This window comes from Aulonocara stuartgranti, assembly GCF_965226115.1.
Source record: "Aulonocara stuartgranti genome assembly, chromosome: 23".
Lineage (NCBI taxonomy): Eukaryota > Metazoa > Chordata > Actinopteri > Cichliformes > Cichlidae > Aulonocara > Aulonocara stuartgranti.
In genome coordinates, this window is record NC_138958.1 from 13643751 (window position 1) to 13765646 (window position 121896).

At 41.0% G+C, this 121896-nt stretch overlaps 8 protein-coding genes across 11 annotated transcripts in view; 1 reads left to right on the forward strand and 7 right to left on the reverse strand.

The window, feature by feature from the left end:
• lpp (LIM domain containing preferred translocation partner in lipoma) overlaps positions 1-3560 on the reverse strand; it is a 189795-nt gene extending 186235 nt beyond the window's left edge. Inside the window, exon 1 of the mRNA XM_082523210.1 lies at positions 3260-3560. The gene's annotated coding sequence lies outside the window, so the exon portion shown is untranslated. The remainder of the gene's footprint in view (positions 1-3259) is intronic.
• A 9710-nt stretch (positions 3561-13270) lies between these two features.
• On the forward strand, positions 13271-31971 carry bcl6aa (BCL6A transcription repressor a). 3 transcript variants are annotated; one of them, XM_082525001.1, is made up of 12 exons: positions 13271-13561; positions 14545-14645; positions 16858-17382; positions 24255-24347; positions 27746-27917; positions 28009-28230; positions 28339-29289; positions 29565-29746; positions 29832-29999; positions 30084-30214; positions 30443-30580; positions 30669-31971. In XM_082525001.1, the coding sequence occupies exons 3-12, from the start codon at positions 17355-17357 to the stop codon at positions 30810-30812; spliced, it is 2229 nt and encodes a 742-aa protein (XP_082381127.1). In that variant the 5' UTR covers positions 13271-13561; positions 14545-14645; positions 16858-17354; the 3' UTR covers positions 30813-31971. The 3 variants fall into 3 exon arrangements, with proteins under 3 accessions (XP_082381127.1, XP_082381128.1, XP_082381129.1); XM_082525002.1 differs by lacking the exons at positions 13271-13561; positions 14545-14645 and having other exon boundaries at positions 16508-17382; XM_082525003.1 differs by lacking the exons at positions 13271-13561; positions 14545-14645; positions 16858-17382; positions 24255-24347 and adding an exon at positions 24371-25908 and having other exon boundaries at positions 30669-31970.
• Positions 31972-33177: 1206 nt separating this feature from the next.
• Positions 33178-36394, reverse strand: smx5. Its single transcript, XM_082523781.1, has 5 exons — positions 36312-36394; positions 36049-36116; positions 34575-34605; positions 34402-34461; positions 33178-33648 (listed from the first exon to the last, which is right to left on the reverse strand). The coding sequence occupies exons 1-5, from the start codon at positions 36312-36314 to the stop codon at positions 33523-33525; spliced, it is 288 nt and encodes a 95-aa protein (XP_082379907.1). The 5' UTR covers positions 36315-36394; the 3' UTR covers positions 33178-33522.
• A 1506-nt stretch (positions 36395-37900) lies between these two features.
• Positions 37901-55105, reverse strand: inpp5d (inositol polyphosphate-5-phosphatase D). The gene is made up of 27 exons (XM_082523779.1): positions 54733-55105; positions 54180-54243; positions 52230-52365; positions 51999-52140; positions 51687-51827; positions 51510-51594; positions 51354-51428; positions 51180-51257; positions 50972-51095; positions 49385-49491; positions 49189-49291; positions 48911-49107; positions 48701-48818; positions 48510-48606; positions 46063-46201; positions 45771-45879; positions 45526-45614; positions 44855-44936; positions 42838-42927; positions 42648-42758; positions 41649-41728; positions 41472-41559; positions 41242-41388; positions 41087-41150; positions 39147-39344; positions 38594-39018; positions 37901-38497 (listed from the first exon to the last, which is right to left on the reverse strand). The coding sequence occupies exons 1-27, from the start codon at positions 54870-54872 to the stop codon at positions 38466-38468; spliced, it is 3261 nt and encodes a 1086-aa protein (XP_082379905.1). The 5' UTR covers positions 54873-55105; the 3' UTR covers positions 37901-38465.
• Positions 55106-55347: 242 nt separating this feature from the next.
• gpr17 (G protein-coupled receptor 17) lies at positions 55348-62484 on the reverse strand. Its single transcript, XM_082523780.1, has 2 exons — positions 62265-62484; positions 55348-59805 (listed from the first exon to the last, which is right to left on the reverse strand). Exon 2 carries the CDS (start codon positions 59795-59797, stop codon positions 58787-58789), a length of 1011 nt encoding a protein of 336 aa, XP_082379906.1. The 5' UTR covers positions 59798-59805; positions 62265-62484; the 3' UTR covers positions 55348-58786.
• A 3855-nt stretch (positions 62485-66339) lies between these two features.
• myo7ba (myosin VIIBa) lies at positions 66340-91464 on the reverse strand. The gene is made up of 48 exons (XM_082525004.1): positions 91406-91464; positions 90741-90778; positions 90543-90644; positions 90267-90419; positions 89625-89809; positions 87453-87574; positions 87240-87382; positions 87035-87148; positions 86609-86762; positions 86447-86523; positions 86250-86369; positions 85159-85298; positions 84868-85078; positions 84653-84788; positions 84395-84567; positions 84164-84307; positions 83900-84058; positions 83655-83747; positions 83125-83219; positions 82939-83023; positions 82632-82850; positions 81970-82176; positions 81677-81886; positions 81420-81584; positions 80163-80462; positions 79924-80084; positions 79716-79842; positions 79522-79641; positions 78625-78798; positions 77523-77750; positions 77259-77426; positions 77045-77162; positions 76523-76649; positions 75950-76116; positions 75681-75862; positions 75219-75340; positions 74970-75124; positions 73699-73852; positions 73054-73209; positions 70678-70783; positions 70467-70580; positions 70284-70368; positions 70090-70190; positions 69685-69870; positions 67921-68037; positions 67631-67714; positions 67404-67523; positions 66340-67320 (listed from the first exon to the last, which is right to left on the reverse strand). The coding sequence occupies exons 2-48, from the start codon at positions 90756-90758 to the stop codon at positions 67225-67227; spliced, it is 6693 nt and encodes a 2230-aa protein (XP_082381130.1). The 5' UTR covers positions 90759-90778; positions 91406-91464; the 3' UTR covers positions 66340-67224.
• A 1427-nt stretch (positions 91465-92891) lies between these two features.
• On the reverse strand, positions 92892-104854 carry sap130a (Sin3A-associated protein a). 2 transcript variants are annotated; one of them, XM_082525220.1, is made up of 21 exons: positions 104608-104854; positions 103109-103236; positions 102757-103031; positions 102144-102311; positions 101963-102059; positions 101662-101774; positions 101434-101558; positions 101156-101303; positions 100982-101072; positions 100792-100896; positions 100442-100583; positions 99947-100062; positions 99544-99831; positions 99277-99451; positions 98700-98795; positions 98256-98617; positions 97926-98171; positions 97710-97835; positions 95548-95651; positions 95212-95325; positions 92892-94029 (listed from the first exon to the last, which is right to left on the reverse strand). In XM_082525220.1, exons 2-21 carry the CDS (start codon positions 103218-103220, stop codon positions 93871-93873), a joined length of 3162 nt encoding a protein of 1053 aa, XP_082381346.1. In that variant the 5' UTR covers positions 103221-103236; positions 104608-104854; the 3' UTR covers positions 92892-93870. The 2 variants fall into 2 exon arrangements, with proteins under 2 accessions (XP_082381346.1, XP_082381347.1); XM_082525221.1 differs by lacking the exon at positions 104608-104854 and adding an exon at positions 104255-104394.
• An 8740-nt stretch (positions 104855-113594) lies between these two features.
• On the reverse strand, positions 113595-121609 carry amotl2a (angiomotin like 2a). The gene is made up of 11 exons (XM_082524874.1): positions 121289-121609; positions 119566-120379; positions 119303-119453; positions 118801-118945; positions 118629-118709; positions 117054-117349; positions 116608-116798; positions 116420-116521; positions 116170-116330; positions 115709-115888; positions 113595-115216 (listed from the first exon to the last, which is right to left on the reverse strand). The coding sequence occupies exons 2-11, from the start codon at positions 120291-120293 to the stop codon at positions 115131-115133; spliced, it is 2121 nt and encodes a 706-aa protein (XP_082381000.1). The 5' UTR covers positions 120294-120379; positions 121289-121609; the 3' UTR covers positions 113595-115130.
• Between the last annotated feature and the right edge of the window lie 287 nt (positions 121610-121896).

A 121896-nucleotide genomic window follows, 5' to 3' on the forward strand; every position in this document is an offset into this window, starting at 1 on the left:
GAGGAAGATGACGTCAGATCCATTTAGGTATAAAAGGGTTCAGTTTAGTCAACTTTCTGAGGAAATCTTGAAGCAAAATACGGAGGTATTGCCTCAGTACTGGTTACGTCAACAGACCAAACATTTTTAAACATATCTGCAAGGGAAAAGTCCATATCTCTGGCCACTATTTGCACAAGCACTCCTCTCTGGTTTACAGCCTGGCTTGTTGTACACTATATGGATGTGCATGACTTATTATCTGACAACTGAATGTTACTGCCCTGTCCAGTCACCGATACAAATATTAGTCGGGTAAACTAATTCTTCATATTTTATTGATGTACAACACCAGTTAACAACCGTTTTGGAGATGTTGCGTCACCTGTGACTATGCGAGTCTGAAACCCTTTCAAAAGGCTGTTAAACACACAATGTAAAAAGCAGAGACCCATACATTTACCATGAAACAATCTTACATACACTGCATCTGCATTTTAAAACCATCATCCTGTCAAACCATACAACAGCAGAATTATAGAGAAGTAGATGTGGGACTTAGCCTTTAAAGTTCCACTTTGTTGGTTTTTATGCACTGCAAAACTTCAATCTAGAAGGAATTTATGTGGGAATGCAAAGCAGATTTATTCATCCATTTTGTCCAGGTCATAACAGGAGTATATATCCCACCCAAAGATGATCACAAAACAGATATGCAGCTGGAATGACAGGCAACAGTTTTAACTGGTGCTGCAACAGAAGATTAGGAATACAGGACTATAGAGAGGCAATCACACATGATCATAAAATGCTTTCATTTATGCTTCTAAGAAGAAGAAATGATGCAGTATTTTTATTCATTATGATCGATGCTGGACTTTTAACCTGCCTAGTTTGTGTCTGTGCAGCAGAAATGAGCCTTCCCTGGAGGATGTCTGGGCTCTCCCTTAGAGAAAGGGTGAGGATCTCAGTCTCTCAGAAGTGGTTCGGAGCAGAGCTGATATTCCTCCACATCAAATGGAGTCAGTTGAAGTGGCTCAGACAACTGACTAAGTGCTTCCTGGACACCTCAGAGGTGAAATGTTTCAGATATCTTACAGGAAGGACACTCTGGAGCAGACCCAAGACAAACTGTGGAGATTATGTCTAAGTGTCAGTACCAGAGCCTACCACAGCCTAGAGGAGGTAGCTGCGAGATGGAGGTCTGGACATCTCTGCGTGGAGAGCTGCCTCTGTGACCCAGGACCCGGATATAAGCATTAGAAAACTGACCGATTGATACATTCAGTTCCAAACTGTAAAATAATTACACAAACGGCTAACAAACAGTCACTTGAGCTTCCCAGTCTCAATAAATATCTACACCAATGCCTGACTGTGTTGTTTACGAAAGACAAACTAATTGTCTCTTTGAGTTGATTCATTCTCTTCCAGTTGATGGGAAAAATGGCGGCAGAAGCTGGAAACACGTAGCAGACGACAGTGGTGGCCAAAAGGCCAATTGCAGTGAATGCAGGCTGCACTGATACATGTGTATGAAAGTGCATACAAGGTTGGACTTCATAAATGTCTGCAGTTACAATGTGTCACCACCATAAAACCATAAATCCAACATAATCCCCATGGCAGGCAGGCATAACATTGACTTTTGTACTATATTCCTTCATTTAAATAATGTAATAGATGAAAAAATGATGGATCATTGGGCCATGTCTTATCTCATAGTATCATCCCCCCCCCCCCCCCCCCCCAGTTAAGTGCTTCACTCTCAAACTGCAGGCTTACTGTGGGTCCTAGTATATTTAAAAGTAGAATGGGAGACAGACCTCTCATTTTCAGACCTCTCTTCTGTGGAACAGGCTTCCAGTTTGGATTTAGGACACAGAAACCTTCTCTACTTTAAAAGTTTCACTTTAAAACTTTCCTTTTTGGTGCAGCACGTAGTTAGGGCTAGATCGGGGGACTCTGAACCCTCCCTTAGTTACACTGCAATAAACCTGGCTTCTGGAAGTTTCCCATGATGCACTGAGTGTTTCTTTACCACTCTCTCGCCACTTCGCATTTAATCAGTTTAATCTCCAGCTCTCTGTCTTTTATCCTGTCCCCTTTGCCTTATGTCCAGTCTTGTTATGACTGAGGTTTCTTCCTGTTAAAAGGGAGTTTTTCCTTCCCACTGCTGCCAAGTGCTTACTTACAGAGGGTTCTCTCTCTATCAATGCAGAGTCTTTACCTTACATTACTGAGCACCTAGTGGCAGCTGTTGTTGTGATTTGGTACTATAGAAATAAAACTGAACTGAACTGACAGTGGTGTATGGTTTAATGATAAAAACTTTATTTTCTTTCTTGTTATTTTTTCCCTCGAGTGGCCCCCAACTGAGCTCAAAGTGCCCACTAGATGATCCAACTAGGATGGGTGATAGTGGGATGCATAGACGTTATAAGGTGGTGGCGCTTATGCTAAAGCGGAAAAAAAAATGTGTCCACGCTCAAAAGTACCGTCACCTGACAGTACAGTCAAAATTGTCACAGACGTCATCAGCGACAACATAAAGGCTTCTTTCCAAAGTGGAGAACACAGATTCGCATTGATAGTTGTTGTTGTTGGGTTTGTTTGTTTTTTATTGTTTCGCCTTTAAAAAGTTTGACTCCCCTGCTGTGAAGGATACTTCTGTAGCAATAACGCCAACAAAGCACAGATGTGTTACTTTGTGACACACGCGGCTATGAAAAGTACTCGAACAACGTGGCGAATTCGAGGCAAACGAGTCCAACAAGCAGCAACAGTGACGATACAAATAACTATTTTTTAGTAAACGGAAGTTTCTGGGCGCTCTAAAGTAAAAAGCAGCGACATGTTTCCCTTCTGATGGAGGGCTCTGTGGGGGCTCTGGTGTCTTCCGCATTGCTCTGCAGTAAACCACTGTGCTAAATCTAGGAGCCCCGCAGAGACGCCCCGAGTCTCGTTTAGCCAAATGAGCCGCTTCACAGTGTTTGAACGTGTTTTCTGTGCATGACTGAGTCCAGCTCGGCACTAGCTAGCGACAAGTTAGCTCTGTTAGTTTCCCCGTGTCACAGTCCTACCGGCCCGGGCTCTGGTACAGAGTCCACGCCCTCACTGTGAACCCGTCCGAGCTGCAGTAAAATCCACATTACATCCCAACAAGGCCGAACAAAGTGAGCACGAACTGCTCCAGAGCCGGGTTCTTAACAGCAACACGTCAAACTCCACCGGAAACCGCCCGTATGTTTGAAAAGGTGCGACGTATAGTTTCACTTACCTCGCTTTCTAGGAAACCTAACACAGGGGCTGAAATCCCACCAAAAACAGTGAAAACTACTTGATCCAAATTCTGGGAGAGTTGTAGGCAGTGACGTCACGCTGAAATTCCAGCTCGTCTGAGTCAGTTCAGAGGTTTGCCCATGTAAGGCAGCAGGCCAAAACAGCACGGCCCTCAGTGCGCACACATCTCCGGTCTGTGCGCACAGCTGCACGCTGCAGTCAGGCAAAGGTCCACGCTGGAGGCTTTCTCCTCAAATAAAATGTCATCCTAATAAATACTGAAAAATTGAACGTACCGATACTTAGAACCCTTAAAATGTAAATGAAAGAAGAGTGTACAGTGATTTGGTGTCAAACATGTGGCCTGGGGGCCAGAAGTGGCCCTCCAAATAAGGGTCCGGTTTAACTTGTGGTATTTGTTTGCATATTTCACTCTCTTTATTCGAGGTGTTGTTGTCATATTGCAGAAACAACAACCTCTGCCTGTTAGTATCTGACATCACCAAAAACAAATAAATACAAAATGTTTAAAAAATAACACAAAACTTTGTCAAGCTCATCTTCAGCCGACAATACAAAATATGGGACAGCCTAGATTCTATCCCAGGTTTTCTCACGGGCTGTATCACTACAAAAGAAACATGGGGGCCAGAACCAGCACTCCAAATGCTTTCCAGTCCAGCCCACAGGATGCCTTTGCAAAGTGTGAGATGATTACTTAACCTGTCACAGGTAATCACATAAGTTAGACATTAGATGTGACAGGAGGTACAAGCCAGAGGTCCAAACAAATGTGTAAGTTTGGAAGACCTGTGATCTTCTGGGTCATTATTATAGAAGCACTGGGATTTTAAGAAGACATAGCATTAGCTAAAGTTACCTTTTTATATTTTCTCTCCTCCCTTTGATGTTTTTCGATACTTCAACCCTCATGTATATGCTGTACATAAAAGATGGGCTTGGCTATTGTTAGTACTTTGGCCACCTTTATGTTATTCTTGTTTCTATTTATTTGTTTTGGAAACACAAATGAGCATATTTGGATGACAGGATGGAGTGCAAAGTTATCAGCTAATGCTAACTAGCTTCATTATTAAGTATCATTCATAAGCTGTGTGGATGCAATACAGATACACACAGATACCTGCTAATTAGTGCAAATTAAGAAACCTATAAAGTCACAATATTTTTCTATTAAAAATGCTCCAAAAGCCACTAACAGCACTAACAGCAGTTCAGTTTGGTCACTCCATTTACAGGATCTAAGGCCTAGTCAGCGTCTTCTACATGCACACCTGTCAGTCAAAGTGGCTATTCTCATAACTGTAGATTCTAGATGGATGAGTTATATGAAAATTCATAGTTTTTATGAAGGAGGAAATTATCCATGGAGACCAAAGGTGTTTTTTTTTTTTGTATCAGGCAGTAAACATGTTTATTTCTGCTGTAAAGTTAGACATTTTAACATGGGAGCTGACTTAAAGCTGGACCCTGAGGTTGTTTCTTGGTTTAACCAGGCAGGAAGTGAAACTTTCTCGACTAAGAATGTTTTTTGTATGAGTGTCATTTGGTAGAGCTACTGTGACTTGTGATGCATATCTGTCAGTGTAACTGCATTTTTATTTATTTTTTCTAAGATATACTTCTTTGTATTGTAAAGAACTAAATTTAGACACAAAATAAACACAGTACATATATCTGATATGATATATATATCATATGTGAAACGTGTGTGTTTTTTTAGTATATAAGCTCATCATGACTTATAAAGTTCAAACAAGGCAGCAACATTATAATAAAGAGAGATGGCAGTCAAGAATCCTAAATTGAAATCTTTGGAAGAATTCAGCAATCGCAAAGATGTAAAAATATATTCAACTTTCAGGGGAAACAGCAAGGATTTAAAGCATTTTTCATACACGTAATTTTTAAACTCCATAAAAATTAAAGTAAAGTAAATTAAAGTAACCATATATAATGCTTTAAAACATGTAGTTGCCCAGATGCATTAACATGGCTGCCAAATAGCGTGACTAGTGTCTGGAACTTTGGACAGGGCCAACAAAAGGCTGAAAAGATTGTGTAACATACCAAGTAGAACGTCTCATAACTAGTAAAGTTAATTAGTAACGTGAATAGATATTTAAAAAAAAAGATATATCATCCCATAGATATTAAGGCTTGGCTTTTAGAAGAAAGGATACGTGCAGTTTCACCATTCTGTCAATGTCTGCTTGTACACTTCTCAAATGTAGAACTACATATTCCCATGATATATTATGTCTTTATAAGATTCACAGCATCCATATGAGGCAAAGCAAACAGGATTTTGACAGGAAATCACCACATTTGCTCAGACACACTTCTGATAACTCGCAGTGAACATCGCTGCTGTGCAGATGTCATTTAAACGCTACCATGCAAAAGAAAAATAGAGACCCTCAGGCTCAGAAACGCTGCTGCCTTCTGTGGTCATTTAAGATGGACTGAGACGGAGAACTACACCCCCCAAAAAAGAAAAAAAGAGTTTTAAAATAAATAAATTTATCAAGGAATGGGTTTGCCATCAGCACACAGTGAGCATCCACGGTGATAAGAAGGTGCATTGGTAAACACGCACATCTGTGTGGGCACCATCAGTGCTGAACGATATACACAGGTTTTAGTGCAACATATGAGGCCATTCAGATGGTGGCAAACCATATTTTACTCTTATTACAACATAACATGGGTCAGTTTATTTATATTGCATATTTAACACAACAGGCGCTGATCAAAAACAAAACACACACAAAAATGACTGAAATTCATTAATTAAGTTAAAAGAGAAATAAAATAAACTGGTCTGCCTGCAGTCGAGACACATCCCTCACTCACACTCCATCCATCCATTCTGTACCACTTATCCTTAACACGATCACAGGGGTCTAGCTTAATGATTTACATTCTTTTCACTAGCTGGGCCCACGTCCTCATTTTAGGTTTGACAGCGTTTTAGTAGGTAAAGGTGAACACTTGGCCATGAATTGAGCTGCGGTTTGGGGAAGGCCTCGAAGAGGACTGGCGACGGCTCCCGGGCCTGGCAGATCCCCATGTACTAAATAGGAGTGAAGAAGTTAAAGAATTGAGAACAAGGAGGGAGGGAGGGTGGGGCACGTAAATGAAAATGAACAGTTTGCAGAACTGGGGGGAACCTATATAGATGACAACCGGAAGGAGCGTGTTTGGAGGCGTGGTCCCGCTCCCGAAATTCCGATACATAATCTCCAATAATTTGACTTTTACATGATGTTGTGCATATTTATGGCATATATGTTTCCCATATTCTTCCCATGTCTGAAATACAATCTATTTTTAACAGCCATGCAATAAACTGTGCAGCACTGTGTCCAGCTGGTCTTAACAGGAGACTTTCTGCTTGTCTCACAAGCCGTAACTTCCAAAAGGTTTTGTTAAGGTACCTGCTAAAGACTAGCGGACAAATGACTTTGCAAATTCAAGGTGCTGATTAAAAAGGAAGAAGCTCAGCAAGTATCAGTCTTAACTTAGAGCATTCAACCAGTGAGGTGTGAATTGGTACATTTTATAATCTGAACAGATTCAAATTCAAACTCTGCGTGTTGCATGCTGCAGTGCTCGCATGTCCTGTCACGCACCGTCTGCCTTCTGGAACCATGAGAATGAGCCAGCGCTCGTTATTTTCGGCGACTCTTTTCTTAACAATTAGAATAAATATTACTGATGTATGAAGAAATATTACTTATCGACGAGTGACAGCAGAAGATTGAACCAGTGCATTTTGGGTTGTAGTCTGCATACGTTAAAAAGGCCTCAGTGCTTGCTCTGATTGTGTCACACAGTGAGCAGTTTGAGTAATTGTTTCATAGCTGCTTCATGACTTCTGTGTTCAGTCTGTTCAAACTGTTGTTTACACAGTAGCGCACATGTGTTTTTGGCCACTGTCATATTGATACTAAGATATGAAGCATGTGACTAAAACCAGTTTACACTGACAGAAATAATTACCTGTAAATGTAAATACCTGTAAGAGCTCACACAAAGCTAATGAGTATAAATCCTACACAGTTTATGTTAATGTACTTCAACAGTGGCATTAAAGATGGTTCTGTTCAATACTAGTGTTTTTAAAAAAAATCCCATTTTTATAGTGTCATTGTAATAACAGAATCGAATATATACTCAAACATATATTTGTGATTTTGTGCATGTGAAGCATTTGCAACAGGCCCTTTGTTATAGTGTATACTATAACAACAGCAGCTGTTATGGATACAGTATAACATACAACAGTGAATGTGGTTACAGTGCATTGTTTTGAAGTTACTGGAAGACCTTTTTTTTATTCATGACCTTTATTTCAACAGGAAGTCCCATGACTATCAAAATCTATTTTACAAGATTTAACTAACCTGCCAAATATGTTCAGTAACATTAACTTGTGACCCTGAGAGAAAGCTTTACTATTTTTCCTTTGAAATATTTTTCCTTAATATGGAAATATTAAGTTATTCTTTGCACTGTGATCTCCTAATGGTAACCTCTTTCATATTACAAAAAGTAATTTGACCTATTGTTCTCAATAAAACATTGAAACACTGAAAGCTTTGAAGCCTTTTTTGTTGCTTATTTGACAACATTTCCAGAATTTTCTTTATATCCAAATATATATCTGTCTATAGGGTCTATGGCTAAAATGCATCTGAAATATACATCCATTCACTTCTGCTTATCCATTTTCAGGGTTGCGGGGCAATAGGCGGGGTACACCGTGGACAGGTCACCAGTCTGTCGCAGGGCTAACACATAGACATAGACAATAATTTGTGCTCACATTCACACCTATGGGCAATTTAGAGATTTCAATTAACCTATCCCCACTAACTGCATGTCTTTGGACTGTGGGAGGAAGCCAGAGTTCCTGGAGAGAACCCACGCAAACACGGGGAAAACATGCAAACTCCACACAGAAAGACTGATGGTGGAACTGAACTCAGGACCTTCTTGCTATGAGGCTACTGTGCTAACCAGCGTGCCAATGCTGAAATTAAAATAACCAAATTTCACTAATTTTGGATCGCTTCAAGCAAAAACTGAAGCCTTAAATTGTTGGCTGGCTAGTTTCCGTAATATGCTCTGAGATCAGTTCTAAGGACAAAAGTTCTTCACCAAAATCACAAATGACATTGGGGGGGGGGGGGGGGGGGGGGTGCTAATTTCCAGCGGCCCTTCATCCTAAACCATCCGGTTGGATGAAACTGGGCTACTAATTATATTATCTTTATTTGACCTTTTGACCTTTATACTGATTGAGCGTCCAAGTAGAAGGAAAATTCAAATTCAAATTCAAATTCAAATTTTATTTGTCACGTACACAGTCATACACAGTACGATATGTAGTGAAATGCTTGGACAACTGCTCGTGACCTAAAGAGAACAAAAAAGGAAAAGGCTATGAATAAGATAGGAAATAAATATGAAAAATTAAAAAGGGTAAATTTAACTAGGAAGGAATAAAATATAAATTAAGGTTAAAAATGAAAATTTTAATGCTGCAAAGTAAAGTTGCATGTTTTTATAAATATATTTAAATATGCCACAAGTAAGTAAGTCTTTCACAATACTGTGACTGAGTGAAATGCGTATAACATGGCATTTCCCCTGTTGGTGCCCTACGATGTTAAATAATTCAATTAGCATGTTTGTACTGAGGCTGGGTTTTCAACACACAACTTCAGTACGGCGTTTGTGAACTGACGTTGAGAAACCTTGTTAAGCTTTCTAATATCCTTGTATAATGTCCCTTTTTTATATACCTTTTCTAAATTTTTTATTGTTAAGTAATGTAGATAAGTGAGTTATATGAAAATGAAAAGAGATGAGACATCATCATCATTATTATCCAAACTCATAAAAACATGTACATAACAGCCAAATGTTAAAAAAAAGGTTTGCTAAAAAAACTAATATCTTTAAAGCTGGTTATGATCCACATAAGGGCCTATGTAATTATTTAATTAGCACCAGTCCTCTCGTTCTGCCACGAAAAAGGCTTCCAACTGATATTTTGTCACTAATGGCATGCCACATTTTTTTTTAAACTATTCTATTAAATACTATTATTTGAATATTACTCCAGCATTGTGTAGTTCATAATGGCCGAGCACTCGTTATCCTCAGCTTCACTGAAATGAACCGCCGCCGCCTCTGATGTCCAACACGAGCCAGCCGCCACCAGGCGTCCAACAAAGGCTTCGCTTCATGTGAGCTTTGTCTGACCTCAGTGAGCTCTGCCATGCAAACTAGACAATTAGTTTGCATGCTCGTGATTGCATGCAAATACAATAACTGCTTTTCACCTGACTCTGTTCTCAGAGCTGTTTCGCACTGTTGTCGAGCATAATATTGACGCTGCGTATCTGTCGTGTTTGCACATGCCAGCGCGTTCAGATAGTTTGTCTTATCTCTGTTAAAAGTAAGTCTGATGGGGTGATTCATTTCAACGAGGAGGGGTAATGAAAACATTTAAAAGAAATCTTTGTGGAAGCCAAATGCAAAATGGAATCATTCACTCTGAGCTCTATCTTTCCACCCATAATTCTTACTTCACTGCGACTGATTACATTGTGCTCCAAGCTGTGAGTATACTTTTTTCAGCGTGCATGAAGAAAGCATAAACAGCGCTTGCAGATCGAGCACGCTGATAAAAACCAAGCGATTTGAGCTATTTTAGTGTCTCACCCGTGCATCCACTCATCTCAAACTTCCAGGGGAAACTGCAAAAGGTAATCTCATTTGTAATGTGTGACAGCTTATTTGCAAGTGTGTACACTGGCAATTTTTTAATGGGCCCGCCAGTAATTCTTCTTCCACTCTTAAAGCTGATTTCACAAAGACACCCTGGAACAGTTTAGATGACACATTGCCATCGCCTGTGAACTCAAGTTATCAATCAAACCCCAATTAACATGCTTGGTTAGAGGAAATCAGGGGTTCTTTGATGTTTGGCACTTAGGGACTGGGGCTACGCATGTCACAGACATGATGGGCTTCAATTTTATCCACAACATACGGGAAGAAACGCGCTCACAGGCGGAGTCCAGCACAGCAGACACATCAGACTGGAGTTTTTGATCCAACTTGGTCCTGTTTTACTCATTTTAACTAGAGACAAGAATTACAACAAACAGGGAAAACAATCTCGTGTTGAGTTTTAGCGTTTCAATTGTTCCAGCATCGGATATCCTGTTTTATCTGCTGGTTGTAACACCGTCTTCTCCCCCACACCACTTCCTCTGAAGTAGGTGAAACTCAAACATTATACCGAAGGCAGCTGCTGCACGGGCGACGTGTACTTCCTCAAAAAAGTGTGAGTGAAAGGATCTATTTAGTGCCTGCGTGCTGAATAAGAAAACAAGAAACCAACTGTCATCTAAATACTGCACCCCTAGTTTCATAAAGGCTCCGTTTTCAGGAATTAGAGGCTGACGATGAGGTCATGCAGGTTACATCCTGGCAAGTGAAACCAACACGAGTGGAGTGATGTTTTTGTACATAATGTCATTTGGTTCCCGACTGCAGTCATTATCAGAAGGCAGGGAGTGCATGTGCACAAAAACAGCACTGAGATCTTTGGAGAAAGGAAACAAAAACAACAAATGTGTCTGGGAACTATGCACGCTCTGTTAATTAGAGCTCAGATAGCAGAGATTAGTCCTCATGCACAACCATATTACAGAGTCATGCCAAATAAGGAAAAACAAAAGTAGGAGACAGGCACACTCACTACAAAAACAATGTCCCAAAGCTACTAATCAAACAACTCCCGATCTAGATCCAGACCTCAGATTACACTAATGAATTCTAATTCTTATGTTTTAGCATGTAAATATGTATTAAAATTGCAGACAGAGAAATCTCTGCCTACAGCAAAGGTTTTAGCATAAATGATGCATACTTGTGAGCCTCACGCTGCACCTTTGAAATGCGTTGAAAGCAGCCGGATTTTGTCGTCGTATCCCGAAATCATCTTTTTTGAGATTTTTACCATTTAACATGGCTTCTCCCCCCCACCCCACCCCAGTGAAAACGATTAAGCGTCTCACCCACAGCAGAGCAGTTAAGCACAATGCCTGGCTGATATTATCAACCAAAAACCTATTTTTTTTTTACAGCATGGTGTCAGTAACAATGTGAAACACAATTATAAAACTGATTTTTAAAAACCAAAGATATAAACGAACATACGCATGCACACAAAGGAGCAATCTTACTGTTGATATAAAAGATTTTCTATTGCAGCAACTCGTGCCAAACCGTAAAATATTTACAAGTGTAGGAAGTGGAGGTGGTGGTCGGGACTGTTTCTGGCAGAAAAATCAGATATATTTGCAGGGGTGTTTAATCTGTTTTTGCTCTGTACATAGAGGGCATTTGGCTTTAAAGCAAGTTTCTTGCTTGATCACAGAAGGACGACGGCCGGAGCGAGGTTGAACAGTATCGAAATTCTGCATCTGTGATGACAGTTAGCAAGTGCTTGCCACCACAAATAATCAGTTGTGCCACACAAAAAAGTCTGTAGCAGCAAAATTATCGTGCACTTGACTGAACAAGAGAAACTTTTTTTTTCTTTTTGCCAATGAACAGCTTTTAATTTGCAAGAGGAAGAATGAGTCTTTTGTTACAACATCCAACATGCCAGCATGTTTGGAGGCTGTCAGGTGCAGAGGTGTCATGTGTGTATAATGAACATCTAAATACAGAGAAAAGAAAAGCAAACAGAGGAGAAAGTCGCACAGGCCGGACGAGTGAGACGACTGCTTGTTCCAAAAACAACTCCCAATACGCTCATCCTGTGCAGCTCCAAGTTTTTGAATTCAGCAGCTGGAGGTTTGTTTTGCTGCTCAGTTTGCAAAGATTGGAATGCCTTATTGTCTCAGATGTAATAACGATGATCCAGCATGTTCGGCCCACAAACAATGCTGTTGTTTTTGTGCTGTGAAACTCCAAACATGTAGGAATGTAACTGGGAGATTCCTAAAATCTGAGGGCATTGTGTAAAAACAACAGAACATCCAAACTAAACAACAATAGGATAGGTGAAGTTAACATTCAGGCCTGCTTAAAGATCGTAATCACTTACCTCAAAAGCAGGACAAAGCTGGATTTAATACACCAAAGTATTCTTACAACACGTCACTGTTTGTTCATTGTGTTCACTCAGAAACCCTGCAAAGCTTCACATTTTCCTCACTGCAACAGTCTCATTAATCATTCATACGCTGTTTGTCTACAGTAAAAGAATAGAAAAGCTGATAGGATAGAAAATCATGGAGGATAAAAGACAAAAAAATTAAATTTGTGAGAAACAGAAACTGACAGCGTGACATAATTTTCTAGAGGCAGTTTGAAAAACATGTAAAAAAAATTTAAGTACTTAAAATGTTAAGTTTAAAAAGATTAAGATGGCCAGAAAGAGCTGGCGTTGGCATCTGATTGGCTTGAATTTGATAAATAAATAAAATCAGGTAATGAATATGTAGATAATAAAGTGTTGGTGTTACCTGGTTAATTAGATTGTGAAATTTATTTTATAATAAGTTAAATGTTAATCATTTTGGCCATTTGAGAGTCCTGGACAGTTAAACGAGTGCAGTATGAGTAGGCTAAGCTGTGATGTCCATGGTAAGCAAGGTCAGGGGCAGCAGTTTGAATTAATCTGATGATGCTCTTTAGTATCACTGGTCTTATTCCACATTTATAGTATAGGGGTTGGACAGCAGCCATGATAGGTCATGTAACAGCTGTACATATATTGAAAAATGCAGCTGGTTAAATCCACAGAGAGCAGCAAACCGTTAGTGCAGCAGCATCAGCAACCCAGCTCTTCTGTGCACAAAGAAAATAGGTCCACTGCAGTTCACAGCAAAAAATACATTTTAGAAATTATTTTGTGGCGATTCAGTTTCCCCTGCTGCGCAGCAGCAACAGATCCAAGGGTTCCCCCACTGGCCCAGTAACGCCTGGCTATCACACAAGGATGAACCAAGTATTCAAACTAATCAGCAGCACAGTATTTCAGTTAAACAATAGCAATTAGCATAAAAGGCTTGACTTTATAAGGTCCGTTTTATGCTTTCTGATTCCAAACAAAAACAGCAATGAACCTGAAATTTGGCCTTCTGGTCTTTTAGCCTTGTGAAGCATTTTTATTCAGTTATGTGCTAAATTATATGGCTGCTGTGCGGCACAGACCCTGTAAGAGATTTGTGCTTCAGTTTTGGTGAGTGAAATTCTACTGTTTCATCAGTCTGTTAGTTTGTAGCATCAGTGTCTGTGCAATGCACCTGTAAAGTTCAGGAATGCAGCTTGCTAATGATGCTAGCTAGTTAGCGCTAGCTTATTTTTAAAAAAAATATGGTCACTTTGAGCTTCAAAAAACCCCTACACAAATTAGAATAATACTACTACTAATAATAATAATAATAATGGATACTTTATTGATCCCCATGGGGAAATTACTTGTTTTTCTCTGCATTTGACCCATTCACTCAGTGAAGCAGTGGGCAGCCCACTAAGCAGGCGCCCGGGGCGCTAATGTACTAATGTAACAAGGTAACATTACAGTTGTGTCTTCTTCAAGTTCTTCAAGTTCTTCAAGTTCTTCAAGTTTGTTTCTGGAATAACAGTTGTGGCCATGTTACTTTTTACTATTGTGGTCACTTTTTAGATTTAGCGATTTTGACAAATCAAAAAGGGATTTCCTTCAGAAAACACACAGGTATGACCCCCTTCCCGCCCAAACCACAATAATGATCCACATCATAGATGTTCCACACTTTACCTATGGGCTGCAATTCAACTGCAGAGTAGCTGAGGTGGAAGGACATAAGGAGCTTTTCCTTGTTGGCTTTAAAACTATTATTATGATTTTCAGTTTGAACTGAAAATGCCCAAAATAAATACAGCAGCTATCCAGATGACTTTAATATGTTTCCTGAGGGATGAGGCTCGGTTTCTGCTAACAAATTATACCTCAGTCTTGGCTATTGAGGGGTAATCCCTCAAATTGTATCCCTGATACTGAAGATCACAGTGTGGTTACATCTGTTTTTAAGTGTGTTTACATGAAGAAAGACAATCCCAGACTGTCACTTCAGATCACCTGTCACACGTTGCGTGGGTCATTCACTGTATTTTCTCTTCACTCCATAAATGCCAGCTAATGCAAAGCACTATATTTGGCTCTTGTGACCTTTATTACAGCTGATAGCGACAGCCATGGATGCGATGGAAGCTCCATGTCGGCACAACAAAGGCTGCTTGCTAGTGGAGCTAGATTTCAGATGTGAAAAACGTGATAGCAGGTAAGAGAAAATGACAAGCAGGTATTTTCCTTCGCTTACGTGATAATTACCTGCAGTCGACTCCCTTTAGAAAGGTTATCTGAAACACAAACATCCTGAAACAGCTCCAGGAAACTGCACCGGTGCAATGCTGGGGACCGTTTATGGGAGATCAGACATTTCAGATCTTTAAGTGTTAAAAATGATTAATATGACAGTGACACACTTGATAGATAGGCTTGGTAATTATCTACAAATTCAAGCTGCTCTTCTCGGAGTACTAAGGGTTTTAATTAAATTGGGGGTTTTTTGGAAAATAAAGCAGGTGTAAATTTTTTCTCCAGACAGAGCAGGGTCAAAATATTTCATATAAAGTCTTGATAAGAATCACTGCGAGGCATGCTGTGGCGGGCGAGGATGATCTTATATTTCCAAGGGAAAGGCCAAGCTAGAAATATGTTATGTATAAGTTTGCCTGGATAAAAATAAACATGAAATGAATTCAAGTTTGCATCTAGAAGGTTGCAACAACAACTTAAAAAGGCCTCTTTTAAAGAATTCGGTTGATCCCTCTTTTGTTAATTTGATGCAGGCCGAAATTACATCAGATGACAGCATAATCCGACATCATTATCAGCATCAAAATGTGTTTGATGCTGTTTGGCCCGGGGCGACCGGCATGTGCAGCCTCTGTAACGGGATGATATGGATTACACTTTGCAAACCGACCTTGCCCCCCTCTCATTTTTTATGCCTGCCAGTCGAACGCAGTGATGACCGCGTGCGTTACATCGCTGCCAAATAAAACCCAAATATCCCCTATGATTAAGGTCACTCATACACTGCTCAACAGAAGCCATCCTCTTATAAGCCTCAGGGTGGAAGAAGAGGGGGGGTGACCGCTTGGACCTTAGTTAGTCTTGATGTTGTTTTATTGTTTTGTTCCTTCGATGCTGCCCAGGTTCTCTCCGCCTCACTGGGGCTGCCAGTGACAGGAAGAGGACAGTACAGTAATCAAAGTTTTCCTCTGAGTCGGTGTGACCTGTTGTTGGCTTTCATTTGTGTATCACTTAAGAGGCTTAGGCTTCTTCATGGGAAGTTTATCCCTGGATCACAGGGATCTGCAGGGCTCACCGGTCATTTGCCATCAGTATCCCAAGAGCTCAGATTGTTAGGGCTGCTTTATTCTGAAATATGATGGAAATGTGTTGGACTAATTTGGCTTTAGCAGGATTGGCTGAATATTAGTCCACTCATCCAGTGGATTATCCCGTGGCTGCGATGAACGTACTGAACGTGGATAGATCTGTCAAACGCCCAATACAGTATATCTTTTGCTTTTTCTCTGATATTTAGTTTCTTCTGCTCATAGAAGTGCACATTCTGATGTAGCCACGTGACGCCTTTCCATAAAGATGATAGCATTTCTATCCAACACACTGCCTGCAGCTGACATAGTAAAGCTGTGCAGCATGTAATGCTGGTAATGGTAAGAGCTTTGGGAGTTCTTACCCGGTGAGGTGAGCTTATCTGCACAGACAGCATGTGTATTCATTTAATCTGAGTTCAACATCAGGTGTCAAGTACGATTAGAACTGATGCACATGCATTTGGCAAAATGCTTTTAACAGTATGGATTTCATGCTCACAAGTACCTCATCAAGCACCAGTTGTGTTGTGCTTTTGCCATCAAATGATTACATTTTAATGAGATGCAGATATATTAGTTGCTAGTACCTTATGACAAAAAGCAAACAAACAAACAAAAAAAACAGTTTAGGATGAATATCAGGGTTTTTTTTACTCCTGTCAGGGCGTTGCTCCCTAATTTTGTCTCCTGCTGAAACATTGCTGACCTTCCTGTTGGGCGTGCCGTGTTGGAGTGACAGCTGGTGTGATGTAATAACACCCCCTCCAGTAGACAAGTTATAAAGAGCAATATCTAGTTCCATGGATTGAGATAAGCTTAGGTAGATTAATGCTCGGGACACTGAAATGTCTGTTGTATAAAAGCTCTGTTTATAAAACAATGTGTCATTGCCCTATATGAAAAACTGATCTGGCAGATGGCCCGAGTTCCTCCATGTTAAAGGCACTGCTAGTCTATGGTTTGTGCTGCTATGGCTTAATGGGATTTAAGACTCTTCATTCAAATGAAATATATATAGAAAACTGGGATTATTTTACAGGCTGTTAATCTCTCTCTCTTTTTTTTTTTTTTTTCAAAACTGAGCCTGCCCCACGGTTTTAGCATTCGTGGAAAAGTGGAGCGACTGTGAGTGCTACAATCAATGAACGCTAGAGTGCAGGCGGCCTATCAGCTCAGAGAGCCACAGAGATGCCCTGTGGACCATTTCACTAACGTGAAGCGTGCTCAGTGGATTTGACTCACTTCAGCCCCGCTGCCGTGCCTGCCTTTCCAGAAGCGTTCCCATCCTGCTCCACAACGACAGACACGAGGCTTCGCCAGAGCTTCTCCATCACCGACAACTCACCGCTTCGGTGCCCTTTTCCAGCTTCGTCCCTTCAAGCTTTGGCTGCTTGCGACTCAGGAGCGAGGCTTTGGTACCGGTCTGCCTCAGCATCCCGGATCATCCAGCTACTTGCCAGACAAATAAAACTCTGGTGAAAACAATTCTTCAAGCTACAGCAGAGGCGCTTCCGGTTCCTTAACTGAGCGTGCAGTTCAAAAATCAGCGCTGCCACCTGATTCCCACTACACATCCCATCATGCCTCACTCCTTCCAGCAGAAAAAAGGTGAGTAAAAAATTGAAAAAACTGGGTGCTGCTGCTGGTTAATGAATGACGATTGTAGCTTTGCTGAAAAGGGAAGAAATTATCAGCAAACTTTTAATTAATTGAAATGTATTTGAAATTTCTGAATCTGTTGAATGCTAATTTACTTTTGTCCATCGTACAAGAGACAAAGATATTCCAACAGGTTAAGAAATAACATTACAAGCATATGAAATAGCATTTTAGCATTTTGCTAAGTTATCATTATAAACTAAATTCCTTTGTTGGATCTTCTAATTGTATTTAATTTGGCTTCTGAGGTAGGACGAGCTAACCTGATTGAAACTATTTCCCTTTTATTCATCATTCATAAGTCAAAGTAAGAACATCATACCTCAGCAGGATGGCAGACAGCCAAACACTTTGACAGGAAGGCCAGAAACTGTTTGCTAACACCTGTATTGATAAATTTCCATATATCTTTCATGTCAGTCAGTTAATCTCTGAGATCAAATCAATATACTGCTGAATTGTCTGCGCAGCCACAATATGAACAACCATGCAAAGTAACAAAAAAGGACATACAGTGAGTGCAGGTCATGATAAAACAACTGACATCTGATAAGCAAATGGAAGTACAGACTCCAATAAATAATGCCCTCACAGCTTTTATCTGCAATATGTAAAAACATGTAAAATAGACATTTAGCGCAAGCAAAGATGCGATATGAACAATTTCAGGGACCTTTTTGATTCACTTTTGATTTTCATGCCAAGTGTAGACTCCAAAAATCTTCTCGTGAGTGCACAAAGGACACAGAACAAAACAAAGGTGAGTGGTTTAGATAAATCTATGTTCTGCAAAAGCTAAACTCTTGGGTGTAATGTTTTGTTTTACAGTTAAAAGAACGTTAGTGCTCGGTGCAATCCACACTTTGGTTGGAAAATTTAATTTTCTGTTATGTGGTGATGTGTACTAAGAACTGTTTGTGGTCCCGTGCATGCAGAGCACAGCATCTCTGAGAGTGCAGCAGATATCAAAGGTAACTGTGTGATGTAGAGCAGATAACAATTATAAGAATGTGTCGAGCGCAGGATCTGTCACAATATGAACTTCCACCTGGCATTTCCTGGGCTGTGGAGATGCTTTTAATGAAGGCACAAAGGGATGCAGTATATGTTAGTGTTACTAACTTTGAATCAAAAATGCATTCACTGCCAAAAAAAGAGAGCCTTTATTTTGAACTCGATCAAATGGTTAATGAGGTGTGACGCTTATAGGAGCAGATTTTTTTTTCCCAGCAAAAATAATCTGTGGGAGTTTTTCTTTTTTTTTTCTTTTTTAATCATTCAGAACAAAGAGCTGTCTAGTTTTATATATTAACTGGGTGTGGGTGCTGATGAGGCAGTCAGTGTTGTGAGAAAATGAAACACATTTTGAGAAAACTTGCACATACGTTTTTAAGCTTTGCCTGGAAAAAAAGAGAGTCATGGCACTTTCTTTATCTGCATATTAACATTTGAAATGTAAATGTGCATTAATAAATTATGCATGATATTTTCCTTGATATTTTATTTACATTAAATGCTGGAATTATCTTCCACTTGAATCCACGTCAGCACCCAGAGTTTTCTGATTTCTGGGGCTTGGTGGGATTGCTTTCATCCCACGTTTCCACATTGGATTTAAATCCATTTACTGCTTCGACTGGAGGATAGCACATAAAAGCTGATATAAAAATATAACTGTATACAAATACAGGCTGGCAACAATGAATGCAGATGTGGACTCTCGACCAAAACATGAGGGCTAATGTCAAAGCTCCTGTGTTTATAATGAAAGGCGTTTTATATTTGGAACCGCAGTGACTTCCCATATCTGGATTTGAGGTAGTTAAAAATGTATACTAGTCTAACAAGAATTTTACCCAGGACTGCATTCATATTTTAGGAGTTTTCTAGCACAGAAGCAGCAGAGACAAGGAGCTGAAGTGCTGGATGTGTTGAGTGCACTGTTGCTGCTTTGTACGTAGCTCTTGTTGAACTGTGGCCTAGAGCTAGGTGTGTGTAATTCCTGTTTAGCCAGCCCTGTAGACCAGTATCAGCAGTTGGCACTGGATACAGGCGGCTACTTTGACCTGGCAGTGGAAGCAGTGCAACATGTGAGAATTTGATATGGTGGAAATCAAAATTGGGCCGCAGCATGATGGAGTGTGAGGGCAAGAGAGAGGAAAAACCAGCAAAGGCAGAGCTGCAACAGTTAAATGGGGGAGGAGTGGGGGGCGACGTGAGAGCTCAGTCCCCGCTAACAAAACACACTGCTGCGACTGCATCTGTGTGGAGTGAATTTCTACAAACTCATGTTTGCAGCAGTGCTCCCACTGAGTGTTCCCCTTCAGTTTTACTTTTACTTGACAAACGCTTTAGCGTCGCTGTGCAGTGGGAGTGAACATTCAGAACATTCACAAGAATTCAAACTGGTTTAGCAGCTTTGAGCCCGGACCGTTTACATCCCCGCAAACCTGTTGACAGGGGAAGATTCCATCAGCACAGTGGAAATACACTCCAAATATTACCTCTGTTGCCTAAACAGTGAGAACAGCAAGGTTGGAATTAATCGTTCTGAACCTGTGCGCTCGGCATTTTCACAAAGGTCTGTTTACAGTGCATCGCTTTTAACACGAGACACTAAAATCACTGGTTGCCATTAGCTGAGACAGCGTGTTTGTGTTTTCTCACTGTGTCACCAAAGAGCTGAACAATGTCTCAATTATGTCCAATCACAGTGTGAAATTAATATGCTGAACTGCAGAAGCAGGTGTTTTCCAGAGACGCAGCACAGCAGTGCTTCCCTACCCACCGCATCCCAATCAGATAAACTTAAGTTACTTTTCATCCATGCAACATTAAATTTTAATGTGGAATTAACTAAATTGATGTAAAACAGTGGAATTCTGTGCATTTTGATGCCTTTGAGGGGAAAACATTAACCTATGTGCATGTGCAGATTTTTATGTTACAATTCAGCATTTCTTCTCTGGTGAGACTCGCATGAGCTCGACTAACTGTAAAACTTATATTCTATACAGCAGATTACCAAAAAGGTGTTCAAATAAAAACAGTTTATTAAGATCAGAACAGGAACAAAAGAAAAACAACCAAATAACTAACACTATTACATTGTAACGCTTCTGTTATATACAGCAAATTACCATACCTTAAATAAGCATTAAAATAATTGTATAATGACAACCAAACAACTGATGTTATTATACTGTACATAATAAATAACCATGACTTTACAGTAAGAAATTACAGCAATTTTATTGGAACATTGAAATGAGTTTAACAGCAACTCAACAACTAGCAGCACTTTAAAGCTCGCATTTTTACACAGCAAATTACTGTCGTTGTTTTATTGAAAGAAAACGTTTTTTGAGATAATAATAGAAATATAGAAATGACAGATTATGATACCACAGGATTCATATTCTAGGGAGCAAATAGCTGTAATTTTCTTACAGTAAGACTCAATTGAAAATATAACAGGCCCATTAAAATAATAGTATAATGTGATCAAAACCTGACAATATTGCATGGCACAGCAAATAGTTTTTTCTCTAGTAAGAAGCTGCTTATTGAGGTTATAGTGGGAACATTAAAATAACAGAAAGCCTAAAATGGAGTAGATAACATCTTAGAAGCAGCCAAATGTTGTGTCAGTATTTAACAGGAAGATCTTCTGTTCATTTTGTCAGTGTTTAGGTCAGTTTGCATTCAAAAAGCTGATCTTTTTTATCTATCTGTTTGGGATTACAGTGGTTATAAATCCAGTGCACATGCCAGAACACACAGACAAAACAAAAATGCTGCGATACGAGAAAGGAGCCTTGAAAAATTTCCAGTGCACTTCCAGCATACCAAGATCTACAGCTTGATGCTAACTAATAGGTGTTGTGACAGTAGAGCAGGAAAGGGGGGTCGATTCAGAGAGATGGTTCTTATTGGATCATTACGGAGGGTGGTGCAAAGAAATAAGACCCACTTGTTTACCATTTGAATCCTTGTGCTAAAGCTGCCTGTCAGAATGCGGATACCTCTATTAAAATACAAAACTGAATCCACATGGAGATGCATAACAAGGCTTTGAAATGTAATGTCTGCAAAAGTTGTTTCCAAATTTAACAACTCCTCATGTGCACATGGAACTCGAACGCTTTGCAGCCCTGGGCGTGTGAAAAAAAATGCAAGCCCTCAGATTGTGAAGATAAGTGAAGATGGTAGAGATTGCCGCATGCTTCCACTATTTATTCTCATGTTCCGTGGAAGAAACTGACCCATCAACCAGCAGATGGCACACTGGCAGGAGACTGTTTTCGGTATGCGTGGAAAATTCCAACAAGTTCGACTCTGCAGACTGCATTCCTGGCTCCTCTCAGCTGGCCTTGAGAAAGTCCTGAATCTACATGCTTTGATATGACTAAATTGGAATTCTGGCCTACCATCACGCCTCTGCTCTGACTATAACCTTAGCATGTAGCTTGCTTAGTGAACTCAAGGTTATCCACATAGGCGCACTGAAGAAACTTGCTCCAAAACTTACTTTTCTTGCAAGTGGAATGATATTTTTGTTTTGGAAATAACACGACAAAAAAAATCTTTCTCAAAGCTTTTCAGGACCTCTGTTGAACAGTGTAAAAAGTACACTGATGACTATTTAGGAAGCACCCTTTGAATAAAATGCATTTGCAAAAATGGTCATGATCGCTTTTTGTCATGAACATATAATAATTGTTCTCCTTTTAGATAAATGTGAACGTCTGCAAGCTCTTTATCTCTGTGATTCTGAGCTGCTGGTAATCTTCCTGTGTGTGTGTGTGCGCGCGCACGTGCGTTTAACCTAGTCAAGGGGCACCAAAAAGCAACGTTCAAACTCAAGCGTGTGAGTGCAGACACACGCGGCAGTATTGTTGCAAACAGACATGATTTCACGCCACAATATGACTCGTCTGTTAATTAAAAAAGCAAAAGGCAAGATTCTGAGCAACGTGAGCTCATCGTTACCTGCACAGGAAGTCTTTTGAAGTGAATTTATTTATTACACCTCATGTTGCTGTAAATCATGCATGCAGTACGGTGTGTTTACGATCACCTCATCAGACGGAGGATCAAGGAAAACGTACAAATGCATACAATAAGATGTGGAAAACAAACCCTTTTTACTGCCACGCTGCAGTCGTGCCACAATTCAGACCTGCAGTAGTGATTGTGTTTTACAAAGAGAAACTTAGTTGTGGACAAATGCAGAAAGAAAAAAAAAATGCTTCTGGGATGCATGGAGTTAAAAAAGTGAAACTCAACAATATAAAAAGAAATTCTTTTAAAGAAAGGAACTAAAAAGACCTCTGTAGCTAACAGCATTATCTGTTTGGTGTTACAGTGCGGTTGCATCATGCCTCTCAGAACAAAACTCCACACTCACATCTTTGCTGACAATGAACACTGAAGTTGGCAGAAATTTGCTGTGAAACGAGACAAAAGTGTGCAGTTTATGAAAAAAAAAGTGAGGCAACCTCCGGGCCTCAGGCTTTTGTCAGTGGGCATTTCTATTCAATGACCTATCATGCTCCAAGTATAGGCAATGATACGGCTTAGAGACGTTTCACATTGTGTCAGAAGTGTACAAGATTTTTTTTTAAATGTGCAGCTGTTACCGGTCGGTCAGACTTGAATCACTGTCACAGCCTGTTTATATTGTCTCTGAACGGCGTGGTGCTCAGACAAAGGAGCCGAGACCCAGACGTCACGAACGCTTGTTTAATTGTACAGCCTGAAAGAAGATCAAGGATTAACCGATAAACTGTTCATAACGCAATAATACACTCTCTATCAGTTCAGACGGGGGCATATTGATCAGCCACTCAGCACTGTCTCTCTGTCCTCTGTAAGTGGGTCATTTATTTTTGCTAGGAACTGGTTGAGTAAAAGTTTGCCAAGGATTTGCAGTAATTATCTCTTCCTTCTATAGCCGGGCACAGCATGGGGCCTTGGTAAATTACACATCTCTCTCCGAACTCCTGGATGGTTTATGGCCGTGCATTATGCATAACTGTGCTGGAGCGCCTTAAACATCCCCCAAGTGGATTGAAATAAAGTTGACGCTGCTCTTTGTTTGGAGCTCAACATAGTCTTTATTTGGCAATGCTGAATCGGAGATTGCTGTAAAAGCGCGCGTCTTAATTATTTTGGAGACTTTTCCCCCCCTTTCCCCAATGGTTTGTGAACACCTGGAGTGTTTTTAGTGGGATGCCGGATCCAGATGGGTGGATGCTCGGGCAATCCACGGGGAAATGATGGTTACAGAGTGTGTCGCCATGCAAAGGGTTAATAAAAAAACAAAGAAAGAAGGAAAAGAAAAGGAAACGCAGTTTGTTGTTCGCTGAATTCAGAGGTAAAGGGCTGTGAAAAAGCAATCTGTGGTGTCAGATATTTTAAAACTATTTTCTCTCAGAAAAATTTGACCTGTGGACAGTTAGAAAAAACATGTAAAATAACTCTGAATTTTATACAAATGCATTAAATTACAAAAATGTAAAAGATAGACTACAAGGCTTTATAAATTAAATACAAATCCACATAACTCAGCTGTATGTTCCACTAAAATGGATCTTCAGTCACTCTTTGCCCTTTAATATTTACAGTAAATGCAGATCAGATGCATTATTTGAATATTTAATCAGTGCTACCCACTATATATCTCATAAAACACAAGAGAAACCACAAATGTGAATTACTTGGAGACTTGTGTCTCTTCTTTCGAGGAGACATAAGTCTGTTATTCATTCGACCTAATATTTCCAATAATTACTGTTATTTTGTGTTATATTCTCCAGCTCAGCAAATGCTCCTTCTGTGCCAAGGAGTGAACGGGATGAGAAAAGACGGGGAATCCGTGGTTTGGAATCACCACAAGCAAAGTTTCCAGGGTGAGTCACTGACAGTAAATGCAAGCCCACAAACTCATGAAATGAATAGTACTTTTCAGTTATTGGCATCCCCTAAACGAGACACAGAAGCCAACTATTAGCGAGTAATAAGCGCATAAATTCACACCACTTCTACCCTCGATGTAGGGATGTAACAAATCTACACACTTGGTTCTAGTTTCACGCAGACGCCCAAGTGCTGCTGCTGGTTTCAGAGAGGAAAGCACCAAGTAAAACACACTTCCAGTAGGCTGAGGAGTTTATTCTTGCCCAACTCTGTGAAATGATGCAACAGGGAGTACACATGCCTTAAATTAAAAAAAAAAAAAAAGTAGAGTGGGGGGAAGAAAATCACAGCAATGCATTTAATTAATTTTCCAGGAATCTTTCACTTTGCATTTAAAGTGTGCACATCACCTGACAGGCATCCTCCCCTTCCCAATTAATCCCAGTAATCCAATCAGAAAAACAGGACAAGTACATGCAGCATGAAACAGAATACAAGTTCCCCGTCTATAACATTATAATAGCGCCAAAAACACACTACCTATGAGCCTGACATCTCACCTCCTCGCATAATTTAAAAAACGTTATTAAAAATATAAATGCATTCACTCCTGTGCAGTCTTCTTCCTCAGCTCACCTCATGCTTTCTGCAAGTTTCCTACACAATCTCAAAGTTCATTTACCGAAGCTCTCAATTACTAGCAGCTGTTTTAGCGACAATCCGCTCAGATTCACCTGCTTTTAAAGCAAAAACCAAAAGGCAGAGGCAGTGCAAGAAACCGCTATGCGCGCATGAGAATATCACAAGAAAAACTCTCAACCTACCTAGTGAAAAATCTGATTAACTGACAGAAAAAAAACCACCCCAAAAACAAAACAAGTGGCATCCACACTGCTCAACAGGCTGCCTACAGTACTTGTGAATAATAAATCTATCGAAGCTTTCCTTTTGCAACAAACCCCGGTGGTGACTCGATGTATTCTCCGTCTATGTGGTCACAGCAAACCTGCAGGAAACCACAAAGAAAAAAGAACCGTGGACATAGAGAGGAGCGAGCCTGTCCGCATGGGCCTAATTAAGAGGGCTGTCTGTGTGCTGTACATGTACGGTCTGTGTGTTAAATGCGACGACGGGCAGCCAAACGATGCGCTGCTTAAGTCATGGAATATAAATTAGTTCTGAGAATTTCGGGGGCCGGGTTTAAGGAACTGGTGACGTCGCCTGCTCGACGTCCTGTGACTGCGGATCGAACCAAAAGGCGGGGGATGTGGCTGCTAAATGTTCAAATTTTTAAAATATTATACACATTTTTGTGCTTATTTAAACGCTGCTTTTAAGTTTTCTCGCCGTTAGAGCCGCCTTGCGTGAAAATCGGAAGGGATATCTGCTCTGGAAACGGGTTGTTTTAACTCGCAGTTCGGGAGGTCCCTCTCCCCTGCCCCGGGAGAGTGGTACGGTCCGGGGCTCAAATTCCGAGAATTGTGCTCGTCTGATTCTTAGAACTGGGGTTCTTAGAAGTGGTGATGCAAGAAGTTTCTAGGAAAGCGCTACCAGGTGATTTTTTAAATTCCATATTATTTTTTTCTGCTTTAATTTGGCGCGAAGTTGTTATGTGTTATTTGTTGCTGCTGTTTTCGACATGTATGCCGGTGCTTTGTGTGCTTGTTGGGCTGTTTGACGGGCTGTGACAGCGCGAGCGGCTGCTGCTCTCAGCCCGGTCGCGCGCTCGCAGTGAGGCGGCGGGGCTGAGAGCGGCGGCCGCCGCTGAGCTCCGGCTCGCGACGCTCGCGCTGACAGCCCGTCCTATCAGGAGGCTGTAGCTACGGCGGGGCTGGATGAGCGTGTGCCGCCCGGAGATCGCGTGAAATCAGGTGTCCGGGCGGTTGCGATCGCTCTTGCCCGGTGATTCACTTTGAGTGGGCTCGCTGCGCTTTCACACGAACTTTGCTGGCAGCGTGGCAGCCGCAGGTTCTCAGCGTTTTTCCTTTTTTCCTCCGTAATTTGCTCTAATGGAGCGCAAAGAGCTGCGCACAGCGAGCCCCGCTGTTACCGTAACACTGGAGCGGAAATATTAGAGTTGGAAGGTGTGTGTGTGAGTGTGTGAGAGAGAGCGATTGAGTGTGTGTGTGTGGTTTTTTTCCGCGGCAGAGGCTACAAGTTGTCTCTCATGTTTCCACTGTGACAGCTCGCTGCATGATAACCAAACTACGCCGAGTTGAGAGCTTTTCACCCAGACGTGCGCAGTTTCGGTTGTGCAGTAATTTACGCGCAGTCTGAGACGAGAGACCCGAGAAATGAAAATAAAACTATAGATATTTTTAGATTTAAAAATAAATACAAACGCGTCCTATCACTGAAATGAAGTTTAAAAGCTGTGATACTCCTCGGAGGTTTTCTGTTTCACAGGAGGAGGGGGGGAAGTACTGAAGAAAGTACTTCATGATTGGCCATCAGTCACTTTAAGGTGCATTCTGTTCTGGTTCTATTTTCGGACGTGTCTAGTTACACTGAAGTAAATATCCGGTTATGAGTCCCCTGCCGTCTCGTGAAGCCGATTCTTCCTTCAGTTAATTAAATGTTAGTTTTTTGCTCTCGTGCAGTAATTGACCCAGAAATGCGCTTAAAGACATGCGCTGCGCAGCGCTGCGGGGCTTCACCGGTTTTACCACAGCAAACAAGTCAAACTCTCACTTGTGTTACCCTCCCAGCTGCACCGGTGTGAGTTTAAAAAAAGTGCCATGGTGAGGCCATCTTGCGGATGAATTTAAAATTTGGAGGTTATTTGTTAGGTTATTTGTTAGGTTATTTGTTATGTGTTATTTGTTGTGTGCCAACAAAAAGTTTAGAGTAATAACTTAGTCAATTCGCTTTTATTTGTACAGCTGCGAATGCGCTGAAGGAGAGCCCCAACTCTGAGACCACAACGCCCATCTTACAGCTCATTAATGCGTAATGCGCAGGTGTTTGCCTTAAAAATGTACAAGTTTTAATGACCAACATGAACTTTTCTCTTTCTGTGGAGTGTATTTAAACCGTGCACATTTATATCGCCTGGAGGTCTGGATGGTCTTAAAATGCTCACGTGTGCAAAGGAGTTTGTTGCATTGAGCTGTTAACCAGAGGTTCAGAGAGAGAAAGTGAGGGGGAGAGAAATGACTCCAAAGAAGAAATTTAAATGTCTAGACAGTGTTTACTTAATAAATGGCGCCGCCTTCTGGTGATGTGCGTGCTGCCTTCGGAGGATCGTCAGTAACTTGAGCCCAAGTTCATCTACTTGAAGCACACATACTCTTTGTGGCATGGCAGCCAAATACACGAATATTTTATTTAAACTTGCTTTCTTTTTTAAAAATTAGAATAATCTTTATGCTTTTGCCCTTTTTTTTTGCAGAACTTGACAAAATGGCTTGCGCAGCAGACAGCTGCATACAGTTCACGCGCCATGCAAGTGATGTTCTGCTCAACCTGAACCGGCTGCGCAGTAGAGATATCCTCACAGATGTCACTATCCTGGTCAACAGGCAGCAGTTTCGTGCACACAAGACCGTTCTCATGGCTTGCAGGTGTGTGAAACTAAAATCGGCGTTTGTGCCGTTCTATTTCTTTTGAACAAGCGACTGATCTTTGCATGTCTGCTCCTTTCGTTTGCTGCAGTGGGCTGTTTTACACTATCTTCACTGACTCCCACAAGTGCAACCTTAGTGCTATCAGTCTGGACCCAAAGGTGGACCCAGAGGGCTTTGCCATCCTGCTAGAGTTTATGTACACCTCCCGTCTCACACTAAAGGAGAGTCTGATCATGGCTATCATGAATACAGCTATCTACTTGCAGATGGACCATGTTGTAGACACCTGCCACAGATTCATCAAATCCAGGTGGGTGGAAGCCAGTTTTGTTTTGTTTGTGTTTTTTAAATTGCTGATAAGAATAAATCCATGGTTATGAATACCTCCATGTTTACGGCATCCTCGTTCTCTTCACAGTGATCCGACTGTCAAGCTGCCTAGAGACGAGTTTCTGGTCAGTCCCTTGGTTTTACCTCAGGATGTCCATGCTTACAGAGCCCATGATGTTGTTGACAGTTTGCACAGCCGTGTAGCGCCGTTCAGGGACGGGAGACACTACGGTTCAAACATGTTCAGCGGGGTCAGCACCCCCAGCAACTACCATCTCTACGGGCAGTTTCCCATGCCAGGATTCCCCTTCCCCCTCTGCAAGCTGGCCGATACCAAAAATGCTTTTGCTGACCTCTCAAAGAGCAGCATCCACCACAAGCACTGTCCTCCGCATGACAGCGGCATCAGGGCAGACTACAGCAGAGCCATTGGCACAAACTCCTCCGGCATCATTCACTCCACCACCTATGCTTCCAGGGAGGTAGTGAGAGACGATGAGATGAGGAAAGAGAGCCACGAGGGGGTCAGCCAGTCTGTCGGTTTCAGCACAAGGAAGCGTGCATTTCCCATGTTGTCCCTTGAGCACCAGAAAGACTTGGGCAAAGAGCACGCTCCTCAGGCCGAGGAAGATCTCATCCATCAGCACTATCCCCTGGGAATCTCCGCTGGACGCAAGAGCCTCATGAGCAGCCCGCAGAGCCCCCTCAAATCAGACTGCCAGCCCAACTCCCCGACAGAGTCCAGCAGCAGCAAGAACGCCAGCCTCTCCCAAGCTGCTGGAGCGCAAACGCCACAAGGCACGCAGGACCCCAAAGCTCGCAACTGGAAGAAGTACAAGTTCATTGTGCTGAATCAGAGCGCCAAGGAGGACAAGGTGGGGTTAAGGGATCCTGGGCTTCACTCACCTCAGCGCCTTGCCCTGCAACCCTACCTCCACCCCAACGACTCGGAGAACCTTGACCCACAAACGACGAGCAAGAGCAACAGCGAGGATCTACCAGTACCCCAGGCTAGTCGTCTCAACAACATCATTAACAGGTGGGTTTTTGTTTGACACGTACACATCTGCATGCTTTAAACAAAACAAGGAAATGTATAGTTGAGGTGATGACACACTGGGCAGATTTTAAGATTCTTTAAGAGCACATAAAATTTCTTTTTCTTATAAGAAAAAACAGGCATGAAGTGAAATTCAGTGTTTGTAAATATCAGGCAGGATAGTTGTAGGATTTTTATTTTTGTAATAAAATTTATGTTGGAAGAATCTGATTTGAAATGTCTGACTGGATTAGTTTTCGATTTTGTGTCTGCAGTGCGCTTGAGGGGTCTCTGAGGAATGGCGATGGCCACCCTCCACACTACCTGAACCGCCTCACATGCTCGTCCTGTGGCTCCCAGTCCCCGCAGCACTCGGAAGTCTGTCCCAACCACTCCAGGTCCCGTCTATCAGAGGAAATGTCAGAGCTTCATTCAGAATATTCAGACTCCAGCTGTGGTGAGTTTGAGATTTCTTTTCACCTCCAAAATGAATCTGAGCGCTTTCGGAGCACAAGTCAACATCAGATTTTTCTCTTAAACAGAAAACGGCACGTTCTTCTGTAACGAATGCGACTCCAAATTTGCTGAAGACGAAGCTTTGAAACAACACATGCTTCAAGTACACAGCGACAAGCCATACAAGTGCGACCGCTGCCAGGCTGCTTTCCGCTACAAGGGCAACCTGGCCAGCCACAAGACTGTCCACACAGGTAAAAGCAATTCACGAGTCTCATTTATCTAACTCATCGGCTTTAGGGGCTGCTGAAATCTAAAGTGCTGCTTCTTGTTTTCAGGAGAGAAGCCGTATCGCTGTAATATCTGTGGTGCTCAGTTCAACAGACCAGCTAACCTCAAGACTCACACTCGCATCCACTCAGGAGAGAAGCCATACAAATGTGAGACGTGTGGAGCTCGTTTTGTACAGGTAATTATGCCCTTACATTATTTATTTATTTTTTTAAACTCAAGAGTGTCTTACAAAAATTTTTCCCTCTCTATTGTATTATCAGCTAACCGTGCTAATGAGCTGTAATTATGGGCAGCTGTAATCATATTTAGCTCGACAGGAGTGCCCATAGACGTGCTGATATAAAACATGCGATGTCTGAAAAGTTTAATTTAAGTTTCACTCCCTTTTTTTTTTTTCTTCAAGGTTGCTCATCTGCGCGCTCATGTGCTGATCCACACGGGCGAGAAGCCATACCCATGCGAGATCTGTGGAACCCGCTTCCGTCACCTGCAGACGCTGAAGAGCCACCTCCGCATACACACAGGCGAAAAGCCCTACCATGTAAGAATGATACTTCAAAGTTAGGAACCTCCTGAGTCGAGTCCAACCAAAGCGAGTGAAAATAACGCCGCTGCGCTTTCTTTTTCAGTGTGAAAAATGCAACTTGCACTTCCGCCACAAGAGCCAGCTACGGCTGCATCTTCGACAGAAGCACGGCGCCATCACTAACACAAAGATCCAGTACCGTATGTCCACAGTAGACATGCCCACTGACTTGACGAAAGCATGCTGAGCCAGATGAAGGAAGCAGCTTAAAGGAGGCAATCTTGACCTTGGCATTTATGAACCCCAACTTGTACAATCATCCAAAATTGTAGTGCCACACTGTGTTTATTAGACATGTAAATTGGCTGCGTATGCCATTCTAAACGGGTTTCCACTACATGTGAACGTAGAGCCACATGGCGTCTTAGTCACTTTATTGTTTCTATATAGATATAAATATATATATGTATGTGGGGAGTGTTTTTAAGCTTCGAAGGTACGTATATAAAAAGCTTTATTTTGTTGAGAAGGATGGAATGTAAACAATCAGTTTTTTTGAAAAAAACAGTATTTTATATCAGAGAACTTACTTTTCTGAAAGTATTGAAAATTTTGACGGGTGGTACATATATTTTAAGATAATGGGATTTGCGGCTGTATAGAGTTGTCTATACATGATTTTTATGTAGATGTACGTACATGTTGTCAAGTTGCCATATTCACGTGAGCGGGGAATTAAAAAATAAATAATTGGATTTGGTGTAAAACATATCAGATGTCTGCTGCTGTCTGAGGATGTGCATGAGGTACTCTCTAACCGGTGTCGGGTTCTGGCGTGCACGAAGTGGGCAACTGCATAAATATTGTGACATATTGTGTAATTATATCCGTAGGATTGCTCTCTGCGGGCAGAGCCAATCTAAGTGTTGAAATGCATTTCAAGGTACTGCTTTGTAACGACCAAGAAAAACATTTTGCTTCAAATGTATTCGTATAGGTGTGACTTCTGTTGGTTGATTTGTTTTTCATAAGTGAAGGTTTACAGTTTTGCTCATTGTTCTAGATCCTACGGTAAAAGTCGTGTAAATGTCGAGGTTTTTTGTTTTTGTAGATACACTGTGTATTCAATGTGCCTTTCTCTATGGTGACTGAATTCCTCTCCATTCAGCCCAGCTCTGTTAAGGTACAACTCAAGGACGCCACTTGTCCTAGATCCCTGTTTGTGTGTGAGCGTGTGAGTGTATATTTTTAAATGCTCGTCACCAACCTTTGAACGTGCAGACTCATCATTGTAAATCTTCAGGACTTGTTTTCGGATTGGATTTTTTTTTTTTTTTTTTTTAACTGCATTAAAATTATTGTACAACGTTATAGATGTATGAATGTAAAATAAAGGTATTGGATTTCTATGTATTAACTCAAGAGTGAGCGCTTTATTTTCTTTCACTTTGTGTTCATGAGGAATGTCCCTCGATCTACGGGCACAGATTTGACTGGTGTTCCTGAAACACTGGGCTGAAATTGGATGGCGAGGGTGGCAGTAAACTTAATCGAAAGTATTCACCGTGGCTTTTTCACTCAGTTTTCATGTAACATTTCAAACGATTGTACCTTCCACTCTGGTTACAGCCACAGACTCGAACAAAGAGATTGAAGAGATGATTTCAACCTTGTTTTTGGCTTTTGAACTCTTCTAAATATCCATGTATTATTAGGGTTGGCTCAGCCAGATCTTTCCATCTAAAACCAAGGAAAAAATAAAAGCTGTCAATAACTGAAACACTCATTTACCCCTGGCACTTTCACTGTTTAACCCTGAAAGTGAACGAGTCGCTGGATGTTTCTGTGCTATAGTCATTTTTTTAAAGTTAATTTCTGCCATGAATTCATTAGTACTGTATACCTCTCGTGCAAGCTTTTACTGGAATTAGGCCATTGGTGTTGGTGGTGCAAGGATCAGAGGAAGCTGTATGGGAATATGCTTTAATTTTATTGTAATTTCCCAGTTGTAATCACTAGTTTGATACTCCTATGAAAAACAGCAGACGGACAGAAACAGACGTACTGCTGCAGGAAGCTTGATGCCCAAAATGCTGAAGAAAACAGCAACAGCATGAAGGAGATCAGACAGGCCAACTCCTTTTTGCATAATTGTTTTTTTTTTTAAATGACCATTAATGACATTTGAACATCTCACAGCATGAAAGCCATTAAAGTATTCTTCTGTAAAATGTAACAGGCTCATTTCAGTCAGCTCGGTAGCTGGAAGGACAGATCACAGCCTGCAGTAGTTTAATGTCTGCGACATGGAGTAACAGAAACAAGCACCGGTACCCTGGATGTTTGACCACTTTGATTATTCACTGGAAAAAAACTTCAAAAATTTTGGCTTTAAATTGTGCTGCTTTGAGTAGGTCTAAATTTTTTTGGCTGCGGTTTTTAAAGCAGAGCTTAAATGTGATCGTCAGCCCTGAAAATCTGACGTGGACACTCCAGTACTCAAAAATACTGGAATAGAAAAACAGTTCTTCAGCAGCAAAAACTCAAATCCTCCAACATGTCACCAAGATCATCCTAAAAAAATAAAAAATAAATCACAAATGTCATGAAAATATAAATAAAATAATGTTTATTTCCAAGAGGCATAAAAAAGCCACAACTTGATAAGCAAAGCGTGCCTGTTATCATCAACATGAACATCACAGCAGGTTTCCTCTCCGGACTCTCTGATTAGTTTATTTCTATATAAAACCAAAAAAAGGGATCAAACGACGACATCTAAACCGTCTGTGAGGTTAAAAAAAAAAAATAACAAGAAAACAAAAACTGCAAATGATTGATCCCCAGTGTCAAACACACATTTTCAGAGACAAAGAGAGGCTGCACAAACTTAACCCAAAACCAGAACTACCCATTCATTGTTCCCCTTACCCCCCACCCCCCGTCCCGCAGCCCCGTCACTGCTTCTGCTGCATGGCTTCTTTCCGTGCAGCGTCCTGCAGCAGCTGAGTGTCCACTTCGTCTGCCGGCAGCTGAACGTAACGGACCACCGATCCACGGATGAAGCAGTTTTTCACAGACAGCTGCAGCAAATGAAAACAGTGTGAAGACAGACAGCCGTCACTCGGTGCTGGAGCTGCTGGTGAGCTTTAAGGAGTGCACATTCAAGGCCTTTCCTAATGTCCGAACTCTGATTTTATGCAACTTTTAAATAAGGAGCTAAAGTTTACACTTATGTTCTTGATGCTGTATTATAACAACAACAACAACAACACGGGGAAAAATATCTAACTTTAGTTTTTCCTCCTGACCTCATTAAAAACTGAGCAGCAGCAAATGGAGCTCACATACATGATGAAAACAAAGATGGAAATCTTGAAAGCTTTGTGTATAATAGATGAAAAACACAATCAATGTAAAAGATATTTGTGTAAACATATTTGTATAACTCGGGAGGAGCTGTTGTCTGTGTGTCTTTTTTGGGGGGGATAATTGAGCCCCTAATTATTTATCATGCATCATTCTGTGTGGAAAATAGAAGTCCTGTGCAAATTTTCACTGCTGGAATATTCATCTAATCAAAAGATTCATCAGGTAGAAGGGCAGCATCTCTACATTCTCACATACAGCAGCAGAGAATGTAGTTTCTTTTACTGGTTGTACAGACCTCTGTAGCAGAACCTTAAAAACCTTGTAAGTACACTGCAACAGCCTTTTTTTTTTCTGTACACTGTAAAACTGTAAACTCCTGTTTAGCAGCGACAGCCTAATCTGTTTCTGTAGTCTTTTTTTCCCCCCTGTATGAAATGTGGAAAGTCTCCAGAAGCAAAACTTACCATGTGTGGATATTTCTCCGGATCTGTGACGCTGATGTCTGTGAGCTTGATGTTCAGGTACTGAAACACGCAAGCAGAGGACAGCGATGTGAAAACGGCATTTTAGTGAGCAATCGTGCAGAAATTTAAAAACTGAACAGCTTCCGTTTGAAAACAAATGAATTATTTCCAACCTGGTCAACAGAATGAAGCGTTCCACAGATGCTGAGGAGAGAAACACACACATTCATGAACATGACTCTGTTCACAAATACAAACCAAAATTGCTCAATTGATCTTTAGATTATGAGGCTTGGGAACAGCTCATCGGTATTTGGGTGGAATTTACAGTCAGGTGTGCCCAGGTGAAGCAAACACGACTTCTGAGGTTTTCTTTCTGACCTCAGGATTTCCATGCCAGTTATTGATTAATTTATGGGTATTTAAACATTTATTTCCACAGGTCTGGGTGGTGAAACAATAAGAATTATCACCAAAATATAATATTCAGTAATTTGCACATATTTTAGAAGCTGTACTGGAAACGACAGGCAGCAGCACAAACCTGTTGTTTTATTTTAAAACCGTCATTACTGACAGGCATCAGGACCCTGCTCCAAAGTTTAACTCTGAGAAGGGAACAGTTTGTGTTCAAGAAAGTCTCATTGTAGTTTGTTCAATCTACTCCGTCTATGAAAGAAAGCTCTGATACCACCACTGCAACACGGAAACAAAGCAGACAGGTTTGTGACTCTGATCTCACAAAACATTTTATTCCGCTTCACTTTTATCCGACATACAAATTCAAATTCAAATTCAAATTTTTATTTGTCACGTACACAGTCATACACAGTACGATATGTAGTGAAATGCTTGGACAACTGCTCGTGACCTAAAGAAAACAAAAAAGGAAAAGGCTATGAATAAGATAGGAAGTTGAAGTAATGTTAAAACAAATGTAATTATGCGGCTGTGACCTGACAGGCTGCAACCTGGATTCAAAATCTTGCTTTAAGCTACATTTAGTCCAGTTTCAATCCTGTTTGAAGACACTTCAGATTTTATTCAGAAAACCCCCCCACATCATCTCCAACAAGAAGTCAACCACGACAATCATTTCATCAGTGGTCGTCAGTGTGACCAGTTACAAGAAATAAAACGTTCTGTGTTTTATGTCGACAGTTTCATGCAGATTAGTTCCATTTAAGCAGTGACAGCTACGGTAATACGTAATAAATATTTCAGTGCTGAGCTCATAATAGAGACTCAGAGCCCACTGATCGCTGTCTAAGGCCTTTCACTGATGACTGATTGCAGAAGTGCGTAACATAACGAACTAACCTGGAACTCTAACCTCACAAACTGAACAACCACAGAGTATAAAACACAGGAAATGTTGTTAGCTTGACTTTCTGAGAATGTGTATGACTGAGAGTGAGCTGTTTGTGTTGGAATATTCTTGCAGAATTCAATAAAACGGAACTAAAGCTGAGAAGTATTAAAAACTGCTGCAATGAAATGAAAACTAATAAAAAAAATCAATATTCAAATTGTGACTGTAGGAGCGCTGCTGCGACTATTAACGAAGCTCCAAACAGCAATCGCCGACCAAACAACACAGGCCGGAAAACAGCAGGTTATGTGAGCGAATTGAACACGAATACTAACCTCAGGTCATTTTTGAGCTCCACCACGACGTCCTTCCCCACCAGCGACTTGAAAAACGAGTAAAAAAGCTGCGGAGCAGAAACACATGCTAACGTTAGCTGCACGGTTAGCGTGGCGGTGGGTTTTTTTTTTTTTTTTTTAAAGCTGAAAGAATAAAGGTTAGAGAGAAACACCGAGGTGTGCTCGGGTCAGAGGCTCTCTCCTGCCGCACCTATCTGCTATAAACTCTACAGAAAAGTCATAATTTCATCGTGATTCCTTACCATTCTTACTGCTGCCCTCTCCTAGCGGCGCGTCGCCTGTCGATGACGTAGCAAACCCTTAATATTCCTGAGACACACCAGGGTGTAATTACTAAAGTTCGCCACACAGAGGCGACAGAGCTAAGCTCAACGTTCATGCATGGGAAACGTTGCTTGCACAGTTGTTTATCTAATTGACTTAATTTTATTGCGATTTCCCCAAAAATACATTAATAAATAAATAAAAACTTCATATGAAAATATATTTCAGTTAAATAAAATAAAATATAATTTAAAGAGACAATAATTAAAAAAAGTTTAACACTGTCAGCTGACATTAACAAAATGCTTATGAAAAATACAAAATCTTTTTTTTCTGGTGCAACCAAAGAATAAATAAATATATGTTGGAAGTTTATAATTAATGCATCCAAAGTTTCAAATTACATCTTCTAGGAGAGGGTGTGGGTCCTTAATTAAAAAAAACAAAACACGAACTTAATAAAAATGACTTTTAAATTATATTTATTTATTTTATTTAGCAGAAAAAAATGCACAATGCAAAGACAGCTGGTACCATAGTCGCTGTAATTACATTTCTGTAATTATGAATTTGTTTGTCTGTAATTTGTTTTTTCAGAATTTATTTGTATTTTTGCTTGAACTTTGTCATTTTGGGATTTTTGTTTTCAACTACAGACAGTTACTGTATAACATGAAAGGTAAGGAAAACCATGATAGGGCCTTCTAATTCTCAAATACTCAGGGTGGAAAACACAGCAACCGCTGGTGTTATTTCAGTCATATTTTAAAGTCAACATATGTGTAAAATATTTGCAGTGGAGTACATTCACACACTTGGACTTCATCAGAGACTTTGCTCTTCTCTCCTCAGCCAGTTCCAAAAGAGTTACCAACTAAACCAACAGAACTGGCTAGGCTGTTAGCCTCAACATCTACACCAAGAAAACACAGCCAATGTACACCAACGCATGTCTTCAACCATGTCTATAACTATTGGTGACTATTCCCCAAATATGCAGCATCTTCCAGCCAAACAAATACTCAAACATGGAGCTGCACAGAAGAACTGGGGTGTGTAAACATGTGTCATGAAATAAAGATGAGTTTTAAGGTGGGTAGAACATGTAGTAAGCATGACCCTTTGATGGAAAGAGGAAGAAAGGCTGATCAGAGATGAGTGTGCTGGCTGAGCTACAATAGCTGGGTCTCTGATGGGAACAGGAGCAAAGGCAGAGGCACAAAAGCGAGATGGGTGGAGGTTACAGGCTGCAGCCTTACGACAATGAAGAGGCGTAGTAGTAGAAGCAGTTTGTACTAAAAGTGCACATCAGGAACTGTGCCACCTCACCTTTTTAGTCACAGCTGATTAAAGAGAAAATGTAGATGTATTTCCAATAACACCAAGCCAGAAAGTCCCCTTGAATAAATTGCAAGTCTCAGACTGCCTGCAGTTCCTTTAGGGACCAGCAGATGGAGGCAAATCACTGCAGTGTGACCGGTCTGGTCCTCGCAGCAGATTGTAGCAGCCTACACTCCAAGTTTTAAAAGCAGTCATTTGTGACGTGACATAAAACACACACACAACATGTAATTCAAGCTTTAATATTGGAATTCATTGGAGCATCATTTGCACATATTAAAGGCAAACATGTCTGTGCAAGATAATACTGTGCGGTAAACATTCATCAGCTACTGTATAGTGTAAAAACTCCAAATGAAATGTAACAGTTAATTTAGAAGCAGGTTTCAGGTTCAAACTTACGTTCCAATGCGAGCTTTGCAGAAATCCAAGAAACTAAAAAATGAGTTTACATACATTTGAAGGCTGAGTTAGACACTGGTACACCCATTTAATGTCTCACTAGCACTCAGATAAGTAGATAACTAAGCTAACTACAAGCTAGTTAGCTTAGCTTAGCATAAAGACTGGAAATAAAGGGGAACTGCTAGCCCGGCTCAGTCTAACTTACAAAGTGAGTTTTTGAGGATGACAGGCAGATGAATTTTTTAGACCTTTGGACAGGTGCAAAGCTAAGCCAACTGACTTCTCTATGATGACAGCACAGATATGTGATTGTCCTCTAAAATGAGAGACAAGGGTTTTTAAAAAATATTTCCAGAAATGCAGCCAGGAAGCTGTACCTCTCAGTCTCACTTCACAGGGCGACCCGTCTTGGAAACGTCTGGATGCACAAAAAAAAAGACAAAGAGATGTCATTTAGTGTATTATAGCTGTCTGGAAACCTGAGTAGGTTCCTTGCTGTCTTTGCGAGACTCACCAGGTCTTCCTGGTGGTCTGTGTTTGCTGGTGAGCTCTGAGGTGTCTCTGTAGTCTCTTGGTTTGGGGGTCTGGGGCTCTGGCACACCCGGTCGGGACTTAGCAGGCAAAGGAGGGCGGCTTAGGCCCATCCCGCCTTCTGAGCGTGAGGGCACCACTGGTTTCTTTTGTGATGGGGGATGCAGGCTGACTGGTGTTGGAGGCTGAGGTTTGTTCTCAGAGCAGGTGTAGGAGCGGTTGCGTGGGGTGGGCACCGGAGGGCGATCGGTATCTCCGTCTGCTGTTTTGGAGGATCCAAATAGCACATCTGGGGGTATGAGAAGGTCCTTCTGTTGTTGGTCTTGGTCTTTAGACCGACCATGTGATTTGGTCACTGAACCATACAACGGGTTGTCAAACATCTCTGACGTCTTTCCGTTCTCACCCCTGTCAGAGAAATCATAAGTTAATGACATCGGTTTCATTTTCTATAGAATCAGATCAGATAAAGGTTTAGAGGTATTTTTAGAAATGAAACTGAAGTGTCTTCAAACCAGAAAGAGGCTAACACTTACACAGAAGCAGGCTTTCCCGTGGGGCTGCGTGTGCTCACATCGTAACCCTTCTTTGGCTCTTTTCCGGCTTGTCCACCACAGGGAACATTTCGCGGTGGCATGCTGTAACTCCAGCCTTTATCTATCACATTCCCACCTCTGAATGACACTCCCATGTAATTGGGGTTAGAAATATCATGTGGTTGGTTGCTACAAGACCTGTTAACCAGAAAAAAGAAGAAGAAAAGAAAAGAAAAATCACACTGAGTAGTTTTGATGGTCCAAACCAGCAATCAAAATTAATCAGGCAACAGAAAAACTTGAATCGCAGTCTCATAGCTGCGATTTATGCCACCAGCATGACAGTGGATTGTTTTGCTTCTCTTAACTTTGATTCACCTTCTCCCCAGAGCACACTCCGTCTCTCCAGCATCTCTTCCACCTGCTCCCAGCTCTCACTAAAGATCACAGTCTTATCTGCAAATATCACGTATACAACGACCGCCTGACCTCATCTGTCAGCCTCTCCATCAGCACTGCAAACAAGAAGGAGCTCAGAGCTGATCTCTGATGTAATCCCACCCCCACCATGAGCCCATCAGTACCACAGTTCCTGTCTTGGCACCCTATCATCAGCCTATCATATTCTCTGATCCGCAAAGGCACAGTGCAGCTCGCCCTGACCTTCCCATCCACACTTCTCCATCAACATCGTAAAACAAACATCCCATCTGTAGAGCTCTTTCTCAGCATGAAGCTGCTGTTGTTCACTGATCATCGCCTCTTTTCTTAACTAGCTTCAACAACTTTCTCCCTTATCTTCATGGTATGGCACATCATCTTTATCCCCCTGTAGTTAGAGATCTGCACGTCACCCTTGTTCTTGAAAATTGGTGCTGGTTAACCTCTTCTCCCTTCCTCGGTCATTCTCTCACTTTGCAGGATGATGTGAAACAATCTGGTGAGAAAGTCCCCTGTCCTCCATCTTCACGCCTCCACAGCTATGTCATCAGGACCAAAGGATACGTCCAACACCTTCCTAGAAGTTTCCCTCACTACTTCTTCATTACTCTACTTTTCCAGTCATTTGTAACTCTTCCCTACCACCCAGAGCCTGTCTCAACTCCAGCCTGAACTCTACGCATCATTCTTCCACCATTTAATCCCTAGCCCTGTCTTCACTTACTTCCTCTTCTTGATTTTCAAAGTCATCCTACAGCCACCCATCAGATGATTGTGAGAAAACAGCAATATATGATGTCCCGTATATCGCAAAGATTCAAAAGTATTAAACATGGATCAACTTCCGTGCAACAGGCTCATCTGTGTCACAAAACTTTCTCCCACAGTCATATTTTAACACTTGTAAGTGTGGTTTATGGCTGTAAATTCAATTTAAACTCCGGTGTGCACATGTTCCATATGATAGTCTTTACAGATGGACACTGATCAAACATTTTCAGGTTCTGAAGAGGTTTTTCAAACTCTTTGAATGACTTTAATCATAGAGGGCGATCATAAGCTACACAAAAATGTTGACCATATTAGACCTATTCCACAGGGTGATTAGAGAAATTAACCATATTACACTTTTTGAAGCTTTCTCAAAGCTTTGTCAAAGAAAGACATCGAACTGGTGATGCTCCAAGTCAGGTACAGAAAAAAAAATCTGTGCTGAATAAAACTTTGACTTTTTGCCAGTGTGCGTAAAACTCATTTGTTTGCAGAGGTTAAATATGTTTTTCAGCTGTGATGGGTTAAAAATGCTGGAAAAATCTTCACAGCAAAAAGATAAATTTCTGCATGACTTCATTCAATAAATTGAAGTTATTTTCCTGAAATAAAACAACTGATTTTGAGGGTGAGAATGTTTTTCGGATGTGGTTGATTTTATACGTAACGAGCCATGACAGAACATGAGGGAATGCATAACAGGTTCACAAAACCCCCCCAAATCTTACTTATTGAGGTCTCCAGATTTGCCTTTGGAGGCGATGGGGTCATCCCTTTCAATTTTGATGAAATCTGAAAAAACAACCAAAATGAGAACAAAGCTTCAAGAACCAAAGAAGAAAAAAATCGAACAAATACGTCCTGTGTCGAAGCTCAGCCTCACCGTATAGCTTCTCGGTGGGCTTGCCCTCAGAGGTGCGTAGCTGGATGCCACCTGTCAGTGTTCCCGTCTTCTCCCCGTGGTGAGTCAGTGTGATCTGAAACTCGGTGTAGCTGATCTCAGCGGCTCGCAGCGCGACACAGCCCTCTCCTTTAGGGATAACACACCAGCAAACTGTAAGCGCTGCTGAGCCCACCGTATCCAAATTGCAAGCTGTAATGCGAGCTCATTACCGTACGACTCGTCGCTGTCCGTCGACTTCACGCATATCAGGATGTGCTGGTCCAGAAGGTACTCAGGGTCAGAGATGATAGGGGTCAGCTTTAAAAGACAGAAACAATGACTATGAATAACGACTGACTGATGCCATAACTAAGTAGTGTGTGCTGTGAGCTGTGTCTGTGGTTTACCTCTACTTGGTTGCCAAACCAAACTTTTATAGACCCATCGGAGTGCTCGCTGTTCTCTCCCTCTGTAGTCTTTACAGTTTCTGTTGGAAATGCTTGCTTTTAGTCATTGTAGCCCGTTTGATGAGACACTTCACCCAATATTCATGCATACATACATGCATGCTCTGGCCTGCAGTGCTGTTTATTCATATTGATAGTTTTTGGTGTAACCTTTTTCCCTTTGTTTTGAGAAGTCTACTGCAAAGATCTTGGCTGTGCATGACATCAGTAAGAGTAGATAACATATAATCTCAGGCACAGCGAAGGTGGGCTTCAAGGTTAAAACAGTTCATTTCAAGCATGAATAAAATATAAATAAATAAATAAATAAATAAAAATTTAAAAAATTAAAAGATTATTTTGCATTGTGAACAATGCAAAGCTCCTCTAGTAGAGTCCCAGAATAAGAGCATGGAACTGGAAAGGAGAGGAATTGGTCTACTTTAAATAGAGTAAGCAGTTTAATGTAGGAAGTATTTTCTCTCTAGTGTCTACACACATCGACCAGAAGAAGTGTGCAGCTAGCTGACACGGCAGTATTAATGTTTACATCCTGTCACACTGTGAGCAGCGGCTTCTCGGCACGGGTAGGTGCACACTGATTTCTGCACAGTGGTACTACGAGTGGGTGTAGCTCACCAAAGAGAAAACAACTCCCAGGAGAATTTTCTCACAGCCAGGCTTGTGGGGGATTTTTGAGTAATAAAGTTGTGGTTTCAGGAAAGTGTATTTGTCACCTGGTGGCAGGATTCTTTGTATTTTTACAGATTTGAGAGTTTAGTGTTTGCTTTTTCAATTTGTTTCCCTTTGAGTGCCATCAGTGTCCATTGCATTCTGACTGTGACTCATAGACAGCACTTACAGTCCAGAGGAAGCATGATTTTTATGTGATTTTGAGGCAAACTGTTCCTTTAAAGCAGAATCTAGTGAGATGAGGTCAATCAGAAAGAGGAAACCTACTCTCCAAGAAACTGGAATGGAATTCGATGAAGAACTTGGTCTTCGATTTTGTCGACAAGATGGCCACACAGTTCATGATCTGAATTCCACCAGGAGGCGCACTGCTGGGATCTGAAAAATAAAAGCGGCATCAGACTGCGGCTATTGAGCGGACTCATCTGTGGCGTAGGTTGGGTGGGGGGGGTCATACCTTGTTTGGAAACGTACTGCGAGGCAACTCCAACTTCAAATGAGGCGAACACCGGGGAGTGGTCACTTGTCATGATGTTATTAGTGCACCCTGCAAGTTCACACAAACACTTATAAACACTTCTGTGCATATTTTACACATATTAAGCCTGAAAGGACGTCTCAGCTGCAGTTTCACTTCAATCTTTGGACACTTTTGCGTTCAAGGGTTTTTTTCTTATTTTCTAAGTGCGAAGCAAAACGTGAAAACAAAAGAAGAAGAGCGCGAGGGCCACAGAGAATGAACATTAGAACAGTGGAAATCTGACTCTGATCAGTCAAAAATCAGAGGTTCTGAGAGATGCAGAGGAAGTAAATAGATGTTAATCTGCATTGTTCTACCTCAAAATATGGAGGAAAGGGTGTAGTTTGATGGTGGGATCATCATTTGTTTTTCAGTTGGACACAGAGTGCTGCATCAAATGTTCTGTGCTGGTTTGAGCTTAGAGTGAAACAAAAACAGCTAACAAAAGGTCAGTGTGTGTGTGTGGTCCTGGTGATGAGCTCATGAAGTTGGCTGAAGAAGTGACGAGCGTATAAACTGCATTTACATTTCATTTCATACACTTGATAGTAGCAAACTCTTGAATGAGCGGGTGTGTCAAACTTTAGTCTAGTACTGTACATTTTTATACATTATTGATCTATATATAAAATTAGTGAACGATTATTCTCTATATATTATAAAAGGTCTAACTTTAGGAAATGTTCATGGTTTTGCTACAGCTCAATGAAGACTGCAGTCAGCAGCAGCAGTTGAAAGATTAATACGATAAAATGGCTCATTATTTATTTTATGTAGGCACCAATAAGTTCATATTGGCTGCTTGGTCCAGTTAAAGACAGTTATTTGGAATTAATTAAGTGAGCTAAACTCTCTTTTTCCACGCACACACACACACACACACACACACACACACACACACATATATATATATATATTAGGGGTGCAACGATACACAAAATTCATGGTTCAGTTCGATACTTTGTGTCACGGTTCGATATTTTTTCGATACAAAAAAATGTTCATGCCTTTTTAATTTGTCATATAAATATATATTTTAACTCAAAAGACAGAAACAATCACTCATCTTTGGAAAAGAGTTTATTACAGAGAAATGGCTCTTTCCAAAATAAAAGCTATATTCTTTTTATACGCTTCTTCTGGGCTATATTCTCAGCAGCCTATTAAACATATCAGGTCCCTATAAGGAGAATCATGTGCTAACGGCTATCTAAATGACTCGGGTAAAGTTTGTAGCATGCGTGCTTGTTGTTTTTGTCTGCTTCCACTTGTCTTTGCACTAGGATGATGTCGGCGTAAATGTGCAGTCATATTCGTTGTGTTCCCACTAGTGCTGTCAGCGTTAATGTCGTTAAAATGACATTAACGGCATAACGTGGCAAATCTCTGTTAACGAGTTACCGCTGATCGCCCCGTGCGTGGGACTGGACGGCCAACACGTTAACAAGCTGACTGCGCTAACGCACTAGTTCCCACCAATTGAGCATTGCGTGGCACATCCGACATACTGTTTTTTTACTTTTGTCCATGACACGCTTATCATCAGGGTCATGCTTCACATGAAAACCAAGATAGTTCCAAAGGCCAGATCTGAATGAGGGTGGGGGAGGTTCAATTTCGGCTAGCGTTGAGGCAGTTGCCATGTTGCAACGAGCTTAGCTTCTGTCTTGCTAGCTTGCGCTGCGCTCAGTGGATCTGCACTCGACAGTGCAGCCTAGGCGGAGTAGTCGAACGCAGATTCACTGAGCGCTCAACACAGACAGCATCGTCAGAAGAAAAGTTGATAAAACAAATAAATTTTTTTGTATTGTTCATACATATGCCTACCGAACCGAAAGCACTGTATCGAACGGTTCAATATCGATACATGTGTTGTTGCACCCCTGGTATATATATACATCCCTGTATGTATAATATAGCCGCAGAAAAAAAGGTTTAACAGAAGATTACTCACCGTATGCTTGGCAGACAACATGAACCAGAGGATATGACTTTCGTAGGACGCGATCACACCAGGATGGCAAATTGTATTTTGTCTGTAGAGTTAAAATCATCTTAATTTTAATATCAATATAAAATACTTGAATTTTCAAATTGAAGACTGTAAAACAATTCAAGTATAACTCTACATAAATAGCCCAACATATAAGAAGCATGATGGGCAGTCATTTGTGGAAGAAACATGAGCAAATAGCCCTGCTAACGTGGATCGGTTCAAGAGATCGTGCTGCATGTTCAACCGTTTGCTATCAGTAAATGTGATTTTTGACTTTTCCTAAACTGTCGATGAAAGAATAATAAGCCAACAAAAATCCAAACCAAGAATATTCAACGATAGGTAACTTAAATTAAAATTAAATTCAAAAGATGAAACCTCATTAAAATGAAATAGGCTGTAAGTACACTAAAAGTATGTAGTTAAAATTAAGAGTACGTTAAAACAAATAAAATTAAATTTTATGCATAATAAGAAACTAATAACATTCGAACATGATGAAGTGAATAAAATAATTTGGGATTAAATTAAAAAAAATTACAGCAATGAAGCAGATAAAATTAAAAGTCTCAGTGAAGTGACCGTGATGCATAGTAGGGGAACAGAGATGTGATCAAACGTGAGCTTACCCCTGTCGCTTTGGCCTTTGTGTAGGCGTACCTCTCTCGTGTGTCTCTTTCAAATCGATACGTGGGCGCGAATGTGATTTCTTCTTCAGCTACAATCAAAATAGAATAAAACCCGTATGTATGCAAACACAATTATAAGAAAAAGGACAGTGTTTTGCAGAAAATCCCAAGCATGGCAACAACAGTGAAGACACTTCTTTCTGCTGTATGCCTACATGTACTGATCAGTATTCATCAAAGCTCACCAAAATGCAAGAAGACCTTGCTCTCTTTCCTCTCCATGCTGAGCTGGTCTTTGGTGAGCAGTTCCTGGTACTGCTGCTGTTTGATCTTTGACACAATGTTTTCAGCTTCCTGTGAAGGGAACAGGGGAAAGTAGTGACTGGAAGTGTTAGCAGCTGAGAGCTCAGACACCTGACAACCAGCAGGGTTTAAAAAAAACAAAAACATAACCATGCATCTGAGAGAAAAACCACAACAAAGCAAAGTCCATGAATCTGTATGTAAAGTAGATATAAAACAAGGTTTATGACTTACAGAAGATGGCATTTCAACGCGGTAGTTCAGATCTCCAAGCCAGAAGAGGTGCGTGAAGCGATGTGTGATGTCAAACGGATTAAGCTTCTTGTCCCCTAGATTCAGAAATCTCAGGATGCTGGCATAGTTTTGATTCCGTCTGCAAATACAGCAAAAAATATTGGAGTAACATCAAAAATGTGAGGAATCAGTGGAGGAAGCAATAAAGTTTTCTGTTTCTACTGCCATTTAGCAAAACGTTGACTTTTAAAGCAAGGCTTCAGAAAGAGGAGGATACATATTCATCATTTATGTTGTCCAGGTTAAATATAGGTAAATAAATAAATAAAAAACATGAATAATTTTTAAAAATCCGACATGAAAAATGACAAAGATGGTTGCCATCGTGGCCGTGTGACTAGTATAAGGGGATGATGATGAGAGTAAAAAAGATGGAAAATAAATAATTTTTTTAAAAGTATAAAGTATAAAGATGGATGTAGCTTGCTGGGTTGAAAAGTGAAGCTAACATAGAATTGTCTTAAACATGGATGTTTTTCTAAAAACCAGCAGGGGGCGACTTCTGCGGTTGCCAAAAAAAGACTTGTGATTGTGTTTAAGACAGCCGCCGCCGACTCCCACTGTAACCTCAGTGAACACTCGCCTGAAGGCTTCACAGGCTCAGTCTCTAGTTTCAGATAATATTGAATAAAACAGCTGTTTTATTTTTTAAATTAGTCAGAAAGGATGTTCATCCAGGGTAACAGCTAGGCAAATACACAGATAATATGAAGGATGGACATGGGTACTGTGATGTCACTCGCTGGTTTGTAAAGTTCCATTTTGAAACCTTGAGATGAGCGTTTTCACCAACGCCATCTTGGCTGCAAAAAACCCAGAGTGATGAAGGGCACGGTACTGATTTTGAAGCCACGCACTTGGTTAGTGACTTATAAGCCATTAGGCGATGAGCATTATTTAGTGGTTGCCTTTAAACGTTTTGCACATGTGTGTTTCACAACTCTCACTGAATCGCCCTGCAGACGATTATTTATTGGTGCTTTGCTTTAGCTGAGTGCTTAGAACTACTAGTGAGTATTTGCCGTTTCCTATTGGTAGGAGTATTTTTAGTTGAAACATTTGTTTTCAGCGCTTTTGGTTTGCTGACATCTTTATTTTGTTGTGTATTTTAAATTCTTTCATAACAAATGGTAAATGGACACCTCGGGCTCTATCTGAGCACTCATAGCGCTTTGTACAACTTGCCTCATTCACCCATATTCAAGGGCTTTTTCCCTCCCATGGTTTTTCTACTTACTCTCCAACATTCACACACACATTCAAACACATTCTCAGGGTTCGTATCTTTCCCAGGGATATTTGGTATACAGACTGGTTCAGGCAGGGATTGAACCACCAGCCTACCAATTAGTAGATGACCTGAATGGACTTTTCATTTTTACTCCCATCCTCCCCTAGTTCATTTTTGGAAAGTTAGCATTATTTTAGCAGTTCGGGATCCAGATCTGGACGAAACCCCAAATTGTTGGTCTGAGGCAAGAAAAATAACAAATGTTTCCAAAAATGCAGTAGCTAGGGCAGTAATCAAGCGTTGCGATCAAATGTTGCAACGTTAATTTCTGATAATCGTGCAAATTGTTGTGTTTGATTAGAATAACTGTGGTCTGTCCAAATAAATACATACTGCACACAGTGCACAACATGAAAATGTACTAGATTGAGTATACCTACCAAGCTGCAGCTCATTTTGTCATGCAGAATGCTTGTTAAGTTGACCATACAAGCACTCAAACCTCAAGGTTCTTTTTATAGGTTAAGGTAAAGGTCCTACAATATTTAGCAGCTAGCACAATTTAACTGCTAAGCTAATATTTAACAGATAATGTTAACTGTTTTTGCAAAGACGATTAAAAAAAGTGTTTCTGGCTACATTTTGTCAATGTCAGCAGCAGGCTAAAACCAAATTGTGCTGATTGTTAGGCACATTTACATTTCCTGCTTTCCATTTACTGAACTGCTAAGTTTCTGTTAGGAAGTAGTGAACAATTGAACAGGGGGGTATTTTGCACATGTCACTAGACAATTAGGATTTTTACCTCCCCATCCATCATTGAAATGACACCTTTGTTGATATCTGCATCGGGTTTTCCCTGAAGAGGCTATAAAAATGCTAGCGCATTTCAAAGAGATTTGTGACTTCTATCAAAGGAAAGCCGCAAAGAGTTGAGTTTAATTTGTTTAAGCCTAGATACATTTTTTGTTGATAAATGTCCGGGGTATTGCCTTAACTAAAGGCAAACCAATCATGGTTATTTGCATAGTTACCCTCAAAGGTTAATTTTGAGCCCAGGAACCCTGTGTATATGTATGTTGTATATGTTTATATGATGTTACCAATCAATTCAAACTTTTTAAAGATACTTTGAAAAGTGTAACTTTCTCCTCACCTGAGCTTCTTCTCACTTCCAGAGGTCAGATGACTGTTGACAAAGCCAAAAGATGTCCCATTGAACATGAAGGACACTCCTACTGCGCCCTTGTTTCCTGCAATTGAAACCAGTAAACACTGATGGGTCATTTTTCTGTGAACTTTTATGAGCAATCATTACAGGCCTCAAGGAGAAGTGGAACTGCTTACCCAAGGTGTTGGCGATTCCTGTCTTCACGCTGTCTGAAAAAACATGAGAGATCCTGTTTTCATGCTCAGGCTTGGCCAGGACCACGATACGAATATTCCACAGTGTGTGAATTGCCACCTGGATGTTTGGAGATGTTTAGAATATTTGATTCATTAGTGCTTTGTGTTTGCATTCAGCTACAAATTCAAAACTTTGCCACAGTTACTCACTTGTTTAAAGCTAATGTTTGTGATGTTCCTCAGGACACCTTTCACTGTATCTGCCCATTCTCGCTCACCCAAAGGATCCTCCTGAGTCCCAATGACATAAAAATCATGTGGAATATGATCTGCTGTGTCATCTTGTGTCTTCCCTTGGCCCTTACACTGAAACCAGGAGTTGATGTTCGGGGGAGGGCCGGCATTTCCTGTAGGTTTGCAGATCCGTTTTTATATTATATACAGTTAAGTTAACTGAAGCACTGAATTCTGTATGACATCACTGTTACCCATGTTCCAGGTGCCAACAAACACTGTGATCATGTCTGGTTCAGGCTTTTCTGAGTGTTTGTTTTTCATTTGCTGAAGCAGCTGACAGAAGCCCTCTCTTTTCTGGATTCACAAGACAACAAAACACATCACATTTAATGAAGTGCACATGACTGAGGTCAGAATAGGGAGCATTGCCTTTAAAAAGACGCTTACCTTTGTGTCATCAAACACAAACTCTTTCCGCAGAACTTTTTCTTTCTCCGTCTCCACCGCAATGACCAGCTTGGCGTGCATTTTCTGGGATTTCACCAACTGCAGGACTGATGGATAAGAGCAGTATTCTTATTAAGTTAAGTGCTTTTGATAGTTGAAAGTAGTTCTTGACATTTGTTTTCACACATGCTATTTGCACTTGCTGCAGAGAAGGTGCAACTTCCAGGCTGAAGAATCAAGCACAAAGTCTGCAGCTCCTTTAATGAGGCTGTCTCAAAAATCAAGGGACTCTTCATAGACACTGTTGTTAAAACATCAAGTTTCACAGCAGTAATAAAAAAAAATTTCCACTTCCAATAAACAAAAATACCTCCCATCTGTTCTCTTTTACTTATCCTTATCAGGGTTGTGAGAGGACTTGAATCTTATCCCAGCTATCATAGGGCGAGAGGTGAGGTCACCCTGGGCAGATCGCCAGTCTGTCCCCCCTTCACAACAACTCCGGTGAATTGATTTTTTCAAACTCATCTATCTGCTTCTTTGATTGTGCGTTCACTATCTGTCAGGCTTCACCTTTACTAACTGTAGTCACTTAACTGGATCTCTTAGCACTCATAAAAATCTTTGCTACATCGCTTCAGTTTATGTATATGAATACAGCAAAATGAACAAACTTGCAACAGAGTCATTCTCTTCTCCAAAACTGGCCACTTCTGGCCAAAAAGCTCAACTTGAGGATTAAAAACAAAGAGTCCAAAACGAATACATAACATTAGGGTGGCTACATTCATCTTTTATACTGTCTGTAGTAGCACGCACCAGTGGTCCATGTATGACGTTTTCTACATAATGATTTTTAAGGCTTACTGACTGATTAAAACTCTTATGACTACAAGTCCCACTTTATCTGTCTATTAGCATGGAAAAATTGCTTTTGTGGCACTACTTAAAGTTCCTAATTTCTTAAGATACTGACCCGAGTCAAATGTACCACCTGAATACATTTTCCTGAACTTTACAAACTCAAAGATGTTCTTATATATAATTAGTAATTTAGAAAACAATAACTGTAACTGCTTCCTCCAATGAACCAGGCTAATGTACCTTCTCTGTGGTCTCACACGTGTAAGAGCAATCTTCTAACGATTAGCGTGTTCTTGAAATATGTCAGAATGTTTGATTCTAATAATAAATGTTTCATTCTGGTAGCTAATTACTCCAAAATAAAGAAGTGAAAAACATTGCTTCTTTTCTTTGCAAAACAGCAGGACAGAGCACAGGGTAAAATACAAAAGCTCTGGTGGACACTATAGGCACTGTAGCCATTTAGTCGAGTCTAGAAAATATAGCAAGATACTGTAAAATATTCCGCCAACACAGAACACTGAGTTTAAGACCTTTGTTTTTCTATTGTAACGTCAATAGAGACAAGGGATCACCAAATTTTATTAAAATCCTTCCAACAAAATTAAAAAAAGAAATCACCAAAGTGATTTTGAGATTAATCCGATTAAATTAATCATTCTGATGTTTGCATTTTGTGACAATCAATTGTTTGAGATAGAAATGAACTCCTCAAGTCCTTACTTTTATTGTGCACAAAGTATTTGTCTTCGGGTCCATCTTTTGACTTCTTAAAGTAGAGCTTCCCACTTTCAATGTCCACTTTCAGGAACATCTTTGTGGAAATACCAAGAGATTCTTGTTTGACCTACCAGTGAAAGAAGAAATCGATCAAATAAACCATACACACGTATGACAAATGTTATGTAGACATAAGTACTAAAGAAAGCACCTCAAATGTAACGACTGGTATGAGAGATTTCCGTGGGCCCGCATCAAATCCAACATACTCAAAAACAGAACCTTTAACCTGAAAAAAGGAAGCAGAGTCGTCCTTTGTAATATCTTATAACATTTTCTATTATCATATAAAAAGCTGTTGTTAAAACATATTACAGTACTTTACCTTATCTTCTATCGAGTAGAGCAGTTTTGTTAATTGCTCAAGTCTACAGGACACAGGACCCGAATCACAGAAATTCTGAAAATAAGGAGGAAATACATGAAGAGAACAGCTTTTTAAGCGCTGATAATACTGCAAAGGATTATGGGTGCCACCAACTTGTTTTGGTCCAATCCCTGGAGAGAGCTGTTGGTCGAGCGTTCTGTGAAACACCTCCAGAGTTGGCATGACGCGGGAAATTTCACTGCCTCGCAAAAAAGTTCAGCGCGTGGGTCAATCAACCCAATCCATTCAAGTGTATGTAATATTACACATTCCATTAAATGGACACCATACCTGTTTAGGTTCTTGCAGACTGCCATTATAAGCTTCTTGAGGCCAGGCAGGTTAGGGTTACCGTTTTGAACTTGTTCAGCATCTAAGCAGACTGAAGTCCTGAAGTATTCTTGGATGGCCATTTCATGCTCTTCTGGTAAGCTGGAGACATAAGAGAAATGTAAATTAAAACACTTCTAGTCTCAGTTAGCTTCAGGAAAATTCATATTAGTAATTGTTTTGGAAAGTTTGGTGCCGAATGCCTAAATTCTACTTTTATAGTGCTGTTGTAGGTACAAGAGACATTGCAACTGTCTGTAATTGTGACCATACATGGACAAGTCCATATGCTGCAGTTTCGCCAGGTATATGTCTGATAAGGATTTGGAGGCTTGCTCTGAAGTCTTGGAGTCACCGTCCTTTACATCAAGTGGGATGTTTCTGGGTGGGAGCTGTGGAGGATGACTGTTTTGTTCTGCAGAATAGACATAAAGTGTGTTTAGGACAAACAATACTTTCTCATCCATATCAAAACCAATATAGAGACAAAGTGAAGTTTTTGACCTGGCTCCTCTTCTACCTCCTCCTCCCACTGGACAGAGTACTGCAGGTGGGTGACTAAACCCATGTTGGGGCTATAATACGCCTCCACCAGCTCAGGTAGCATTGTGAAGAACCTAATAGGCACTCCTTCAGATGCCTGCAGAGCAGATAACAGCAAACATTTTTTTTAATCACTCTTTGTAAACAAAAGGATGAATTTTGTTGTTGTTACCAAAGCAGATGACATAACCTGTAAGTGTTACTTCCCATATGATGTCAGACCTGTCTACTGTCTGCGGTATTTTCCAGTTGCATTCTAAGACATTCCTTTGTAATTTTGCAATTTATTTCATTTAAAAGAACATATTATTACCCATAAATCATCAGCTATTTTAAGGAAGTAAACATATCCCTGCTCTGTCATAAGAATTAAATCGTACACTTAAACCATTAACAGAAATAGGTTTTAAAAACTATAGTCCCTTAAATAGGTTTGGTTTCTCTATATAGCTACATTGCATTTAGTCTCTTGTGCGGCTCGTAAAACTCAATTGTGAAACTTGCAGTCATTGGGCAGTTACATTATTTTAAAGCACTTTCTTTAAACTAAACTGCACAGGTGTACATTATTACCTCATCTAACAAGTTTTTAAAAGCACGAAATGGTCACATTTTACCTGGCACGTTAGAAGGTAACAGTGCTGACTTATCGTTTCCTAGAAACCTGACACGTTGCTACTTCATACCAGTAAACTTATTTCAGGACTCAGCACATTTTGCTGTTACAGAATTTCTATCTAAGGCCACGGGTTTGCATAGCAATTATACATAGCTGTTATGTCAGTGCATAAATCAGTCATTTAGAAGCTCTCTAGCATTTTCACCTTTTTTTTATAATTACAGTATTTAAAAAAAACATACAGATGATACTCTGTTCAATCTTTCTGTCAAGCCCAAGGCGTTTATATCCTCTCTGTGGGGCCTGTTAGTTTTCTAATCTCTTCAGACTTACACTGCAAAGCTGACACTGAACAAATACCAAGATAATGAAGCATCTGCTGATCTGCTTCTGATCAGATTGAGTCTTGCTTTTATCATTGCCAACTAATTTACTGCAAAACTCGTAGTTCCTGCTTCAGTTTCTGTACTGGCTCATTGTAGGGTAGTTCGCCAATGGCAGATTAAATACAAATGAGAAGCAGGCATTTGTCATTTGCTGAACCATAAAGTCTCTTTTCTATAGATTTAAAAATCATAGTAAATAACAGAGGTATTTATGGCTTTTTTAGGGTGATGTTGTTGTGCTCCCAGTCTGTAATCCTAAGTCTGTAAATTTTACATTTTAAGGCTTTTAAATTACTATCAGTGTAGCTTTGTGAGGCAATGATATTTAGTGTATAATAAGAGAATATGTTTTAAACTGCAGCCTTGTAAGCAGCTCTGAGTTACTGAGCTAACAGACAGTTTTGTGCTGAAATCTGTATGCCTGCATGCTAACATTCAACAGAGACTACCTGCTGATGTTTAACATGTCATCTTTATTCTTTCAGTTAATGCTCATACCTCCAAGCTGAAGCTATTAATACTTATTAATACTGGGGGTATTCGATCATCAGATTGAAATTCAACTATAATGATGCATTATTGTGTTTATTAAATTTTATTCTAATCAATCTGATAACTGGAAACGTCACACGTGCGCGCTCATACACCAAAAATACATGCGGCTTCAGATTCTAGTGATCTTGAAAGTCATTTACGCATTCACCTCGCCTGTTGTTAGGATACTTCAGTCTGGGTCAAAGTGGTGGACAGTAAATACATGTGTGGGCTTACATCTTTAATTAGGTTACAACTGAGCATTGCACTAGCAATGTGTGACTAATACTTTTGAAAATATCATTTCATCTTCACAGTACCTATAATAACTCATCTGGGTTCGGACCAGAACGATGGAAACTGTGAACCCACCTGGACAGAGAGCTTCTTGTCTTCATTTGGCAGGATTCTGTATGTGTACACACAGTTCTGATATCTGTGGATCAAATAAATGCAAATGTCTGTGGTTGGAACATGGAATGAATGTAAGGTGAAGAAACAAGCGGATTCAATGTGTTGAGTGAGCAGTTGGAATCATTTTTAAATGAAGGTTACCCAATGGAAGATGATGTGCAGAGGGGAAAGGGTGGTGCTTTGTGGCTGCACTGTATGCAAATAAAAGGGAACTAGTCTTGTGTTGCAGTGTGTATGTGCAAAAAAAGAAAAAAAAAATGTAATGTGATATGGTGAGACAGTTTTAGGAACTTTAACTAATAACTGTGTTATAGCTACAGTGCACAAACGATCATGTTTGGAATTGTGTTTCTTGAACAAAATATACAGTTTGACAACCAGATCGTGTCGATTCGATACGATTCACAGCTGGTGCTGCATGTCACGAAGGTTTAATGAAGTAGAAACATGAAGTATATGCAGGCATTTTAGAATCAACCGCGAGCCATAATAAAAAGAAACAATAACTTACAAAACACAGAGGGCATAGGCTCCCTGTATGGATTCACTGTCCCGGATGAGGAAGCTTCCATCTCTTGCTGCTTTGGAAAGTAGATCCTCAGCTTTGGATCGAGTTATATTGCCATGGTACCAAGGTTGATAACTTGGCATCCTGTTTTTCACCCAAGAGCTCGATCTCAGGAGCTTTGCATGTGATCTCAAAAAAAATGATCCCAGCAAAACAAAGTAGACTCAATTTTTCTTTCTGGCTATTTTCATCTTCTCATGGTGCATACTTTTTAGTTCTTTCTTTCACTTGTTCATCCACTGCCTCCGCAAATTGTAAAAGGAAGCTGCTACTAGCTCAGCCCTGAACTTCCTCATTTGTCAAGTTAAAGAGAGGAGGGCCCTAGTGCCTTCACTCGGCCTCTTCTTTAACATAGCCGCACAGCTGTAAAATGGAAATACACACTTTTGTTTGCACAGTAGAAATCTTTATCACCTTACACGAATGATTAACCAGCATACCTAACCTCTTTGGTTTACTTGTTCATGTGAACTTTCAGAAAATAATGAAGTTATACGTAAAAAATTGAGCTACAAGAAGTGAAAAGAGGAAGTAAGAAAGAAAACATGACCATGATGATTTTTAGTAGTTACAGGAAGGGAATTTACTGGATATATTTACTTTAAAACCCACACAGTAAAAAAAGAAAAAAGAAGATAAGGACCTTGATTTGTTTTTCAAACATGATCATTTTGTTCTTTGATAAAAATAAACCAAGGTGCATCATATTCAGCCTGCATACTGCTATTCTTTAAACCACAGATGAACCAAAGGGAGCTCGGGGGTTTTCTACAATATATACATTCAGGAAATACAAGTTAAAGTAGTTGCCATGTTCATGTGATGGACAGGAAGTCTTGCAGAAATAAGGGGAGGAAAATGAGCTGCTCACAAACCACAACATGTCACATGATATGAAAAGAGAACTACATGGTGACAAGTCACTGCTGCCTTCTGTCCCCGCACTTGAAATAGTTTTACCACTTTCACGGCGAACACGTCAACGCCACAGACGCGAAGGACGTGAAATCATACTTTTGCTTTCGGGAGACAGCAGCAGACATGTTGAGTTTCTGCAGTTTTTATGTGAGGGACTGGACATGTCACACAAATGGTGCATTTTTGCTGCAGTGAATTACACAATCATTCGCACATTAAAGTCAGAGCATATTTTTAACATGTTGCATTTTATCAAACTGTAGATAGAACAATAGTTATTAGTTTGTCAAGTAACAGTGCAACAGAAATGCGTAGCATCATAGAAGAGTTAAGAAACTGAAAACCCAAAAATATTTTCACAGTGGAGATTTGTCAATCACATTTAACATATACAGTGACTCATGTCAGGAATTTATAAAAAGCTGTGACTGTGTCCACGTCATTCCTAGCTGAGCTGGAGAAACATAAATACAGGAATTTTTGCATCTATGAAAATGTGATAGCAGGGAAATATCCAACAGCAGTATAATAATGGGCACATTTACACAGTCCACTCTCAATAAAATTGTCACTCCATTGTAGAGTAAATCTGGACTTAATCCAAAGGGCTACAGCCTTAATAGTATCTCTGTGAAGAACAGCGTTGCCTTGAGCTAAATATTAATACTGGCATGCTAACACACAGCTGGAATATGAAGCAAGCAAAGTTTCAAAGTTTGCAGTTCCGCTAGTGACCACATGAGGATCTAAAAGTGTCATTCCCCCATAAAGATCTGCCTTAAAATGTTACTTTACAGTAACTTTAAGTGAACATACGTACAGCATACTACTCCATGCTATTCCTTCTTAATAATAAGTCAGGGGGGACTTTCTTATAACTTCTACTTCTGGTTTTTGGAATCAGAGGTGATTTTCTTAGGTCAGTCATACCAGAGTAAAAGTAGGTTGGAATATTCAGCAGCTCATGACTGACCCAGCAGCAACTGATTGAAAGTATCTGCATCAACAACTTTGGATTGCAAGGCAATCGCAGTTTGTTTTTCTGAGACAATTTCTCTGTGACACATCTTTTTTTTTTTACAATACAAGATTCAACTGAACTGCTTCTACTTTGGTTCTATTCTTATATAAATTGTGGTTGCATGTTACAGTTAAATCACCATCCTGTAGAAACTACATCACTGTTTGTGGTGGGTTTTCTGAATTCTGAATGCAAGTAGGTAATGTGAATTTCTGTTTGTGCAGTCAAACACACGTGCCATTTTACAACAAACAGATTGCTGACTCGACCTCATTCACTTGCAAACTGTTAGCAAACTGATGTCATCTTAATGCACTAAAATTGCCTTGAAAATGGCAACTGACTGCAACCATTTCAAAGGCAACAGCACCATGCCAATGACTTTGTTCATTAACTTGACTGTAGCATAATACTGGTGATAGGAGTCACTCATCTGAACTTCTGGACTGTGTTCTTTCTTGTTGTTCTTGCTTTTTTTTAAGTCTGTTACTTAATTAACACCAATAAGCACTTTTCTGTGCTTGTGGATTTCACCCATACAATTTATGGATGCAGCAAACCAACTTAGCACTTCAACTTCACCTCACACAACAGCAGCCACAGTGCTAATGGTGAGTCTTCAAAATGTGGAGTCTAGAAGCTGGTGAGTGCCTTAGTGGGTATGTCCACCAGCATGCTAACATACAGTGCTAATATTTGAAAGGTATAATGCTTACCTTACCTGTAATGCTTACCCTGTTTAACTTCCTGATTTGGTGCATTAGCATGCTAGCAATGCTAATTAGCATAAACATTTTCCAGATATTTGGCCTGAAACTAAAAATTCAAACAAATGAAAATTTAACTGGATGTTTGTACTTTAGGAGACAACACATGATCACACGAGTTTTTAAAATTCTCACATGGATCGCATCACATTTCACTTATAGTGTTAAACTATGTGCACGCACATTTGATTATCCACAAAGTAAGGACAACCTATGTCACCTTAGATGAAAAAAAAACAACAATATTATCAACTGTGACTGATGCATATTCATCACATTTGGCTTACAGTATAAAAAAACAATAGAAAATATACACTGAAAGTTTACTATGTAAATAATGAATTGCTGTTTTGGATTTCCAACAAGCAGTAGGCGGAACAATTAGTACTCAAGTTTAACCCCCATTAAGTATTATATATGACAGCAGAAGCAATTAAAAACTTTGCATCATTAGTTTTTTGCTTCATCTCCGGAACAAGTGAGTTGTTATGTTGCAACAAACCTTTTCTAAAGATTATTATTAAAACCGTCAGTTGTCAAAAATTATAGCCAAACAAATTCAAATAGCTTAGCTTTTGTACAGAGAGTCCCACATTAGCAGGTATTGGGCACAGTTCTGACTGGTTTGAGAGTTGGTTTCTAACATGGACCCAAAAAACTTTTAATGGAAACGACAAGAAGCTTAAACAGAACATCAAAGGCGTCACTAACCAGTACAAATTGTCTGTCTTATGAAATCAGATCTACTACAGTAAAAAACAGGGGATCTGCTGAGCTGAAAGCAAGCCAACAGTACATTTTGAAAACTCATCAAATGTCATATTTACTTCTAATTGCAGTAATTTTGCTTTTCAACATTCTCCATTGCGTTAAATTGTTAAAGAAGAATGAGATTTACTCGAGTCTTGTGTGTGTGGGAGTTATTTTGAAGCATTATCTTCATCAACTTTAATTCCAGTGGTCACCAAGATAAACAGTCTGTGCAGAATCAGAAGTTATAACTGATTTAAAAAAGTTTGCTGACTTTGCCCCAAATTTAGGTTTTAAAGATCTTTGTTCCTCTCCTGGAAGTTAAACTTCTACCACCGTCTTTGCTGCTGAATTCAGGATTCTTTGAGTGTCAAAGTGATGTCAGTTTAATTCTCTAAGGATTTGGTGGGAATGGTGTGGGGATGACACTAGAATTGGTTCTCAAACAGCCTTTGGAAACAGCATCAATCAAAGTATCATCAACCTGAAGCTGCTTGTGATGGAAAAGTTTGCACAGGTGTCTGAGTCTAGCTGCTTTTCCTCAGAACTCAGATTTGGCACTCACAGAGCTCTCATGTGTTCCCTTTAACTCTCCGCTGGTGGCCCCTGACATCCCGCCATTATCTTTACAAAACAATCGCCGCAGTGTGCCGCGGAATTTCTCCGCCCCAAACAGGTAGACCAGCGGGTCCATAGCACCATTCAGGCAGGTGAGGGAGGAGGTGAGGCGGTTGGCCAGGCTCAGGCCTCTGCGTGTCTGGCATGAGACGTCTGGGTGGCTGTAGCCCAGGATGAAGGTGGCCCTACTCATATGATAAGGCAGAAAACAGACCACGTAGATGAGCATAACCAGGCCAATGGTGCGCAGGGCCCTTAGCTTGAGCGCCGGCTCCAACCTGGAGCCGCGATGCAAGCTGTGAATGATGAGGAGGTAACAGGAAAGAGTGGCGAGGAAAGGCGGCATGAAGGCGACGGCCAGCGAGATCAGAGCGTTGCGTGAGGCCTTCTCCCTGTATAGCTGCAAACACACCGTCATGTTGTCCACCTGTGCAGTCTGATGGGTGACAAGCAGCGGTGCCATGGAGACAGTAACTAGGACCCAAAGAGAGAAGCTGATGATCTGAGCATAGCGAGCGCGACGAATCTTCAGTGACCTCACAGCGTGAACCACAGCCAAGTATCGATCCCCTGCTACACAGGCCAGGAAGTACAGGCTGGCATACATGTTGACATAAAACAAAAAACCCACCACCCGGCAGGGCACCTCGCCCAGGGGCCAGTGGCCTCCTGTAAAGTGGTAGGTGGCCCTGAGCGGGAGGATGATGACGTACGATAAGTCTGCCACAGCCAGATGAATCAGGAAGACGTTAGCTGGAGAAGAAACGCCACGCTGGTGAGAGAAAATCCAGAGAGCCAAACTGTTACCGCTCAGCGCCAGAACAAAAACCACGAGGTAGAACCATCCAAACAGCTGGTTCTCGATCGTGGTCTCCAACACTACACAGCTCTCTGATGACTGATTGGATGGCAGATGCATTGTAGCAGACTCCATTTTGGTGACTGTGGAGACAGAAAATATTATAATTATCATTACCTTTAAACCATTTCTGTAGTATAAGCAGAAGTGCATATATTCAGGACAGTTACGACGGGTCTAATTTTGCGCTGCAGGCTGCAGGGGTGGTCAGATTTCTGACCTGAATTTGAGTACTTTTGATTTTTTTTTTTAAGTTTATACACACACATACACACACACACACAAGACAGCAAAAACAGTCCCAGTAGACTGCATATTCTTTAGATCTTACAATCACCTCTTCCTTAGAAAACCCACCCACTGCTCCATCCAACCCCGCCAAGCTCCAACTGTTCACTCTTTGTATTTTTTGCTCTCTTTTCCCTGTTGCTTTAGCTCACTCTCTACACAGAAACATCACCGGGGCGTGAACAGCAAAGTCTGACTTTAATTAATTTAAGGCAAGGCTTCCTTCACTTTGGTATTTCTATTGGATCCAAAACCAACATTTCTACCGTGTTTAGCTGGGGCTGAACTGTCAACCCACACAAAAGATGTTTCTGTAGCTGATGGAAGGTTCCCAAATGCAAAAAACCCTCCTTAAATTCAGCAAGCCTGTTTGTGAGAGAGTTCACTTTAGAAGCTAAATACATGAAAGGAAGATTTGGAAAGTGAAACAGACTCTGTTTGGTACACCTGTTCAACTGCTCATTAATGCAGTTATCAAATCAACAAATCACATGGCAGGAGCTCAGTGCATTTAGACATGTAGACGTGGTGAAGACAGCCTGTTGAAGTTCAAACTCAGCATCAGAATGGAGGAAGAAAGGTCATTTAAGTGACTTTGATTGGTTGTTGGAGCCTGATGGGATAGACTGAGTATCTCAACTGGTGATCTACTGGGATTTTCCTTCACAAAGGGTTTACAGAGGATGGTCCGAAACACGGAAAATATCCAGTGAGGAGCGTGTTGATGTCAGAGGTCGACATCAACATACAGTTCATACAGACTCACTAAAATCAGACATTAGAAAATTGGAAAACTTTGCTTGGTCTTCCACGTATCAACGGTTCAGGCTGCTGCTGGTGCTGTAACATTGTGGGGAATATTTCCTTGACACACTTTGGGCCTCTTAGTCCCAACTGAGAATCATTTAACCACCACAGCCTGTCTGAGTATTGTTGCTGACCATGCCATACCTTTATGACCACAGTGTGCCATCTTCAGATGGGATAACACAATGTCACAAAGCTCACATCATCTCAAACTGGTTTCTTGAACATGACAGTGATCTCAGTCCAACAGTACAACTTTGGGATGTGATGGAATGGGAGATCATAGAGGCAACTGACAAATCTACAGCAACTGTTTGATGCTGTCATGTCAATATGAACTAAAATCTTTGAGGAGTTTCCAGCACCTTGTTGAATCTATGCCATGAAAAATGAAGGCACTTCTGGAGGCAAAGGGTAGACCTACCTGGTACCATCATGGTGTATCTAATAAAATGATTTCTGCACATGATAGCAAAGAATAAGATATACATTTAAAGATATATGTTTGTTTCCTATTACTTCAAAATAAGAACTTTCTAGACTTGTATATGGAAAAGATCCATATCCAAAGACTATCAATAACATTTCCTGATTGTTTCTGTGTTCTCTTTATGTTTTAGTGCTCATACAGTTATTTTTAGCTCAAAGATATTTTTTAAAAATAGCATAGAATAGAATAGAATTCAACTTTATTGTCATTGCACATGCACAGGTACAGGGCAACGAAATGCAGTTTGCATCCATCCAGAAGTGCTTTAGTGATATAGATATATTACAATATATATTAGCAATAATATAGATATGTGAGCTTATGTGCTTAAACAATGCAGAATAACCACAATGACTCACACACACAAAAAAAACCTGACTGGGCTAAATTTCACTCCCTGACTTTTGGCCCTTTAAGAAGCAGCGTGGCTCTTTTCAGTGGGTGTTGTGGGACCCACATGCCAGGGCATTTCTCAGCCAGGGCTCAGAGTCAGAGCTTTCAGTCCCCCTGAAGAAAGAGAACTGCAGTCCCAGCAGGGATAACAAACCAGAAACGGAGCAGCTGAATGGAAAATCTTCCATAAATGCAGATAATCCTGGAGAGAGACAAAGCTGAAATACGCCTTCATCACGGCGATCTGGATAAGCAGATCTGTGCAGTGAAGAGGAGACTGAGCATCCTGGTATTGGTCCTTTACACACAGCGCTTATGGAAAAGCTGCAGCAGCTGTAATGTGTGAAATCTTCCATTGTCTAATGTGAAACAGGATTAAATGAGCCCACTTCATAGTAAGCAATGATAGAAATTTGTTGAAACAGTGCAATCAGTAAAAGATTGAGCTGTTTGGGTTTGCATGAGCAAAGTGAGAAATTTACAGAAAGGTTTATTTAGTAAATCAACGGCAGAGGCAAGTATTTAGTTTAAGTTATAAAGGAACAAATAATAAAGAGGACTTACTGGACGGGCACTCCTAAAAAGAAAAGTTTTGCTGCTGGAAGACAAAGAGGAGATGATCAGTGCAGGAGCAGGGAGCTGTACGTGAAGACAGCTAGTTCGTCTGCCGCTGTGTGGAAAAACTGGCGCTCTGACATGAGGAATGCTGTCCTATAACCCCCCTATCTCTCTCTCAAGATGTTCTCGGGAATGAGACTGTAGCTCTTTTTGTGTCTCAACAAATTTGATAACAGAAAGGGAGTCCCAATGGGAGCCTTTCGTTTGAACCCTGACCCCACCCTTTCTTTCTCCATCCCCTTCTTTTCAGAGAGCCACTTGTGCGCTTCACAATAGGCTGAGTCAGAATGAGCGGCGCATTTCAGCAGCGGAAAGAAGAATGGCATGCCTCAGTCGCAATGAGTTTTGGGGGTATGGCTCCATGGTAACCAAGGCTAGTTGTGCATTAAGTGCCTTTACCATGAACTCCCAGCCTCCCACTGACAGATAGAAGATGGACTGTGTTGTTAATTGTGTTGTTAAAAGTTTATGACTGAAGTCTCCGAGATGATCTTTTGTACATGGCCTGCTCTGTTTTGGAGGGGGCCCCAAGCCCTCACTATAGGAGAGCCAGAGAAAAACAAGCCTTGAGAGGGGGGTGCTTGGAGGAAACAGAGGCCCTTGTTGCTGTCTTGCCTCCTGGGGGCATCTTGAATTGGAATGCCCAAAATAATCAGTCGCATAGCCATCGGACAGATGTGGAGAGGGGACCCACTGACCAAGGGGAGATAATATTTCTTTCATACATGAACTTCACAGCTGTGTTTCAGACACATTGGCCCTTCTTCTCCTCTATATCATCGATATGCAAATGGTATTCTGTAGACTTGAATGAAACCACTATCTGCAGACTGTGGAGAAGCTTTGACATCACTACTCTGTTAATCTACTGCCAATTGCTAATTGGGACAGCCCCCCGCTTTTGTTCGGCTTCTCCACTTTGTCTGTTATTCGTCTTGTTACCCCGAAGCAAAAACATCCCCTTGTGCAAGAGCACAGCATCATAAATTTATCATTCTTCTTACTGCTGGGAGGGTTTAGTCAATAAAACGTGCTTTTTTCTTGCTGATGAAAGAGTTTAATAAAAACAGAGATGCTTTCATTTTAAAGGATAATTCCGTCATTGTATGTAGCTGTGGACAGCCTCCCACAAGTAAACAAACATCTAAGTTTATCAGTTAGACATGACAAATGAAAACAGAAATACATTCAGGCCGATTTAAAACATTTTAAAAGCATCAGTACCAACTTTTTTCATTTGAAGTTAATCAACTCAAGAACAAAAGTAACCTCAAACTAGAAAAATTTGCATTTCCTGCGAAAATGCTGTGTGGATGCCTTAACGCGTAAGATGTCTGCTGAAAAAAGCTGAAAAAGTTGAAATTTAAAAAAACAAAAAAAAAAAAAAAAAAACAAAACATTGCCCTGAGCAGGATTTGAACCTGGCCCTTCTGGTCTCATGGCGGCAACTCATCTCACTGAGCCAAATTGATTCTCACAAAGAAGCGGTGGAGAGACTGACAATTGTGCTGAAATGAGCAGAAGCTGCTGAGAATTGTGCTGATAAGAGGTGAAAAGGCTGAAAATTTTTCAGAAGAGGTGAATAAGCAGGATTTTGGCAGAAAAGAGGTGAAAATTCTGCTAAAAAGAGTTCAATCAGCAGAATTTCTGCTGAAAAGAGTTTTTTCTGAAAACAGCAGAAAAAACTGAAAATTTTGCTGAAAAGAGTTCAATCAGCAGAATTCTGCTGAAAAGAGGTTTCTGCTGAAAACAGCTGAAAAAGCTGGTATTTGTGCTGAAAAGAGTTTAAAAAGTCTAACTGTTAACTGAAAGAAATGTTGACTGGATTTGAACCCGGGCCTCCCAGTCTGAGAACGGATGCTCATCTCACTGACCTAAAACACAGGTCAACCCGGCAATGAAAATCAGTGAGCCCACTGATAATATGGCAGAAATGGGCAAAAAATATTGCAAAAAAAATTCAATATCTCAAAAAGTATAGAAGTTATGAGCACCAAAAGTCATAGCACCCATTAGCAGAAAGAGCAGAATTTTTAAAGATTTGAACGGAGAAAATTGGCTGAAAACTGAGGGCATCCACACAATAATCGAATGTGTATTTGAACTAACTTTAAACCTATATTGAATTCAATTCAATTCAGTTTTATTTATACAACGCCAAATCACAACAACCGTCACCTCAGTGCACTTTATATTGTAAGGTAAAGACGCTGCAATAATACAGTGAACGTATTAGCTTTGCTATTCATCCATCCATTTGCTATTCATCCATCAAACATTTAGCTGCTCCTTTTTTTTTTACAGCTATCCAAAGTTCACCATTTGATCCTTTTCACCTTGCAATGGTTAGTTCCAAAATTTTGTTTGTAATGTTGAGTAACAGCTGAGCCTGTTGGTGATGTGTGTAGGAACTGCTGACAACAGACGGTATAAAAGATGGATGCAATTTCCACATCTGAAAAAGTGAAACCAACGTTGAAAGGTCTTAAACCTGGATTCTCCTTAATGACCACCAGGGGGCCAGATCTGTTGTTGCAAAACGCTTTGCAGTCCTATAGAAGTCGATGAAAAAATAGCTCTCTGCTCTGATCTCTTTAAATACCTCCCTGCTGGGTCTATGGTTTCGCTAACTCATTTTTGGTTAAGTTGGATAAAAACAAAAAGTCTATTGTGTAAATTTTGGTTATACTATAATAGAAAGGAAGATTATGTCTGGCTTCACAATTGTTCATCTCAAGGCTTCAGTATGGGCTCAAATTGTATGGCGTTATTTTTGTGCCACTATTCTGAAAAGCTAAATTTGAGTGAACAAAACTCATTGCTGCGTGCAAAACATGTATTTCAGTGTTTGCTATGATCCATACACACACACAATAGCAGCCCCTCTTGCTCAGTTTTTGCATTTGCGCTCGCTCGCAATGTGTTGCTTGCGCTCTCAACATTTCCGCCTGTGCGCGTTCCACTGTTTCTATACACCGTTATATTTGTGCCACAAAACCAGCCAATCACAGACTTGGATGCAAAAAAATCTGATTGGCTGTTTTGGTCTCCAATCAGCTTGAAATGACGAAATGCACTATCCCAGAATCCATTTCGTCCAAAAAACGAGGCAGTGGCGGAGGAACACAGAGTGGCGGAGTTTGAAATATTACTCTTTCTGGGTCACAAAATAAACTTTTAAGATATTTTAATGCATGAATGGTGCTGTGTAAACTTCAAATAGCTGCTCGATTTATCAAGACATTACATATTTGCACAAGTGCTCTAAACGTTTTCGGAGATGCCTGTTACCCACCAGCTGACCAGCTAGAATGGAAAAAGACACAAAGCTGGAGTTATTCTGTCTTTACGCTGTCAACGTGCTGCTGTTGTTTAGCGCAGTTCAAAAAAGCACCCCTCTGACAGGCAAAGCCATCTGTTCTCTGATTGGATAGTTAAATTTGTGATTGACATGACATTGGCCAATCAGATGAAAGGAAGAAAAATAGGGTCAAAATTCGTACTTGTAACTTGAAACTTGAGTGCAGACTTTCTCACGTATTTTTTGGCTAAGTCCACACACAAATCTTTTTTACACACACACAAATTCTTTTTACACATACAAATCCTGATTTGCAAGTACAAAACTGATTTACAAGTACAAAATATTTATGACCACAATTTGAGCCCATACTTCAGAGCATGACTTCAGAAACCAGTGAGTGATGTCATGTAGTTGTGCATCTTTTAAAAGAAGTGGAAAATTGAGATTCATCAGGGACAATGCAGGGATTCAACATCTTGCCCAAGGATGCTTCGACATGGTGATTGGAGTATTTAGGAAATCGATCCACCAATCTTCTGATCGGTAGAGCTCCTCAATCTCCTAACCCACAGTTTTCCCAAAGAAAGCTCATATTAGTTGTCCCACGATGAGCTTTATTGTACGACAGTGGACAGTTAGAAATGATCACAGGGTTATAGTTAAAAACAAATCAATCATGATAATCACCTTTTAGGTAGTTCAACTCGCCAAGACACATTAACTGGGGGGATGTTTTATTTCACAATTTTAACACAGAGTAAAAAATTTGCATCTGTAAAACTGACATAAAGGGAAAATCATTGTGGAGATTAACTTTCGATATACTTTTTGAAGATGGGCTAATTTAAAGGTTGCGTGTGCAACCTAAACACACAAATTGTGAAGTCGCTTTGACACTTGTCCAGCTTTCACTGTGATTTGAAGATTTTCCAGTGTGAGGAAAATTCAACTTTGTAACATTTTTTTGTTTTTTGAGAAACAAAACACTGAATAGAACTTTGCTTCCAAGAAAATCTTTAATGTTTTTACATCAGGTAAATTAATGTCTAATAATTGTCTGGAATTCAACTTTCTTTTAATCTAAAAAATTGAGTACACGTGCGAAACGATGCGTCCTGTGCACATAAATGACATCTGTGACATTTTGGTGAGCAGAAACAGGTCAAATATTTTGAGCTAAAAAAAAAAAATCCACAAATGTAATGAAACTGACATTTACACGAAGTTCAAGAACAAATCTTATTAGACCTAGGTCTTTAACTTTGACTCAGACTCATTCAAATTGGATTTATTTATTCATAATAACACGCTAGAATTATTTAACTTGAGACAGTTTTGGTTTTGTGTCCATCATTAAAAACACCAAAGAGACCAATAACTTCTGATTTTGTTACTCATACACAGACCAGAGCATACATGACTTTAAATAAAAACTGAGAAATCTGCAACTACTTCGTTTCATGTAATAATTCAATGTTTTTTTAAGGAAAGCACAAAAAAGTTGATTGCTAATCCAAAAACAGAGAACTACTGTGAGTACAAGTTTCAGTCTGCAGTTACAGACACACAGCATGCTTTCAGCGAACTGTCATGCCACAGAGTTTAGATGTCAAAGCGGCGGTTCCTGGTTTGCACAGTCTTCCTGTCGCTGAGGTACATGTTAACGTAGGAGCTTATAAGATCGTCCATCTTGTAGCCCTTTTAACAGAAGAGAGTTATATAAAGAAAAGGAAATGTAGACGAAATATAAACCAAAACTTACAGAGTGTTTCACGTCTTACCAGTGACGTTTCACACAGGAACTTGCTGCCGTTGACTAAATTACCAATAGTCATGTGAAAGTAGGTGCTTCCACTGGACCAGTTAGCAATGCGGTTGAATGGATGAGTTGCCAGAGTTTCCTTCAAAGAAAAAAAAAAAACATGAATAAAAACATGAATAAAATGTTGATATGAGAGAAGGGCACTGAAATTTTTATTGCTCCATAGAGTTTTAGACTTTCTTTAACCTTGGTTTTTGGATGAATGATTGTGAGTCCTTGCTTGCTGATGGCAATTCGCACAATATCTGGAAATTTTTGCTCTGATGTTTGCTGAAAAGAAAGAAAGATAAGCAAATGAGGAAACTGTCAAGCTAGAGTCATGTTGCACTATTTGCAGAAACAGTGCTAAAGACCAGAGGCCCGACAAATAGTGACAGATATCAATAGCGATCAGATAAACACGCTGCCCACGCAGCCAATCTGATAGCTGATACCAAGATAACCATCGTGTGAGCTGCACTCGCTGGAGGCCTCACCTTCACATCAAAGAAAGCACAGCCAAATGTCGGCCAACGGTGAACCGCCTTCAGGAACGCCACCTTAGCTTCATCAGCTGTCATTCCAGTTTGTTTGTTAAATGAGGCGGTAATGTTCTGAAAATGAAAGTACAGATGTATCACAGAGTGAAACAACACCTTCAAGTGACCACTGCCTCTAATGAGGTTAATGGTTTTCTAGCATTAACACTGATGATTAAGAGGGAAGGAAAAAACCAAACCTACATGACCCTGTTTGTAAAAGCGAACCCTAAACCTAATAAGTGGTCGAGCCACCCTTAGCAGCAACAACTGCAACGAAGAGTTTGCGATAACTGGCAGTGAGTCTTTTGGTTCACTCATCTTTGCAGAATTGTTGTAATTCAGCCACATTGGAGGGTTTGCAAGCATGAACCACCTTTGTTTTTTCTTAAGAGACTCAGAGGTGGACTTGCTGGTGTGTTTTGGATCATTGTCCTGCTGCAGAACACAAGCATGCTTCAGTTTGAGTCACGAACAGATGGATGGACATTCTTCTTCAGGATTTTTCGGTAGACGGCAGAATTCATGGATCTGTTTATCACGGCAAGTCTTCCAGGTCCCAGCCCCAGACCGTCACACTACCACGCTACACCACAGAGTATTTTCCCAAAACTCTCAGGGATCATCAAGATGTTTTCTGGCAAAACTCAGACGAGCCTTTGTGTTCCTTTTGCTCAGCAGTGGTTTTGGTCTTGGAACTCAGTCTCTTTCATATGGTGTAGTTATGAACTCTGACATTAACCGAGGCAAATGAGGCCTGCAGTTCTTTGGATGTTGCTCTGGGGTCTTTTGTGGCCTGTTGGATGAGTTGTCAATGCGCTCTTGGAGTACTTTTGGTAGGCTGGTCATTCCTGTTTCAGGTTTTCTCCATGTGCGGATAACGGCTGTCATCGTGGTTCACTGGAGCCCCAAAGCCTCGGCTTTGTAACCCTTTCCAGACTGATAGATGTCAGCGACTTTGTTTCTCAGCTGTTTCGTTGGATTGTGACAGAATTTATGGATCCACGTTGTGCTGCTTTTGGAGATCTTATGTCTTATGTTTGAGATATTATGTTGCTTTTTTTCCCCTGTGTGTCTTGCTTCCAAATTTTATTGTGCAAGCAACTGTACATTGACAATAAAAGTTGTAAGTTCTAAGATCTTTTAGCCTGCTTCAGTTTGTCGCACAGGATCTATTTAAGGGACTAGTTGATTCAGCAGGTGTGGCATTAATAAGACCTGGGTGTGTTCAGTGTAAGTGAACTCAGCTTTGTAAAAAAAATGGTTTGGACATATGCAAAAAAGGGATAGTGGATATACTGGACGAAGATAACATGTCTTTTGTCCTGTTTTCCTTCTCTCGCCACAACCAGCCATAGCAGATGGCCCCGCCCCTCCCTGAGCCTGGTTCTGCCGGAGGTTTGTTCCAGTTGAAAGGGAGTTTTTCCTTCCCACTGTCACCAGAGTACTTGCTCACAGGGGGTCATATGATTGTTGGGTTTTTCTCTGTATGTATTATTGTAGGGCCTACCTTACAATATAAAGCACTTTGAGGCTACTTTTGTTGCGATTTGGCGCTGTAAAAATAAAATTTCATTGAACTGAAGAGAACATTTAAGATGACGCTGGCTGCAGGAGTTAAAAAGGAAGACAACAGAGATTTATTGTGGATGTAGTAAAAGAGGAAATGCAGACAGAGAAGGATGCCCTGTGATAGGGTGAGATAGAAGCAAGCCGTCATACCTTCTTCCACTCATTTTCAGACATAGCCTTCAGCTGGTCAGTGGGCACCAGCTCCTTCAGCAACTTGGGAATCATGACTAACTGGTTCTTATCATTGTTGACCTTTATGCAGAAGAGCAGAGCCGCAATTTTGAGCATTTCCTCTTTGGTGCACACATGATAGCCTCTTAGGTATTTGGGTAACTCCTGGAAATTAGAAAGACATTTCGTTAACTTATTTTTTAACAGGTCTTGGCCAAAGTTTCACTTTTTAACCGAGTATTCAAAACGTTTTTCAGTTGCAGGCAACTGTTACTAGATTTTAATCGCCAACTCCATCTTTGTGTGAGGAGGAATTGTGTTAATGGAAACATCTCGCTTCATATCAGCTGGAAAATTGGAAAATGAGACATCATTCAAATGTACCTGAGGGAAATGGAAGATAAGATCTGCTTTTGTGTCTCTGCCAGGGATCACGTTAAACCACAACTTCCTCATGAAGAACACAGTATAGTTGACCAGCCCACCTGCGGAACACACACGAGCACAGAGGTTTGTACAGGTGTATAGTAGACCATTTAAAGTCCCGCCGTCATTCTAATCAGAAGATGATTTATTACCATCAATCCTTTTCACACTCTTGGACCAGTCAGTGATTTGCCTCAGACTGTCAAAGAAGTAGTCTGTCTCATTCAAACTGAGAAACTGAAACAGAATAAAAAAAACACAACAACAGGCTGGTTTTTGTTCATCAAAGATGCCAGACCGTCTATTGTATAAATGTATAAAAATACTGAATGAACCTTGTCATTTGTTTTGACAAAAATGCTGAAGCCATCTGCTGAAGACAGTTCGAGCTTCCTGGAAATGTTCAGAATCAGATCCTTGATCCTGGTGTTGGTGGCCACTTCAAATATCTGGAGAAGGATGAGATTAATCTCAGATAACACCAAAATGCAATCTCCACCCAGCAATGGCCTTTTCTGGTTTCATTAAAAGAGTTGGTGTTTTTACCTCATCTGTGTCATTAGGGAAGTGGATTTTGTGGCGGATCTGGGTGCTGTTTTGTTGGATGGCATCTAACTCCACATGGTGAGGTGGGAGCTTCCTGGGCTCCATCCTAGAGCAGAACAACAATTATTAGGTACCTGCCTTTTTGTTCTTTTTCCTAACAGATAAGTCCAAAGGTTCAGTGTTTCTAAAGCAACTGACTTTTCTTCTTAGTACCACCTCAATTTAGGTTAAATGCTAAATATACCACCTGCCTAACAGTCTGTTGGCCCCCCTTTTGCTGCCAAAACAGCCCTGATGCATTGAGGCATGGACTCCACTAAACCCCTGAAGGCCTGCTGTGGTATATGCACCAAGACATTAGCAATAGATCCTTCAAGTCCTGTAAGCTCTGAGGTGTGGTCTCCATTGCCCATTGCTCTGTGGTTAAGTTCAGATGCTCATGTGCCCATTTTTGGTGCTTTCGGCGGTGGAGAGGAGTCACCATGGCTACCCTGACTGGTCTGTGGAAGCCCCATATGCAACAAACTGTGATGTACTGTGTATTCTTACATTTTTCTATCAGAACCAAATTGCCAACTTTTTTTTTTGGCAATTTGAGCTACAGTGGCTACAAGCTGGGATAGGCCAAGTGGATGGATGGATGGATGAGCCAGTCTTCAGTCTCATACATCAGTGAGCCTTGGCCAGCCATGACCTTGTCGCTGGTTCACCACTGCTCCTTCCTTGGACTTGGACACTTTTACAGATACTGACCACTGCAGACTGGGAACACCCCCAAAATGTTCTGATCCTCATGCCTGCCATTTTTCCTGCTTCTACATCTACTTTGAGGACAAAATGTTTACTTCCTCCGTGATATATCCCACACAGTAACAGGTGCCACGATGAGGAGATAATCTGTGGTATTCGTTTATGCCTGATTGGTGTATATAATTAATGAGCCAAAAATGTAATGTTACTCCAGTACCAAAAAGCATGTGGTCTTGGACTTCTTGGAATATGAGTGTGAGTATATGAGAATATGAGTAATTTAGAGATATGAACATATATTTTAAGGAGGCCACAGACTCAAGTGTACCCCATAATTCCAGTCAGTTGATCTCTTTACCACCTCACATTAGCTGTTCAGCTAATGCATTCAGGACATGCTATTTAAACTGCTTTAGTCTTTCTACAGTTACTTCTCCTTTTGCAATCCTTTTTGTAACCCACCTCCAGCGCAGCTCCTCCTTTTAATGCTTTTTCTGACCTTACCATTTATACCTATAGACGTTCACTTAGACCACACCTCACCTAATAAAGTTTGACACATGCTTGTTGGGAAGGTCACAGAACAAAGAGACAAACACTTCATGGAGCTTGTTGATATTCATCAGCATTGCCTCGAAGTCACATTGACCACACTTAACAGACCTACGTCTAACATTCAAATGATGTAAACAAAGTACTGGCTGCAACACTTTGCATTTCTCCACATTTCTGACCTAGTATCTCTGCTTTGTTGCAATAGGTGACTAAAGGGAGCCCAGTACGGGCATGATTATTCAAATTCACAACTCCATATTTTCATTTTTGGATTCTACTAGAGTAGCTTTACATGACTTTTATTTCCTTTACGCCACAGTTCTTCCGATTCACTGCCCCTTGTAAATAAGACTTGCAAAGCATGTGGGCAGGTCTTCCAAATGCCTGAGATTTCAGTAACATCGTAGAAAAAAACTGTGTGAAACTGAGTATTTAGCAGTCCCCTTGCTTCCTTGTATATACCACATTATGTGAAAAAGTTTAACATGAATGTCCACCACAGCAAAATGAGACATAAGACAGGAAATCGTGTAAATCATCATGGTTGTCTTTTAACTTCACTTTCTTCTTTTGTCCTAAGAAAAAGTAGAATTATTCCCCCCTTTGTTGTGACCAGTATGCTTGTGTTTGAATGATAAATGTTTTCTTTCTGTATTTTCTGATTACTAATAAAAGCTTTAATAACAAATGAGTCTCTGCAAGCCTGTTAGCATTATGGAGGAAAGCCTGGATGCAAATCAGATATATTTATAACTGAGGTCATGCAAATTCTGAATGTGGTCCTTTCACTGTGAAGATGATGCAACACATTTGTACGAAAAGGACTGTGTTCATCACCGCAAGCAGGTTCTGCACAACTTGATCTCAGTGAATCTATAAAAAGAAGTTAAATTATTTGACATTTCCTTTTCACACCCGAGGGAGGGTGATGCAACTTTCAGTCCTTTTTTACTCTTTAAACCAACTTTAAACGAGAAGCAGACTCTATCGACGCATTCTTCCTGTCGCACACTCAAAAGCGTCTCTGTGTTTATGTGTGATACATAATACAGGCCAGCGTGCGGTACAAACCTCAGAGAGCTCTGCATGCGCTGCAAACAGTCAGAGGCAAGTGGCTCTCTGCGTCGCGACTCCAGAAATCGCTGAGCATGTTTCAGAAGAGGCTGACTGGGAGGAAACAGGCCGCAGCTTAGCCACATCAGCTGCCAGCCATGCTCCATGCTTAACCTGGGTGAAGAATAGAAAAAATAATAAAGAAAATTTCTATCCCGGTCGCTCCTGCACTGAAACAAAGAAGGGCTACCTTCAAAACCTCCAATATTTTACCCTTTAAGTGTCTGAGAAGGCACATATATATTATATTTATTTATATCTTGTGATATTTTGAACAGTTTGTCCTTCCATGAGCATCTTATGCAACATCATGGAAAGTTGTGTGGAAATGTGTACATGTATTTTTTTAACATTATAGGCTTATATACTGTTTAAATTTTCCACTTCTCACTGTTTTGGAGTGATCCATGACTAACAGACCAAGAAGACTGAGAGAGAACTTAATAACCGGAGCGTGCAGAGCAGACAGGCAGGCTGTGGACAGAAACTACTCTCAGTTCATTCTTGCAACTGTGACTGTGTGATTATCTGTCAGGTGAGTTTCTGCATGCATCGCGTCTTACAAATTTTTGGATGCATGTACACAGGAAATAACATGTTTACCGGTTGTTATTGTTGGTCATCTGCTTCATGATCTGGCAGTAAATCTCATCCCTCAGAGCATCGTGTTTAGTGGCGGGGCTGAAGATTTGGTCAGTGAGTTCGAGGGGATTCTGCTGCTGCTTGGTGGGGTAATCACCCATGTACTTCAGGATTGGTACACAGCAGTCAAGGATGGCTAACAATGGTGGATTTTGAACAGCTGAGGTTACAGAAATACCTTTCTGTAACATCCCATTAGTCAGTATCTGTTTTCCCCCCTCTTATATTTCAAGACCTTGCAGCTGTCTCGTGGTTTCAGTTCTTCTTCTGTGTACTACTTATTACTACTCTGGTTTCCAACTTTCCTTGCTTACTAGGTTCTGGGCTTAAAATAAACAAAAAGAGTTAGAAGAAATATGAATATGTCCAGAGAAAGAAGCAGGTAAATTTTATGACTTCATTTTGTTTCATGTTGAGGTGTTTAGCTAATATCTGTCCACTAAGGTTTACTGCAGGCTTTATGTGACTGAATGCAGGGCCAGATGCCACTGTGAAAATGGCAGCTGAATAGCAGAAGATGATTGCAAATGTTCTATTAGGTTAGCACCACCTAGTGTGTCTGCCTTTTAGTAGCATCGTCGTCATCAAGCGGCAACCTGTGAAACGGAAAAATGAAACCAAAGAGGAAGTGCCAAAAAAACTGCAGTTTTGTGAGGCTGGCGAGTCGCAGTCCCCACAGACCGCTGTGTTAAAATGTCCACTTTACAGCAGAAATGAACATGTTACAGCCTGCCGCTGTTTCAGACTCTGTGGATAGTTTCACCCTTCATAACAAATCTTTATAACTCCACCTGGACACTAGAGTTAGGAGTATGCCCACTTTGATTGACTGGTGTGCTGATGCTGATCGCTGTGTGCTAGGCCTCGCCTGTGACTGAGAAACCTTATGCTGTTAATGACTTGACATGCCCTAAAACACAACGCACTTTAAACTAACTTAAATTAGAATCATGTTCTATAAAATAAGACTTAAATCTAGTGATAGAGACCATAAACTCATAAGGAAAGTGTTTGCTGGGGTCATACGTCGCGTATAAAGTAAGATCATGCGCTCATAGAGCTCTGCACAATTAGACTTGTTGCCCCCTGCTGGCCATTGCAAAGAATGCAGCTTTGTTTTCCACTTTTTAGACCCAGAGGCTTTGCCCAGCTTCTTTGTTAATGGTTTACCATGTAAAAAAAATTGGTGAAAATTTTTTTAATTATTGCATCTTCTAGTATCCAAAGGATATCAGTGAAAGCTAGACAGGCTTTGTGGGTGAACTCTGGGTGGCCTCCAAGCTTCTTGAGTAGTGGCTGTCTTATTGGCTCTCTGGAGTGGACCCACAACCTTTCGGGTGCAGCATTCCTAGCGATCACCTGACGGTTCACATCCTTAATGGGCTGCCTGGAAAGAGGACAAAGAGTGGTGCTGTCAGTACTGTTTCACTGATCTGCTGGTGAAAAAAGCCAGCAGAAGAATGGACGAAATTTTCAGATACCTGAAATACTCGACAGAGAAATCTTTCAGTGAATAAGGAGCAATTCTCCCCACTGTGCCTGTTTCTTTCATGGTGGCCTGTATGATGTCCTTCCTCTGGTTTGGTGAGAGGTTGATGAGGTTCTGAAAAAAAAGGAAACACCCACCGCATTTAGTCTTCATGCTAGCAAAAAGGTCTATAACTGAAAAAAATGGAGGCAGGTGCTGAACTGACAGCAAGACAGTAATGAAAGTGAAAACAATGAAAAGTTTATAGATAGATAGATAGATAGATAGATAGATAGATAGATAGATAGATAGATAGATAGATAGATAGATAGATAGATAGATATGTCTTCATGTGTGTTGTGATATCATAAAAATGTTTCATATCACTAATTTCTCAGGCTTTTTTTTTTCTTCCAAAATTTGGTCAATTGTACGTTGATTCACGTTTATTCTGATTTGATTGGCTGCTCCGTACCATGACCTCGTTGGTGGGTTTGCTGAGCGTTGGCAGGATTGTGATGGCATCGATGGGGACGGCCCCGGTTTGTTTCGTGCGATCGTTTTGGCCCTTAACCCAGCCGTGGTCCTGAGAGAAATCATTGTCTTTAATGAGCATGATGAGCTCTCCTTTCTTGAAGCTGAGGAACGTGGCGTCTTCTGGAGAGGATTGAAAAACAACTGAGAAGTCAGTCAGTTAATAATCAGGAGAAATGACTTCAAAGGAAGAGGAAGTGGGGCACTGACCTTGCTTCTCGACTTCTTTCAGGGCCACGGCGTACTGCGAACGCTCTGTCAGCCCACTGACAAACATGGTAATCAGCTCGGCCATGTCCGCCGCTGAGGGGCCGCTCAGGGTGAAGTCTCCTTTCAGCGTCATCAGAGACACGGCCTGGCCAGATTTTTTAACATTCCTGAGAACCACCACCGAGCCAAAAACACGATTAAAGCATTCCTCTTTTAGCAAATTCAACAAGTTGTTAAAAAAACAAATTGTTTATGGAACAATTTTCTGAAAATATCCAATATTTCCTTCACGATTACAGTTGCAAAAAGACAAAATTGTCTTGCCTTATAATAAATATTCAAGACTGTGATTTAAAGCTAAAAAGACTTTAAAATAGGTCAAATGTTTTTATTAAAGATTTGTCCTTTAAGGAGGACAGAAGAACAAAAACAAATCTTGTTTATCTTTTATCTTGTTCATAGTTTTTGGGAGCCAGAATTTCACAGATAGCGCATCCGTGTTAACAAGAGTATACCTTCAGGTAATCTTGTTTCCCTCTTGGATTCTCCTGAACAAAGCCTAAACAGGTTTACCTCACAGCGTTGACAGCCATTACTTCTGGGAAGGAGAGTTCTGCCAGCCTCTTCTCTCGCTCATCCAGGAATGTGATTCCTGTCCAGTTTATGGCCACAATAAACTTGCTCTTTGGCAGTGGAGGGCCTGGGAACATCATGGAGAAACTGATCATTTCCTGTTCCTGAGAGTTTAATCTAAGCTGTTTAAGATATTAAAATAATGCAGAAAATGTGAAATATATCAGTGAAAAGCAGCAGTAGTGGCCGAGTTTAACGACAATAAGGGAACTGCAACAATGAGTCAGTTTGGTGCCATTTTAAAGCAGAAAGGCTGATTGTTGCTTGCTCACAAATTTGACAATTTGCTGCTGACAATCTGAACACTCGTAAGTGTTGAGCCTCAAACAGAGCATAAAAAAATTAAAATAAACAAGAATTAAATGATAACTACCCCCCCAGCCTCAAGCAACGGTTCTTTTTTACGGTTTGATTTTAACTTAAAGGTTTACACTTTTATGTACAAGGAACAAAGACGCCTACCTGAAAGTTTGGCAACCTCAAAGAACCTGGAGAAGAAGATGGGCCACTTCTGTCGAGCGTAATCGACTATCTCCGCCTTCAGCGAATCCGTCTTTTGTTTGGAACTCACATACGAGCCCTGTGACCGGATTACAAAGACAAAAGAAATGATTCTACCCACAACATTTTTTTAACCCTCTATGTGTTACAGCATGTGATCCAGGATGCGACTGACCTGAGCATAGGCAGTGCTGACCATCTGCACCCAGTTACTCTCTGTCTTGGTCTCCAGCAGAGAGTTACTGATGCAGTCCTGCACAACATCCTTCACGTTTTCTGGGCGGCTGTCCGATCCGTGTTGGATGTACAAATGTTTTGCAGCGAGGTCGACATAGTCGTCCTCCTGGGGAAGTGAAATGTGGGAAAAACTCACGTTAGAGGTGTACGGCAGGAATGCTTAGTTGAATCCTTGGTTACAATACAAGCAATAGGAGCGCACCTTTTGACACTGGTACTCTCCAGACTTCAAGCCATGGATGATCTGCTTGTAGATGAGGTCTGTGCTGAGCTTGTCGTCACTGCAGTTATGCCAGGGGGTGAAGATCTCTTTACGGAAGATGAGACGCCAGGGGGCGTGCTGCTCCTGGCCTCCCCTCCTCTTTGTGTCCTGCTCACACCGGGAGATGGCGTCCATCACGTGCTCCCGGCCGCTGCCCAGAGCCCACACCTTCAACATAGCTTACCGTGTTAATATCTATCCATTTATTGACATACTTGTATTCATATTTAACTCGTACAATTATCAGGGAGGCATGTAACCAGTATGACCATCACTTGAAAATAACTACACTGCAAGCATCCCATCATGATTTTTTGTTTTTACTGTGTATTCTGGGTCACCTCTGTGCTTCTTTCCCTTAGAGCCTCTTTTTTTTTTGCACGTGCTTGTATTTTTTGTGACTTCCTGCTCGCATTAGTGTTTGCACAATACGGAAATAATCAGAGCTTGGTTGAATTCTCCAAATCTAAAGAAAGATGCTTCTTTTATTACCTCCTTTACCAGAGCATGCTCTGGAGCATTGTTTATGAAAGGAAGGTAGATAAGACTGGTCCCCAATTCAGAGCATTTACAAACAGGAATAATATAAATCAATAAAAAGCTGTTTAAGTCACACCGTAAGTCGGGTTTGACTGAGTGGAAAACTAGGAAGGTTTCAGATATTCCTTTCATGTAAAAAAAACCAAAACAACAAATTTTAACTGGCTTTATTTACATTTTTTCTGTTTTTCTTTTGCTTCTTCTCGTTCCTTTCTGCCACGGAAATCAAAGGCTTAGGTCTGAGCGTTCGGCTCTGTCAACAAGTTATTTCTGGTAATGAGCGTTTTTGCACTGCAAAGTGAAAAAAATCCTCACTCACTAACGCTTTTGGGCCCTGCATCTTCACAGCTCATAGGGTTTATATTTATGAGCTGTTTATAACAAATTGAGATGAGCGGCTGATAGATGTCTATTCTGGACGCTCTGATTGCCACAGGATGCTTTCCGCATATCAGCTTCCCATTTCAGATGAAAGAATTTGGATCCGTCTGTAAACATGTACCTTTGCATACAAGGCGACGTAGATGGAAAAGCCAAAGCTGTCTTTGAGGTTGATTTTGTTGGAGATAAGCTGGCAGATCTCTTTAGACGTAGATGCTGAGTCGACGGGGAGGTTAATGGAGCGGTTGTCCATAAGCATCACAGTCACAACTATGGGCTTTTTTGTCTTGGTGGCCTGTCACGGTGCAGGAAATAACATGTTAGTTAAGTGGAAATCACAGTTTGTGCATATTTTCTGCACCTTAAGTTAGTAGCTTACTCAACTTACACAAAAACATTTTTCAACTGTAAAGGAATATATCTAGAAACATGTGCGGTTTAATTTTTCAATGAGATTTCAGATGCCGCATAATTCCAACTGAGACCAAACCAACACTGTAAATGTGGACTGTGACGTCTCCTGGCAGCATTTTTTGAAATTCTTTTAAAAAGATGTGAGCATGTTACAGGATGTTTGTATAGCTAGTGTCAGCTGCTAATGTAGCATCTCATCAAATTTCAGCACAGAATTTCTTTTCTTTTATAACGATAATGACAGAGTCAGAGAAGTCTGCAGTCATATGCAGTTCTCTGAAAAAGTGCAGCCCTCTAACGTGATGTTTTCTGTGTGTCTTCCACGTGGTTGTGGAGTAATTTTAGCCCTTTAGCTGTTAGACAGATGGCCTCACATTTGACTTTAGAGTACTTTGGCCTAAAGAGGAGACAAAACGCTACGTCCAGATGAACAGAATCAACCTTTGGAGAGGTGCTGTGTATTATTTTTCTGGGAAGGCACCCATCAGGCTAAGGTGTAGATTTAATGCATAAAGTATTGTTGTCATTTAGAGTTACTGAGCATAGATTGAAGGAATTTTGAAAATGCTGCATTTTTCATATGAAGCTGTATAAATCTCAGCACCTGCAGCTCCAGATAGGAGGGAGGCTCCTCTCGTGTGCCGTTCATCACGGTGCGCCGCAGCCTGTCAGCGCAGTAGGACGAGTAGCCGCTCGGAGCCAAGCGGATGAAACTTTGGAGGTACTGCAAAGACAAGAGTAAAAGGTAAAACATCACAGCATTGAAATGCGCACAGCTGTTACGGCTGCTGTACTCACCTTTATAAATCGCTCACTGGGAGGAAAAACGCCCAAACAAAGCGACAGCAGGATCCAACCACGGAAGAAGCCCGTACGATTGTTGTTGTCATGAAGCTGTTTGCAGATCTGACAGTAAATCTCATCTCTGTTGCAGAAAACTGTGTATTAGCAGAAGCTCGGAAAGAGATATCAACAGCGGAGCTATGCGATTTCAAACTTCTGTAACCTGAGGTCAGGCCTGACGATAGCGTATCCAACGATGTAGTGAAGCTTTTCCAGAGAAGTCAGGGGTCTGTCCAGTGTGTCCGACTCTCCAGTCAAGACTTCGGGATCCTCCTTCACAGTCTGCAGAGTGGCAGGCTTGGAAACTTCCGTCTGATCATCTGACTGTTGGAGAAAAATGTAAATGTCCATTAGCTTAGTTAAAAAGTGAACGGCAACAAAATATTCTGGCTTCTGCCTCACCTCCTCCATGATGATCGAGGTTTTTCTGAAGTTTAAACCAGATTTGGGGATTCCATTTTCTTGAACATTTGATACTTTTCTGTTTTTGGACAGTAGGTCAGTGAATGTGGAGCCCTTTCGTCCTCGAGCGCTTGCATCTGGTACAGTGTACACCTTCTGGTTTTGAGGGGTCTGGTTGGGCACAGCAGAAGCCTTCCTGGTTCTTGTCAGGATGTCTATAAAGATGGAGCCCCTTTTGTTTTGTCCTGGTGGCTCAGGGACTGTAGAAGCTTCTGTTTCTTTTCTATTTCTCAGCACCCTCTAAAAAAATGAAAAAGTAAATGGTCAAACATCTCTGGAAACTGGCCCATGATTATCAAAATGAACACTGATTAAATTTGTCAAGTCTCTCCTGCAAGATCATCCTCTAGTGCCATTTTGGACTGCGTCTTGTGCAACAGTGTCTTAGTCCAGTTGGTTTGATGGTCTTACTTGTAATGCGTTCTACCTCGCAGTTGTGTGTACTCTTTGATGATGAAAGATTCATGAGAGTGTGAGTGTGGTTAAAAAGAATTTCAAGCGAATCAAGTGTTATAATGTCACATTTAGCCAAAAAGTGCTTTGAGCAGAAAAGCATAAGTCAGACACACAGTGAAACTCACGGCCTTTCATTTATTCCTGCATGCACGCCAATATCCACGTGTAATAGAAGAACAAAAAGCCACAAATAACAGGCGAAAGATTAAGGAAAAGATTATCTACAAAAATGAGTCTACAGCAGTCTTTGAAACAAACCACAGATTAGCCGAGGAAGGCTATTGCAAAGTTTAGAAACTATAACCTCAAAAGCATGATCAGCTCTGATTTTTAATTAGGTGACTGGAACAATTAGGAGACCCTGATCAGGTGATCAGAGAGGCCGGCTGCAGCTATAAGGTATCAGTAGCAGTTTTTATGTGAAAGTTTATGTAAAGAGAAAGTTACAAGAATTGAGATGGGAGAAAATTTAAGTGCTGTCTAGTCATTCTGTACTATTATGTGTCAACGAAGGTTTTACTTTTTTGTTTTTTTTAATAAAAGAGAAAAGACTGAATGAGCTTTTAGATGTAAGACTCTGAATTCAGTTCTCAGTCAAAATAACAGCAAGACTCTTAGCAGTCTTAATTTGATGTTGCTGGGAATGACTGACCCCAGACTGAAAACGAGAACCTCCGTTTTGCCAGGATTAAGATGGAGCAAACTTAAAGACATTCCGTTTTTTGAGGTTTTGATTCCTACCTGATCCAGGCCCACCATGTTGCTGAGACGTCTGTCCTTTCTGGACATCAGCTCCTGTGGCATAAAGCGATCCTGTGAGGAGGGTACCCTAACCTGGGCCCGTTTCTTTGGCTCAGGGAGGTCTCCCATAAACCTCAGGATGATCCACCACACTGTGAGCGAAGCCTGGTGAAAGCACAAAAGAGACATGATTAAACTTTATTAAAAACAGACAGAAACACGTGGAATTATGATGTGTGGTGAACTAAGAGAAGCACCAGAACATCATCTTCATCCTCATGGTAGAGCAGGGGCTGATGAAGCCTCTGTCGGATATGGGTGTGGGTGGCTGCACCCTGGAAGTACATGGAGGCAAACTTGGCGAAGGAGTACTCATCCAGGTCATCATAGTCTTCGTTGGGAAGATCCTCCTCCATCTGGATTTCGTCAATGTCTATCTCTTCAATTATCCGTTTCCCACCAAAATTCTGCAAACACATACAAGCACGTGTGACTCATCGGCTTATATCTAAAAATCATTCAACACCTGCCAAAACATCTGGTTCCAAACCTCATATCCCATGGGTGCCTGCCCCTCCTGCCCTCCTACAGTGTTGGGCATTAAAGTAAGGAAGTCAAACATGTCATCCACCATCTCCTGGTCTGACTGCCGCTTGGCCTCCATCTCTCTCTTCTGTCTCAACACCTCCTCCAAGCGCCTCTGTTTCTCCAGAATGAGCCGCTGTTCCTCTTCTTTCTCTTTAGCAGAGAGGTACATCTGAAAGAGCAAAAACAGTGCTCTAAGCAGGGGGCAACTAACCTTGTTGCAAAAATAAGTCAGACTACATAGAAGCCTATCAGGAAATGAATCAACTGCTCATCCGTAAACACTAAGGTCACAGATCAACTAAAGTTTTGGTCTCAGTCATCAGTTTAAATTGTTCCCTGCTACAGCTTGATGTGCATTGTGTAAATTCTGCCCTCACACTGAGTAAACAGATGATAAAGCAGGGTATGTGGCCACTCCTCGCTGGTGACAACAACAGACAAATTACCAAACTTCACAAAGCCATAAAGATAAATGCTTTTATGGATGGAGTAAACTAAAGCAAGGAATAAATACTTGAAATTATGCTCTAACATTATAAAATAAATGTGAAATAAAAACTAAAATAACTGATAGATAGCAGCACAGTGGAAATAAGATGAAACATCGGTGGTGGTGGTACTTACGTCTCTCTTCATCTTTTCGAGAGCTTTTTTCGCCAGTATGCCCCTGGTGTGTGCCTGTAGCAGGATTACAGCCTTCCTCTTGCGCTTCCATTCCTTCCTGGCCAGGTGTCCTCGAACATGGGTCTGTAGCACGAGGGTCGCCTGCCTTCTCTTTTTATATTGGAAGTGGAGCTGGCGAGAGCGAACCTGTGCCTGCAGCCTTGCAAAGCCCAGCTGCACCTGGAATCGGAAGATGAGCGAAGGTTTAAAGCAAGCGACGCCTCCATTTTCACTCGAGTCAATGCTGATTTTTGAAAACGCGACTTGCCACTTTGTACAGCTTCCTGCCTTTGTGTCCTCGCCAGTATTTCTGAATCACGATCGCAGCTGACCTTTTCCTCAGGAATTCTTTCCTTTAGATGGCATGAATCATGCAAATTTGAAGCAGTAATTCACATGTAAGAATACTAAATAAATAAATAAATAAAGCGTAATGCAGATCTAATCCTCCTACCTGTATTTGTAGCCTCTCAGGACTTTCTGGATCAAAAGGGCTTTCACATTTAGTTGTTTTATTCGCTCTACTTCAAGCATTGTGTCATGATGGTCCTGAAAGAAAACAGCAGAAATTACCATTTTATTTCCTTTTCATTTCCTGCGCTGGTTCTTGACTGCTGACGTTCAGACAGTAGTGAGATTCTTTTATGTACTTATGTATCTCTATGCTGGCAAAGCAGAGTGCTCCAATAGATTTTAGTTCTCCTCATCTGTATTGAATTTCTGCAGCACAGTTGATAAGAACAGGCCCTTCTCTGTAAAGGCCGCTTCCTATCAGCAGTGCATGTTTTCAGATTGCCGTACGTTTAAGAAAAATGTGTAGGCAACTGTGTATGTAGGGATAAATACAGACCGCAGAGGTGCACTATGAGACAACCTTGAAGGGCATGTTAGGTTTTTGGAAGTCTATGACTGCTTAGTGCACACATATTTCAGTATTTCAAACCATATACATTCAGCTAAGATTGTTCTTATAAGCTTCCAAACCTTTAGGAATATCTTTGTCTTTCCAGTCTTCCAGTCACCTTCTCCGGTAAGCAGGTTTTCACAAATACTTTCACAGCATTTCTCTTCGCTTTCCTGTTAAACCAGCATTTAAAAAAAAAAAAAGAAAGACAACAACGTAAATAACATTATATGGAAGACTTTCATTTGGATTTATGCTTACATATGAGTTGGTCATAGAAAGAATTTTGCTGATCAAAACACAGATTTTGTCAAAAACAACTCACGGTATTTGGATCACAGATGGAAGTTCTCAGAAGGACACGATATCGAGTTAGAAACTCATCAAATGTGTAGCGTACAGGATACCCAGCTTTCCGGATCCTGATGGTCTCCATCATACCGGAGTAACGGAGCTGCCGCATGCACAGCTCTCTGTCAAACAGCTGAGACAAAGAGGTACTAAATGAGATTTGAAGCAATTTCTTCTTTTTTTTCCAGTTTTCAAGCATGTTTTATTCTGTTTGAGAGGACCAAGACTGTCTCCTCACCATGGGCTTCTTGAAGTCATTGGGTTTGATGCAGCGGATGAAATACGGCTGGCATGCAGTCAACGTTTTCATCAGGGAATCCAGGGACTGGCGGAACTGACCGCTCAGTGTTGGCACACGCTTCTTGCCATCTGGTACTTGTTGCTAATACAAATAAAGTGCAAATATGTGTAAAAAATTCTATACAGTGATGGTGATGTGAATGGTCAAGTGATAAAAGGCTGCACTAACCCCGGTGTTTCCCTTGGCTGATGTTATGGTCATTTTGGCGTTGGCAATCTTGATGCTACCGGAGGTGGATTTGAGGTCATTACGAAACACCTGTTTCAGGAGTTTGTTGGTGGACTTTTCCAACATCTTAATGAGGTCTGAGCTCAGGGTGTCACGGTTTTTTTCAAGAAAACCTTAAACAAAAACAAAACATTGAGAACATCAGAGGAACATTACCAATCGGACGAAACAGGTTGGCTTTAAATGACTTAAGTGTACCTTGTGAGTCATAGAAGACCTTTCCAGCAAAATGCTCGATTCCAAACTGTGTTTCGTAGTTGTTCTTTGGGGGAAGATAGATGCCACCTTTCTCGTGATACTGGTTCATCTTTTGGAGCAGGGTGGCATCTGTGGCCTGAAAATTAAATTACACTTTTAAAACCCTTCCTTGCTTTGGTCCGTTAGAGAATTTAAAGTACGACGAGGACAAAGACCTTGGGGAAATTGCTTTCCTCGTCAATAAGCGACAGCAAGTTCATGGATTTGCTGGCCAGTACGTCCAGGGTTTGCTGGTTATCTTGGTAGTCAATGTGCTTCCAAACAATGTTTTCACGGGCGTACTCTTCCTGCTCAAGCTTGAAGATGTGCTTGACGAAGAACTGCTGCAGCTGCTCATTGGCGAAGTTGATGCACAGCTGCTCAAAGCTGCAGAAAAAGAAGAAACAAAGACAGAGGCTTAGTAAGAGTACCCACGCAGGCCTGGCCTGAGAACGGAGGACACCAACCTGTTTTTACTAAAGTTCTCAAAACCAAAGATGTCCAGAAGGCCGATGGATTGTTTGGCCTCGTTCTCCTCATCAGGCGGCTTGTAAATGGCACTGTTGATTTTCTCCACAATCCAAATGAAAAGTCTTCCGTATATACCCTGGAACAAATACACGGACACCAGCAATAAAGCTTTTTTTTAACGTGGAAACTGATCTGTGACCAGTTGCTACTGATGATGACTAAATTAACCTATCAGTATGCTGATGGCTAATCTGTAATCGTATCGGCTGGACTCTGTCTCAGAATGGAATTTCTGTGGTGAGAGGTGGCGGGCTGGGGTGGGTATTTTAGTATCCCCTCGGCTTGCTGCCTGTGCTTTAGAGTTTTCCTGGTGGACAAGAGGGTTTGTTCCCTGCACCTTTAGCCCATCGTCTGGGCTTATTCGGGAATGAGAATCTCCGAGTCTGAGGCCATGGTCCTCACCTTGGAAAAGGGTAACAACTCTGGGTCAGAGACGAGTTACTGTCCCAATTGGAGGAGTTTAAGTATCTTAAGCTCTTGTTCACGAGTGATGGGAAAGAGGAGTGGGAAATCGCTGGACTGATTGGTCCATTGCAGTGATGCTGCCACTGTACTGGTCTGTCTTGGTGAAGAAAGAGCTGAGTGTAAAAGTGATCTACGTCCCTACCCTCACCTATGGTCACAAGCTTTGGTTAGTGACTGAAAGAATGAGATCACAGATTAAAAAGTGGTTGCTCCTCCACATCAAAATGAGCCGATTGAGGTGGTTCAGGCATCTCACAAGGATGCCTCGTAGGCACCTCCTAGATGAGGTGTTTCAGGCATGTCCCATCGGGAGGAGGCCCCAGGTCAGATCCCGGACATGCTGGAGAGATTATATCTCTCAGTGGATAGGGAGAGCGAGGTCTGGGATTCTCAGCTTAAGGTGCCCCCGCGACCTGGCCCAGATAAGCAGAAGAAAATGGACTGGTGGATGGATAAAATTACAATCTACACAGGAAAGTAGTATCTGATTACCTACTTTAAACCATCTAGGCCTATCTTCCTGACTGCTAAAATGAGCTGCAGCGTCACACATTCATTTTACTTTGACAAATGCGTCCCTGCCGTCCATGGCTTGAGCAGAGGTCAGACATTTGGTCACGTGTTCCCTGGCAGTCTGGAAGGAGCGCTGAGTCAGACCTTTCCCCAGTGCTTTGGGATCCACCTGAGGCAACAAGGTAGCACAATCAGACAAGATGATCTCTTAACTCTAGCTGTATCTTCAGAGAAAACGGCACATGCCTCCAAGAGCTCGCTCGCCATTTTGAAATTGGTCGACGTGTGGACGTTGCAGGCTTCCAGATTATCTACGATGGTGGCTGGAATTCCACAGGAAATCAATGTCAGTTACTTGAATGATTGCACCTGTTTCAAAATAATCTTCATTTTTAATGACTGCTTTACCCTCAAAGTCCACATTGCCCAGGTGAAGAATGGCTGCGAGCAGTTTGGAAATTTCCCACAAGTCATTTTCTGTGAATGTGAGAATCTTCAGAGCTGACTGGAAGTGAGCGTACTCCTTCACGTCGTCACGGCCCTCACAGCTGGTGCAGTTACCCTGGTGTGGTCACATGAGTTAAAACTGAATAAGCAGTGAGTTATCAGATCAAACATCCAGGGCACCAGTAATTGTTTCTGTTCAGTTTTGCTATTGAAACTATGACAAATCCCATGAAACTGATATACTGATATTATGGTTACAGAAACCATGACTATAAAGATTTTTAATTTGGTAAAATTAAAAATTAATTTGGTAGATTTTTCCCACCTGCTCCATGTATTTTCAGAAAACATAAATAAATCCAATCTTTAATCTAAACATCACAGTACCATGGTCAGATACTTGTACTCAGCGGCGTTTCCAAGGGAAAGAATCTTCTTCTTTTCTGCCGACATGCCCATCAGCATGTGGTAAAAGATGTGGTAGTTTCTTTCGTCTGGTGCCTGCACATTGATGCATGTGTTCTTTACTACAGGAAAGTTTGGCTTTAACACAATGCTGTTTCCGAAAAGTTCAGCAGACTGAAATTCCCACCTGACGACACACCCTGGACTTCTCCAGCAGGTACTGCTCAATGCGGGCACCTTCAATAGCCCCGCCCTTGGTGAAGCTGATGTCGATGTACTTCCCAAATCGACTGGAGTTGTCATTTCGAATGGTTTTGGCGTTACCGAAGGCTGAGAGGATAAGCTACAGTTAATAAAAGGCAAGTCAAATGACAAAAAGGTGCTGGATAAGACAGCGTACCCTCTAAGATGGGATTTGCTTCTAGGACCTGCTGCTCAATCCAGGAGCGCTGACCGCTCACTGCAGCCAGAAACTGCAGCATCAGCTTGGTGCTCTCGGTTTTCCCAGCTCCCGACTCTCCGCTGATAAAACACACGAGGGGGGTGTAGATGTGATGGATTTCCTGAATATTTTCATAAAGATCTCAAAAGGATTTGGCTCAAAATTAAACTTCAATACATTGATAAAGCAGTTCTGCTTGGATCAGTTCAGATCTTCTCTATTACTCAAGCAGCAAACTCAGGAATAAAATAACAAGGCATTCTAATAAGGAAGCGCATTTTATCTCCAGAAAGACCAGGACACTTAATGAGTCCTGGTCTTTCCTGTTAGAGCATACTTAAAGGATCTTTTTCATTTAGTCACCCAGACTGAATAACAAAGATTTCTGAACTGAAACTTTAGAGAAACTCCAAAACCGAATGCTAGTTTTGGTTATTTCCATTATAATAATAGAAACTGGGCCCTTTTTTGCTGTTTTAGTCTTATGCATATGATGTATTAACGCACCAGTGTCTTTTTTCTTTACATATAGTGCTTCATTTTTTTGAATTCCTAAAGCTTCCAGCATCGGGAAATATTTTCTTGTTAGGTGAATTAGACAAGGATCATGAACAGTCGGCTGAGTATAAAGGTAACAAAAGGCACCCACTATGTTCACTAATTAATATTCAATTAGGTGACAAATGTAAAGTCTGGAGAGACTGAGGACAAATTTTTAACTGGTTCTAGGTTGTAGTTTCTATTAACTGTAACAAGGTAACTGCCTGAAAGAACGCAAATTGTAGGTTATGTCCAAATATTAGTGAATATTTTTACCTTACCTTTAACCTTAGTGGTGATAATGGTGTTACCTTGTTAATACTTCACATTTATTACTTATTGGGCACTTAGGCGCTCCTGTAAAGGTAGCTCTCTCTTTTTCCCATAAACAAAAGCTCCAATTAATCATTTTACTCAGTCCAGCAATCATTTGTTATCTTTTAAAACAGACTTGATAGTAAAAAAAAAAAAAGAAAAAAGAATGATGTGCAATAAGATGTAATAAATGTATATAATATTTGGAGTACTTAAAATTTCAGCACTAACATGATTTTTAAAGGATTTTATACCATCTCAAACAGATGCTCACTAAAGAAATTGTCAGAATTTAGCCCAGCTAGCTCACGCATGCACCACCTCCATAAAGATTGCAGTCTTAAATAATCTGAATATGTGACACAAATCTTTTCACCTTTAGCGCCTTTATCAAATACTTAGAGGTATTAATGTGAACAACACACAGATAAACACAGAAATATGTGCTGGGGCAACATTTCATAACTCCAATAAATGGGCGAAATTTAAATGCTGAGATGTTTCAATGATCAAAGGAGGAAATGTGGTGGACCTACTGGTGACCATATCCATATATTTGGTCATCTTCTGAAATTAGAGGAATTTGGGGGGGGGGAAGGGTTTAAGGTACTTAAACAGGTATTCTACCAAACTTTCATAGAAGAATATCAGAGGGCATTGATGGAAAAACTAAAGAACAGAATTCAATTTAAACCATTCTCCTGACATATAAACACCCCATCATATCTTATAGACCCCAGAGTACCATATCACCCCAACAGAGAACGGTGCTCTCAGACTGCAGGCTTACTGAGACATTTAAAAGTGTAGTCTCTGTTTTTTCCCTGTTTCCCTATAATTTTATATTCCTTGTTCCTATTAAGAAATTTCTACAGTGTATTTGGGATGATTTCACTTAAGCCAAATAGTTTTAAATAACATCCATCAAAACATAATATAATTTAAATCTAGATGTACACGTAGTATAAACCAGTTTTATATGTTTAAACAATCTTTTTATGTGAAGTGTATGTATCTATGTATGATCACAATCTAATAATAAAATTCCAATCAAATGCTTTGATAAAGAATAAACATATTAAAGTGAATACTCTGATTTAAAGTCATCCACTTTACCTTCTCATGCTTTTTTCCTTTGCTGCTGCTGTATCATTTTTTCCTAGTCTCTACATTTATTCATTATAATTCATATAGATGCAGCTTAAAATTGAAAAACCAAGAGTCTGAACTGCATCTGTGACTATATGAGTGGTAAAACTGACATAAAAACCCAACCTGATGACACAGCACTGGTTCTTTCGGTTGCGGCGCATGTTGAAAAAGCAGCTGTCTGCGATGGAGAAGACATGAGGCGGCATTTCACCCAGCCGCCGGTCTGTGTACATGTGCACATGCTCAATAGTGTAGATGGGCAGCAGCTGGTAAGGGTTCACTGCGACCAGAATGGAGCCCGTGTATGTCTTTAAAACAGAGAGCAGCGAGTAAACACGTCGTTATCATGGTGGAAACTCAGCATGTGATACATAACTCTCACAGATTAGTCACAGTAAAAAAAAAGCAGAGATAAATGCTGAATGATTGCTCGATAAAATAACTGAGAAGTATAAGATAGAGGATATTACACTCAGTATAATTTGCCCCCAGCCTTTCACAGCAGTGTTTTTACACCACAAAAAAGGTCCAATTCATAATTAAACACACGCTCCGTTGAGTTTTGGCGTTGGGACTCATAAACACTGGGTTACTCTCTTTAAACAGAGGCTCATTGGTCTCTATGGAGACAAACAACACAGTGATAAACTGCAGGGCAAAGTCTGAGCCTGAAAGCTGTTCGCATCAAGTAAGCATTTCCATGGATGGTTATGGATGTCATAAAACTAGGCGGCTCTGCAGTGAATCCAGGGAACATAAACTTACATAGATGATTCCTTCCTTGTGTCGTACCAGGAGGTTCCTGAGCAGTCCGGCCTCGTTCAGGTCACCCAGCCTGATCATATCGTCTACGCCGTTCACAGAGGTCGGATGCATGGGCCGGATGCTTTTCTCATTTAACTTCTTGAGCTTGTGTTCCTGTGTGTTTGTTATTAAAGATCTCAAATTACACAGAAGGCAAATACAGCTCTTTTAAAGGCAGATTTCACATTATTGTAAAGAATCTGGCAGGAGCGCAGAGTATCGGTCGGGTTTTTGTACCTTTCCTTCGTCATCGAGCAGCTGAATCTGCCCGGTGTCTGTGACCTTAACCTCCGCCCCAATCGGCACCCCGGTGCCCGTGTCCACCCATACAAAATCTCCCTGTTTGGGTGAATTGGGAGTTATCATGAATAAAAAGGCCTTGTAATGATTTAGGATCATGAATCTTAATTATAGAAACAGAGAACTCATTCCTACCTTGCTCAGGTGCAGCATCGCTGAAATGTGAATTAAATCTGCAACGAAAACATTTTCTTTTCTACTTCTTATGAAGGAAAAGTTACAGCAATCGAACTTAAAACACAATCAATACAGATTTCCTTAGCCATGCTATAAAAATCAGTTTCCACAGTTTTGCACTTGCTCAAGGGTGTTTCAGCCACCCTCCTATTCCACCCCAAAATATTTTTTGTAACCAGTTTTCCAAACATGACAAGCATTATTGTTGATATAATGATCAGAAGTAACAGGAAAATACATCAGTATCCTTAAAACAAGCTAAAAGGCTCAACAGCCTTTACTGGACTTGGACTAATCATTCTTATCTGTGGCAGTTAACCCCTAAAGACCAACTCTCAGTCAGGACAAACCCTGACTGAGAGTTGGTTTCATATCACTGCTGGGGATTTATACAACAGCCACATATTTTAGATATGTTAAAAAGCAGTCTTCTGCTACATTTACACAAACTTTAAAGGCAACTAAAATAAAGCATGGGTTTCACTTTGAAGACACGTTTGTTCAAAAGTATACACTGAATTTTATAACCTTGCTACTAAAGACCAAAAAAATACACAAAAAACATATAAATATTTTAAAAATCCATCTTTTCTAGCTACATTTTTAGAGAAATCAGCGCTTACCTGAGAACAGGTATGTGTTGCGTGGAAGCCCCTGCTACTGATGAGGGACTAGTTCCTTGAGTGGCTCTAAACCAGGAAGTTTTCCTGGCAAAGCCCCACTTTATGGTACTTTGACTTTGCTCCTGCAAACGCAGAACCAAGAGAGTAACTATTATAATGCCACATCCCAAACATTTACTTAATACGAGCGCAAACCCCCCTAAATTTATTTGTTTTTAAACACCTACTGCTGCTATTTATAAAGTGTTATTTTCACATAGTAAAAGTCAGGTTTCATGGTGGTTGATAAGGTACACAGTAGCACACAAATAGTCATCATATTTTCATTTTTTTGGTCTTTCAGAACTTAAATGGTTCAAAAAACAAGTTAGAGTCTGAGTCAAAAGTGGAATGATGATTATATAAATGCCAGTGACAATAACTTTTCCTGATTGATAAACACGCTGTTGTCATGGGTCAAATACGTGCCAACACGTTGTGATGTATCACAGGCAATTATGTTGTAAAACAGCATGCAGTAAAAGGGAATGACTGGGCTCAGCCTGAAGATAAAAGAAGGCGAATAAAAACAGACAGGTCAGATTATTCCAGAAGCAAAAACCAAAATAAAGGAAGAAATTCAGCTGCATCAACATGTGGCCAAATTAAGTGACACGTGGGACTGAATCAGATTTTTCATGTAGTACTTGGTGACGGTGGGAAGAAAAACCCCCTGTTAACAGGAAGAAACCTCTGGCAGAAGCAGGCTCAGGGAGGGGCGGCCATCGGCTGTAATAGGCTGGGGGTGAGGTGAGGAAGGAGGTTAATAATAACTAATTACCACCTGATCCAGCCCCAACTATAAGCTTTATAAAAAATATATATATATATTTTTTTATGCCTAATGTTAAAAGTAAAGAGGGTGTCTGTCTCCCAAATCCAAACTGATAATCTGAAGGTTTATCAGGAAGTCTTTTAGGACAACCTGATAATATTGAATTACAGCATCCAGCCTACAAATAATAAATGGATGAACTAGTTTTTCAATAATATTCTGATGCAGGATGTTTCTAATTTTAGAGATTTGCAAAAATGCAAGAACATAGTCATACATATTTCTATAATGCTGCACTGAATGCTGAACATATGCTAATTAATTAATTGCATATGAATTAGTACAACAAGTATCAGTTCCTGGTTTGTAGTACAGTTTGAAGCGCAACGTTCAAACACTGGCGTACAGGCAGGGAGGGTGAGTTTCAGTTACAAACTGAAACTACATCTGTTTTACACCCACTGCAAGTCTCACTGTGTAAAGAGATCAAAATGTTCTACCTGCTTAAAACCAGGTAGAACATTTTGCTACCAGGCTCATCCTCAACCTGTGACTCCATCTGAGTCAGAATAATTTCCTAATCCACTCATATTTATATAAAGCTGTGAAATGTTTTTATATACGAACACAATTAGCAGGATGAAAACTCAAAAATAAGAGCAGAACTTGTATTGTTTTCAGTATCTTTACTATAATTACACAGACAAAAACAATGTACAAGGTCTGGATGTTTCAGGCTCACTTCAGCTCGTACACTCTGCAGCACAAAGCGGCACGTCACACAGCACACAAAACGTTTCATCAAGTACAAAACTGGAAAAGAACGAGGTCGATGGAAAAACAGAAGCACATTTACAGTGATTTACATGAATTCAGTCCGCTGTTCAAACGAGCACAGCCGCTCTCTTTATTCCAGATTAAGTGAAAGATTTGATGGCAGTTTGAAATATTTTCTCATATCCGGATTTTTAGATTACGCCTAAATTATGGCTGATAAAATATCTTTTTTTGTTTTCTCTTTAAACAAATTAAGCTGCTGGATTTTTTTTTTTTTAAAAAGGAAGCAGAAGAAGTAACCTGAAACTTTTCTTTAAATGACATTTTAACAGCATCTGGAGAGCGTGTGGAGCAGCTCGGCCCAGTCCATCTCATGTACACTGACAAAATAAAGGCACAGACTGATGAAAAGAGCACGACTGAGATTAGTCCGTTTACAGTTTGCTAAAGGAGTCCTTTTGAATGATTCTGACCGGCTCCGTTGGATAACTCACCTTGCACCTCTTTTTAGAGCCGAATATCACAGATACACAATGTGCCAAAAGTCTTACAAGAGGCAGAAACTAAGTTAGTAACAAGGATCTTTCGGGGGGGGTTCATACATTAAAAGAAAGGGGAAGGGGGCAAAACAAAACACGGTGGCCATCAAGTGGCCACTCTAACAACCTACAATGTTCCTGTGTTTTGAACGAGAACCAGTTCCTGTTCCTCGAAGCCGTCCTGTTGCTCTTCTCTGTGCCCACAGATATGGAGGGTGCGTGTGATTGTATGCAGCAAATCATAGCACCAAAACTCTGAGCAGCTCCTTCACCCCTACACGGAGAGAGAGGCGGTGGGAACGGCAGCGGTTTCTTGGCAGATGGGGAGGTCGCTCTTACGCCCGTTCTTTGCGCTTCAGTTTGGAGGACTTCTTGACTGTCCCGTTCTTGTTGAGCAGCTTCAGGACCTTCTCCTTGTGGTCGAGCACTTTCATCATGGTGTCTCTGGCCTCGGTCACCTGGTCCATCACTAGTTTACAGCGCTGCATGTTACCCTGAGGAGAAATGTACTGATTGAGTTTGCTAAACTCATTACTAACATTACATGTACCTGAAAGAGAGAAGTTGTGGGCCTTTTTCCAGCCTGCCTAACAAGAACAAAAAGGAACTACATGAACAAACTACAGAAGAAGAAAAAAAGCAGCAATTTACAAAACTCAGAAGCCCAATCTGTGTTAAAGAGGATCTGCTATACTCATTTCCAGCCAATACTTCTATTCTTGGACTCCAGAGCAGCTTTGCATGATTACAGCTAAAAATAATCCTTATTTATCTTACACTGGGCCTGGTCCCGCCCCTCAGTTCATCCTCTGTCTCCTCCCCCTTAAAGCGAAGCTTAATTTGATTGGCTGGCCATTGAACAGCTGTGTTACACATAACCATATGACGGCTATCTGCTGTCACTAGGATCATAGAGAGCCAAGTCTGTGTTTATAATGAAGGTGTCAAACATAAGGCGCGGGGGCCAGAAATGGCCTGCCAAAAACTCCAGTTTGCCCCACTGTGTGATTTTAGAAGATGTCCAGGGTTTAAATTTTTGGACTTTGAAATCAATTTTACTTTAGTTTTAAACATGTTTTTGCTGCTGATGACACAGAGAGAAAAGCAGAGAGAACATTGGTTTGTTTTTAGTATAAACTTCATTTTTCAGATGCTTTACATTGTGGGTTCATAAGCTGTGCTGTTCGAAACTTTAAGGAGAAATTCAGACAAGTTGACAAAACCAAATCGCCTCTAAAAAGTGAACTGGATTCAGAGAGACACAATATTCTTCTATAACCAACTCAGCATCATCACTGGACCAGGGCAGGCGGACTCACCCAATAAGCAATAAAATTTGTATCCACATGGTTTATAACCAAATGAGTGTATTTTGGAGGGTGAAGCACTGAACTTTGCTTTGTCATTAACTTTGCTAATCACAGTGAGAGTCTGGCATTAAACACATCACAGGTATGCTGTTTTTATTCGCACCGTTCTTCATGTTTTCATTCCTGTTTAGTCTTTTTTTCTCCGCTGAGGTTTTAATTATCTATTTACTAAATATCTTAAAAGAAGTCCTGAAGTTCTTAACTCCGGCCCACCCCACATGTATAACTTAGGAAATACTGATTTTTTAAAATTTGCATAACCTGAGCAGTGAAACCTTTATTTTTAATGTGCAGCAACAACCTCACCTGTATTAGTTCGTTAATTCGGTGAAGGTCGTCATCTGCGCCGGCCCTCTTCTTTGGAATCAGACCCTCCTGAAGGGTGGAGAGGCGGCTGTACACATCATGCTCCAAACTCGACTGCAGAACAAGCGATAAAAATAAAAAAAATCTGCTTGTTAAAGAGCGTAAAAGTCTCTGAACTGAAATGCAAAGTCACACTGAAATATTGTAACATTTTTTTAATTGATTACATTTCTTTTTAAAAACAGAAGCTCACTTTAAGCACTATTTCCCCCCAATTTAAAGACAAAACTATATTAACTGGGCCAATATAATAAAGGTCAGGAGGTCAGCACCCACCAGCTGCCTGAGCTGTGCCGCACACAGGTGAATCTTCCAGCCTTGTGCTCTGCATGCCACTCCTCTCTGATTGGCCATATCCTGCAAGGAGCCCTTCTTCTCTTCTGAAACATTAACAAAAAGCAGAATTAAACTGAGGAAAATGACAAAGAAGATTCAACATAAGCCTTTCAAACACTTCACTGATCGCTCCTCTCTGTTTTTTAATTTTAACCTCAATTATTTGAGTTTGGCTTTTTTTTTTTAAATGATAAAATCAAGATTATAATACAAACAAAAGGAATTTGTTTACTCTTATTGCATATTTGGTATTATTGTAGGATCTGCCTTACAATATAAAGCGCCTTGAGGTGACTGTTGTTGTGATTTGGCGCAGTATAAATAAAACTGAATTGAACTGAATTGATTTTGTCTTGCATGATTCAGAAGCATAACAGTGCATTTTTGCTCAACCCCTCAAACTCTAAACTCACTCGATGTTTAGTTCAACTTGTGTCAAGATAAACAAATGGTTATGACTTACCTGCAATTTAAATCAGTGTCTTTTACGTGTAATGATTTATCTTTATTTATAACAGTGTTTTCACATTAATGAGCTTTTCAGGGTTTGCACGCATTTTTCAGGGTCAAATTCAAGCACTTTTTAAGCACTTTCAAGGTCAATTTTCAAGCTTTTCCAGCACATTACCAAAAAAAAAAAAAAAAAGGAAAAAAAATGCACGTTTCCCTTAGCATCACCTCTGTAAGGCCATGTAAAAAAACATTTGTTAAAACATAGAAAAATGCCCCACAGACAAATACTGAAAAATGAAACTATATGCATGTTGCACAAACTCAAAAAATATATACATTTCTCTTACAAATTAAGATTTGCAAATGTGAACAAATCAACTTGTTAGAGATATTCATCTCCACTTGAAAAAAAACACAACAACAACCCCACAAAACAAGAAAACTGCACCAAACACCACAATGATACACAGCAAGGCCAAACTAATAAGTCTTTTCATTAGATATTGATGCTTCTTTCCTATGTGACACAAAAAATAGGAGACAGATGTTTGTTTGTGTTTTTTAACTAGTTAAGCACCCAGCACCCCCAAATATGGGGGAAAAAGGGAGGAGATCACGTTTACTCAGTTACAACACGAGGTCAGAAATATAAGTGCCGACATGAGTGGTTTCCACAGAAACCTCTGAATCTCAGCTAAAATCTCATATAAACCATTTCTGGAAACACCAAACAAAGCAAAGACACCAAACAGTTAAAAGAGCAGTTACGTCACCATGAACCTGTGGACAGGTAATATCCATATTTTGATTTATGATTTTCTGGAGTTAAATGTGAACTGAAGCATATTTTCAAAGGTGTTATATGCTATAAAATACTTAGACGAGGGATATAAAAAAAATCAAATTTTTCTATGTTTGAGTCACAGCAACTTTGCCATAGTAACATCTGCAGTAATATTTACACGTCTGATGACATCTCACAAGTGTTAGCTTTATTTTGATACCAAGACTGTTTACACAGAGTTTGTAATTGCAGAGAAATACTCCATTTATTTTGGTCATTTCATTTTCGAGCAGAAAGCTCAGAAAACCCCTGGGGCCTAATAGCTTAAAGTTAATTTCCAATAAAACCAACTGTAAGTTGTTTAACTACATTGTTGTCTGTATTATTGTTAAAGTTGTTAAAATGCACAAGCATCTACCTAAAATCTATTTATTTAGTCTATCATCAGTGATTTTATTAAGTACAATTATAATGTATTGTTCATCTCTGGGTGGCCTTTAGGGTCAAAAACAGTCCCTGATCATGGCCTAACTCTCCACCGGGTGACTGTGTCACCCATCACCCTTACCTCTGTTTTTCTTTTTTTGGTTCTCATTTGAATTATAATAGTAATTAAAGTAAATACCTTTAATAGCCATGTTTTCAACTCTGTTTTTGAGTTCAGGATCTGCATGTTTGATGCATTAATGGATAATTAATTAATCATACAGCTGCACAAAAGTTTACAAAAATATCCATCAATATTTACCACACATATAGGAATCTACAGTGAAATTAAAAAGCAACCCCCCTTTGCAGTTACTGAAAAAGCTGCTGCTGGTATGAAATATTAAATATTTGTGTTTGCAGCCAGTAAGACACTCACCTTTGACCCGGATGTCGCTGTACCTCTGGAAATGGTGATAAGCAGCTTTCCAGGGGTTACGATAGTGCCGCAAAAGTGTAATAGGTGGGCGAGGCTTCACCGGCACGTAGCGCACTCCTTCTTCATCTTCAACATAGAAACAGGTGTTACAAAACTAATAGTGCAGACAGGAAACATCACCATCATCATCCGCACCGCCATGATCAGTTTACATACCGACATACTCCCTTGGTGGAGATTCCCGTCTCTCGGCCCTGCCGGTGATGGGCCTGCCTGGGGTCTTCTCCTCATCTGTGCTGTTAGTCTCGACCATCTCGCTCTCCTCTGTGGAAATGACATGCTGCTGCTTGCGGGGCTTCTTTCTCGGGGAGGCTCCAGGGATAAGATCGCCTGTGGCTGGGGTGCTCAGGGTGGACGTCTGTGTGGTGAGGGCTGGGGCCGCTGACATACTCGTGTTGGGATCTAAGGGGAAGCCTGCATGTTAGTTTTTATTTATATTTTCTATAAAGATGACTTTAACATTTGGAGCACAAACACGTTTGTCACCTGGCTGAGAGGTGTCCATCGCCTCCACTTCCTGCTTGATTTTCACATCTGGGCAGACAGAGCTCGCGGCACATGCTGGAGTGCTGCTGGCAGCCGGCTGGGTGGGGGAAGCCACAGTGTTGGCCATCGAGGCCGGGACAGGGGGAGTCACAGCCATGGCAGCCGGCAAGGAGGACAGGACAGTGGAGGGCTGTGAGGGAGGCACGGGGCCGGGTGTAGCCAGCATGGTGGGGATGGCTTGAGCGAGGTGCTGAGTGTTTGAGGACACCGCCTGCTGCTCTCCACCCTGAGAAGGCAATGCTTCTACTGTAGCTATGACAGGAGGGGCCACTGCCATGTGCACCTCAGCTTTGGGCTTCACTCTGATGGATGAACAAAACCCGTTACATCACTGACACAGAACAGGAAATGAACACGCATGTAACAAATGAGACACAAGCTCACCCAGCGGGTCGAGGCGATCCCGCTCCTCTCACGCCGCTGTCAATTCTCCCAGTACTGGCTTCAGACTGGGCGGGGATCAGGTTCTTACGAACACACCTGAGAAAGGGGAAGTGTAGAAAAGAAAACATTAAACTATTTTACTGGAATTGGAAGTTTGATATGGTTTGACATGGATATTTTGACACTGTGGATTCAGAGCTGTTGATCAGCGTGTGAAAGTAATCCTCCGTTTAGAGCGAGTACTGAAAATCTCCAACAACGATGCTTCTGTGTTTCTCCCTCACTCCTTTACTCTCACCATGTTTGGTTAAAGAGATTTTATATATAAGCTTGAAAATATTCAGTTCAGTGCTGTTTCAAACCTTTAGTTTGTTTACTCTGGTTAGAATAAGTTGGTGAGTTTACGACTTTTCCTGTTTTGGTTTCAAAACTAGCCATCTCTCTAGTAGGGAATCATCTGTGTATTCATCTCAGTTTTATTTCTACCCTGCAAAATGTCTCAGCATTCTCCATATTTATTTTAGAAAAACAAGATGTAAGGTTTACTGCAAAACCCTGCTTCATGTGTTATACTCACGTTTCATTGGCGGGCTTCTTGCGGAGAATACTCGGTCTTGGGGAGGAGACCAGTGTGGGAGCTCCTCCCACTCCTCCCCCCTGGGTGTGCGCCTGCACCATGGTGGCTACCGGCTGGGTCGTGCTGAAGGTGCTGCTAATGGGGCTTGCTACAAAGCCATCAGCCAAAACAACCCCTGAATTTAAAAAAACAAACAAACATTAATTACAAACAAATTTCAGTAAAAGACTCAGAGACCATGCTATTTGGTATGATCTAAGTAACTACCAGGCTTTGCTTCAGACTGCGGTTGCTGCTGCTGTTGAGTGACCGGCGCCTGCTGCATTCCCTGTGTGGTGATTGACGCAGACGTGTGCAAACCCTGAACGCCTATCGATGCAGGCTGAATGCCCTGCGCTGCGATCGGTGCTTGCTGGATCCCCTGGGTGCTGATCTGTGCAGACGGCAGACCGATGCGGTCCACTGCCATCAGCTGCATGCGGTTCAATTGCACAGTGGTCGCCACGCCCACTCCAGCTTGAGCTGGCAACGCTGAAGTCGGAGCTTGAGGAGTAACTTAGAGAGCACAAAAGGGTAAAAGATTTTTCAAATCCCAGGCTCTACATTACACTAAACTAGACTTAAGTCCTTCCAATAATGAGCAGACACTCGGACTATAGCAAGTGCTTACCGGGGTACGGGCGGATGGTGGACACAGAGCTGCTAATAGGGGTGTAGGTATGTGGCAGAGGGTATGACGAAGTGTAGGCAGGCAGGAAATACTGGAACTGCACTGGTACAGAAGGTCTTAACAAGAAAGAAACAAGAATTAAAACAAGATCGGATTGGTTGTCTTCATTGTCTGTGATGTTTTATACTTTAAACTCTTGTGATCTGGATCATTGCCACATGCTGGTCCAGACTTAAAGAGATATTTAATATATTTAATACTTTTGAATTGGAAGTTTTATGGAGGGAGAACAACAAAGAGGATATGCTGAAAGGTAAAATGGAAAACACAATGTGACAACTTGTTTTCTAATTGGCCAAAAATTTCAACTGAAATTAAACTTGGATTAATTCCACAACTTTAGAGGAAATAAGAGGAAAGCGCACAGATTTTTGATACAACTGTGTAATACCCCATCATATGATCAGACTAAATTCCCCAGCACAGTGAGCTCACCTATTGTCGCTGCGGGCTTCCATGGTGACAGGGTTGGGAGAAGACCTGTGGCCAGGGATGGGGATGAGGTTGGCTCTCTCTCCTGGGTAGTCAGGCTGAACACGGGGTGAAGAATGGGCGATAGGCTGAGGGACCACTTTAGCTGTGAACAACACCCCAGAAGACTGTTAAGAAAAGCTACATGCTAATAATGAAAGGTGAGATAGCATATGTAGGGATGTGCATGCACTAGAAATAATATTTCATTACTTCCAAGTTGTAAAAACGCAGCTCGTTCTGTTCCATGTCATTTAAAAAGGCAGCAGCACAAAAATGAATGTTGCATGAACGAGGCCAAAGAGTCAACATACCAACAGGGATGGTGGAGGTGGTCACTGCTGTAGCATGAGAAGAGTGTGAGGCCATTGTCATGGTGACAATCGTGCTACTCGTCATTTGGGTGTGTGTCACAGCGCCTAAACAGAAATGAAACAAGATTTCAGCTTCTTCTTTAGTAACATTACAAAGATTTGACATGCTAATCAAGATAAAAGCTGATACCTATTGTAGTTGTTGATGGCACAGTGTTCGTGGCAACTATTGGTGCCACAGTTGCTGCAGCTACTGGTGTCACATTACTGAATATGGATTTCTGTATGGAAAAAAGGCAAGATTTTAGTTATTATGCAAAATAAATATTGCATATTTTTGCAGTGCATCATCAAGAGTAGTAACCTGTGTCATTGTGTGCGGAGGCTGGGACTTCTGAGCTCCGACTGCAGGGTGTGATGGCAAAGTGATCCGTGTGGCTGTGTCACGGGTCCCCTGAGGCCTCTGGATGCTGACAGCGGGTGGAGGGGGGTGAATGGTCATTGCTGGACGCCTGAAATAGTAAAATAAATAAATAGATAAATATGACCTCTTCAAAAATGCAAAGTAAACAAGTAGCACTAAACTGCAAACAAACTTGGCTAAGAACATACTGAACGATCTCAGACTTTATCTTTTCTTACCCATGTATCACCTCTGGAGAGTGTGAGACTGTCTGGCTGATAACTGGAGATTGAGTTCTAGTCACTGAGATGGGAGCCACCACGGTTGGGAGGACAGCTGTAGAGGTTGTTGCAGGAGATCGGGACTGTGGACAGTATGGAAAAACAAAAAACAGCAGCAGCCTTATACTCTGTGCTTCTACATAACTAACATGAATATTCTTATTTCTTTAAAGTTCTGCAGGGCACCTGAATCTGGTGAATGATGTGTGGCACTGTCGGCTGGGCAGTGCCTGCACTTGCTCCAGTGGCTGGCCGCAAGACAGTTTTGGAGCTGGACATAACAGCTGCTGCAGCAGCCCCTGCAGGACAGAAAATACAGCAATCCATCAAAATGCAAGCCTGACATACTGTCGACAACATTTAGGAGATGACTGTCCAAATCAGTTTGCATCTAACTTTTACTTTCTCTTTGACAGATCATTTACAAGTACTCGTTTCCCAAAGCTGCACTAAAGGTACTCCCACAGGAGTCTTCCTCGCTATATACCTCGAGGCAAGTGTGGTGGGAAGGACTGTTGAGGAACTGCAGCAGGGGTCCTGATGATCTGAAAGTTCGGCATCAGGTGCACGTTGCTTGAGTGACCCTTAAACACCAAGAAAGCAGTACAGGTCTTTAGTTGTCAGCAGGAAAAAGACAAACATTAAAAGCAAATGTAGAAAAGACTCACCTGCTGACCACTGATGGTTGCCACAGGGATAGACGGGGTGGTAGCGATGCTGCTCTCGATGGTGACTGTTATGTGACCAGGCACCTTGGGGGGTATGGGCATATGAGCCTGGTTGGAAACTGGTGCTGGAGCAATAAGCCGACTTGGCATTGGTGACTTCAAGACCGCCTGAAAAAGACATCAATTTAAAAAAATTAACATCTGTTTGTTTTAACAAATAATACAAGCTAGATGATCAGATTCAGACAGCCCAGGTGAAAGGTTCAAGCTCAAGTAAAAAAAGAAATATCCTATGATGAGATTCCTGTCTACAGCATTACATTTTCCCCCCACAGATCAGAGTTTTACTGAACCTTTTGGTACTTCAGAGCTAATTTTAACTTTAAGTTATTGTTGGGTAGCTTAGTCTACAATAACATACTTTTTAAAATATAAGGAAAATTGGCGTCTTATTATTTTCAGGAATTGCAAAAACTGAGACCAGGGGGGAAAATGTTACGTTGAACACTGTCTACACTCAGAAAACTTTGCCAATATAAGAGAGCAAATTATGTTCCTTTTACTTTGGAGATGGTTAAGTTTATAGAAACTCAAACAGAGACTTAAAGGTCACCTTCATCTGGCTTTCAGTAAGCACTGCAGGCTGGCCCTGTGGGAGCTGGACAGAGGGGGTCGGTAAGGTCGCAGGTGTGCCGGGCTGAATGGCCACATTTTGGGTGGCAGCTGGAGGCTGGCCGAGCTGCGTCTGTACTTGTGGGTATGGTCTGACCACCATGGTCTCTTGCTTTTCATCTCTGAAAGTTGAGGTTCCCCCGCCACCGGCAGGTGGATGATCATGCTGACCGTGGTCACCATCCCGACTGCTGTCTGCATCTCCACCACCTCCACCTGAGGAAAAACAACTTGATTAGACATCAACTACACACTTACATCTTCTCTGCCATTTTTGTGTGATTAAATGTTACCTGAAGCGCTTGACGGTTGATTGACAGGCACCAGGTTTCCAGGTGCTGGGATCTGAGGTGCTCCCCCACTGGAAGCAGGCAGCCCATGTCGGGGGAATTGCTGGGAGCTCATTTTAACTATTTATGATCTAAAACAGGATGCAAAGCAGATGCACACAGGATATGACAAAGTTAAAAACACCATCATAGGCATCATGGGAAACAGGGAGAAAAGGCTGAGGAATGCCAGATTTGCCAAATTACACAAGAAACTGACTGAGAATCTGTGACAACTGGTCTAATGGAGTTATTAATCCAAAAGTGAGATTTTTGGGGTGAAATTGTTGTGGATATAACGAGAGGTGAGGAAAGAGGTTCAAAAATGAGTTTCCACCGCCATCTGTAAAACACAATGGAGGCTCAATCATGGAGGATATTTTGAAAATTAATGTAAATATGAATACAAAACGTTACGAATGTAAGCTCGTTAGAACTGCACAAACTCCGTTTTGGCCTTATGTACTGTATTTCCATGTATGTTTGCATGTTTCAAATAATTTCTGCACCCATTTCCCAATGTGTCAAGACTTTTTGCACAGTACAGTTCAGTTTCTAATAGGCTTTTTTCCATACAGACGCTGTATGCCTACTACGATTTAAAAATTAAATATATTTATGACACAAATATCTTTTACGGCATAACTGTTCATTATGGACGTGCTTTGCATAGTTATGGATACAGACCATCTTCACTCTTACTGAAAATACTAAAACATCCAATTATTAAAGTTAATTATTGTAGCTACGTACAGACAACGTGAGACTGTAAGCCCCGAATACCACACAGGGTTAGCTTAAGTATCCCGGGATGGGGTTAAATTCCCGACCTGAATAGAGATTATTTTCCCCTGGTATAAATACAAGTGTGCCGTGAAATTTTAGCTCACCCTTTGGTCACAAAATATTTGAAAACCTCTGCTCTTGACGATCCAGTCCGAGGACCTCAACAACAACAAAAGCCATGTAGATTAACCCTTCGCATGCAGCGCGGGAACGTAAAACGGACAGACGGAGGGCAGAGAACGTGTCCATGAAATTAAGAGCTGTTTAACATCACAGGAAAAAGCTGTATTTGAGTGTCTGAAAAGGATCGAACGTCTTCAGTACCTTTGTTTGACATTATGTAGTCGGTATCGTATGACAGGCAGCAAACTGAGTCGATGCGCACCAAATATGACGTTAACAAGCATGCACAGAAAAGGCCTTTCAACTAGAATCACACCCGTTTTCAGCTCAGTCAGATACTATCCACCGTGGTGGCTGTTTTAGCCTCTGTAACCCTAAAACCGAAAAGCTGCCTCATTAGGCAGCTATCCCACCTAGCAGCATGCTAACACTGGAAGCGCTAGCCCCGCTAACCTGCTTTTCATGCCAAATCCTGAACTTTATACAGAGTACAGCGGCACAAACTTCCTACAGCTAAAAGGACAAAAAGGCTGTTGTGTGTGCGCAGACTTTACCGTATCGATGAGTTGCTGGGCAATGCTCGTTTTGTGGATTACAATTTTTCCATTCGTCTTTTCTTTTTTTCACTCTCAAAATGCAAGCCGGAAGACCGCTGAGAAAGGACTGCACCTACTTTCTACATTCAACCAACCAGAGAAGGGACTGCTCGATCGCTAGCCAATAGAAATGTTTTTAGCGCCATAAAGCGGTACAACGGGCTGAAGGAGGTAGGCGGTTGTTAGGGGGACGCTAAGACACTCTAGTCACGTGATCGACGGACGCAATCGAGCTCACTTTGGAGCCAAGTGGGAACCTCCGAAAAAAGGAAGCCAAGGCGGAAGTGCAAAAAACTGCAGTTCCTCTAAAGGCCACTTGATGCTGCCTATGCTTCAACAGCAATGAAATATCCGCACAGAAAGTAATTAATTCAAAGAAATAAGCGACCAGACACACAATTCAAGAATTAAATGACAAAAAACACCCCAATATTTTTAAAGTAAAGGATTTCAGGCACCCCTCATAATGTACAATAGTCAAAAATCCTGTTAAAGTGTTAAGCTGTCTTTAACATGTAAATTTCCTGATTTACGGGAGAAATAAACACTGTTAATATGATCTCCACTGCCTGATTTTTGTTTTTTAATAAACAGGAGCTCAGTCTCCCTTTGCAAATCAAATAAAACATATCCCTAGGGTTTTTTTTATGTTTTCATTTTCGCTTAGATGCAAAACAAACAAAGAAAGCTTCTAAATCTTCCCTTTCACTCATGTTGCTATCCTTTTGTCACCAATCACAAGGACAGGAACAAAACTTAAAGTAAAGCTTCAAAACATTAAGATCCAAGCCCTTATTAAAGACATTTTGTTATCTTACACTTTATGCTTTCCCCACTACTGAAAAAGCTCTGGCATGAAGTTCAGTCTCAGCACACCAGGTGTCAGTTTGAGAGGAGGAGCAACTGTAATACCTTCACATAAACACTAGAGAGCAGCAGCAGGTCATCAAAACATCTTTACATTCTCTACATGTTTCCATTCCCCCCCTTTTCCCTTTTTAGTCACACTAAGTTTTTCATCTTATAGCCATTTTGGTTAGCAACTTTTTTGGTTCCTCATCAGAGCAAATCACAGTGTTGGATATTAAACCCCCCCTCAGAAAAAAAAACTTACTTAGCTAATTTTTCTACTTAATATTTTTTCTACTGAATCTGCATAATGAGTATTTTAATTTACGTTCTAAAGTACATTTCAGTGAAAATTTGCATTAGTAGGTGGGGTTATGTTTTAAATAAAACAGCTTTTAAATATAGAATTATGCTCAAAGTCTTCTCTAGCCCCTTTTCATGTAAAACATCTGTATCACCCCAAAAGTCCAGATGTTTACTTTCCCCCCATGTATATTGCCGATCATATATCTTTTGGTTTCATGTGGGCCCCGACATGATAACCAATTTTTTAAAACATCCTCGAAGCTCCCCTGGTATATGTCAAAGTTATTAACTTCATGTAGAAGTACATGTAAAAAATATTTTAGCCAACTGACATAAAAATAAGAACTAAACTTAACGGAAAAAATGAGAACAATATTTTCTGTGATTTTCTGCTTTGGTCAAAATTATTGCTTTAGTTTATCTTTGTTTACTGAGACTAAAATTACAGTGAAACTACACAATTAATCATAACCACAAACACCATCTGGAAAAAATGTATACAACAAAGCAGGGGCGGAGCGGGGGGGTGGCTTACGGGGCTTAAGCCCGGGTTGTTTTGTCAGAAGCCCGGGGTATTTTGGAGTGTAATTTTTTCATAGTTAGATGCCTGGCTGACAACTGTATAAAACAAAAAGTACACACAATATTCGAAGCACATAGTGCACACTGTGGGAATTTACGACTGTGCGTGAATCCCCCCCTGATATTGGTATGATCCAAGCTCAGGCACTAAGCGACTGAGCGAGGGGGCGGGGGGAGCTGCTGCCCGTGAGTCCGCTGTTGGAGAGACGGAGCCAGCCATACTAAGGAGAGCTTAAGTTTGAGCAGGTACCAAAGCAAATCATTCGTACCGTACAAATAATGTAAATATGACGGTGCATCACGAAAGATTGATATGAAACTGATCACTTGACCAATATTATTTTACTTGCTCTTCAAGTGAATCAACAAATGGCGAAATGAAAAGCCGAACAAATGCTATTTTTTAGAGAGTCTTAGCTTACGTGTGTTTATTTCATATTTTCAGTTCTTACCCTCCCCGACTAATTCGGTTTCAGTTATGTACTGAAATATAAGAATGGACATTAGAGGGTTCTTTCAAAGAAAAAACTCAGGTAAATGTTATTTTATATATTATGCTTTGTTGTTCAGTATATTTCTATGCAAAACAAGAGGGATTTCAGTACACAGCAGGATATTCACATTTGTAACCAGATATTTACATACACTTTAGGGAGAAAACATAAAACATTTTTACTGTACAACATCAATTTAGAGTAAACTTTTGTTTTAGATAAATATTGAAATATATTTTGAATTAGTTAAATGTCAGAATAAAGAGAGACAGAGCTGTCTATTTTTTATCACTTTCATTAAATTTAGGAGTACATGTACACTAAGTTTATTGTTAATTAATAAGAAAACTCCAGACGATTCCATTCTGAGCTGAAGAAGCTTCTGATAGGTTAGTAGAGTCCATGTGAGTAAATTGGTGGCACAGCTGTGGATGCATATAAGGCAAAACACAGAGCCTGTTTCTTTGAAATGGGAAAATTAAGAGATGTCAACCAAAACACCAGGAAAAGAACTGTGGAGCTCCATAAGTGTGGCTCAATTTGAATACAATTTGGTGCCATTTGCAATTAAAAAACACAGACAGTTTCTCTCTTTACTCTTAAAGTTAACAAATATGTTTTTATATTTATCAATCTAAAAAAATAAACATTTAGTCTGATTTGATGTTACAATTAAAAAAGTGTTTGTGTTTTGATCTGAAGAGTTTGTAAATATCTGGTTTCAACTGTATATTTGATGATTGTCAGCACAAAGAGGGAGAGAGAGGAACAGAGAGGGAGAGAGGAGAATAAGGACAGAACAGAGATGAACAAGAGCAGGTGAGACACACATGTTAGTCAAATGGTTGCTTACTAAAAGTATCACTGTATCATAGGTACTCATGTATCTCGTACCTAGTGTTTCTTTTTAGGTTTGCTATTTTTCAAATTCTATATTTATTAAGTTCTGCAGGCTTGTTTGCACAACAAGGCTAAATAATTATATAAACTTTTCTCAATCTAAATATTGTACTTTGGTAGAATTAAATAAATAAGTGTAGTGCAGGTCTATGATGATTTTTAGTGCTACTATCATCTAGTTCTGATTGTGGTTCTGTCTTGGTTAAGTCCTCAGTAATCCTGCTTTTGAACTGTTGTAGTCCTGTTTTAATTCTGGATCAGTTCTGGGTCTGGTTGAATTGGGGTTTAGTCCTCGTGTCTTGATACAGCCCCGACTTCGTTCTGTCTTGCTGCTCAATTAAAAAACTAGTTTAAGGTGTCCTGCATGTGTGATATATATATTTCCCTATATGAAGTCATTCTTTTTTGAACAAAACTCAAAACAGAGCCTATTAATCTTTCAGTCATTTCTACACCCCCCCCCCCTCAAAAAAAAAAAAAAAATCCCACATGCATACTACCCTTTAGGGCTAAGCCCCGGGTGTTTCAAATGTCTGGCTCCTCCTCTGCAACAAAGTAAAAACCATTGGAAAGATATAAAACTATGCACAACTCTGGGTCATATCGTTAGGCTATTCAGCTGCTGGATTACAAACAACATCTCATACCATCAGTGTGATCAAATAGATATATACATATTTTTTGTGGGAAACATGTGAAAAAGTTCTGTAGAAACAGCAACAGGATTAGGATATATGAAACTGTACTTTAGTTTTTAAGGGATTTATGATGCTGTTTTTGGGACTGGCTGATTTTTAGCTAACAGGTGGAAATGTCTGTTTAAAGGTCGGTTCAACAACTGTTGGATGAATTTGGCATAGATATTTCTGTTGCCCAGCGACTTTGCTGATGCCATGGCTTTTTCTTTTGCCCTGTTTTGGAAATATGCTGCCCTCCATTAGCACAATCAAAAATTGCTCTTTTATTATAAGTAAATATGTTGTAATGTATTTCAGCATTAGCGCACATCTACTTCAGTTAGTTTGCACTATTTTTTAAAGCTAAAAACTAATTGCCCCTTGGGGATAAATAAAGTCTTTCTGATTCTGATTCTGACTATCAAATTTATGGCACCTTTTCTGTTTTTTTCATGTTTTATAATTTAGGATATTAATATTAAATTGTATTAATATTAAGTTTCATAAGATTATATACTGTTGCGTGACCGGGATTATACAAAAGAGTTAAAAGAGATGCAGGACATAGTAATTAACAACGTGTAAAAACAGTCAAGACAACCAGACCAACAGAAAGATTGAAAAAGCAGTCACAGGAAAATAAAAACTCTTTCAAAGTAAAACAGGAAATGCTAAATGCTGCTAAATATGGAAGTAGGAAAACTCCTAGTAAACACAAAGCAGAGGAACACAGGGAGGTACGAGTAATAACAAAAGTGGAACCCAAAACTAAAGAAAAATCAAAACGATAAACTTCATACACCAATGATTAATTATATAAAGGAAAAGAGTATTGGTACGATAAACTAAAAGAGAACATTTTAAAAGAGTATATCTGAAGATAAAGTATAACAGTTATTTAAGTCACTACAGTATTTTCCCACTTAAGTGTTAAAACAGTATCAAGTTCTTCTTAATTTCTACATTAACATGAGTGAAAATTCACAAACGATCTTTCATCAGCGATTAGCTCTCTCCACATAGTCATCATTTATATCCACCTGGATCATAAAGGGTTATTCAACCACTGCTGCATGCTGAGGCATGCCATGGAATTCCCCAGCTGTGCCTATTCAGTTGCATACACCTGCTGGTATGTTTCTTTAAGTTGTGAAACACTCGTAAATTCTTGGGATATTATTTGTGACTGGTTTTATTTGGAACGATTAAATGAGTCCAAGGAAGTAAGCAGTAAGTTAGTAAGATCAGTGATTAAAAATCAAGGAAATGTTAACATGAGTACATGAGTACAAGCAAAAGAAAGAAACACTGTTTTTCTGTGACATACCAGTTTGACTCTTACTCATTTGTCTGCATTGTTAATTACTCATAACCATTTCAGACTTCAGTTAAGTGACTTTTCACAGCTGTACAATGTCTGATCTTAACGTTGACTCATTTTTTATTTTGGTTTTTTGGTTTTTCTCTGGCATGAAGGTTGTCCTCTGCAGCACGTCTCTCCGTGTTGCTACAGACACAGTGTGTTTTGACTCATCTAATAATTCCTTCCCTACAATGAATCGGCCTTTCTGGATTGTGCAGCACAGTTGATTCACTGGAAACCACTAGCAGACCCAGACAGCAACCAGCTAAAGCACCAAAGAGAGGTTCTCCGTGGTTAATGAAGTATACTCTCCCCAAGAACCCCTTTAAACATGGCAGCTTCATTATCTCACAACTCAATTAATTAAACAAGTCATTATGTCTGAACTCAATCAAACACTGAGGCACCACAGAGAGCTCACAAAGCTCCAGATTCTTTCAACTCAGTTTGGCTGTTCTCCCAGATGTTACAGTAAAGTTTCATGTCCAGGCATCCATGAAAAAAAAGGATTTGTAAGGTTTAGCAGAAAGTTACTTACATTAGCCAGATGTTAACATATAATGATGTGGTAGCTGGTGGCTAGCTACAGAGATATAGTTAGGCTAATATATACACATCAACATAGAGCAGATGAAGGATCATGTTCAGATGTTCATGTTGAGGGTCCCCGATGGGCAAAGTGGAGTTGAAGTTTGAACTGGATTCAAAGTCACCATCTGGCCAGAGAGTTTGCACGTTCTCCCGTGTCTGCATGGGTTCTCTACAGGTGCTCCAGCTTCCTCCCACTATCCAAGGATATACATAGGCTTAGGTTAATTGGAGATTATAAAATGATTAATGGCACAAATGTAAGTGTGAATGGTTGTCTGTCTCTCTATGTTGGTCCTACCATCGACTGGTGGCCTGTCTAGGGTGTACCCCCCTCTCACTCTAGGCCCCAGCCCATTGGGTAAGAAGAAGAAAATAGATGGATGGAGCTTAAAGACATGCTGCACATGAACAGTGCTGATAAAACACTGCAGAAGCTGATAATGATGACTTGGACTTTTGTCTTAAAAAAAACCCAAGACAAAACACTTTAGCAAGATAAAAAGACATCATCCTCATGAGAACGTGACAGAGAGTGACATGTCACCCAAACAATGCTCCGCTGAAATCGACAGAGCTTTGCTGTGACGTTGGGTTGAAGTAGGAGAGCAGAGTAAGCTCCTTTTCTCTAAGATGTCAGCTCCTCCCTGCTGGATGCGTCTTCTGCTGGAGTTCTTCGTCTCCACCATCACCAAGTGGTGCTCATTTGATCTAATGTTGTTGAGTCTTTACCGTACTACATAGAGGTGACTGTTATTGTAAACGGACTTTTTATAAATAAAGCTTAATTGAATTAAGTCGAGCAGTTCAGCAAATAATGTTGCAGTGGACTCAGGCCGAAAAATTTGCTTCCAGTGGCCTCCTCTGAGAGATTTGCATCGTCTCTCTAACATCCCTAAAATTAGAAGTCAGTGCCCTGATTTATGTGGAAACGCTGAGGGGGCGGGGGCACATTCCATGGCTGCTGTAGGCAGGAAGTTTTGGAATCTCCATGGAAATCAAGGCAAAACACAGAGCCCCACAGTTATTTTTCCAAATATTTCACACATGCCTTTAGTACAAAATGTGCTCAAAAGGAAAGGAGGACAAATGATTTGTTACCAACTGTCCCCTTCATTCCTCACACACACTTCGATTGTATCTCGCATTGCTTCAAATGGCGCTTGACTTTAACATTTTTCTGACTGTAGATGAAGCGTGAATTATGTGGAGTCTGCACTTTCATACCATGAAAAACAAACAAAGTCGAAATTCAGAACATTGACATCTGTTCTTGATCCACTCTGATTGAATCACGCGCACAGTTGGCAGGAGTCACAGTGGTGAAATCACGGCGATAACCTGACAACAGTCTTTGTAAGTTATGCTCCAGTCCGCATGTATGTGGAATGCATACATGAAGGTTTAACCTTTCTCCATGCAGACTGGATGAGGATGACTTTTCAGCTAAATTTCCCACTATGATGCTGTTCAAACTTAGTGCTCACGTAATCCTAACCTTTCCCCTCAGCTGAGCCTCACCTCACTCACAGTTACTGACATACGAGTCAGGAAATGTGATCTGCATTTGCACAGATAGGACCAAAATAATGGGAAATCACAGACCGCATGGTGCCAAAGCTGAAAATGGTACTCAACACATGGCGATTTATTACTGCAGCTTTTCCCCGCCTGAGAAAAGTGGCACTCGCCTATGACAAGTAAAGGCAGCGAGAGGAAAATGTCTGGCATCCGAGGAATGAAATTCCAACCTCAGCAAGGGGGAACAAGGAAGACAAAAATATTTACATTAAAATTAAAAGTTTACCGAGGAATTCCTACATGTCCCTGCACATCTTGAGAATATATAAGAAAGCACATCCACATCAAAATACAATCAATTACTTGGCATTTGATCTGATTATTTGAGGTTAAATTTGTATTTCCATTTAACTTGAGTAACATTACAGGTTCTCTTATTTTCTGAGAATTCGTGTGGATTAGTTCCTGCTGGGCAGGTTTGGAGAATCACTTTGTGTGAGATGAAATCTAAAATCCTCAAGAACTTAATTTTCTTAGGATTTGAGGTACAGCTTCTGGTATTTGTCATGCAAGATGCCTTTATCTTAACAGCAAGATAGAAAAAGATTGCTGTGAAACTAATACGGTACATTTTGTTACTTGCAGAGTTTTTGTACATCATATTGTGTCTCTGCTTGAAGAAGACCAACCACAGCTGAGCAGTCATAGAAGTCACAGAAGAATAGAGAAAATCTTGGCTCAGTTGGTGTAGTAGATTTATTGGAAGGATGACTGATGACTGAGGAGAGACATTTTAAAGAAAACTTGGAGTCAAACAGTAAGTACAAATGTTTAACCCCAACAGCCTGGTCATCCCCTAAATCCAGTATATCTAAAGAGACCAAAACTACAAAACTAGTAGATTTTTGTCACTTTGGGGATCAGCCTCAAGTGGACAGAGGATAGAGGATTTTGGCTGAATTTTTCAAACTCGAAGATTTCTGAGGTCACTGAGATGTTTGGAAAGGGTCACAGCGACAAAAAGAAATGAGGCCACTCTGGAAGTGTCTGAGCTGAAGATGTTAAGATTTTCACTGGGAGTGACTAGAAATGAGTATGTCAGAGGAGCAGTTCAAGTGTGGATATGAAGTTAGAGAGGCTAAGATGGTTTGGACTTCTGCAGAGGAGAGATATTGGATATACTGGACAAAGGACGCTGAAGATGGAGATGCCAGGCATGAAGAAAATAGAGGAGACTCATGGACGTAGTGAAGGAGGACAGGCAGACGGTTGGTGTGACAAAGGGGGTTGCTAGGGATGGAGGCAGATGATCCACTGTTGCGATCCTAAAGGGGGCAGCTAAAAGAAGAAGGCGAGGTCACCGTCTTTACAGCCTGATATAAATGGTTGCTTCTATAGCTGATATCTGCCTTCATAACAACTGCAAGAGGTGATTTTTAAACTTTTTATCTTTGAACTAATGAGGAACCGTTGGTGCACCCTATTTGGATTCAGTAAACCTAGCTAGCTGATGTTAGCGGGTGAAGTAAATCCTTCTAATTGTCCAAATATGGTCACTTGTGGTTCCAAAAAAGCTGGCAAAAGCACCAAAATTTCAGATTTAAAATGTTTACAAACCAGCGGGTGACATCTACGGCTTTACTTCGGTGAAGAGAACAGAGAGCCTTTTATCAGGAATATATTAAAACTTTATTATTGTGAAATGTTAAGGCATACATACAAATGTTTCCTTTACAAAAGTTCACAGCAACATCACGTTGGGTCAACCAGCTGAAGCGAGGCAACTTAACACAACCTTTTGTATTCATCATCAACTATAACTTAAAGATAGAGTCCATCTTTGGCACCAGGAAACAAGACCATTTAAAGTAGATATGAAAAAAATAATAATTACAAAATATATTAACTTCTCTCACTTCAAACAGCCATTTGTGTAAACATGTTGCAGAATAAGCAAAGGGCAGTAACTCTGACACACTGCACTGACCAGCAAATGCACTGTGATGGAGGATGAAGGAGAATATCGGGTAAACGTGAGGTTTCACACGCTAATATTTAAAAACTGGATAAGCTTATTGGCTTCTTCAGAAATCCACTGATGATGAGTTTTAATGTCCTTTCCCCATGGAGTGTGGCACATTCCAGTTAAATAGAAAACACATTCATTGAAAACAGAAGTGTACATTCATCAGTGTTCAGTGATCCTACATCACGCAGGGAGAAATAAATAGAAGAGTCCATATTAGGCTTACAGTATAGTCTACCCAGAAATGTGAGATACTTGAAAAACAGCTGAATATAACAGCGATGGAGTAGCAAATGTGGGCCAATTATAGTTGACCGTTTCGACGTTCGTGGTAGATCCAGCTACCACGACTCAGAAGAAATAACCACCCCAGAAAAGGAGTCATGTGGAGAATGCCTGCCATTTTAACAAGGGCGAAGGGTCAGACTTTAGATAGCCTTTTTCTTTAACGGGAGCATTCCCTCAGCGAGGAATGTGAGAAGATTAGCTCCGCTGTGGCATGGGAGGGGAGCGAAACGCTGGGTAGCCACCTTCTGAGGCCCCAAACATTAGCCGGGGATCTGGAAAACCGGACCCCAGAGAAACGGCGTCAATCCTCACAGGCTTTTTAAAGAGAGAACCGAGCAGGCATTTTGCAGGCTTCGCATTCAAAAAAATGTTTCCAAATCCCCCTCTGAGCTGCGAGCAAGGCCTCCGAATGTATTTTAAAGAGGAGGGCAACTGTTAATTTAGCTCTGTTAAATTCTGAGTCATTTTATAAATATTCCCATTACTTTCAGAGGGCATGGTAACAGGGATGCTACTGGAAAACAAAACCAAGAAGTGAGTCATGTGTATATAATTAGAAAAAGAAAGTGGTGCACATTTAGGACAAACAAAAATCACATCAATTATGAGCAGCATTTACATGTATAAATACAATACATAATTAAAAAATAAAAAGAGAAACATGCACAATATATGCACAGTCAGCAGCCCAGTTCCTGTCACGCTGAAATACTGTCCAGGTACCGTGAACGAATCCCAACTGCCCGTTTATGAGTTGTGCAGAAACAGCAGAAGGAAATCTCAGCACACACATGTTGATTTAAGCCAGACGTCGAGGAAGCCCTTTAAAGTCTCAGCCAAGAGTCTGTGTCAGAGCTGCTGTCAGTCATACGAGCCGCAGCGAGCGCTCAAATGAGGATTTCCACCACGTCTGCGCCCAAGCTGTTGAGGCTCCTTAGCATCTTCGGCGGAAGCTTTGGCTCCTCCGAGGTTTCTACAGGCAGGACAGAATTTATAGATTAGAAAAAACAACACTGGAAGGCAAACTGCCGATGCACGTGTCATTCGTTTAGATAAATATTTGTTATTTATACGTCCAGATTGTTTTGGAGTTGCTCGTTTTTGGAAATATCCTCTGTGAAGAGGTCTGCACTTGCCCTGCGGTGCTGAAAGCACCAAAAACCTGATGTGAAAACTAAGTAGCAACATCTTTTTTTTTCTAGAAATCATGACCCAGTTACCACGTGGTTCCTGGAGGAACTATTTTCTCTCAACCATATTATGGTAGAAACGCAGCGTGGCCAGAGGCCTCTGTGGATCTTTTTTGATCCGAGTGTTTCAGCTGTAATATTCATGTTTGCTGATTTGACTGGAGGAAACAATGTAAAGCTACTTGTCGGAGTGATTTTTCTATTTAATTCAATGACACATTCTTAAAATGAGCTGTGAGGAGCTGACTGGGCCTTAAGCACTTCGAAAAACCCACCAGGTGTAGCCGCTGAGCTTGCTTCACACATCTTGAGCTTGCCGTGCTCTGCTGTGGCCTCAGGCTCCTGTGAGGCCTCGTCGCTCTGCGTGCTGCAGTCTCGGCTCAGGACCTTAGCAGCAGCAAGCAGCTTGGGCTGCAGCACAGCTGAACCTGTCTGGTCATCTGAGAGGCTCTTTCCTGCAGACAAAGAGAAGAAACTGCTTAATTACCCGCCTACATCCACATTTACGCGCTCCTGAACATCTGCCGCGCAGAGCTCTTCCCATGACTATTCTGGATGGGGCTATTCTGGAGTGAGAGATGATATGCATTCCAGTTTAAAAACAGGGCTGTGTCCTACTTGTTTTTGTCTTTTTCAGGGTGTGCGCATTCTGTCTGGCAGTTGTCACAGGATAGCGTGTGTAATTAAAGATTCCAGATTCCTCAGCTCGGCACGAATAGTAAGGGAAGAAGCTCACCTTTGTTCTCCATGCCGCCGGTCGCTATGTTGATGGAGGGGACGGATCTGGCCAAACGAAGCCCCTGTTTCTCAGGCTTGCTCTGCTCCAACCTGGAGCGCTGCTGGAGGACTTTGATCACCGCGTCCTTCTCCAGGAGCTGAGCGTGAAGAGCGCGGATCCTGAACGCACGGAGAACATCGTGAGTTTAGAAAAAACACCACAGAGCAGGCAGAAGGAAACAATGAAGTATGGATGAAAAGATGATCACCTGTTCTCCATCTCCTGACGTCTGTGATGGGACAACGGCAGGTCTTCATTAAAACTACTGTCCGGAGAGTGCCGCGGGGAGTGATTGATGATAGTTGTATCTCTGAAAATAAAATATACGGTTTTCTAAATAATCCCGCAATTTTTACGTTTTGAATCTTCACTCCATTTTGACAGATTTGTTTGTACCTCTGTGCTGCAGCTGTGGCTGCTGCATCCATTGCAAACTGCCTCATGGTGCTCTCCTCCAGGTACTTTTGCTCCCACTTGGTGATATCTGCCTCCAGGGCAAGGATACGCTCCTCCTTCTCCCTCAGATGCTGCTGCAACCTGGACGAGCTCGGCTCTGAAGCTGTGGAATCAGTGCTCTGGTTCTGGGACTGAAACGGTAGACAGAATAGATCGTTTAACACCCAAGGAAACAAAATGCTCTAAATCTGACTCTCTGAAAATGTGTTTATCCCTCAATCCACTTTTACTACTTTAACTACGCAGGAATCCTCTAGCAGACTAATGCTGGTCCCTTTCACCCTGTGAGCCAGCCAAGTGTTTCTATAGGATAAGCCGCTTGGACATGTTCACATTGTTAAAATCTGCTAACTGAACCATTGGGGGGGGGGGCTTGTTTTCCTCACCTGTTGTGCCCTGAGGCTTTTTAGCTCCTGCTCCAACCTCGTGCGTAGCCGGAGCTCCAGCTCTTCCCGCTTCTCACAGGCGGCCTGCAGCTGGGCCAGCGCACTCTGCAGCCTCTCCACTTTCTTCACGTACGCCCTCTTCCTCTGAAGTTCTTCTTCCAGCTGACGGTTGCGAGTCTGCGCCGAGGCCAGAGCCTGCTCCATCAGCTCCCGTTTCCGCTGGCACTCCTCCCTGGACACTCGCAGGTGCTGAATCTGCTTCTCCAGACATTCGCGCTCCCGCTGCTGCTCTTCATCTGCAATACAGGAAACAGCAGGTTAATGAAGGTGACGAGGCTCTTAACAACTTAAAAATAAATCTTTTGAGATTCTTCCTGGCTTTTGTTTGATTTTTTAAGCCTATAAAACTATATCACTGGAAAAAAAAAAAGAGTAAAATTGGTCTCCTCTAAAGAGAAGCTCCCATGGCCTTCGCTGGGGTCAGTGAAGCCTTCAGTCCGGGAGCATTTCAGTGCATTTTCTAAGGAATGTGACCCAACAACAGACATAAAGGCATGTGGTTCAACATCAAAACATTTGACACCTCATTTTTTGCTAAGTTTATTGCCCTCGTAAACATGGGATCAGTAAAAACAATATTTCTCATTGAATCTTTGAAAGCTAGTCTGCATTTCAATGAGCCCTTTTAGAAAGTTTAACTGATGTGCCTCTTTAAAAGGGGGCTGATTACACAACATGAGTGCATGCCTGTGGAGAGAATGCAGACTTCCTCTTATCCACTTACGCACACAGGCATAGCCTTGTACTGGTAAAAGCTCTGGAATGCCTCTGAGGACGTGAAGTAAACAAGCAGCTCAAAATATATTTCATGTGGTTCTCATAACACAAACATATAAACTACACATCCCACTATTGTACTGCTTTTCTCTGCTATGCTGAGATAACCGTTTGGGAAAGATAATCATAGACACTGACACGACTGCATTTACTGCCCAAATGTTCCAACATAAGTGTTATTCCACCTAATCCTCGCTGTAGGGATTTCTCTACAGCTCAGTTCTGCACAGAGCTAAAAGGGAGCAAAGAAATATTCACAACTGGCCGATCATCATTAAGCTATGGCATGAAAAAGAAATGCCCAAATAAGGAGAATGAGCAAGTCATGGGTCATGTAGAGTTAGGCCAGGACACCCAGACGTATTAGTTCCCCTTGAGAAGGGAGGTCATTAGTAGCGATGCAAAACTGAGCACATCAGTAAAAAAAAAAAAAAAAGGGAGGGGGGGCATTCCTAGTGGCAAACACCCTGAAAGCCCTAAAAACATCTCAGGAATCCAGGCCACATTTACTGCAGCATAAAAAAAGGTCTGGAGTCTAGGTGCCAAAAGTAACTTACAGGGGAGATACACCCATTTGTGTGACAACATGTAGACAGCACCACATCACTAAAGAAGGAAACCAATCCCTGCTCAGCTATGTTCCTGCTATTGTTCAGTGTTTCACAGGGAATTGTGATTGAATCTGTGATGAACTGCAGCGTGAGAGGAGTTTGTAACAAAAGACTGATGCAGACTCACTTTGCTCCAAGAGTTTGACAAAGACGTGCTGCTTCGGGTCGGCGCAGTCCGCTCTGTGCTTGTTAGCCACGTCGAGTTGCTCTGCACAGAGATGACCAGCATACCACAATGAGCACATACGCATAAAGTAGGTTTAAAGCCAGGAGACAGACAAATAAAAATGGAAACTTACCTCGCAGGTCTCTGTTGAAGTCATGCATTCTCTTAACCTCTGCCTCTAGTTTATTCCTCATCGTTTTCTCCAGAGTTTCTCGCTTTCCAGAGCCTTTCATGAGGGTCTCATAAGCCTCAGATATCCTCTGAATCTCCAACTCCAACTGGGAAGAAAGAGAGAAAATGAGTCTCTGGGGGAGGAATTCCTGCATATTGTCTGGTTTATGTTGCAAATGTTAATATCAATGAGGCTAATTAGTCTACTGAATGCCACCCGCTGTGAAATGTCTCTTTAACACTACGTGAATGAATAATGGAATTAACATTCCAGACTGAACACTCGTGATCCCAGGTGCCAGCCATTTATCTCCTCACATGCCGACATGTTTTTAAAGACAAAAGGAGATGCGTTGTAGAGATTCCATGCTCTGAATTAGTGAGAAAACCCGTCACCTCCTGCCCCAGCTAAAAACTTTTGTTTTCTCACGACCTCAACGAACCATTCACTACCATCCTCTCACCTTCTGAAGCCTGGTGGCCTTTTCCGTGTACACCTCCAGTTCCTTCCTGAGCCGCTCGTTCTCCCGCATTAATGTGTCGCTCTGAGGGGAGTTGCAGTCTGAAGCTGCTGTGATGCTGTTGTGAGTCTCCTGCGACTGAGCAGACACAAACCTGCAGACAGGAGATAGCAACAGTGCTGAAAAGACCGCCAAAATAAAAGAACAGCAGACTTCTCTGGGGCTGTTCTTCTTTTTTTGATAGCGCATGTGTTTGTGGATGTTACCTGTGCTGTTGTGTGTAGAGGGGAGGATGGGGGTCTTGGTTGTATTGCACATATTCCTGTGAGTGGCTGAGCATGTATCCAGGAAGTCTGACACAGAAAGGATAGTCTGGGGGTGGTCCTCGCTGCTCTGCACACGGCTGAGCCCTTTGTCTGTCAGGTGTCGCAGCATTTAAAACATTATTGTGATGATTATAGAGCTGTGGGTAGCTGTGTGAGGAACTCATAGGCAGACTGTTCCTAGACCGGTTTCTCTCCAGAGAAAGCTGCATGAGTCTCTCACTGAGAGAGCGAGCATGCTCTCTCTTCAGATCCCACTGTGCCTCACTTCCACTTCCCTCTACATCCATGCTGGGTCCATTGTGCTCCGCCTGCCCCTTCTGAGAGTTCAGGAACTGGGAGTGGGCTTTGGCTTCCTCGTAAGTAGGCAGTTCCTCCTTGTGGAGATGGTACAGGTGGCACACGGGGCTCTCAGAGTGCAAGCTGTCTCCTTGGTGCTCCTGACCTTGAGGCTCCTGCCTTGTTGACATCTGGATGTATTGAGTGTCCTCCTGAGTGAGGCTCTCCAGAGAGGAGCGGGGACTGCCGGTGCCGCCGCCGCTGCTGCCTCCGCGCAGTGCCTGCTGCTGGATGGCTAGAAGCGTGCGCGTGTCCGTCAGGTTTCCGTAGCGGAGCTGTTCCTGGATGAGACGGTGCAGGACCGTTCCAGAGGACTCCTCGGCAGTTCTCATGTCAGCCAATGAAAAGACAGTTTAAAAAAAAACGAAACAAAAACAAGCCTCGATGTGGCAGCGTGGGCGCTTCACAAATCACACATCTGAAAGGAAAAGAACTGTGGTCAGACTCAACACTGCACAAACTTATCCACACTTCTGTTACACAATGCTGTGTGTGCACGAGCTGTAGCTGGAAATACCCCTGATAGTGATGTCACTGGAGATCCAGTTTTTATGGCCCACATGCTGCAATGCATAACTTTCTCCAGTCACACAAGCATAATACTCAACGGTCGCACAGACTCAAAAGATTCCAGTGATTCATGATCAGATAATGCCCAAAACATGATGAAGACATATAAAGTCTTCAGAATATGAATGATGGATGCTTTAAAATGCACTGGTTACTTTATACAATTAACTCATTTTAACTTTCAACGTGAAAATCTGGATAGAGAGTAAAATTAATGCCTTATTAAACCACCACAATGTGTCCTGACCGCACAAAATAGCTACACAGCTACATGAGATCAAGAGTGAATTACGCAAAACATCATCAAGTCTAATCCTCCAAGCTGAAAAAGCAGCAGTAAAGATTATTTAAAAATCAGTTTAAAGACATTAATGTCAGGGGTGTGAAACATAGGGCCTGGTGACCAGAACCGGCCGCCACAGGGTCAATTTGGCCAAAGTAAATGTTCTTGTTTTGTTTTTACAAAGTGTGAAAAGTCTTTAAATTCTTTACTATTTGAGTTTGAATTATAAACACATAAAACACAAAATGCAAAAGCTTTATGGGTAACTCTACATTTGAATGGTTTGTGCCTTTATAGCTCCTGCATGAATGAGACTGTTTTGTAAATGGATGGATCTGTGTGTGGCTCATGAATTAAAACGGGACTCAGATGTAATCTGTTAAGTAAGTAACTCCATCCGGAGTGGACTCCGTCCACACACAAACCGACAGAAAACGTTCAGATAAACCTATTCAGATAAAATGCTAAACTCACCAATTTTTTTGTCTCATCGCACAGTGAGCGGTGCCGTCGTATCTCAAATCAATGATCTGCGCTTATTGTTCAAAATAAACGTCCACAAGTGTGCGGAGCTCCTTTCCTCCGTGCGCATGTGTGCGCGCTGACGGGTAGCAGGCAGCAGACTGAGCGGAGCGGAGCTGCGAGGCGCACTAATAAATAACTGAGAGCTGATTGTTCGCTGCGGCTGGAATGACAGGAATGCAAAGGCTCCGAGTCCCTGTGGGATCAAAAGCAGAGCAGAGGGGAGGAGGGAGAGGATGAGGAGGAGGAAGAGGAAGAGAGAGGGGCGGTGTGTTTAAAAAAATGGATTCAGAGCAGCAGAAGCAGCAGCCCCTCAGCTGGCTGCTTGTGTCATGTAAAAGAGCTCGTTGTTGTTTTTTGTTGTGCGGCTTCAGGACATTTGAATGCACAGTTTCTATAGCTGAGGAAGATTTAAGTCCCTGCATTCTCATGTTTGAACGTTTCTGTGGCACTGCCGCACAAAAAAGATAAAAAGCAGTAAAATAGCCGTTCAAATACTTTAAGAATGCAATGTTAAAAAAAAATTATATTTTGAAGAATTTTTGCGTCAAAATAAAAAA

Coding starts and splice junctions, on each gene's coding strand:
- bcl6aa (XM_082525001.1), top strand. CDS start 17,355: ATGCCTCACTCCTTCCAGCAGAAAAAAG. Junction 27,918..28,008: donor ACCGTTCTCATGGCTTGCAG/GTGTGTGAAACT, acceptor CGTTTGCTGCAG/TGGGCTGTTTTACACTATCT. Junction 30,215..30,442: donor GTGGAGCTCGTTTTGTACAG/GTAATTATGCCC, acceptor TTTTTCTTCAAG/GTTGCTCATCTGCGCGCTCA.
- smx5 (XM_082523781.1), bottom strand. Junction 34,606..36,048: donor GAGCTCAAAAATGACCTGAG/GTTAGTATTCGT, acceptor TTCTCTCCTCAG/CATCTGTGGAACGCTTCATT. Junction 33,649..34,401: donor CGGAGAAATATCCACACATG/GTAAGTTTTGCT, acceptor CATTTGCTGCAG/CTGTCTGTGAAAAACTGCTT.
- inpp5d (XM_082523779.1), bottom strand. CDS start 54,872: ATGCCAAGTTATCAACCTTGGTACCATGGCAATATAACTCGATCCAAA. Junction 51,828..51,998: donor CAGCATATGGACTTGTCCAT/GTATGGTCACAA, acceptor TTATGTCTCCAG/CTTACCAGAAGAGCATGAAA. Junction 41,151..41,241: donor GCCCACCGAGAAGCTATACG/GTGAGGCTGAGC, acceptor TTGTTTTTTCAG/ATTTCATCAAAATTGAAAGG.
- gpr17 (XM_082523780.1), bottom strand. CDS start 59,797: ATGGAGTCTGCTACAATGCATCTGCCATCCAATCAGTCATCAGAGAGC.
- myo7ba (XM_082525004.1), bottom strand. Junction 87,383..87,452: donor AGCAAATCCCATCTTAGAGG/GTACGCTGTCTT, acceptor TTATCCTCTCAG/CCTTCGGTAACGCCAAAACC. Junction 84,568..84,652: donor GGTCTTCTATGACTCACAAG/GTACACTTAAGT, acceptor TTTTTGTTTAAG/GTTTTCTTGAAAAAAACCGT.
- sap130a (XM_082525220.1), bottom strand. CDS start 103,220: ATGAGCTCCCAGCAATTCCCCCGACATGGGCTGCCTGCTTCCAGTGGG. Junction 101,073..101,155: donor CTCCGCACACAATGACACAG/GTTACTACTCTT, acceptor TTTTCCATACAG/AAATCCATATTCAGTAATGT. Junction 98,618..98,699: donor GGATCGCCTCGACCCGCTGG/GTGAGCTTGTGT, acceptor TTCATCCATCAG/AGTGAAGCCCAAAGCTGAGG.
- amotl2a (XM_082524874.1), bottom strand. CDS start 120,293: ATGAGAACTGCCGAGGAGTCCTCTGGAACGGTCCTGCACCGTCTCATC. Junction 118,946..119,302: donor AGGCCACCAGGCTTCAGAAG/GTGAGAGGATGG, acceptor CTTTCTTCCCAG/TTGGAGTTGGAGATTCAGAG. Junction 117,350..118,628: donor TGTCAAACTCTTGGAGCAAA/GTGAGTCTGCAT, acceptor CCTGTATTGCAG/ATGAAGAGCAGCAGCGGGAG.